This window comes from Nyctereutes procyonoides, unplaced genomic scaffold, assembly GCF_905146905.1.
Source record: "Nyctereutes procyonoides isolate TBG_1078 unplaced genomic scaffold, NYPRO_anot_genome, whole genome shotgun sequence".
Taxonomy (NCBI): Eukaryota; Metazoa; Chordata; class Mammalia; order Carnivora; family Canidae; genus Nyctereutes; species Nyctereutes procyonoides.
This window is the reverse complement of record NW_026575125.1, coordinates 111008477-111152655: the sequence shown is the minus strand read 5'-3', so window position 1 is coordinate 111152655 and position 144179 is coordinate 111008477.

Genomic DNA, 144179 nt, shown 5'->3' with positions numbered 1-144179 from the left:
AAATGACGTTGGAAATTGAGGTAGATGCACATCTCTCCTGTTGTCCTAGTGGCACTCGTTGCTGCAGCACGTGAAGGTGGCCTCAGCGTAGAGCTGAGTTTTGGTTTCGGTGGAAGATGAAGGAAATACACAATTCAGAGCTTAAACCTGTAGAGCATTCTAAATGGGAGCACAAAAGCAGTCTGAGAGGAAGAAGCCCAGGCCAGTCAGAAGGGGACAGGAGGGCACAGCAGGAGTGGGAGAAGGGGATAGGATAGGCTGGGATAAGGGGGAGGGGACTTGCCTTCTGAACACGTTGTAGCTGACAAAGGTGAGGGGCCTGGTGGGCTTGGTTAGCTTTAAGGGTCCCAAGGGGAGACTGCATGTGGTGGATCAGAACTTGTGTGGACATTGGGGGTCCTTGCCCCCACAATGTTAGGGATCTATTGACATTTGTTAACTGCCCCCCCCCTCCAGCCCATCCTGTGCCATCTTTGTTTCCTCTCCTGTTAGTTGCCCCTTTCTGCTTGAAAAGGTCAGGCCGGGGATCCCTGGGTGGCTCAGTGGTTCAGCGCCTGCCTTCGGCCTGGGTGTGATCCTGGAGACCCTGGATCGAGTCCCACATTGGGCTCCCTGCATGGAGCCTACTTCTCCCTCTGCCTGAGTCTCTGCCTGTTTCTCTCTCTGTCTCTCTCGTGAATAAATAAATAAAAATCTTTTTTAAAAAGTTCAGGCCATGTTAACACAGTGCCATCTTTTTCTCAACCTCCTTGCTTCTGGAACCTAACTTTGACAGTCATTAGGCAGCTTCTAAGAGCACCTGCTGTGAATCCTTTAAAGGGTAGATTCTAAGCAAACTCCAGAGCTCCAACTGTTTCACAACTGCTTGGTCCTTATCTAGCAGCTGAGGCCAGAGTGACCTGACACACATCTATACCTTTCCCACATTTCTGTGTCTCTGTGGAAGCTCAGCTCTGTCTCAAGGGGGGCATACAACTGTCTCGCAGGGACGTCCACAAGAATCACCGGTCCAAGACTGTGAGTACATCCTGCATTTCCAGATTGCTGCTTCCCCCTATTTAATTGTCCCATCATGTTTCTCAGGTTCCTTGTCTTTCATCATGACCCTTATACTTTAATATAATATACAATTGATTTCTCATTTTCAGCCCGGACTTACCGAACAGTGGCCAGGATAGTTGTTTATATGCATTTATTTCTCATGTTTCACTTTGTAGTGATCCTAATAACACTTTATACATTTATAGAGCATTTTTACCCCTAAAAGCTGAAAGCACTTAACAGGAAACAATTTAACAACCCCCACAACATTCTTGGAAGACAGGCATGTGATACATAACTGCTGCAACCTCAAAAAAATGCATTTTTACTTAGAACAACTTTTATTGAAAACAATATCTGAGGCGCTATCGGCTGAACTTTCTGGATTTATTTCCAGCAATTTAGCTCCTATCTTTACATCATCAGCATACCTTCCATGTCCACAATTGAAGTTATTTATGAGTCTGGAGCTTGGTTTGGACCATCTTTTTAAATTAAAGTAGCTTATCCTTTGTGTATCCGCTTGTGATAAGAGAACCAGAGGATGCATTCAAAACTGAGAGGTGACATAGCATAGGGAGTTCAGTTTTTGTGATTGTAGGAGATAGGGTAGGAAAAGAATAATGGATGTGGTATGGTAGGAAGAACATGGTCTCATACGTCACCAAATTGGCCAGTTTAACGTATTCAATATGTATTCGGTATCTGCATTGATAAGGATTAGTTTGACTCTAAGTAATAGGAAAACCCAGAGGACCAGTGGGGTAAATGCCATAGCACTTAATTCCTTTCCACACCAGATACCATCAGAGGCAGATCCTGGCTTGATCTAGCATTCTGCCCCACGAGGTCCTCAAGAACTTAGTTTTTCTTCCAGCTGAATGCTCTGCCTTCCTGGGTCTCTGTAGGTTAAAATGGTAGCATTAACATTTCAGGCAACAGGGTAGATGAAGAGTGTTGAACAAAGACGAAGTAAGTTTTCCAGCTCTTTCTTACAGGGAGTTCTTAGAAGCAATCACAAGGTATACTATCTGCACACACTTGATTTTGCCTGAACTTCATCACATGGTCCCGTCTAACTTTAAGGGCAGGTAGAAAATTTCGTCTCTATCCGCATGACCATGTACTCAGATAAAACGTCTAATTCCTATCAAAAAAGAGAGAAGGGAGAGCAGGAGTTTGCAGCCAAGATCATCTGCAAGTCACTGCTGGCTTTTTCCACAGTCACCATTTGACCTTGGGCTGTGTTATTTCTGGACCTTAATTTTCCTGTCTGCAACATGAAGGAATTGTACTAGTAGATGTTCAAGAGCCCTCCCAGTTCTAATAGTCTGAGAAGAAATGAATGAAGGGCCACATGAATCAATAAATGACAGGAAAGTGGCTTAGGGATCTTCATAATCTAATAGGCTCAACAATAGGCTCGTTAGATCCATGCTGTGGGACTCTGAGTCAATTACAGTGAAAATGAGCAGATCATACGGCTATGGGTATAGCTTTTTCTGAGTAAATATTTATTATTCAAATCTTTAATTATACAATATCCATCACTCGAAACATGCATAAACATAAATGTGTACTTTAATAAATAGCTGTTAAATAAATACTCATGTAGTCTTAATTGAAGACAAAAAAAGAAATGACGTTAATAGCAGCTCAGAAGTCTCTCGTGTTTCCCTATCAGATCACAAACTTCTGGTAACCCTTCAAGTTCTAAATCATACAGACGATTTTATCATGACTTTTGTGATATTATTTCCTTTACTTTTTTGCTACCCATGCATGTATCCTCAAATACTTATAATTTAGTGTTTCCTGCTTTTGGACTTCAAGAATTAAATCATTGTTACACTAAGAAGCTAGCCACAGTAGGCAACATATCGTGCTTCTATCTATTTGAAATGTCCAGAACTGAAAAATCTATGAGACGGGAAGTAAGATTACTGGTTGCCAAGGGCCAGGAACATTGGTGGAAATGACGAATAGCTGCTAATGGGTACAGTAATTTTTGGAGGAGGTGAAGAAAATGTTCTAGAATTGATTGTGGGGATGATTGCACAGGTCTGCGAATATACTAAGAAAACACTGTTTTGTTTAAATAGACAAATTGTGTGCTAGGTGAATTGTATCCCAGAGCCATACAAAAAAAATCATTCTATATGTAGTATCTTATGATATAGATCTGAGTTTGAAATTGTGAGATTCATTATATACCTTTACTTTGTTCATTTTGATTGCATGACATCCTATTATACAGTGTATCCTACAATTTATCCTTTCAACTGTTGATGACATTTGAATTCTTGCAAAGTTTTGATTCATGAGCAACGCTGTTTTTCATATCCTTGCGTGCATCTTGTGGTATGTGTATGTACGTGTTTTTCTAGAGTAGAAGTTCTTAACCTGGAGTCATTGAACATCCATGGGAGTTGCTTGGTCATAGGATCATAGAACTGTCATACAGTTTTGAAAGTAGCTGTACCAATTTACACTCCAGTCAGCAAAAAAAGCAATGAGAGCTTTTTTTTTTTTTGCTCTCCACTCTCTTCAACATTCGATATTGACAGATTCCTTAATATAGATTTTGCTTTTGTAGATGTTAGATTTAAGGACTAGAACAGGCCTGAAATCAAAGAGAGGTGTTACTAGTGTAAGCAGTCTTAAGGAATATGGGAGCAAAGGAGAAGACTAGCATTTGTACAATAGGGATTCTCAAACTCTGTGTGCACCAAATGATGTCATCAATCTATTTGTTCATTTGTGCAATCAACAAATATTTATTGAGCACCTGTTTTGTGGATACCGTGCCAGGTACCATGCCAGGCAGGTACCATGCCAGCTTTCCTGGAGCTAAGAACCTTGATACGGAGAGAGACAGTGAAATGAATAAATTGATGAGAAGTGCTGGAAGGAATGTGCTTCTACAAGAGCATGCAAGAGAGGGACCAACTTACACTGGGAAGTGTGAGGGAAGCTACTCAGCTGAGAACTGAAGGATAACGCAGAGTTAACGGCAAGGATTGGAGACTTCTAGATCTGGGTAAGAGAGAGGACAAAGAACTTTGTCAGGGGATCATTGTGCATTAAGGGAGCTTAAATAAAGCCAGTTTGCCTAACTGCAGAATGAAGGTGAAGGATGGAGGTTAGAAATAAGGCAGGGGGTGGGGGTGTCAGGTCATACGGATAACTGAAGGCCATGTTCAGGAGTTCAGTCTAAATTTTAACTTCGTTTTTATATCCCTGCAGTGTTTTAAGTGGAGGTGGGGGTGGGGTGTCACAAGATCAGATTTTCATTTCGAAAAGTCCAGTCTTCCGTAGTGGAGAGGAAAGAGGCAATGGTAGTTTGGTCTAAAATTGTGGTGTGGTAGAAGGTGGAAAAATAGATGGATAATAGATGGGAAGTTAGATCACCTGATAAGAGTCTGTAGCTATTTAATAGGTAGATATACTGAGTGAGAATGAAAACATCAAATTGACAGGTTACATTTCTGGTTTTTGGAACTGGATTAAATGGAGGTGACCTTCACAAAGATAACACCAAGGAAAAGGAAGGGGGGGGAGGCCATGTTTCATTTTTGACAAGTTGAGTTTAAAGTACTTTTTGAGGTACTTGAGAAGGGCTCTGCAGCTGACTGTCTGAATTTGAATACTGGAGCCTCTGTTTGGGGGACCTGAGAAAATTATCTAGTATTGTTGTGTCATCAGTTCCTCATCTGTAAAACAGGAATAATAGTAACCACTTTGTACAGTTCTGGTGGGGAATAAATAGAAAATGCTTAGAAGAGAGATGGCAAGAACTTGGTAAGAACTTACTAAATTTAATTTCAACTTCTGTGTGCTGTTTACTACTAAGGAGATGTGAAGCAAACAGTTGGATATAGGGCTGTTGAGCTGAGAAAAGCATCCTAAGCTAGAGATACATTTTTTTCTTATGAAAAATTCCCCAAATCCAAAAAATCAGTTGAATAATGGGGGAAGAAACTAAATTGTAGGATTTGAAGTCTCGAAAAGAGAGATAATGGGCTTATTCTGATAATTATTTCAAGGAAGGAATCTTAATTATATTAAGTCCTCGTGAAAACAAATCTAGTTGAGAGGAACAAATTTATATGATTCCAGAGAGCTTGGGGGGATAGTTGACGGTGGCCATTTCCTGAGAAGAGGGGAGAGGTTCGGAGCACAGGTGGAGGGATTAGCCTTGGAAAGGTCAAGAGACCCCTCATTGAACATTTAGTGGAAACCCAGATTCCTGAGCTTCCCATCTAGAGGTTCTGATTCAGTAGTTCTTGGCTATAGCCCAGGAATCTGCAATTCAGAAAGTATACAAAGCATTTCGGATACCAATGTTCAAGGAGGATCTTTGAGAAACATTGACCTGCACGTTTCAACCAAAATGCTTGCAATATAGGCACGACTTCAGCATTTTTAGGTAATTGTAGCAATTCTTTGAGAGCATTTTGACTTGTTTCCTTGAAACACGCGCGGTCATTTTCTTTCCATTCTACAAGTCAACAGGCCCAGTGTAGAAAAATGTTAGGAAAAAATACCTCTCGTTCTGTCCCTCACAATGGTCACTGATTATATTTGAGCATATTTCCCTGAAAACATATTTTTCTGTTTTCTCCCCACACTTAAGTTCGTGTGGCTTGTGTGAGTTGGGTGTCCTTCCTCATTTCACCTTTAGATTGGTAACGTTTGCCGTGCTACTGTGAACGGTTTCTAAACATTCTATTGGATTCCCATTTCCACAGTCTGTTTTCCCAATTATCTTCCTTCATCCCTGTATAAGAAATACTGTTGTCCTGCACAGGTTATATTACTGTTCTGGCTAATTAGCTCTGAACTCCCACCTGTCTTAGTCAAGAAAGCCATCATACTCACTTTCCTTTTTTTCTATCTTGCTTTTTCTCGCTACTCCTAGCTCTCAAACTTCCTCCGCCTTTGCTGTCATGCTCAGCTGATGACTTCACTTCATACCTCAGAGAGAAAACCAACGCAGTCAGAAGAAGAGCATTTCTGTAGACACGCTCTACCCTATCTCCCCATCTGCAATCAAATACTCTGGCTTCTGGCCTTTTGACTATGAGGAAATTTCTATGGTCTTATCTGTCCTGCCACTTGGGTGCTAGATGCCAAATATTTCATTGCGGCACTCCATTGATATTTCTCTATCTACAGATTGATTTGCAGCACTGGAACATGTTTTTTATTTTTTTTATTCTTCAAATTTTCTTCCATTATAATTCACAAATACGATACTTTGTGGATCCCCTTGCAGTTACTGCCTTATTTCTTTTTTATCCTTTGTAGCAAAGCTTCTTGTGTAAGAGCATCTATAGTCACTGTCTCCAGTTCTTCAGCCCCCTGCAGTCAGGCCCTTGCCCTCGTGACTCCACCAGAACGACTCTTACAAAATTTACCAATAACATCAGCATTTGTAAAATCATTAATAAGTTCTCAATTGCACCTCAGTCAGCCCAGCAGCAGTATTTGTTTCAGTAGATCACTCTCTCCTTTTTTTTTTTTTTTTTTGCTACACTAGATTCATGTGGGTTCCAGGATGCAATGTTTATCTTACATCCATGTACGCTCTTTCTCAGTCCACTATGTTGGGACTCACACTAATCTTCAGCATCCCCCTGCCCAGTTTTACTGAGAAGTGATTGACCTCGATTACCATCGACGTTTAAGGCATATGGCATAATGTTTTTTTTAAGGTTTTATTTATTTATTTGTGAGAGACACAGAGAGAGAGGCAGAGACACAGGCAGAGGGTGAAGCAGGCTCCATGCAGGAAGACTGACATAGGACTTGATCCTGGGACTCCAGGATCACACCCTGGGCCAAAGGCAGACGCTAAACCACTGAGCCACCCAGGGATCCCCATAATGGTTTGACTTACATTAATTGGGAAATGATTAGTACAGTAGCTTCAGCTGGCATCCATCTTCTCAGAGAGATGCATATAAAAAGGGAAAAAAAACATTTTTTTCTTTGTGATGAGAACTATTAGGGTATACTGTCAACAACCTTCCTATATATCATACAGCACTGATAACATCATGCTGTAGAGTAAATCCCTAATACTTATTTATCTTAGAGTTTATTTTTTTTAAATATTTATTTATTTTTGAGAGCGACACACACACACAGGAAGAGGCAGAGACACAGGCAGAGGGAGAAGCAGGCTTCCTGCAAGGAGCCCGATGTGGGACTCGATCCCGGATTCCAGGATCACGCCCTGGGCCGAAGGCAGACACTCAACCGCTGAGCCACCCAGGTGTCCCTTATAGTTTGTTCATAACATTTGCATACCTCCCTCCCCCTCCCCCTTACCACCTCCCCCACCAACAGCCCCAGCCCCCCTTGTAACCACAAGTCTGATCTCTTTTTTCACATGCTAGGAATGTCTTACAGTATTTGTCTTTCTTTGACTTATTTCAGTTAGTATAATGCCTTAGAGGTCATCCATTTTGTCACAAGTGGTAATTTCCTCATTTTTTATGGACAAATAATTACAGTGTGTATATGGATCACATTTTCTTTATCTGTTCATCCATCTATGGGCACTCAGGTTGTTTTCCTGTCTTGGCTCCTGCAAATAATGTGTCTGCAGGTTTTAAATGTAATAGTTCTTGTTCTCCTTCCTTAATCTTTGATTCTTATTCATCTGCTTGGTGATGATCTCATTCCAGTCTTATGGGTAAATCAGGTATCTCATAGGCAGCTTGAACTTAACACCTTTCAGGAGCAAAATCTTGTTTTCTACCAAATGAATTGCTACTCCTGTTATCTTCTATATTTCAACAAAAGGCAAGTCCCTTCTTCCACATACATAAGCGATCATTCTTGACTCCTCTCTTTATTTAATGACCCACATCCAACCCATTAGTATATCTTACTGGCTCTACCTTCACATATATCCAAAATCCTACCACCTCCCACTTCTCACCATCTCCACTATTACTGCCCTGATCAAAGCAACCATTACCTCTCAGCATGATCATGGGCTTATCTTCTACGTGCTTGCAGCAGTATTATTTTAGAGTTGGCAAGGGGAGCACCTCTTCTGGTCTCAAGCTCAGGCTGTAGGTTAGAGTGAATCAGTCTTGGAATGTGGGGTTGCATTTGAGTAAAAATCATATTTAGAGAAGACTGTGTTGGAGGTTTCAATGGTGCAGTCAGGGTATGGATTGCTACTGTAAATGCTGCTGCTTGAACATACTGATAAGCTTATTGCACACATGTAGCCCCTGATTGATTCAGGCAGGGAATTCCATGATTGCCTACAGGTAGGGAGAATGAGTTGGAGCCATGATAAGTGACAAGAATACAGTTTGAGAGAGAAGTGCCCTATTTGGTGGTGGGGAGCAGATGTGCTTGAGGGAGAGGTACCACCTCCCAACCCCAGGAATTCCTGTGCGGAAAGGACGAGTATGAGTAGGCTTTGATGGTGACTTAGGAAGCTGGTGAGGCAGGAAAGAATCTGACATGCATGATTCAGAGAGTGACAGGAATGAGGTGATGAGAAAAGTGGGTCTTTTAGAACCATCTCTGGAGGTTTCCCTTTAAGATTGCATCCATCTTTGGAGCTGGTCACCAGGATCACACTGAAATCCTGTCAGCATGTAAACATATCCTAAGAGGACACCAAGACTATGGGAAGGGGGTTCAGTGAATTTGAGAGTAGTTTCTTTCCCTTAGACTACTATCTCCTACCAGAATTACTAATTCAGCACTCTTGATGGTCACATATGAGAATGTGAGAATGCAGAGACCAAATGTGGCCCTGTAGATCTTAATGAGTCCCATAGAGCAAAGACAATGGATCTGGCTTCCAAGACATGTTTTCACAGGAGTTAGAAACCACCTTTGGATACTGCATTGATGTTTTTTCCCAAGTAGGGTCTATCTTGACAGCTTTCTCCATTAAATTATGGCTGGAGGCACAGAACAATGCCTGCTGTGCTGGAATGTTCCAAGAGAGCCCACTGAGAACACTAATAATGAACAAGCAATGGTATTTGGGCCAATTCTGTTGTATCTGTAGACAGTCACAGGGATATAGTTGTCTTGTTGGCATTTTGAATGAGTTTAGGGAGTAATTCAAAGTATTTTCTTATAATTAATATTCACAAAACTGGTTATCAATTTAAATATCTTCTCTAATAGGCAAAGTAGTACAAAGTGGGCCTTTTCTTTTATATTATGAATTAGTCATCCAAAGTAAGATAATGAGGCTTTCAGTGACATTTATAGATAATTCTATCAGCAATGAGAAGAAAAATAAAAGGAAAATGTTCTCAAATTATTGTAGAAGTAAACAAATTTGAGTCACAAATGTTAGAGTGCTCATGTTTTTTCATATTTCTAAAAATATTTTGTTTCACTGTCCAACAAGCATATTCCATTTGTAAGTTGAACATCACCTTCTTTATGTTCAGTTTTGTACTAAAATATGGTTGTCGCTATACTAGTTTTATAAAATCAATAAATTACAAGAAAGTAATAATGAAAAAAAATCACACACTGGTTAATGAAGCCATACAAGCAATGTGGTCCTTCTTGTGAATTATCTTTGTAATGTTTTCTCATAGTTAGAGGATTAGATTTATAATACCCTTTTGGGATTAGTCATCAGTAAACCCATTTTATACCTAGAAGAATTGAGGGATAAAGAAACTGATTTTTCTCAATATCACAACAAATTTAAAGTCGTGACTTCAAGAATTGAGCCTCAAGGTATTGGTGTCTTCTTCCAAAATGTAATATACTATAGTATATGTTTGTTTGAATGAGGTGTGTGTGTGTGTGTGTGTGTGTGTGTGTGTAAGTTATTTCCTCCTATTATGTAACCCTTGTAACTAAAGCTAACCTCCAGGGAAGGGAATGATAATATCCCACCTCATTTTAAATTCTGGGTCCCAGCATGTGGCAACAGGTAATGTAATAGGTAGTCCCATGAGAATTTGGCAAAAGACCCTGGGAAATAGTTGTTCCAAGAATTTTCTTAAGGAGACAGAGTTCAGCATTTCCTCAACAGAACAGTATGTCCAGATAAATCTCATCGGATGGATTATCTATAAGTCTTAGCCCCAGGGCTCATACCCCAGCTGTGTTAATAACTTGCCAGGTGACTTTGAGTAACTCACTGAATCTCTAGGGTTGCTTTTAGTGCTAAAACTAGAGAATGCTCAGATTCTATGCAGTCCAAAGTGATATGACACAATGCTGCCTTGAAGGTGGACTAATAGTCAATCTGGATAATTAGTTTTATTCTAATTGCAGTGGGAATTTAAGCTAACACACTTTTCCCCTCTGCCTTGTTGCTTCCTTCCACTTACAACTTTATTTAGAGAATCGCAGGGTTCTTGACCTTAACTTTCCTGATTGGTCTAGACATATTTAGTCATATTTCGTTAGTGGTGGTATTTAACTTTTTAAACACCTTGCAATTAGTATCACTTTCTCCTGTGGTTGATAATGTTGCCAGAGACAGTAGCATTGACAGAGAACTGGAAGAGAGCCCAGTGTTGTAGTCCACTTGAATCCATTATCCAGGGTTTTCAGGGGTTATATAACCCAGCTCCTCCTTGCTAGAGTCCCCTGTTAAAAATTAACCATCTGGCTTGGTAGAAGCTGCCTTCTAACTGTTTTTCATAACAGTGGTCCTTGTGCCAAATGTTGGTTCCCATGGAAATGATTTAAAACATGCATTAAAATCTGGGAATGGCTGTGTTTTCTCCGTCTAATTTCTTCCATTGTCTTCCGTGACACCAAAGTTTCCATTTTATTGAGAGTTACATAATTGTCACCTGTTGGAGATGCTGTCAGAATAGGGGCTGGGATTTGGGGGGTATGAATCCACCTATCCTCCAGTGTTATAATGTTATATAATTATGGAGAAAACACATAGAACCGAATAGCTTAGATCTGTTAAGTAAATAAGAGCTCTATAAACTGTTAGTAAGACACCATATTTTACTAAATGCTTTAGGGTAAGTTCTAAAGGTTTAAAATCCTTCTACTCTTGGAAAAAAATATTTGACTAGATCTATCAAGGTTAAGACTTTTTATTGACCAAAATATAATTACCAAAATGTTGTGTGTGTGTGTGTGTGTGTGTGGTTTTTTTTTTTTTTTTTTTTTAAATATCAGAGTACAACATTTGCGTTTTGTTCTCTTACTCTACTGGGGATACTGTGGTGAAAACCTTGCATACATTGACTCATTTACTCCTTGTGACAGACCTATGACATAGGTGATATCACTCACTCCAAATTACAGCTAGGGAACTTGAGGCACAGAGCACATTCCTATCCTTTCTTGTCCAGCTACCGGGTGGCTGAGATGAATCTGGAGTCCAGGTTTGTTTCCGTGCCACACTGCCTCCCATTTAGGTAATATCTCTGTGTACCCATTTTGGACAGACCCAGAACATGTTTCTTAACAGCATCCAGCAGATACAATTTAACTTTCCTGTGATGGCTGGGAAATGACTTCCTGTAAGAGGCTATCTGGACTAATCTCAACTTTTTCCAAATCCCTGTTTACTTCACTCAGCAGCCCATGCCTCAATTGCCCAGACGCTATATGCACTTAGCTTTCGGTACATAATGTAATCTGACTCAATTGCACATCCTTCACTGACCTTCCACAATGTTCTTTGGTGCCCTCTGGAACTCATGGTCCTCAGCAAAACGCGCAGTATCATTAACTTCTCTCAATATTCCCTTCATCTTTGGGGTCTGACTGCTTGCCGTCTGCTGATACAGACTCCCCTACAGCCTGCTCAAAGGAGGAGCTGATTTTTGTTTTCTCCCTGTCACTTGTTCTCCTACTGTAGAATTTCACACCCAAGTTTCTTGGGGGGGGGGTTGTTGTCTACCCCTTGTCCCACTTGTCCTGTCAGCATCCTTAGTTACAGACAGTATGTTTCTCCTATAAGTGGTATATCCAGTGGTGTTTTCTTTCACTCCCCACATAGACTCCAGACCCTGTCCTTAGCAGCATCAGCTTCACAGTCCAAATCCCTCAGGCACCACTTTCTGAACACTGCTACCTACCTGCCTGGTTCACTTGTAGTGCCTTCAGCACCAATTCTTTTATGCCATCGTGAGCTCAAATCCATAGCTTTATTGCTTAATTCCCAAACTTATGCCATTAGTTTCCTCCTTCCTCGTTTTATATCCCATGCTCCATCATGAAAATCGCTTCCTTGTACCTCTCTCCTCTCTCGTACTTGCCAGTCTCCTCCATACTATGAACTTGCCCTCAGAGTTCAGTGGCACTAAAGGAGAAGACATGACCGGACGCTCAGCAATATCTGGCAGGGTTGCTGCATGTTCCAATATATTTATTCCCGTGCTCTTCCAGAAGACTGCTTCACTTTCATTTAGTTAGTAAGTTCGACCCCCCAACTGAACTCGTGACCCCGAGATCAAGAGTAGCACGCTTCACTGGCTAAGGCAGCCGATGCCCCTAAGAAGACTCTTTCCAACTTTGCCTGGCTTATGCGATCTTCTATATCATTTCCCACCTATAATTTTGAACTGAGGTCCTCACCTTTTACTTCACTGAGAAACTAGAAGCAGTCTAAGAGGAAATAGCTCTCATTTTCCTTTGCCAATGATGGTGACCTAACATCTGTATTCATATATGCTGCCTTTCAAATTGTTACACTGGATGAATTGCCCCTATAGAAATGTCTCTTCTTGGACTCTGGATCCCCATCTCCTCTTGCCTACTCAAGAGGAATATGCATTTCTCCCAAATTTCTCTTCATGTTGAACTTCTTCCTATTTACTAGAGCATCTCCATCAACAATAAAACCTGCTGGGGCACCTGGGTGGCTCAGTGGTTGAGCATCTGCCTTTGACTCAGGTCGTGATCTCCCTGGGGGGAGCCTGCTTCTCCCTCTGCCTGTGTCTCTGCCTTTCTCTCTGGGTCTCTCATGGACAAATAAATAAATAAAATCTTTAAAATAAAACCTGCTATAGTATTTCCCATCTTAATAAAAAAGACAGTCCTGTCTTGAAATCCACCTCCTCTTTCTTACCAGATGCAGTGTACTCCTCTTCCCTGTTTCTCTGTGTTCCTTCCTCATCACTTCATTCTCTCTGGCTGTCTTTCCTTCACCAGTCTCTAAATACTGGAACATGTTTAACAAGCTATCCTCTTTTCTTTTCTCTATAGATACTCTTTTTTTTTGTAATCTCACCCTATACTATGATTTTCCATATACAATTTGTATTGACATCTGAGATCCAGACTCATACATCTAACTGCACACACAATTATCTCCATTTGGAAATCAAAGAGATACTTTGATTTTAACATGCCCAAAAGAGAACTACATCTACTCTATGGCCCTTTTCTTCTCCAATCTTTTCCATCTTTGTCATTTTATCATTATATATGGACTTGAGATGCCAATCTGTCTCTATCACTTTATACCCTTGGAAATCCTGCTGGTTCTGCCTTCAATATACTGTGCTGAGAAACTCCATGGCAGTGAACACCACGGTCAAAAAGATCTTGCTGTAAGTTAAAATATATATGAGTAAAAATGACAAACTACAAATAAGGTCCTATGATTCTTTACATATTTTGGCTTCCTGCTGCCTCTCTGAGCTGTACTACTACTCTTCCCTTAGTGTCACATTGGGCGCCTTGCTATTTCTCAAACCTCAGAGCCTGGCACTTACTCTTTCCTCTGCTGGGGATGCTCTTCATGGTCTTTGTTCAGGTATCTTTACAACTCCCTTATCTCCTTCAAGTCTCTGGACACCCCGGAGAGTACTCCTCCCAAGCAAAGAGCACTGCTTGCTCCTTCTAGTAACAGTTTCTTTACTTAGCTTCTTTTTAATTCCTAATACTTAATTTTCATATGAAATTGTATTTTTAAAAATTTCTCTTCATTTTTTTCTCCCACTAAAGAGTAAGCCCGAAGAGGACAGATAACCTGTTTTGCTTTTTCCTGTACGTCCAAACATGAAAACCGTACTCGTCACATACAAGTTCAATAATCACCTATTGCATGAAATACCCTATAGTTCCTGTGTTTTGCCCAGACCCTCCCTGCCTGACAGGAATTGAATAGTAATTTGCAAATATAATTCTTGTCTTAAAGGTTTATTATGCAGTTTTCAGTTGACCAGCCCCACATAAGTTACTAAAGTCCCCTTTATAATTATGGACTGGTCTTATGAGAAAGAAAATATCCCAGCTACCCCAACTATTATGCCCCCATCTCTTCATTGCTTAACGGCTTTAATAATGAAAAAAAAAAGAGCTTTCCATTCAAATTTAATGAACTCACTGTAAATGTTAGGCAGTTTAAAGTACTTAAGTTAATCTGAAATGCAAATTAATGTTAGGAGTAAGGTAATATTTCTGTTTTACAGATGAGAAACTAGAACTCGGTGATGATATAACTCGCCTAAATTCCATATGCTAAGCGATGCACACAGGACTTAAATGCCTGTCTTGCATACTCTCTACTAGGTCAGAATGTCATTGTTTATATGTTTTGTTAGTTTTTTTAATGTATTGGGAATAAACTTAACAAAGCCAAAGCTGGAAGAGTTAACACATTGGTGTGAATGAGTTTCAAAACCTGTGACTCCAGAAGTGATTAATGTTAGGGTGAGAAGGGATGGAATACCAGGACACATGGGTATTAGATACAACTCATGGAAGAGGGGAAAAATCTGCAGCAAACTTTATGGCCTTTCCACTGATAGTAAAATGGGTGTGTGTGTTTGCTATAGACTAGCATAATTGTAAATTGGTGCAAAGATAAAGGTGAGCATAAAATTATTTTTTAAGCCCTAATCATTCTGAATATCAATAAACAACAATCCATATCTTCAGACTGACTTCTGTTGGGCCATTTGTTAATTTGTTAAATAATCTCAGACCACTTGCCCTACCCCACATGTTCTTGTATTTTCATTAAGGAAGCCTTTTGTGAAAACCTCTACCTCTATTCTCCCTATCTTGACTATTAAATAATTTGTCCTAGAGACTCTGATATTTATGAAAGGAAGATAAATATGTATGCATATTTATACATATGCACATGAGAACGGTCTGTGCTATATATACTAATTTATAGATTTTTTTCTTTAATATATCATAGTTATAGTCCTAAGATAAGTACATGTAAATCGAACTTCTGTTTTAAAACACTTCCGCAGGGGCTCCTGGGTATTCAGTCTGTCTTTGGCTCAGGTCATTATCCGGAGATCCTGGGATGGAGCCCCTCATTGGGTTCCCTGCTCAGCAGGGAGCCTGCTTCTCTCTCTCTCTCTCTCTCTCTCTCTCTCTCTCTCTCTCTCTCTCTGCCAGCTGCTCCCCCTGTTTGTACTCATACTGTGTGTGTGTCTCTCTATCTCTCTCAATCAATCAATCAATCAATAAAATCTTTAAAAAGAATCTTCCATAGTATTTGTATGTTTATACAATATTTTATCTAATTTTCTTTTGATGAACATTCATATCTCTTTCCTCTGTATTTTTACTTCCTTTTTTGCTATTGCCAACACTGCTGTAGTTAGTATCCTTGTAATGATATTTTTATTCCTCACAATTTTATTTCTGAAGGATAAATTCCTAGAATTTGAAATGTTAGGTCATAAAGCATTCACAGTTCTTTTTTTTTTTTTTAGGGTTATTTATTTTACAATGCTTGTGTGCGAGTTGGGGGAGGGGGCAAAGGGAGAAAAAAAAATCTTGACTCCCGGCTGAAGGTGGAGCTCTACACAGAGCCCATCCCACAACTCATGAGATCAGGAGCTGAGCAGAAACCAAGAGTTGGTTGCTCAAGCGACTGAACCACCCAGGCGCCCCCACAGTTCTACTTTTAAGAGCTACCCGATAGGCACCTGGGTGGCTCAGTTAGTTAAGCATTCGACTCTTGATTTTGGCTCAGACTGTGATCTTGGGGTCCTGGGATCAAGCCCCATGTTGGGCTCCATGCTCAGTGGGGAATCTGCTTGGGGTTGTCTTTCTCTTCCTCTCCCTCTGCTCCTCCCCTCTCAAATAAGTAAATCTTTTTTAAAAAGAGCTGAAAAATTGCTTTCCACAAATTTGTACCAATTTACACCCGCCTGAGGAATGAAAATGCTTGCTTCCTTATACGCTGACAATATTAGATATTTTTAATCTTTCAGGAAAAGTTTGTGGAGTGTAAAATGATTTCTTTTCCTTGTATTAATGTTTAAAAATTGACTATTAGTAAAGTTTACTGGCAATTTATATCTCTTTTATGAATTTCCCGTGTATCACTCAGTGTCCTGGCTAGTAACGTGACATATTCAACTGAGCCAAAGTTAGGAGGCTTAAATAAAAGGATCTACTTATGAAGATGAGTACAGTGTTTTCGGTAGTGGTTATTAAACATTTTGGACCCCAGATCACTTTATACCCTAGAAAATTTTAAGGACCTCAATGAGCTTTTATTTGTATTCATTATCTATCTGTATTTAACATATTAGACTTTAAAATGAAGTATTTTCATGGTGTCGGTTTCATTTAAGAAGCATCAATAAACCCATCATATGTTAATATGGAAACAGAATTTATGAAAAATATTCTCTAAAACATAATTACTGAGAAGAGTTGCATTGTTTTACAGTTTTACAAATCCCTTTAATGTGTGGTTTAAGAGACTATAGCTGTATTATATTTACTTGTACACTCAATCTGTTGTGGGAAAGGCAAAAAACATCTTAACATCATCTTGAATATAATAAATTTGGCCTCATGTCATCTCTGAAAATGTTGTAGGGTCCCAGGGGTTCTTTGAACTATATTTTGACTACATCTGGTTTAAAAAAGGGGGCAAGATATTACAGAACCCCAGAGGTAGTAACAACGGAGAACTCTTTTTTTTAAAATAAATTTATTTTTTATTGGTGTTCAATTTACCCACAGAGAACTCTTCACCACAAGTAAGACTTAAGGTGTGAGGGTGGCCTCAGGCTATCAGGAGGAGTGTCTGACAGGAGCTGTGTTCTTCGGTTGAGGGGTGTAGCCAACCCACAGCACCCAGGCAAGACCCTACCCTGCATTGCTTACAGAGCCTCCATAAACAAAACCCCACCAGAAGCTAAGGGACATTGGAGACAATTGATGTTAATCCATAGGGATCAGCATCCCTGGAGAAGAGTGGAGAGTGGATAAGGGAGGAGAAACAGCAGCTACATAGCACGTCCATTCCATTTTCCTTGCCATTTGTATTGAATTTTCATTGGATTCTCCACATTAACTTGTATTTGAACTTTGTTACAATGCCTTTTATAATAACGACTTGTTTATATATATATATTTTTTTAAAGATTTTATTTATTTATTCATGAGAGACAGAGACCAGAGCGGGGAGGGCAGAGACACAGGCAGGGGGAGAAGCAGGCTCCATGCAGGGAACCTGATGTGGGACTCAATCCCGGGTCTCCAGGATCACGCCCTGGGCGGAAGGCAGCGCTAAATCGCTGAGCCACCCGGGCTGCCCTGTTTTTATATTTTATGTGCTCAAAAACTTCATCTTTTTCCTTTTGGTTCGTGCCCTCCATTCCAAGTTTATATATGTGGAATTTTGGAAAAATTCTTCTAATACAATAATTTATCTTAAGTTCCTGAATACATTTATTCGTGTATGAGTAAGGATTGGTGTTTCATTTTCTTTCAAAAATATTTCAAGGTAATTTAATTAAAATTCCAGTCTCCACTGCAGTTATAGCTTTATATATGTTATGCATTATATATTAATATGCATCAATATAATAAAATAGGTACTATTGATACATAAACATTATTTTGTGCATTTATACATGCATTTCTCAGCTTGTCAACTTTTTTTAAATGGCAAAATACAGCCTCTACAGAAGAACGGGATAGGGGACAGGAGGATGGGGAGGTGGAAATTACGGCCTTTAATGTATGAACTTTGTGAGCTGCAGATGCAAGGCCTTGTTTTGCTGCCCTCTCTGTCATCAGTTGGATTTTAGGAAGTTCAAGGAGGAAACTTTGTGCTTCTATATTACCTGTTGTGCTGAGCACAACTTTTTTTTTTTTGAGATACAAAACTGAAATATCTTAGAGAAGGACATGAGAAAAATGCTCAGAAGAAAACGTACATAGAGACACAGTTTGAGAAAAATAAAAGGTCCAGGAAGCAAGATGATGCAGTGAGAAACACTGAATGGAAAAAATGAATCCAGGAAAGCCAATTAAACAGAATTTTGAGGGCCGAAACAGAGAAGGGATCAGAGTAGCCTTGACTGAGTATGGAATAGTGAAGGGGAATATAAGGGAAGGGAGAAGAAATGTGTGGGAGATATCGGAAAGGGACACAGAACATAAAGACTTCTAATTCTGGGAAATGAACTAGGGGTGGTGGAAGGGGAGGAGGGCGGGGGGTGGGGGTGAATGGGTGACGGGCACGGAGGGGGACACTTGATGGGATGAGCACTGGGTGTTATTCTGTATGTTGGTAAATTGAACACCAATAAAAATAAATTTATAAAAAATAAAAAATAAATAAATAAATAAATATTAACCTTGAGTCCTATAAAAAAATAAAAAAAATAAAATAAAGAGAAGAGTGAAATAAAAATTAGGAAATTTGGCTGTGTGATCATGCTAATTATCTTCACTGTATCCTGATAAAAGCATCTAAAAAGTTGTATATATCTCTCAAGGAAGTTTTGGAATCTAATTTGAGTTCCATTTCCCTGTGTCACCATGCTGAAACAGACTTTAAAATGGGGAAGTGAATGTCCAGCTTTATCTGGATTATGCCCATGGCCCTTTGCTGATTTCACTGATTTCCCTAACTTCCTGCCAAAAGCCATTTTACCCTTAGATAAGGAAGTAAAGGAGGAAAATATTTGATAAGCGATATGAATCTATTAGATAGGTTACTTGTTTACTGTTGCAGGAAAATCAACAGGGTGTAAATGTATCAAAATTATTGTGTTTTTAATGGATTCCCACATTGGACTCTATCTCTCATCATTCAATGTAGTCATGAGTCACAGTTTAGAAAGCACTTGTATACACGCTTTCTTTCACAATATTTCTGTAAAGTAACAGAGAAACTTTGTGTCTGTGTGTTTAATCATCATTTTACCAATGAAGAAAGTGAAGGTAAGAAGTTTAGTGGCTTGACTCAGTATATTTAGAATCACCTGTTTGTGTGTGCATGTGGCTGATACTTCTTATAAAAACTTCATGTTTTTCTCTACCGACTGAAATGACTACTAGACTATCACATGTAAATTTTCTGGTCTAGGTTTCATCTTCATAAAATTATACAATCATAAAATGTTTTTTTGTGTACTGATGCGGCCAATGATTATATTAGATCTTTTCCTTACTAATTCTATTTTAATTCTGACACCTGTGTTTTACAAAGCTCCAAGCAATATTCTTTCTCTTTCCTATTGGTTGCCACAGCAATAATAATTTTTAGAATTCAATTTTCTTGGGAAGATTAGTTTATTAATTTTATATGGTGGATGGCTGTGATAATAAAAATGAATCTGTAAATTGCTTTTTGAGTCTAACTTATCAAATGATATGCTGTGGCACCATTTCAAGTGCAAAATTTTGAATTGAATAAAAATAAAGATTGTACAAAGGTTGGTTAGTGTTGTACCAGTGTCATTACACACACACACACACACACACACACACACAACATCAGACATGTACATTCATTTTATTTATTCTCATTGCTATATGGTTTCAAGTTTATATGTGTGTGAGGCTTTGCCTAATGGGACACAATAGTGACTAATAGTTGCAAGAGGAGAAGAATTTGCTTTCTGAGATCTATATAAAATCATACAGTTAGAGCTTGTTAGAATCTTTTGAATTTACATAGAACATTTGAACCTTCAAGTGAGAACATGATTATGAAACTTACTGCAAACATGCTAGATGCAACTAATGTATAATGGATGTCAGGTGGTAGGTTGCTCTAAGGAAAAAAAAAGGTGACTTCACAGGTGCTTATTTCTTTTCTATTTCTCTGTTGTCCTTCTCTCTGGAAAGTGCTTTTCACATATTTTCATGCTCAGATATTTACCTCTATTAACCATTATTTATTTATTTATTTTCTGGAAAACCTTATCGGATTGCCCTGGCTGGAAGAAGATCTTCCCTCTCCACTCCAGAACCATTCTCTCTCTACCTCTCTTTTGGCATTTGCCATTGTGATGTCTATCATAGATTAAGAATACTAGACTAGGAATTCCTGGAGGGTAGAATCTGCATTCAACTTACCTTTCCACCCCCCAACCCCATAGCTGCACAAATAACATATTAGTTTTCTACGGCTTCCATAACAAATTAGTACAAACTTGGTAGCTTAAAGTAACAGAAATATATTATCTGACAGTTATAGAGATCAGAAGTCCAAAATCAAGGTGTAGACAGTACCATACACCCTCTGGAGCCTTTGAGGGAGAATCTTTCCTTGCATCTTCCAGCTTGTGATGGCTCCAGCTGTTCATTGTCTTGTGAGTGTATCACTTCAATCCTGCCTCCATCTTCACACAGCCTTCACCTTGTGTCAATTTGGGTCTCAAATCGCCCTCTCCTGCCTCCTATAAAAATACCACTCATTGCTGCTATAAACATCAATGAGTGGTCTCATTCATTTGGGGAATATAAAAAATAGTGAAAGGGAATAAAGGGGAAAGGAGAAAAATAAGTGGGAAATATCAGAAAGGGAGACAGCACATGAGAGACTCCTAACTCTGGGAAACGAACTGGGTGGTGGAAGGGGAGGTGGGCTGGGGGGTGGGGGTGACTGGGTGGCGGGCACTGAGGTGGGCACTTGATGGGATGAGCACTGGGTGTTATTCTGTATGTTGACAAATTGAACACCAATAAAAAATAAATTTATTAAAAAATAGTGAAAGGGAATAAAGGGGAAAGGAGAAAAAATGAGTGGGAAATATCAGAAAGGGAGACAGAACATGAGACTCCTAACTCTGGGAAACAAGCTAGGGGTGGTGAAAGGGGAGGTGGGCGGGGGGTGTGGGTGACTGGGTGACAGGCACTGAGGGCGGCACTTGATGGGGATGAGCACTGGGTGTTATTCTATATGTTGGCAAGTTGAACACCAATAAAAAATAAATTTATAAAAAAATACCACTCATTGGATTTAGAGTTGATCTTAAACCTAGGATGATGTTATTTCAGGATCCTTAATTATATCTATAAATACCGCTTTCCAAATAAGGTCAAACTGTACTTTCTAGGTATCAGGATATGGATTTATGTGGGGGCCCACTGTTCGACTCACTAGACAGAGTAAGCACTGGAATATGTATTTTAAACATACAGATACAATTTTGGGAAAAGAACACTGCACTTTTTAGGTATATTATGCTCAGCTTTTGAATTACAACACATGTTATGCTTATTGCAGTACTCATTTATTATTTCAAAGTTGTTGTGGATCAGGAGTCTAGGCACAATTTAGCTAGGACCTCTGCTCAAGATTTGAAGTGAAGGCCTTGGCTAGGGCTGGGGTCTCAAATGAGATTGTGGGTTCTCTTCCATGCTCATGTGGTTGTGGGCACAGTGCACTTCCTTGCTACTATAGAACTCATTAAGGGGTGGTGCTATAGGGCCAGCAAGAGAGCTTCTATGACATCAAAGGAAAGACAAGGCCCTTTTCAAAGGGCTTCCAACTGTTAATTCAGGCCCATTTAGGATCATCTCTTATTTTTCTTTTACTTCCACTTTTTTAAAAAAATTTACTTCCAGTATGGTTAAGATACAGTGTTACATTAGTTTCAGGTGTGCAATATAGTGACTCAGTGACATTACTCAGTGCTCATCATAAGTGTACTCTTAAATCCTCTTCACGTATTTCACCCCCCACCAACCCACTCACAAACCAATTGGTAACCATCAGTTTGTTCTCTATAGTTGGTTTTGTTGTCTCTTTTTTCTGTTTTGTTTCCTTTTTTGGGGCTGTTTCTTAAATTCCACATATGAGTGAAATCATATGGTATTTGTCTTTTCTGATTGCTTTCACTTAGCATTATACTTTCTAGATCAATCCATGGTGTTGCAAATGGCAAGATTTTATTCTTTTTATGGCAGAGTAATATTCCATTATGTGTGTCTGTGTGTATATATAATATACAAATATATATATACACACACACACAGTACCATACTGTATATGTGTGCATATATATATGTACACACACAATATCTTCTTTATACACTCATCCATTAGTGGATATTAACTTGGGCTATTTCTATAATTTGGCTGTTATAAATAATGCTGCAATAAACAACAAGGAGCATATCTCTCTTTGAATAAATGTTTTTATATTCTTGGGGTAAATACCCAATTGTGGAATTACTGCATCAAATGGTTGTTCTATTTATAATTTTTTGAAGAACCTCCACGCTGTATTCCACAGTGGCTGCACCAGTTTGCATTCCCACCGACAGTGCAAAAGGGTTCCTTTTTCTGCACATCCTTGCCAACATCTGTTATTTACGGAGTTGTTAATTTTAGCCATTCTGACAGGTATGAGGTGATTTCTTGTTGTGGTTTTGATTTGTATTTCCCTGATGATGAATGATGAACAACTTCTCATGTGTCTGTTGGCCATCTGGATGTCATCTCTGGAAAAATGTCTGTTCAGATTCTCTGTTCATTTTTTTTTTATTATTTGTGTTTTTATGGTGTTGAGCTGTTCTTTATATATTTTGGATACTAGTCCCCTATCAGCTATCTGTCTTTGAAGTATCTTCTCCCATTCACTAGGCTGCATTTCAGTTATGTTGATCATTACCTTTGCTATGCAGAAGCTTTTTATTTTGATGTAGTCCCAACAGTTTAGTTTTGCTTTTATTTCCCTTGCCTCAGGAGATATATCTAGAAAAATTTAGCTATGGCCGATGTCAAATTATGGCCTGTGATCTCTTCTAGGATTTTTATGGCTTCAGGTCTTACCTTTAGATTTTCAAGCCATTTTGAGTTTATTTTTATGTATGGTATAAGGAAGTGGTTCAGTTTCATTCTTTTTCATATAGCTCTCCAGTTTTCCCAGCACCCTTTGTTGAAGAGACTTTTTTCCATTGCATGTTCTTGCCTCCTTTGTCAAAGATTAATTGACCATATAATCATGGGTTTGTTTATGGACTCTATTTTATCCCATTATTCTATGTGTCTATTTTTGTGCCAGTACCATACCGTTTTGATTACTACAACTTTGTGGTAAAATTTGAAATCTGGAACTTGTGATACCTCCAGCTTTCTTTTTCATTTTCTTTTTTCTTTTTTTAGATTTTATTTATTTATCCATGATAGACACACACACACACACACACACACACACAGAGACAGAGAGAGAGGCAGAGACACAGGCAGAGGGAGAAGCAGGCTCCACGCCGGGAGCCCGACACAGGACTCGATCCCGGGACTCCAGGATCACACCCTGGGCCAAAGGCAGGCGCCAAACCGCTGAGCCACCCAGGGATCCCACAAGGTTGTTTTCTTAATTTCTCTTTCTGCTACTTCATTATTAGTGTATAGAAATGCAATGGATTTGTGTATCCTGTGACATTACGGAATTCATTTATGAGTTCTAATAGTTTATGATGGAATCTTGACAGTTTTCTATATATAATGTCATGACATCTACACATAGTGACAGTTTTGCTTCTTCCTTACCAATCTGAATGCCTTTTATTTCTTTGTTTTTCTGATTGCTGTGGCTAGGACTTCTAGTACTATATTGAATAAAAGTGGTAAGAGTGGACATCCTTGTCTTATTACTGATCTTTGGGGCAAAGTTCTCAATTTTTCACCATTGGGTATGAAGTTAGCTGTGAGTTTTTCATAGAAGACCTTTATTATGTTGAGGTATGTTCCTTGTAAACTTACTTTGTTGAGGGTTTTAATTTTGAATAGATCTTGTACTTTGTCAAATGCTTTTTCTTCAACTACTGAAATGATTATATGATTTTTATCTTTTCTGTTATTGATATGAAGTGTCATGTTGATTGATTTGCAAATATTAAGCCACTCTTACATCACAGGGGTAAATACTACTTGATTGTCATGAATGATTTTTTTAATGTGTTGTTGGATTTGGTTTGCCAGTATTGTATTGACTACTTTGCATCTCTGTTTATCAGAGATAGTGACCTGTAAACCCCCCCCCCCCCCGCCTCTCTCTTTTGTAGTGTTGTTATCTGGTTTCAGTATCAGGGTCATGCTGGCCTCATAGTATGAATTTGAAATACTTCCTTTCTCTTCTATTTTTGGGGGATAGTTTGAGAATAGTTTGTAACTCTTTAAATGTTTGGTAGAATTTATCTGTGAAGCTGTGTGGTCCTAGATTTTTGTTTGTTGGGAATTTTTTGATTACTGATTCAGTCATTAGTAATCAGTTCAAATTTTCTATTTCTTCTTCAGTTTTGCTGGTTATATGTTTCTAGGAATTTATCCATTTCATGTAGGCTATCCAATTTATTGGCATATAATTTTTCCTAATATTCCCTTGTAATCTTTTGTATTTCTGTGTTATAAGTTGTTATTTCTCCTCTTTCACTTCTAATTTTGTGTATTTTAGTCATTCCTCTTTTTTTAAATGAGTCTGGCTAAAGGTTTATCAATTTTCACAGAACCAACTCCTAGTTTCATTAACCTGTCCTGTTGTTTTTTAAGGTTCTCTTTTTTTTTTTTTGCTGTAATATTATTTCTTTCCTTCCCTCATTTTGGATTTTGTTTTTTCTTTTTCTAGTTTTAGGTGTAAGTCAGGTTGTTTATTTGAGATTTTTCTTGCTTCTTGAGTTGGACCTTTTTTTCTATAAACTTGCCTCTTAAAATATCTTTTGCTACATCCCAAAGATTTTGGAGTATTGTGTTTTCATTTTCATTTGTCTCTATGTATTTTTTTTTTATTTCCTCTTTGATTTCTTGGTTGACCTACTCATTTTTCTTTTTTTTAATAAATTAATTTTTTATTGGAGTTCAATTTACCAACATACAGAATAACACCCAGTGCTCATCCCGTCAAGTGTCCCCCTCAGTGCCCGTCACCCATTCACCCCCACCCCCCGCCCTCCTCCCCTTCTACCACCCCTAGTTCATTTCCCAGGGTTAGGAGTCTTTATGTTTTGTCTCCCTTTCTGATATTTCCCACACATTTCTTCTCCCTTCCCTTATATTCCCTTTCACTATTATTTATATTCCCCAAATGAATGAGAACATACACTGTTTGTCCTTCTCCGATTGACTTACTTCACTCAGCATAATACCCTCCAGTTCCATCCACGTTGAAGCAAATGGTGGGTATTTGTCGTTTCTAATGGCTGACCTACTCATTTTTCAATAGCATATTATTTAACCTCTATGTATATGTGCTCTTTCAAATGTTTTTTCTTGTGGTTTATTTCCAATTTCTTAGTGCTGTGGTTATAAAGGATGCATGGTATGACTTCAATCTTCTTATTTGTTGACACTTTTTATGGTCAAATATTTGGTCTCTCCTGGACAGTATTGCATATGCAATACTTTGAGAGGAATGTGTACTTTGTTGTTTTTTGCTGGAATGTTCTGAACATATGTTAGATTCATTTGTTCCAATGTGTCATTCAAAGCCAGTTTCCTTGTGGATTTTCTATTTGGATGATCTAGTTATTGATGCAAGTGAGATTTTAAAGTCCCCTGCTATTATTGTATTTCTATACATTACTTCCTTTATTTTTGTTATTTGCTGCTTTATGTGTTTGGGTGCTCCCATGTTGGGTACATAAATATTTACAACTGTTATATCCTCTTGTAGGATTGTCTGCTTTATGATTTTCATAGTATCCTTCTTCTGCTGTTACAATCTTTGTTTTAAGGTCTATTTGTGTCATATAAGTATTGCTACTTCAGCTTACCTTTCACTCCTATTCTCATAGTAAATGCTTTTCCATCCCTTCACTTTCAATCCACGGGTGTATTTATGTATTTATGTCTCTTATAGGCAGCATGTAGATGGGTCTTGCTTTTTTTTTATCCCTTCTGTCACTTTCTCTTTTGTTTGGAGCATTTAGTCCATTTACATTGCAAGTAATTACTTGTAGGTATTGTACTTATTACCATTTTGTTACTTATTTTATGTTTGTTTTTGTAGTTCTTTGTTCCTTTCCTCTGTTGCTCTGTTCTCTCACAGTTTGTTGGATTTCTTTAGTGATATATTTGGATTCCTTTCACTTTACTTTTTCCATATCTGTAACTGGTTTTTGATATATGGTTACCATTCAGCTTGTATATACCATCTTTTGCATATAGCAGTCTATATTAAGTTCACAGTCGCTTATGTTTGAACACATTTTTACTCCTCTTCCTTCCATGGTGTAGGTATATGATATCTTGGTTTTACACCCTTTTATTTTGGGAATCCCTTGACTGATTTTTATAGATATATTTAATTTTAATCTTTTTGTGTTTCGTACTTTTCTTACTCCTACTTGTGACCTTTTATTTTCACTCAAAGAGTCCCCTTTAACATTTCTTATAAGGCTGGTTTTAGTGGTCATGAACTCCTTTAACTTTTGTTTGAGAAACTATTTCCCTTTATGTTCTGAATAATAGCTTCCTGTGTTGAGTATTCTTGTCTGCAGGTTTTTTTTTTTCCTTTCAGCACTTTGAATATATCCTGTCACTTCCTTCTGACCTGTGAAGTTTCTGCTGAATAAATCAGCTTATGGCCTTAGGGATTTCCCTTGTAGATAACTGTTTTTATTTTCTGTTGGTGCTTTTAAAGTTCTTTCATGACTACTTTTTGCCATTTTAATTACTGTGTGTATTTTTTTCTCTGTGTCTCTTTGATCTGGATGCCTGTTGCCTTCTCCAGATTTGCAAAGGTATCTATTTGCAAATAGATTCTGCTATTTTTTTCAGATATATTTTATGCCCCCTTATCTCTCTTCTCCTTCGGAGATCTCTATAATGCAAATGTTCTTATGCTTGATGGTGTTGCTAAGTTCTTATGTCTGTTTTCAGTTTTTGCTATTATTTTTCTCTCTCCTGTTAAGCTTGATTGCTTTCCGTTACTCTGTCCTCCAATTTGCTGTTCATTTCTTCTGCTTCTTTTAGTCTACTCTTTATTCTATCTAGTGCATTTTTAATTTCAGTCATTGAGTTCTTCATCTCTGATTGGTTCTTTTTAATGCTTTCTGTCTTTCTCAAGTGTCTCACTGAGCTCCTCCACTCTTAAATCCAGTGAGCATCTTCGTGACCATTACCTTAAATTCTCTATGAGGCATATTTTTAATCTCCATTTTATTTAGTTTTCTTGCTGTGATTTTGTCCTGTTCTTTCATTTGGGACATATTCCTCTGTCTCTTCATTTTGTCTAAGTCCCTGTCTGTTTCTGTATGTTAAGAAAGTCATCTATGTCTCCTGCTCTTGAAAGTAGTGTCCTTATGAAGAGATCCTATGGGCCTTGCAGTGAAATGTCTCCTGTTCACCAGTTGCTTCTCAGGGGTATCTTCTTTTCTTTTTTTTTCATGTCAGTATGTATGTATGTATGTATTTATTTATTTTAAATTTTAAATATTTTAAATTAAAGTTCAATTTGCCAACATATCGCTTAACACCCAGTGCTCATCCTGCCAAGTGTCTCCCTCAGTGCCCATCGCCCAGTCACCCAACCCCCCACCCACCTCCCCTTCCACTACCCCTTGTTCATTTTTCAGAGTTAGGTGTCTCTCATGTTTTGTCACCCTCACTGATATTTTCACTCATTTTCTCTCATTTCTCAGGGGTATCTTCTATATGCATTGCATGTCCTGTGTTGTTACTGAGCTGCTTTTCCCTGTAGCCCACTCTTCTCCAATAACTGTCTTTGCCTTTTGTGGGTGTGGTTTGGTCCCTTTGTTATTTGTGAGCCAGTCTGGGGCCACCCTGGGCTTGAGTAAGATCAAGCATTTGCCATAGATGTAGTAGCACCAAACTGCATGGTGCTTTCCCTGTGTTGTCTCACGGAAAGCTTTTGTTTGTGGGTAGGATTTGCATTCAGACCAGATGTCTGACCATAGCCCTTTACTCTGGCTTCACTTGGACTTCTGTGTGTGGTTACCTTTCCCCTGCGGCAGGAGTCACTTTGTAGTAATGCCAGCCCCTATGAAGGTTGTTTGCACAGTGCCAGACTTGTGGCACCACTTTGGGTGTGATTTAAGGGCTTATATTAGGGGTCAGGTCCACAGTAAAATGTGGGGATAGGGTATATGTTGCCAGCAAAGTCCACGTTGGGACTTGTAGCCCTCTTGGATGATGCAAGCCTGGTTGGAGGGGCCTGGCCCACAGAAGTGTGCCCAGGCAGGGAGTATGGTGTTAGCATGATTTGTGCAGGTCTTTTGTGGGAGTGGACCTGGAGGAGAGGCCTGCTTGGAAGTGGCATATCTGTAGGAAAATGCAGGTAGGGCACGATATTAGCCAGCTAGGTGGAGAGTATTGTTTTGAGCTGGCACCTGTAAGTGTTCAGTGTGTCTCCACTGGGGGGCAGGGATGGAAAATGGTGTTGGTCAGCTATTTTGTTCCTAGAAGTCTCCCAATGATTCCTGTCCCTGTAGTATGTGCTCTGAGATTAATAGATTTATTTCCAGTATATCCCAGATGTTTTTGAAACTGGTGCTTCTATGCTGTAACTCCATGGGGCTATTTGTTGTGCTGCCTCTTTAAAGATGGGGACTCAGTTTCCTCTTGCCTTCCTGGCTCTCCGAGAGCCAGCCCGGCTGATTTTTCAAAGTTCCAGGTGTTAAAGCTCCACTGGTTGCAAAAATTTCAGAATTTGGTTCTCTGGCTTTCAGTGCCAAATGTTATGGGAATTTGTCTCTGCCCTTCCCTACCCTCTTCGTTCTGTCCTCTTCTCTACATTTAGGTGTAGAAAATCTGTCCTGCTAGTCTTTAGGTTATTTTCTGGGCTATTTACACTGCTGTGGGTGTTATATAGTTGTGTCCGTAGGACAGCGTGTGCTTAGGGTTCTCCTACCTTGCCATTTTCCCAGGGAGTCCTAGGATTATCTTCCTTTGATTAACTCAAAGTCAAGTGATTTGGGCCTTTAATTATTTCTGAAAATCTCTTTACCATTGCTGCATAATATAATGTAATCACGGGGATGAAACCAGAGGTGGAAATCCTGGGACCTATCATAGAATATTGCATATCACAGGTGTATATACTTTTTTAATTTTACCAAGATATCCTGATTTTATGTGAAATTATTGCAAATTCCATCTACTAGCTATTTATAGAGGTTTTCAGATGTATTTGACTGTTCTTTTATCCTAGGTAAAGCATCAAACCCCAATACACTATGCTGGTGTCAAAACACTGACTTTTTAAGGACTCTGTAGTTTAAAGTGAAAAATATATTTTATGAAAATATTATGTTCAAATTAGACATCAGTTAGGCATATAGATAAACATGGCCATTGCCTGGATTATAGGATAGAATTGCAGCCTGGCCCTGATAATACAGTCTCTGTGAAAGAAACTACGAGTGGATCTGTCAATATAGAAAGAAGAATTTATATATGTCACAATTAGAAAGGATGGTGAGGCATTAAAGTCAATAGCATTAGGGCAAAGAGGAAATGGAAAGAACTTATGGGTCCTTGCCTCTTTCCTGGCCTGCGAAATTAAGTGGTCTTTTTTGAAACTTGGCTATTTGATCCATGCCAGTTGATTCAGTTCCAATATTTGTAAACAGGATGTCAGTAGGTTTAATATTGAATATAATGATGATCAGTCTAGAATATGATCATCTCTGGTAGTTTGTGAAGAACTCGAGACCATGGCTGAGCTCCTCTCTCACAATATCCATCGGTAACAGCTTTTCTGGGCACTGGAAGGAGGCGTAGAAGCAGTCTTTATATCACATATTTACCATCTCATGCAGATAGCTTGTTGTTACCTTGACTGCCATTTCAGAACAGTGTCCAGTTTGGAACATTTCTCACCTGTCTCTGAGAGCCTCAATTCCTGCATGGATAACCTGCCAAACCCGGTGGTACATCTAGACTCTTTTTTATCAATGCCTCCTATATGCTTCCTACCCGCTCCACTCAAGCCCTGTCCCTCTATTTCAGTGCAGGGGTCAGAGTTGGGGTTTGATTGCAAAAGATGTTCATTAAATATAATTTCATTAAATTTCAGCTAGTGGACTCTATTGTGAGGGATTTCCATGTCACTTTTGATTAAGTGCTTCTAAGCGACAAGAAAAATAAATGGCTCAAATAAGTCCAATGTTGATATAACAGTTCTAAAGATATTAGATACTCAATCTCCTTCAATTTTGTCCCCCCACCCACCCTTTTTTGTAGGCCTCATATATATTAAATCCTTGAGGTGGTTAGAATTTACTGATTATGAGGAATGGAAAGATGGCTAATGTGGCTGAAATACACAGTGAGGAGAGAGTTAAAAGATTTGACATTATCAGAGGTTTTCAATAGGGAGTAACATGATCATATCTGGATTTTCAAATATTGCTCTGGTTACCGCCGTCTAAGGATAAAATAGGGAACAGAGATACCTTTTGAAAAGATATTGCCACAATACTGGCAAGAGACACATGTTCCATCTTGATAAGGTGCTGTAAGAACTCCTGCAACAAAGCACTATGAAAAGTTAGAGGCAGACACTTAACAAATGGTTTTGAGGATCTGTGATAGGAGGAAGGGAATGCTTTCCATAGGAGCTTACTTTACTGCCATTTTGGCAGACTTAAGCATAGGCAGCCTTGTTCAAGTAGAGGAAACGGCATGGATTTTGATACAAAATCAGAAAGTGCATGTTCTATCGTGGAACCGTGGTCTTTGAAAATAGTAAGCCATCTTAGAGTCTGTGTGCAGGTAATTTAATAAGTATTTTATTTCAAATGTCCCATTTACTTATGCTGGCAGTGACAAGGTGGCAACAATATGTAAAAAAAAAAGTCTTGTATACTATTGATATTTAAGTGTATGATATAATTGTTTTTATCACTTATTATTAGTTGTAATAATCAACCACAATAAGCTTTTCATGACTGTGACTCTTTTTAAGAATAGATAAAACATTTAACTACCAATCAGTCCTTAATAAAGCATATCTCAGAATTCTCTTTCACATATCATTGTGTTTTCATTATTGTCTATTACAGTTTGAAGTACATTTTGGTTGGGAAAAATAAGATTAGTAACATTATAGTGTGTTTAATTTGAAAGCGTACAAAAAATTATGCATAAAAGTGATTTTCTCAAAAGGAAAAAGACAAAGTCATTGTGTGGTCTCAAAGCAATTCTAATTACTAGAATACAGATTATTTCTTATGAGCTTATTAGGCCAAAAATCTGTGTCTGTGATAACTGTATTCATTGTGGAAATTAGGCAATAAGATTTTCTTCCCATTGCAAACATGAATAAATGATTAATGATTGTACTATATTTTCACTTTTAAATCAAATTCACATTTGAGGAAGTGTCCTCTCAAGATAGATGTATTGGGATGTATTTGGGATCTTCAAAAAGTTTTCTGTGTTCTTTTTTACACTCAAATTATATGCCACACTGGGGAAGGAATGGTTAGCTTGGAAAGCATGGCTGCAATAACGGCCCCAGGAGAATATTAAGATTGCATATACAAAGATGCTTATAAAAGCAAGAATCATGATAGACCATGGAAATACATAAAGACACAGTCTATTATGTTTTCCAGGAAGGCTGTGCATTTTGAAGGACAGGTTTATTGATGTAATTTATTATTTTATTTACATTATTGAAGAATAATTGACCTAAAATGCTGTTTGTTTTAGGTGTACAACATATTGATTCAAAATTCTGTGCATTAATCAGTGCTTATCACAATAAATGTAGTCACCATCTGTCACAATGCAATGTTATTACAGTATTATTGACTGTATTCTTTTTCATCTCCATGACTTACTTATTTTATAACTGGAAGTTTGTACCTCTTAATCCCCTTCATCTATTTTACCCCCTACTCCCACCCACCTCCCTTCTGGCAACAATTAGTTCTATATATTTAAGAGTCTGTTTGGGTTGGTGTACCTGGGTAGCTCAGTCTGTTGAGCCCCCTACTCTTGGTTTCAGCTCAGGTCATGATCTTGCAGGGGTGGGATTGAAACCTGCACCAGGTTCCATACTCAGCATGGAGTCTGGTTCAGATTCTCTCTTCCTCTGCCCTTCTCCTACTTGTGTTCTCGCTCACACGCACACAGAACTAAAGAAAAATTCTTTTAAAAAACCTGTTTTATTTTTGCTTCTTAGTTTTTTCAGATTTACTACATAAGTGAAATCACATGGTATTTGAGTTTATTTCACTTATTTTTTTTTGTATTTTAATGCCTCTGATTTATTTATTTAATTAATTAATTTATTTTTAATGATAAATTTATTTTTTATTGGTGTTCAACTTGCCAACATACAGAATAACACCCAGTGCTCATCCCGTCAAATGCCCCCCTCAGTGCCCACTACCCAGTCACCCCCACCCCCTGCCCTCCTCCCCTTCCACCACCCCTAGTTTGTTTCCCAGAGTTAGGAGTCTTCCATGTTCTGTCTCCCTTTCTGATATTTCCCACTTATTTTTTCTCCTTTCCCTTTTATTCGCTTTCACTATTAGTTTAATACCCTCTAGGTCCATTCATGTTCCTCCAAATGGCAAGATTCTTTTTTGTGGCCAAGCAATATTCCATTGTGTGTGTGTATGTGTGTGTTTGTGTGTGTGTGTGTACGTGCATATGCTGCTGCCTCTTTATACATTCAACTGTTGATGGATACTTAGTTGCTCCTATTTTTTGACTATTATAAATAATGCTGCAATAAACATTGTAGTGCATATATCTTTTTAAATTGTTTTTGTGTGTGTGTGTGTGTGTGTGTGTGTGGACACTCAGTAGTTGAATTACTAGATCATATTGTATTTCTATTTTTAATATGTTTGGGAAACTTTTGTGCTGTTTTTCATAGGGGTTGCACCAATTTACATTCTCATAGCAGTGTAGGAAGGTTCCCTTTTCTCCACATCCTCACCAGTACTTGTCATTTCTTATCTTTTTGATAGTAGCCAGTCTGACAGGTGTAAGATGATACCTCATTATGATTTTGATTTGTATTTTCCTGATGATTCATGATGTTGAGTACCTTTTCACGTGTATTTTGGCCATCTGTATGCTTCTTTGGAAAAATATCTATTTAGGTCCCCTGCTCATTTATATATATATTTATATTTATATTTAATATATATATTTTCAAACAAAAGGTCTCACATATTTATTACTGAACCAACGTACTTGTGCAGAAGCATAGTCACAGAGAAAAATCATTTCCCTGATAAAACATGTCTGTTGTTCAGGTAATAGTGATTTTTACAGAGTATTGTGTTATAAGCAAGTGACCTTCATGCAGCATAAATATGTGTGCCATCTCATGTGATTCCTGATAATCCAATTTGGTTCTTGTCCAATGTTTCCTCTTGGAGTTGTACCTGATTTTTTTTTTACCCATTTTCATCCAATCCACCAGAATGGGACAATTCTGCTTTTGTTTCTTGGCCAGGAATAGCTTGATTGTGAAAGTTTTGTGAGATGACATGAGAGGGACAGTCAGCTGCACACACTACGATGGCAGAGAAAAGAAAAAGGAGCTCTGCCCTTTTTTAAAGGTCAGATTGTTTGTTTTTGGTGTTGAGTTGTATGAGTTCTTCATATGTTTTGCATATTAACCTCTTACCAGATGTTATTTGCAAATATCATCTTCTATTCATTAGATTGCCTTTTTGTTTTATTGATGGCTTTTTTTGCTGTGCAGAAGCTTTTCATTGTGGTGAAGTTCAAATAGGTTTTTTTTTTCCCCTTTGCCCATGGAGACTTATGCATAAATATGTTGCTAAGACCAATGCCCAGAAGATTACTTCCTATGTCTTCTGTTAGGAGCTTTATGGTTTTAGATCTCACATTTAGGTCTTTAATCCATTGTCACTTTATTTTTGTATATGATATAAGAAAGTGGAACAGCTTCATTCTTATGAATGTAGCTGTCTAGTTTTCCTAACACCATTTATTGAAAAGACCATCTTCTCCCCATTGTATATATTTTTACTTACTTTGTTGTATATTAAACCATGTAAGTGTGGGTTTGTTTCTGGAGCCTCTGTTCCATTGACCTATGTGTCTATTTTTGTGCTAGTACCAGAGTGTTGTGATTACTACTGCTTTCTAGTGTAGTTTGAAATCTGGAATTGTGTTACCCCCAGTTTTGTCCTGTTTCAAGATTGATTTGGCTATTTGGGATCTTTTGTGGTCCCATACAAATTTTAGGATTGTTTCTTCTACTTCTGTGGAAAATGCTATTGGTACTTTAATAGGGCTTGCTTTGAAGCTGTAGATTGCTTTGAGTAGTATGGATATTTAATGATATTAATTCTTACAGTCCCTGAGCAAGGTATATCTTCCAATTTCTCATGTCATCTTCAGTTTCTTTCATCAGTGTCTTACAGTTTCCAGAGTACAAATCTTTCACCTTCTTGGTTAAGTTTATTTCTAGATATTCTTTTTGGCGCAGTTGTGAGATTGTTTTCTTAATATCTCTTATGCTGCTTCATTATTAGTGTTTAAGGAATGCAACAGATTGCTGTATATTAATTTTATATACTACAACTTTACTGAATTCCTTTATCAGTTCTAATAGTTTTTGGGTGGAATCTTTAGTCTTTTCTATGTACAGTATCATGTTATCTGTGAATAGTGTTAGTTTTTATTCCTCCATAGAAATTTGGGAGGTCTTTTACTTCTTTGTCTTGTCTGATGGATACACCTAGGACTTCCAGTACTATGTTGAATAGAAGTTTTTAGAGTAGACATCTTTGTCCCTTTCCTGATTGGAGAGGAAAATCTTTCAGTTTTTCATCATTCATTGTTAGGTTAGTTGTGGGTTTTTCATATATGGCCTTTATTATGTTGAGGTATGTTCCCTTGGAACCTACTTTCTTGAGAGCTTTCATCATGAACATACATTTTGTTGAATGCTTTCTCTGTATCTATTGAGATGATCATATGGTTTTAATCTTTCCTCTTGTTAATATATCACATGGTTCTGCAAATACTGAACCACCATGCATCTTTAAGAGCATATTTAAATTCTTGCAGGGTTTAAGACATCTTATCAAGATCTATTGCATAAACCTTTGAGCACTTGACCACGCATATAACAAGGGAAAAGGGATAAAGGAAATAACCATATGCTATATTCCAACTATGTGTTAAATACTATGCTAGGTTATTCTCAGGCCTTATCTTCTATAATCTTCATATTAATAAGATATCCTCATTTTATAGATGTATGGCATAAAGTTCAGTGATGTTAAGATGTCTGATGTTTTACATTTACTAAGTTGCCTGTAGATAGAACTTACATATACAGTTGGCACTTGTATGATATGGGTTTGAACTGCCTGGGTCCACTTATTCATGAGGTTTTTTTTTTTTTTTTTTTTTATTTATTTATGATAGTCACACAGAGAGGGAGAGAGAGGCAGAGACACAGGCAGAGGGAGAAGCAGGCTCCATGCACCGGGAGCCCGATGTGGGACTCGATCCCGGGTCTCCAGGATCGCGCCCTGGGCCAAAGGCAGGCGCTAAACCGCTGCGCCACCCAGGGATCCCCTCATGAGGTTTTTTTTTTATAAAAACAAAACAGTATTGCAAATGTCTTTTCCCTTATGACTTTTATTTTTAAGGATTTATTTATTTGAGAGAGAGAGAGAAAGTGGGGGCAGAGGCAGAGAGAGTATCCTGAAGCAGTCTCCCAGCTGAATGCAGGGCCTGATGTGGGGGTCAATACCATGACCCTGAAACCATCACCTAAGCGGAAATCAAGAGTTGGCTGCTTAACTGACTGAGCCACCTAGGTGCCCCTTTCTTACGATTTTCTTAATATTTTTTTCTATCTTACTTTATTCTAAGAATACAATATATAATACATATACAAAATGTATGTTAATCTAGTGTTCATGCTATTGGTAAGGCTTCTGGCAACAGTAGGCAATTGGTGGTTAAGTTTGTGGGAAATCAAAGGTTATACACATATTTTAGATTGTGTGTGGGGTAGGTATCCCTAACCTCCCCATTGTTCAGGGGTCAACTGTATTTGATTTCAAATTTTAGGGATTTGTTATTATGCCAGACCCTTTCTAGGATTAATGGGTTATACTTCCCTATGACATAGAATAATAAAATACATGGCTTGAGTACCTCAAGGAGCTTTTTGAAATGTAACCCAGTTTTATATAATTTTCAAAGGCAATAAGCATTCACGGTAGAGACTAACTCAGTCTCAATTCAGGGAACAGTTATCTTGTACCTATAACTGTAATACCCCATGTTAGGTACTAAGGGCTTTAAGACATGAGTTTGACACATTTTTTGCTCTCCTTTACATTTAATTGGGATTTAGGGAATTTTTAGAATCAGGAAAGTAACTATTCTTCATATTACTCTTGCAAACCTCTAAAAAGTCAGAATAATCATGGAAAAAACAATTCAAACGATGTTTTTATTTTTTTATTTTTTTCAAATTTATTTTTTATTGGTTTTCAATTTGCCAACATATAGAATAACACCCAGTGCTCATCCCGTCAATTGCCCACCTCAGTGCCCGTCACCCAGTCACCCCCAGCACCCGCCCACCTCCCTTTCTACCACCCCTCGTTCGTTTCCCAGAGTTAGGAGTCTCTCATGTTCTGTCTCCCTTTCTGATATTTCCCACTTATTTTTCTCTTTCCCCATTATTCCCTTTCACTATTTTTTATATTCCCCAAATGAATGAGGCCATATAATCAGTGTTTTTAATACATATGTGCAAACTTAAAAAAATCATGGATTTTTTTAGAATAAATTTTAGAATAAATGTTCACAAACAGATTATTATCTTTTATTATTTTTTAAGGGTATCACTCTTCCCATGTCATTTCTAGTGACTAGAAATCAATACTGCAGTAATGATTTTAGTTTTCACATTAATATAATTTGTAAGTATAAGTCAGAGTTATATAGGAGAAGTAATTCATAAAATTCTACTTCAGGTCATTGTTTCACTATCCCCCTCCTGACTTCATTCAAGATTTATGTAGGCATACTGTTTCTCATGCTGTCTGGCTCTGTATCCTTTATTAAAATTTAGTAGGGTTTTCAAAGGTTGTCACATGAAATTCATAGTGTGATACATGAAGGACATTTCAGATTATGAGTGTGGTTGGGGAAAGAGTATGAAATTGTTCAAAGTAATGAGCTGACAAATTTAGATTTCTGTGATACATCCTAATCAAAAGAGCTAAACAATTTTGGCTTAATCCTCATAAGTTAGAATGTTAAATGTGGCAATGGAGAATATGTAAGTTCTCTATCTAGAAACTACTTTGTAACTCATGCACCATAAGAAAGATATTAGAGGGGTGCCTAAGTGGCTCAGTTGGTTAAGCGTCTGATTCTTGATTTTCACTCAAGTCAGGATCCCCAGGTCCTGGGATGGAGCCCCACGTTGGGCTCTGTGCTCAGTGGGCAATCTGCTTCTCTCCTTCTCCCTCTCTCTGCCCCACCCCCTACTCACACACACACACACACACACACACACACGCACACTCTTTCTCTAAAATAAATACATAAATCTTTTTAAAAAGGTGTTAGAGTTACAAGAAAACTTATACTGAAAATTTCAGATATTTCTCTCATTTCCATGAAAACATTCTCTAAAAACAGGTGGGGCACTTGGGTGGCTCAGTCAGTTAAGTATCTGACTCTTGATTTTGGCTCAGGTCATGATCTCAGGGTCCTGGGACAGAGCCATGCGTGGGACTCCATGCTCAGCATACAGTCTGCTTGCAGTTCTCTCTCCTTGTCTATCTCTGTCCTACCCATGTGCATTCTTTTCTCTCAGTAAATAAAATCTTAAAAAAGGAAGTATGTCTTTTAAAAAACTCAGCCATCTAAAAGAATGAAATGTTGTTTGCAACGATGTGGATGGAACTAGAGTGTATTATGCTAAGTGAAATAAATCAGTGGAAGACAAATACCATATGATTTCACTCATATGTGGAATTTAAGAAACAAAACAGAGGGCCATAGAGGAAGGGAAGGATAAATAAAATAAGATGAAAATTGAGAAGGGAGGTAAACCATAAGAGATGCTGAATTCTAAGAAACAAACTGAGGGTTACCAAAGGCGAGGGTGGTGAGGAGATGGAGTAACTGGGTGATGGGCATTAAGGAGGGCACATGATAGACTGAGCACTGGTGTTATATGCAAACAAAGAATCATTAAATTCTACCCCTGAAACTAATAATGCAGCATATGTTAACTAAATTGAATTTAAATTAAAAAAATAAAGTGGATTTTGAAACTAAAAAATCGTAAAGTCTAAATTTCCTGTTTATTTCAGAAACCAGAGGCTAAGGTCACAGTCCAATGTATTTGGATTTATAAATCAATATTAAACTAGATAGGAGAACTGATGTTTTCTATAAACATATAAGGCTGTAGCTACCAAATAATAATAATCCATCCAACCTACTTCTTTGTAAGCACATGTCATGGTAATATTAATTTTCCATTAGTAGTTCTTTTTTTAATTTTTACCGATGTTACAACTTGATTTTTGTGCATATTGAATGTTGTGAGTCATACATAGATGTGTTCACTTCTTTTTTTTTTAATTTTTATTTATTTTATGATAGTCACACACACAGAGAGAGAGAGAGGCAGAGACATAGGCAGAGGGAGAAGCAGGCTCCATGCACCGGGAGCCTGACGTGGGATTCGATCCGGAGTCTCCAGATCGCGCCCTGGGCCAAAGGCAGGCGCCAAACCGCTGCGCCACCCAGGGATCCCGATGTGTTCACTTCTTATTTATATTTTTATCTGATGCTTTCTGGATTAATTTGGAGTATGAACTAAGCTTAAATATTAAACTTATTTTAAATATGTCCATGGCCAGAGACATGGCCAAATTCAAAACTTATCTTGGTCTACCTGTGAATGCAATTTAAGTTGATTAAGAAAGTTATTGATAATTTCTGTATTTTAAGAAAAGCTATATCGAGAATCAGGAGTTTTATTAAAATATCTTTTCAAGTTTTGTGAACAATACTGGGAGGAGAACAGTAGGACCAGAATTGGGTTTTCGCCCCCTTCTCCAACATCCTGGGGTCCTGATAACTAGCTGGGGTCATGCCTGTTGCCTCCCCTCATCAATCTCTATAGTCATACCTCTTTTGTATGAGCATAAAAAGAAACACTTCCCTGGATCTTTCCTTCCCCTTCGTTGTGAAGGAGGATATGCTTGCTGGGGCAGATAGATAAACATCTAAGCCTGGCTAGCTCCTTGGAGTCCCTGACTCCTCTGAGAACCCCCCCCCCATAACCCAAAGGCCAGCACCCACCCTGTGGTATCTGGGTACATGAAATCTGGGCTGTAGCCTGGGAATGTTGGAGACGCAGATGGCAGGGCCTCCCCATGCTGCTTCTGTCCTAGTGGGCCAGGCTAAACCTGTGTGGTGATGGGTAAGCTGAATATCAAGTATACAATACTTATTTTGTATCAAAAATAAGTGATCTGGGCAGTCCGGGTGGCTCAGCAGTTTAGTGCCGCCTTCAGCCCAGGGTGTGATCCTGGGGTCCTGGGATCAAGTCCCACATCAGGCTCCTTGCATGGAGCCTGCTTCTCCCTCTGCCCGTGTCTCTGCCTCTCTCTCTGTCTCTGTCTCTCTCTGTCTTCCATGAATAAATAAATAAAATCTTTTAAAAATTGATCATGTGCAAAAGAAACAGGAATTTTAACGTTAAATTTAAGTTCCATATCTAGAAAAATGTTAGATTTTGTATTTTTATAGGTTGTAGTTAAGAACCATGTTCAAAGTTATTTGGCTCTGTTATGAATATTAATGCTGCTACCATTACAGCTAATAATGGTACCATTTATTGAACACTACTCTTTGTCAGGCACTGTCCTGGACATATTGATACATTTTAGAATACATTTAGAGATCTAAGAGATAGATGATATCGTTCTCATTTTTCAGATGAGGCAATTGGGATTCAATAAATTGCCCAAAATCATATAACAATAAAATGATAGAACCAGTATTTAAACTTTAATCTCTATATGTGCATCTGCTCTAGAGGGAATTTTCACAAATCTTTGAAGCAATGCTTATTGTTCTGAGAACAAATATTGAGGAATATTTTACAGTAATTTTCAGAGTACTGGAAAAGTGGTAATTGTATAGAAGATGGCCCTTAGAAGTTTGTGCGATTAGTTTAGGAGGGCACTTGATGGGATGAGTACCGGGTGCTATACTATATGTTGGCAAATTGAATTTAAATTTAAAAAATGTAAAAAAAAGTTTGTGAGATTATTCATGGTATGTTTTTGGCCAAGGACTAGGATACATGCATGCAAGGCAAGGACACGCAGACTTTAAAAAAATGGCCAAATGTGTAAAGACTCCACCCCAAAATTGCTAGAACTCATAAAGGAATTCTGCAATGTGGCAGGATATAAAATCAATGTGCAGAAATCAGTGGCATTTCTATACACTAACAATGAGACTGAAAAAAGAGAAATTAAGGAATCAATCCCATTTACAGTTGCACCCAAAACCCTAAGATACATAGGAATAAACCTAACCAAAGAGGTAAAGGATCTGTACTCTAAAAACTACAAAATGCTTATGAAAGAAATTGAGGAAGACACAAAGAAATGGAAAAACATTCCATGCTCATGGATTGGAAGAATAAATATTGTTAAAATGTCTATGCTACCCAGTGCAATTTACACATTCAGTGAAATCCCTATTAAAATACCATCGGCATTTTTCACAGAGCTGGAACAGTCCTAAAATTTGTATGGAACCAGAAAAGACCCTGAATAGCCAGATGAATGTTGAAAAAGAAAACCAAAGCTGGTGGCATCACAATGCTAGCCTTCAAAGCTATATTTCAAAGCTGTAATCAAGACAGTGTGGTACTGGCACAAAAACACATAGATCAGTGGAACAGAATAGAAGACCCAGAAGTGGTCCCTCAACTCTGGTCAACTAAATTTTGACAAAGCAGGAAATAACATGCAATGGAAAAAGGACAGTTTCTTCAACAAATGGTGTTGGGATAATCAGACAGCTACATGTAGAAGAATGAAACTGGACCACTTTCTCTCACCATACACAAAGATAAACCCAAAATGGATTAAGAAAAAAAAAAGACTCAATGTGAGACAGGAATCCATCAATATCTTAGAGGGAAACTCAGGCAGTAACAACCTCTTAGACCTCAGCCACAACTTCTTGCTAGACATGTCTCCAAAGGCGAGGGAAACAAAAGCAAAACTGAACTACTGGGACATCATCAAGATAAAAAGTTTCTGCACAGCACAGGAAGCAGCCAACAAAACTAAAAGGCAACTAACGGAATGGGAGAAGATCTTCTCAAGTGACAGATAAAGGATTAGTATCAAAATTTCTAAAGAACTTATCAAATTAACACCCAAAAAAAACAAAAAATCCAGTCAAGAATGAACGGAAGACATGAACGGACATTTCTCCAAAGAAGCCATACAAATGGCCAATAGACACATGAGAAAATGCTCCACATCACTGGCATCAGGGAAATCCAAATCAAAACCACAATGAGATACAGCCTCACATTTTCAGAATGGCTAACATTAACAAGTGAGGAAATGACAGGTTGGTGAGGATGCAGAGAAAGGGGAACCCTCAAACTGTTAGTGGGAATGCAAGCTGGTGCAGCCATTCTGGAGAACAGCATGGAGGTTCCTCAGGAAGTTAAAGATAGAGCCACCCAATGACCCAGCAATTGTACTACTAGGTATTTACCCCAAAGATACAAATGTAATGATCCAAAGGTGCACCTGCACCCCAATGTTTTAGCAGCAATGTCCATAATAGCCAAACTACAGCAAGAGCTGTAATATCATTGTATCATTCAACAAATGAATGGATAAAGAAGAGGTGGTGTATATATACAATGGAATATTAGCCATCGGAAAGGATGAATACCATTTACATCGATGTGGATGGAACTGAAGGATGTTATGCTGAGTGTAATGAGTCAATCAGAGAAATACATTATCCTATGGTTTCACTCATGTGGAATATAAGAAACAGTGCAGAGGATCATAGGGGAAGGGAGAGAAAGCAGAATGGATAGAAATCAGAGAAGGAGACAAACCATGAGAGACTCTTAATTCTAGGAAACAAATAGCGTTGCTGGAGGGGAGGTGGGGGGGGATGGACAATTGGATGATGGGCATTAAGTAGGGCATGGGATGTGATGAGTTGGGTTTTATAAGCAACTGATAAATTTAGTGAACTCTACTTCTGATACTAATGATATATGGATGTTGGCTAATTGAATTTAAATAAAATTATATTAAAAATTGCCAAATATGTAGATTGGCATAGAACGGGGACCCTAGTCTTCATACCTGGCTGAGAACTACTGGAGTTAACTGTCTGCCAGTCACACCCACTGTTCTTTAAAGGAAGACAATGAGTTGAGACTCTGCAATGATCAGTCATAGGGTCCTACCTAAAATAAGAACTAAGACACATGATGAAGGAAAATTTTACACTGATTTAAAAAACATAGTTAAAAGAAAGAGACGCAGAGTGGCCTAGATATCGGAATAATCAGGTAAGGATGTTAAAGAAAAAGAAGATTGTAATATATGACTAGGTGGAGAATCTTAGCAGTGAAAAGAAATATACTAATGAACCAAATGGAAAATAAGGACTTGGAAATGACAGTATAGAAAATTCTAAATCACTGTGGAGAGGTTTAACAACTGATTGAACAGGAAAAAAAAAGTGAACTTGAACATTTATAAGTAGAAATTTTCCAATTTTAAAAAGTAAGATTTGGAAGAAATGGTTAGAAATTCTGATTTGGGGGACAATATATAGTGGCCTAATTATATGTAATTTGGGTGGGAGGAATATTTGAATAAATGCTGGCCAGACGTTTCCAAAATAAGATCGGTCTATGATCAAGAAAACAGATTTCACACACTGGAATAACAATACGAGTGATGGCTAAATTTTCACCAGAAAGAATGCAGGTCAGAAGACAGTGATATCTTTTTTTTTTTTTTAGATTTTATTTATTTAAGAGAGAGTGCATGCAAGCAAGCAGGAGCATGAATTGGGGGGAAGAGCAGACAGAGAAGAAGAAACAGGTTCCTTGCTGAGCAGGGATCCCCCAGAGGGGCTGATCCTAGGACCCTGAGATCATGACTTGAGGTGAAAGCAAGTGCCCTGATGGTAAAATCTTTTAGTACTGAGGGCCGAAGTCAAGAAATCCCCATTAACCTAGAATTCAATGTCCATTGGAAATGCCCTTCAAAAATGAAAGAATTTGGAACACTGTTGGATAAGTAAAATTTTAGAGAATGTGAAAGGAAATGGCACCAAATGGTAACTGAGTTTTACGGGAAGGAATGCAGATCACCAGCAAAGATAGATATTAAGAATATAGAAAAAAATATTAAAACTTTATTTTATATATAATATATATATATATATTTTATTGGAGTTCAATTTGCCAACATATAGCATAACACCCAGTGCTCATCCCATCAAGTTTAAAAAGTACTTTGTCAGACTAGGTCTTCAAACCAAGAATAATAACCTTATATTTTTGCATTTCATATACAATGTCCATATGACAACAATAGCACCAAAAATATGGCAAATGAAGTTTTCCTGTTATAACATTCTAACATTTATGTGAATTTGAACAACAGGAGCCCTAAGTAGACTATGATACATTAAGTATGCTTATTGTAATACTTAAAGAAAAATGCTTGAAAACAGAGTATAGTTTAAAATGCAGTAGTGGGAAATAAAATACTAAAAAATATTTGGTTAACCAAATATATGGCAGAAAAGGAAGAGTAGGAAAAAAAAAAAGACTGCTGGAAAACAAATAGCAAGTTGGTATATATAAACCCATGTAGATAATTGCATCAAATATAAAACATCCAAGGAAACCAATTAAAGGCAGAGTTTGTAATAAAAGAACTATCTATTGTCTCAATGAGCTAAAGATATAATTTGTATTTTGGCCCATATATTGTTTATTTCTTCATAGCAGGCTGAGACTTGTGAGCTTGAAAGAATACTGGCTCCAAACTCAAATTTTCGCACATTGAATTATTTTTAAAATAGCCCAAATAAGCAATTTTTAAAATAAATTTAGTTTTTATTGGTGTTCAATTTGCCCCCCCACACACACACACACAGAGAGAGAGAGAGAGAGAGAGAGAGAGGCAGAGACACAGGCAGAGGGAGAAGCAGCCTCCATACAGGGATCCTGATGTGGGACTCAATCCCGTACTCCAAGATCATGCCTTGGGTGAAAGGCAGGCACTAAACCGCTGAGCCACCCAAGGATCCCCTATCCAGTGTTTAATAATGAAATGATAGTGAACTTTTTTCTGAGTGAATTACATAATTAAAAGTTTTTCATGCATTTATTAATGTAAGTATAGAAACCTAGGTTAGTAACTTGCTCCATGAGCCATGTCTACTGGTATCATTATTTTATTTTATGTTTAAATTACTTCTGGTCTGTCTAGTGGGAGTCGTTTTAGGCTAAATTGTATGTCCTTTAGAGCCCTTCCATTATTTTGGGGAACCACTAGATAGTTCAAGTTCACCTTGCAGGTTCTTTGCCTCACGTCTGGAATCAGCTATTTTTCCAAGAACGCCTGGTTCCTCTTGGTAGAGAATATAACAAAACATCAAGAACTAGACATATGTGACTTGTTATGAAACTATGGTTAAAAAGCATGACGGGACTCAAGGGCTCCTAGCTGGGTGGGTTAGTCAGTTAAGCTTCCAACTTCTGATTTCAACTCAGGTCGTGATCTCAGGGTTGTGAAATCAACTCTTGCATTGTACTCCGGCTCCTTGCTGGACATGGAACCTGCTTAAGATTCTCTCTCAGCACCTTCACCACCCCAAATAAATAAAAATTAAAAATGTGAAAATATTTTATTTATTTATTCATGAGAGACACACAGAGAGAGGCAGAGACACAGGCAGAGGGAGAAGCAGACTCCCAGTGGGGAGCCCAATGTGGGACTCAATCCCAGGACCCCAGGACCATGACCCAAGTCAAAGGCAGACACTCAACCACTGAGCCACCCAGGCGTCCCACTAAAACTACATTTTAAAAAAGCATGACAGAATTCAGAGTTGGATGCATGTTAAGGTGAAAAAGTTGCCTGGAACATACAGTATTGTTGGTAGTTGCCTTGCAATGTAAATGTTTTGTGCCAGACACAGGAAACTGTGATCTGGTAACTATCCAGCTATATAACCAGATATCCCCATTTCCTGAGAATTACTCTGTTTTTATTTAAAAATTGTAATATAGTTCTCCATTTGGTTCTGAAATAATGGTATTCTCAACAATAGTAATAACTAACAATTGTAGATCAATTTACAATGTTTTTCACATACATTTTAATTGCTTCTCCTAGGAACATAGTTTATTTTCAAGTAGATCTCATTATTATCATTTCCCCCCAAGGAAACCAGAATAATAGATGCATGAGTTACACAAGGTTACAAGGATAATCATAGAACTGTGTCTTGATATCTGACTCTTACATTATATGATTTTTTAATCAGAACACAACCATTTTTAACTGGAGAAGTGCTTTGTTTTTGTTTTTGTTTTCCTGAGTCTTTGCTTTCCTATCATTCATCCCTAGCGATATCAATCAGGGTCCACCATGCTAGAGAATAGTATTGAAGAGGAATTTCATTCCACTTGTGGACCCATCTCCTAGGGGAGAGCCATATGGAAATGTGACTTGGCTGTCTTATTTTTTCACCTGATTGAAATTTAGGAGATTTTGAAAAAGACAAACAAAAAAACCAAAACACTATCTACCAGAATGAAAAATGATACAAAATCTCTTCAGGATCAAGTGAATGACCCAAGAGAAAGGTGAATGGTATATTTGAGGAAGCAGAGTAGTGCCAGTGTAACTGGAATTCAGAGTGATAGAGAGAGATGTGTAGGATTATGCTAAGATATAGGTGAGTTTCAGGCCATAATCAATATTGTAAATCTTATTGTAATTTTATGCCTTATAAGAACACCTGGGAAGTTATTGAGGTATTTTAAACAAGGGAATACTGTTTGGTATGGGTATAACAGATAGGGCAGTGTGAAGTATGAGTCATGTGGTAACACAATTAATAAATGTGTTAGAAGGCTGATAACAGTTTTCTAAGCAAGACATGACTAGTTTGGACTAAGTAGCAGTGGACCTGGAAAGATTTGAATTGATCTGAGATATATTTTAGAGATAAAATCATAATAACCTGGTGTTTGATTGTAGAGAGGTGTCAAAGATGGTTCCTAGATTTCAGGTTTGCAAAACTGGATGGATGATGGTTTCTTTTATCTAAGATAGTGAACACTGAGGAAATGATGAATGAAATGAACCTATTTATGATAAAACTCTTGGCAATCAAGGGATTGAGACAGGGATATTTATTTTTTTTAAGATCGTATTTATTTGAGAGAGAGAGAGAGCACATGAGCAGTAGGAGGGGTGGAGGGAGAGGGAGAAGCAGACTCCCCAGATGGGGAGGGAACCCAATGTGAGGCTCAATCCCAGGACTCTAGAATCAGACTTGAACCAAAGGCAGATGCTTAATAGGCTGAGCCACCCAGGCACCCCTGAGACAGTAATGTTTAAAAACAATGAATAATATCTATAAGAATGTATAGGAGGTATAATTCTTGATAGTTGAATATTGAAATGTTTCCTCTGAATGCAAGGAGACAAGGATGCCTATATTACCAACACATATATTCAGCATTGTACTAGTGTAAGAAGGCATAGAATGAAAAAACAGAGAAATTGGAAATAAAGAATTAAACTATTATTACTTGCAAAACAATATTATTGTGTTCCTAGAAAATTCAAAAGCATTCTCTAGCAAACTATAGTAATTTATTTTATATATCTTCCATTTATATTTTACATATTATATGTTCATAAACTATATACTATGATTTATATAATAAATATAGTAATATAGTAGATTTAGCAAGATTATTGAGTACATGGTTCAAAATAAAAGCAAATATATGTCTCATATAAGTAACAAATTTAAAATAGAATAAGAGGCACCTGACTGGCTCAGTCAGAAGAGCTTGTGACTCTTGATCTCAGGGTCATGAGTTTGAGCCCCATGTTGGGTGTAGAGATTCTTTAAATAAAGCAAATAGAATAGAATAAAAAAATAATTAGAATTTATATAGCATCAACAAACATCAAATATCTAAGAATAAATATAATAAATATAATGTGATACCTTTGACTTAATAAACTTTCTAGTAATAAAAGAAGACAAATGTAAATAGAAGAATATACTGTTTTTATATTTAAAAAAATTTTTGGGAAAAAAATCAATACTCTGAAAATTAAAAGTATCATACAATTCCAGTAAAAAAATTTCAGTTGGTGCTTAGGTTCTGTCAGTAATTGATGTAAAGATAGTGCTAGACTATGTGGTGGGTGCACTTTTATGTTTATTATATATTAATTTATTGTAGTTAATAAGGAAATGAATTATACAAAGTGAAGTTTAAGAAAATATTAATAAAACTGATAAATCTCTAGCCAGACTTATCAAAAAGAAAAGAGAAAAAATAATTGATTCAAATAAATAAAATCACAAATGAAGATAATATAACAATCAATACCACAGAAATACACACAATTATAAAAAATATTATGAAAAACTCTGCTGACAAATTGTACAAGCTGGAAAAAAAAATGGATAAACTCCTAGAAACATATAAACCACCAAAACTGAAACAGGAAGGGATAAAAAACTGAATAACCAGACCAATAACCAGCAAAGAAATTGAATCACTTATCAAAAAACTCCCAATAAACAGAAGTCTGGGGCCACATGGCTTCCCAGGTGAATTCTACCAAACATTTAAAGAAGAGTTAAAACCTATTCTTCTCAAACTATTCCAAAAAATTAGATAAGGATGGAGAATTTCCAAGCTCATTCTATGGAGCCAGCATTACCCTGATCCCAAAACCAGACAAAGTCCCCCCCCCCAAAGAAGAGAACTATAGGCCAATATCCCTGATGAATATGGATGCAAAAATTCTCAATAAAATACTAGCAAACTGAATTCTGCATTTAAAAGTCATTCACCGGGATCCCTGGGTGGCGCAGCGGTTTGGCGCCTGCCTTTGGCCCGGGGCGCGATCCTGGAGACCCAGGATCGAATCCCACGTCGGGTTCCCGGTGCATGGAGCCTGCTTCTCCCTCTGCCTGTGTCTCTGCGCCCCTCTCTCTCTCTCTCTGTGACTATCATAAATAATAAATAAAAAAAAAAAAATTAAAAAAAAAAAAAAATAAATAAAAGTCATTCACCATGATTGAGTGGGATTTGTTCCTGTGTCAAAAGGGTGGTTCAGTATTCACAAATCAGTCAATGTGATACACCACATTAATAAAGGGTAAGAACCATATGGTCATTTTAGTAGATGCAGAAAAAGTATTTGTCAAATTACAATATCCATTGATGGTAAAGACCCTCAACGAAGTAGGGTTAGAGGGACAATATCTCAGCATAATCAAGATCCATCTATGAAAAACCCACAGCTGATATCATCCTCAATGGGGAACAATTAAGAACATTTCCTCTATTGTCAGGAATAAGGCAAGGATATCCACTCTCACCACTGTTACTTAACATAGTACTGGAAGTCTTAGCCTCAGCAATCTAACAACAAAAAAGAAGTAGAAGACCTCTAGATCAGCAAGGAAGAAGTCAAAATGTGTCACTATTTGCAGGCAACATGATACTCTATATAGAAAACCTGAAAGAGTTCACCAAAAAATTGCTAGAACTGATACAGGAATTCAGTAAATTGCAAGGTACAAAATCAATGTACAGAAATCTGTTGCATTTCTGTACAAAATAATGAGGCAGCAGAAACAAAGTAAGGAATCAGCCCCATTTACAGTTGCACCAAAAACAATAAGATACCTAGGAATAAATCTAGCCAAAGAGGTGAAAGACCTGTGTATGAAACACTGATGGGAGAATGACAGAAAGAAATGGAAAGACATTCGATACTCATGCATCAGAGCAAATGTTGTAATGTCTATGCTATCCAAAGTAATCTACACACTTAATACAATCTCTACCAAAATACCAATAGCATTTTTCACAGATCTATAATAAACAATCCTAAAACTCATATGGAACCACAAAAGACCCTGAAGAGCCAAAGCAACCTATATAAAGAAAAGCAAAACTGAAGGCATCACAATTCTGAACTTTAGGTTTTATTACAAGGCTTTAGTGATCAAAACAGTATGGTAGTGGCATAAAAATAGAAACTCAAATCAATGGAACAGAAAAGAAAACCCACAAACCCATGGCTATATTGTCAATTCATCTTTGACAAAGCAGGAAAAGAATGTCCAAGAGGAAAAAGTCTTTTCAAGAAATGGTGTTGGGAAAACTGGTCAGCTCCATGCAAAAGAATGAAAATGGACCACTTTCTTTCACCATCCACAAAAATAAATTCAAAATGGATTAAAGACCTAAATGTGACACCTGAAATTATAAAAATCCTAGAGGAGAACACAGGCAGTAGCCTCTTTGACATCTACCATAGCATTTTCTTTCTAGATATGTCTTCTGAGGCGAGGGAAGCAAAAGCAAAAATAAACTATTGGGACTCCATCAAAATAAAAAGCTTTTGCACAGTGAAGGAAACAACAGAACTAAAAGTCAACCTGTGGAATGGGAGAAGATATTTGCAAATGACATATCTGATAAAGTGTAGTATCCAAAATGTATAAAGAACTTATAAAACTCACCCCCCCAAAATGAATAATCCAATTAAAAGTGGCCAGAAGATGTGAATAGACAATTTTCCAAAGAAGACATGCAGATGGCCAACAGACACATGAAAATACGATCAATATCACAGATCATCAGGGAAATGCAAATCAAAACCACAATGACCTATTACCTCACATCTGTCAGAATGGCTAAAATCAACAATAAAACAACAGACGTTTGCAAGGATGAAGATGAAGGGGAAGCGTGTTGCACTGCTGGTGGGAATGCAAACTGCTGCAGGCACTCTGGAAAACAGTTTGGAGATTCCTCAAAAAGTCAAAAATAGAACTACCATGAACCAGCAATTGCATTATTAGGTACTTACCCAAAGAATATAGTAATACTAATACGAAGGGATATGTGCATCCTGATGTTTATAGCAGCATTATCTGCAGTATCCCATGTGTCCATTGACTTGATGAATGGATAGAGAAGAGGGTGTGTGTGTGTAAATATATATAAAATGGACTATTACTCGGCCATAAAAATAATGAAATCTTGCCATTTTGCAATAACATAGATGGAGTTAGAGAGTATTATCCTATGTGAAATAAGTCCGAGAAAGACAAATATCATATGATTTCACTCACATGGAATTTAAGAAACAAATCAAATGAACAAAGAGAAAAAAAAGAGAGCAGCAAACAGAAATAGACTCTGAATTATGGAGAACAATCTGATGGCTACCGAGGGGAAGAGAGTGGGGGATGGGTGTAATAGGTGATGGGGATTAAAGAGAGTACTTGTGATGAGAACTGCCTTGTATGGAAGTGTTGATTCACTATATTGTTTTTTTTTAAATTTTTATTTATTTATGATAGTCACAGAGAGAGAAAGAGAGAGAGGCAGAGACATAGGCAGAGGGAGAAGCAGGCTCCATGCACTGGGAGCCCGACGTGGGATTCGATCCCGGGTCTCCAGGATCGCGCCCTGGGCCAAAGGCAGGCGCCAAGCCGCTGCGCCACCCAGGGATCCCCTGATTCACTATATTGTATCCTGAAACTAAGATTATACTGTGTGTTAACTAACTGGAGCTTAAGTAAAACTTAAAAAGAAGGTAAACCTATGAAAAAGTCCTTGATTTTATTAAACATCAAGGAAATAAAAATTAAATCTACAACAGGATACCATAAATATAAGAATGGATAAAATTAAAAATACTAAAAAAGAAAACATACAAAGACTAAATTTCCAAAGAACCTGAAGGATGCTAAACAACTAGAATGATCCTACATTTCTTATGTATTAGTATGAACTTTTTGAAAAGTTAACATTGCCTACAATTTTTTTAAGATTTCATTTGTTTATTCATGAGAGACATAGAGAGAGAGAGAGAGAGAGAGAGAGAGAGAGAGAGAGGCAGAGACACAGAGGGACAAGACACAAGCAGGTTCCATGAAGGGAGCCTGACATGGGATTCGATCCTGGGTCTCCAGGATCACGCCCTGGGCTGAAGGCGGAGCTAAACTGCTGAGCCACCTGGGCTGCCTGCCTACAGAATTTTATAATACCCTATGATCTACTAATTTTGCTCACAGAAGGAAGTCACATATTAGCTCTGAACTGGAAAAAAACCAAATGTCCAATTGTATAATGGATAAATATTTTATGATATATCACATATTGGTATACTGTACCAAAACTGGCAATGATTAACAACTATGCTTAATGTGGGTAGTGTTTTTCACATATGGTGTTAAATGAATAAATCCATATACCAAGGAGTACATATAAAATGGCATTTATATGAAGTGCAAAATTTGTCAAAATGTAACTATGCAGTTAGAAAATATGATTGTGATTTTCCTTAAGTAGTTTTTGGAGGGGAGCATGTAAGGTTTTCTTTGGTTTTTACTGTTTTTTCATTCCTTTCTATTATTTCCACTATACAGGTGTATTCAATTTATGAAAATACTGATCTATCCATGTGATATAGATCTCTTTATGCTCAGTACAGTTTTGTAACATTGAAAAGTAAGAGGGTTAATAAAGTCAAAATATCAAATTGTGCATCTACTACATAAATCTAATAATATTTATAAGAGAAACATAAAACATATTCAGAAAGTAAATTTGAAGGTTATATAAACATATACAAAGCAGGAGAAACTGAATAACAGGCCTTAGCAAATGTAGAGTTTGAAATCATACTATCTATATCTGTATTTCTTTCTATCTATCTATCTATCTATCATCTATTATCTATCTATTCCAAACATAAGATAAGAAACTGGAAATTCACATGGAAGGAAAGCTGGAAAATTCACAAATGTATGGTGTATGGAAATTAAACAATACACCCCTGAACAACTAATATGTCAAAGTAGAAGTGTAAAGTAAATTAAATAGTAACTTGAAACAAAAAGAAATGGAAACACAATATACCAAAACATAATGGATGTACCCAGGGTAGTTTGAGTGGGAAGTTTATAGCAATAAACACCTACAACAAGTAAAAGTAAAAATCACAATTAACCTAATTTTACAATCAAGTAGCTAGAAAAAGAACAAACGAACCCCAATGTCAGAAGCAGGGAGATCAGTACACAAAGAAAGGCTAAAAAGACTAGAAAAGCTCAGTAAAACCAAGAGTTGGCTTTTTGAAAGTGCAAAAAAAGTGGACAAGGCTTTAGGTAGATTAAGTTAGTATAAAAAGAAGACAAAAAAAAAAACTCATAAAGAGGAAACATTACAACTCACCAGTTCAGAAATGCAGAAGATAGATCATAGGAGACTACTCTGAACAAATTCTTTGGAAACAAATTGGATAACCTGGAAAAATGGATAAATGCCTAGAAACATAAAACCTACTGAGTCCAAATCAGAAGGAAATAGGAAATTTGAACTGACCACTAACATGCAAGGAGATTTTAGTAATGAAATCTCCCAACAAATGCCCATGACCATATGGTTTCTGTGGTGAGTGCTACCACACATTTAAAGAGGAATTTATACCAAGCCTTAAACTATTCTAAAAAATTGAAGAGGAAGGAACCTCTAAATCACATTTTATGAGATTAAATTTACTCTGCTACCATAGCCAGATAAGGACATCATTTTTCTTTTATGTGTACATGATTGAAAACAGATCAACAAACTGCATTAGGTGAAAGTGATAAATAGATAAATCCACCATCATAGTTGGAGATCTCAACACCTTGCTCTTAGGAATGAGCAGTTTCAGCAGGCGGAAGTCCAGAAAGGGCAGTCTTAACATTTACAATGATGTGGATGGAACTGGAGGGTACTATGCTGAGCAAAGTAAGTCAATCAGAGAAAGACATTATCATGCAATTTCACTCATGTGGAATATGAGAAATAGCTCTGAGGATTATAGAGGAAAGGAGGGAAAGCTGAAAGGGAAGAAATAAAAGAGGGAGACATCACACCATGAGAGACTCTCAACTCTGGGAAAGAAACTGAGGGTTGCTGGAGGGGAGGGCAGTTGGGGAGAAGTAACTGGGTGATGGGCATGAAGGAGGGCATGTGAATGTAATGAGCACCGGGTGTGATATGCAACTGATGAATAACTGAACTCTACATGTGATACTAATGATGTAGTATATGTTGACTAATTGAATTTAAACTAAAAAAAAAAAAAAAGAAAAAAAAGAAAATCAGAAAGGACAGAGTTGATTTTGGCAACACCAACAACGAACTGGATATAGTTCACACATATCGAATTCTTCATCCAGTAACAACAGAAGACACATTTTTCTCAAATTTAATTGAACATTCAATGAGATACGCCACATTTGGGGACATAAAATTTAATGTAACAAATTTGAAAGAGTAGAAATCCTACAGTGTCTGCTCTCAGACACAATAGTGTTAAACCAGAAATCAGTAACAAAAAGGTAACTGGAAAGTCCCAAAATACATGGAGATGAAACTACACCCATCTAAATGACATATGGATCAAAGAAAAAAATCTCAAGATATTAAAATATATTTTCACCTAAATACAAATGAAAAGACAAGTTAACAAAAGTTTTGAGATGCGGAGGAAGCGGTGCACAGAAATTTATAGCACTGAAAGCATATATTATAAAAGAAGATCTGCAACCAGTAATCAGAATTCTCACCTTAAGAAACAAGAACATCGGGATCCCTGGGTGGCGCAGTGGTTTGGCGCCTGCCTTTGGCCCAGGGCGCGATCCTGGAGACCCGGGATCGAATCCCACATCGGGCTCCCGGTGCATGGAGCCTGCTTCTCCCTCTGCCTGTGTCTCTGCCTCTTTCTCTCTCTCTCTGTGACTATCATAAATAAATAAAAATTTAAAAAAAAGAAAAAGAAACAAGAACATCAAGAGCAAATTAAATCCAAGGTAAGCAGAAGAAAATAAGATTTAGAGCATAAATCAATGAAATTGAAGACAGGAAATGGTAAATCAAGAAAACCCAAGGCATGTTCTTCAAAGAGATCATTGAAAGCCAAACTCAGAAAAAAAATGGAACCAAATTAGTAATATTGCAACTGAAAAGTGGTCACCACTGAGGATCCCATGAAAAATCAAAGCTTGTTAAAGAAATACTTAATAACTTTATGCTCACATATTTGCCTAATATGATGACATGGACCAATTCCTTGAAAGAGATTATTTGCAAAAACTCATACAAGATCTACATTATGTGCGTAGGCCATGTCTATTTAGAAATTTGAGTGAATCACTAATAAACTTCCAAATTAGAAAGCACCAGTTATACTATATGTTGGCAAATCGAACTCTAATAAAAAAATATACAAAAAATAGAAATCACCAGGACAAATATGTTTACTGGTGAATTCTGTCAAATATTTGAGAAGAAATTGTACCAATACAGTGTCTTTCAGAGAATAGAAACAGAAGCATACTTCCTAACTTGCTGTATAAGGCCAGCATTATCACAATACCAGAAACATGCAAAGATATTACAACAAAATATAACTACAAATATATCTCATGAATCTAGATGCAAAAATTCTCAACAAAATATTAGCAAATAGAATCCAAAGAAAACCTTTATAAACCTTGACCAAGTGGGATTTATCCCTCCTGTAGGATGCCTCAATTTTATGAAATCAATCTACATTAACAAGCTAAAAATTAAGATCACATGGTCATATTAATAGATAAAGAAAAAGCATTTCTGAAAATCCAACACTCATTCATGCTAAAATCTCAGTAAACTTGGAATAAAGGCAACATTTATCAACTTGAGAAAAAATTCAGAAACATCTATGAGCTATATCACATTTAATGGTGAGAAACTTGAAGCTTTCCCAGTAAGATGATGTGGGAGGCAAGGATTTCCCCTCTCACCACTCCTTTTTACTTGTATCAGAATTCTTTGCTAATGCGGTAATGCAAGAAAAGCATATATATATACTATAAAGTATATAGAGATTCAGAATGAAGACCTAAAATTTTTTGTTCAATGGATAGTCTTTCCTCCTTTATCGAATATTAGTTGACCATAAAGTTCAGGGTCCACTTCTGGGTTCTCTATTCTGTTCCATTGATCTATGTGTCTGTTTTTGTGCCAGTACCACACTGTCTTGATGACCACAGCTTTGTGGTACAACCTGAAATCTGGCATTGTGATGCCCCCAGATATGGTTTTCTTTTTTAAAATTCCCCTGGCTATTCGGGGTCTTTTCTGATTCCACACAAATCTTAAAATAATTTGTTCTAAGTCTCTGAAGAAAGTCCATGGTATTTTGATAGGGATTGCATTATACGTGTAAATTGCCCTGGGTAACATTGACATTTTCACAGTATTAATTCTGCCAATCCATGAGCATGGAATATTTTTCCATCTCTTTGTCTGTCTTCCTCAATTTCTTTCAGAAGTGTTCTATAGTTTTTAGGGTATAGATCCTTTACCTCTTTGGTTAGGTGTATTCCTAGGTATCTTATGCTTTTGGGTGCAATTGTAAATGGGATTGACTCCTTAATTTCTCTTTCTTCAGTCTCGTTGTTAGTGTATAGAAATGCCACTGATTTCTGGGCATTGATTTTGTATCCTGCCACACTACCAAATTGCTGTGTGAGTTCTAGTAATCTTGGGGTAGAGGCTTTTGGGTTTTCTATGTAGAGTGTCATGTCATCAGCAAAGAGGGAGAGTTTGACTTCTTCTTTGCCAATTTGAATAAAGACAGTCTCTTCAATAAATGGTGCTGGGAAAATTGGACATCCACATGCAGAAGAATGAAACTAGACCACTCTCTTTCACCATACACAAAGATAAACTCAAAATGGATGAAAGATCTAAATGTGAGACAAGATTCCATCAAAATCCTAGAGGAGAACACAGGCAACACCCTTTTTGAACTCAGCCACAGTAACTTCTTGCAAGATATACATATGAATGCAAGGGAAGCAAAAGCAAAAATGAACTATTGGGACTTCATCAAGATAAGAAGCTTTTGCACAGGAAAGGATACAGTCAACAAAACTCAAAGACAACCTACAGAATGGGAGAAGATATTTGCAAATGACGTATCAGATAAAGGGCTAGTTTCCAAAATCTATAAAGAACTTATTAAACTCAACAGCAAAGAAACAAACAATCCAATCATGAAATGGGCAAAAGACATGAAGAGAAATCTCACAGAGGAAGACATAGACATGGCCAACATGCACATGAGAAAATGCTCTGCATCACTTGCCATCAGGGAAATACAAATCAAAACCACAATGAGATACCACCTCACACCAGTGAGAATGGGGAAAATTAACAAGGCAGGAAACCACAAATGTTGGAGAGGATGTGGAGAAAAGGGAACCCTCTTACACTGTTGGTGGGAATGTGAACTGGTGCAGCCACTCCGGAAAACTGTGTGGAGGTTCCTCAAGAGTTAAAAATAGACCTGCCCTACGACCCAGCAATTGCACTGCTGGGGATTTACCCCAAAGATACAGATGCAATGAAACGCTGGGACACCTGCACCCCGATGTCTATAGCAGCAATGTCCACAAGAGCCAAACTGTGGAAGGAGCCTCGGTGTCCATCGAAAGATGAATGGATAAAGAAGCTGTGGTCTATGTACACAATGGAATATTCCTCAGCCTTTAGAAACAACAAATACCCACCATTTGCTTCGATGTGGATGGAACTGGAGGGTATTATGCTGAGTGAAGTAAGTCAATCGGAGGAGGACAAACATTATATGTTCTCATTCATTTGGGGAATATGAATAATAGTGAAAGGGAATATAAGGGAAGGGAGAAGAAATGTGTGGGAAATATCAGAAAGGGAGACAGAACATAAAGACTCATAACTCTGGGAAACGAACTAGGGGTGGTGGAAGGGGAGGAGGGCGGGGGGTGGGGGTGACTGGGTGACGGGCACTGAGGGGGGCACTTGACGGGATGTGCACTGGGTGTTATTCTGTATGTTGGTAAATTGAACACCAATAAAAAATAAATTCATTAAAAAATAAAATAAATAAAAAATAAAATTTTTTGTTCAGAGTTCATTTTGTTCAAAATGCAAAACAATCAACAAAATTCTTTTTTTTTAATTTTTTTATTGGAGTTCAATTTGCCAACATATAGCATAACGCCCAGTCCTCATCCCACCAAAATTCTTGAAACTAGTAAGTGATTATAGGAAGGTTAGAGGAAACAAGGTGAATATACTTTCCTAGGTGAATTAATTTCCTGGATACCAACAACAACAAGTGGAACCTGGAACTAAAAACACAATCTCATTTACATGAGCAACCTCCCCCCCAAAAATAAAACAGGTATTAACCTAACAATATATACAAGATTTATATGAGAAAAATTACAAAACTGAGTAACAACACTGAGAACTAAATGGAAAGATAGTCCATGTTATTAGATGGGAAGAGTCATTACTGTCAAGATGTTACTTTCTCCCAAAATTGTACTCCTTGGTATAGGCCTTTGGGTAATTTTAATAAATATATACATCATGATGCATCTGCAAGAATGTTCATATTGGTAGTATATTTATACTTAAGTTGTAAAATGGAAAACAACCAAAATGACCGCAAATAGCAGAATGGGCTGGGCATATTTGTACAATGGAATACTATACAGCAATGAAAATAAATGGCCTGTACCTATATTGAATAGCACGAGGAATCTTGCATTCATGATCTTAAGCATTATGTTGAATGAAAAAAAAATAAGGTACTTGTTATTTATTGTACATTTTTAATAATAATTCCATTCATATAGTTAAGAATAAACTAATATAAGCCACATATATGTATATATTTAAATTTATTTCAGGGACATATATATGTATATATATATAAATACATATATTTTATTTGTATATTTATATTTATTTGTATTTGTATATTTTTATTTAATTTTAATTTATTTTATTTATTTAATGAACTTATTTAATTTAATTTCAATTAATTAATTTATATATTTATTTGTATATTTTATCGTATGTATATATATTTATATATGTATATATAAATATTTATTTATTTATTTATATTGATTGGGTCCTGTCAGTATTTTATTTTCTGACTCAGGTGGCACTGATATGTGTATCCTCTTAATAATTGTTTTATATATATATATATGTATGTACTTTATGTAGTCATGTTCTATGGTAAGAAAATGATTTGAAATGGAAATCTCTCATCTTTTATTCTAAGTGATCATTCATAATCATTTGCTCACAGAAATGTAGATCAAATGTTAAGGTCAATTAAAAGGTTAACATTTTTGAAAAACAAGTACAGTTCTGTGCTTCTCAGCTGTGACTATTACAATAATCAAGCCTATAAATTGCATCCCGCAGTTAAATCAGTGCAGACTTTTTGAAATCCAAAGTAACCAAAAATAAGAGCAATAGCTGAAATGAACAATACTGCAATAGATACAGGTAATATGAATTTTCATTAGACTCCATTTTTATAATAGTTATATTCATTTATCTCCAGAAACCCTGCTTTTAAGCTGTTTGCTTTTGGGAAAAAAAAATCTCAGGAAATATATCTAGGCTCTTGAATATGATTTGAATGTGAAATATATATACCACAAAAGGAAAAATAAGTGTGTATATACATACATACTCATACCCTCATATCTACCAGAAGATACCATCACATATTTTTGGCCTGTGGAAAAGAAATCTTAATGCTTTTATTGGCACATTACCAGGGATTTAAGCCATCTTACTATTGCAAGACTTATGCAGCTGTGGTGATAACAGTGACAATAGAACATAAATTGTATTTTGCTGAAAAAAGTTTTTCGGTTGAAAGATTTTACACAGAAGGTTTTTTTTTTTTTAATTAGAATGAATGTATCGTCCAGTCTACAGTCTTACGAATCAGCTATTTAGCAATGGGTGGTCTTAGCATCTGCCAGACCTCCTTAGGTTCAGAGTGAAGTAAAGGTAAATGCAATGAAAGCACATTGAATCCGTTGCCGACATTTTCTCCCTAGTTTACAAATGCAACATTTCACTCAAAAAAAAAAAAAAAAAACTTTGAGAATGACATTGCATTGGCAAACTATACCATTTGGAAAATAAACAAATTTTCTTTTGGAAATTCTCTCATGACCATGGGAAGAAGACCAAAGAGAGTGACAGCAGCCTACAGCTATAAGATAGCAAAAAGCAGAATTAGGCATCGCTACCTCAGCCATTTGAATGAGCAGCACCAGTAAAAACAAGTTTCAGTTCTTAATGTTTGTGATCTTGCATCATGTTCCCTCAAAAGAAAGTTGACCTTTCATAATTCCTCTTTGTAGGAAGAAACCCTCTGGGGTTCCACACTGAAAAGATTGACGATGTTATAAAGGAGCTGAATATCTTAAAGTAGGAACATTTTATGTATTAGAAGTAATCCTTAATTTCAAAACCATCACCTGCTTGCTAAAAATAGGGACTCCTAGCAAGAGAGCATCTCATTGAATATAATTTCTATCGGTGTATTTTTAGTACACGGTATGATAAGTTGACTAATGGGGAACTTTAAATGTGTATTTTGATGGGAAAATTTCAAGAGTCTTAATTTGGATAAGAATTCTCAAGCATTATGCTGTGAGGTGGGCAAAACGGAAATATAACTCTCACCCCCAAAAGATATTTTTGAGTGATTTCACTCAACATCTTTTGTTGAACCCAGTGTTATTGATTTCATTATTTCTATTTCTGGAATTTGGGGTACACATTTAAGAAATGGCAGGGAAGAAAGTTAAGCTGTCAATTTTCTATTTTTACCTCTAGTTACATAGTACACTTTCAATAACATCTTTAAAAAGATATTTTAGGGGCATTTGTGAAACTGCTTAAGGTAATTAATTCAAGTTCAAATTAGAAAATGAACTCATCAGGGACATTTCTCAGGAAAGAATTCCTTCAGAGTACAGCATGTCTGAGAGGAGATATTTTGGGATTGCAGTTGATTGGATACTCTTAGAAACATAAAGTAATGTTTATGCATATATTTATATGAAACTATCCCTTTCTCATTTGCCAAAGAAGTTTCTTCTTTCCTTCTACCTCCTTCCCACTTTTTTTTTTTCCTGTGTAGTGTCTATACTGCTGTTGAGCTCAGCAAACTTCCTTATCAGACTTGCTCTTCCTCCTCTGCAGAGCACCTACTGGTTAGTGCCTAAGGCATGCTGGCACCGCCCAGCGCATCCTCATCCCTCTGTGTTCTGGACCCTTCGCTCTTCCCCGCAGCAGCTGAGTTGGGTGCTTTCTTACAAGTAGAGGTATGTGTTTGTGAACCTAACGATGCCACTTTTACTTAGTACCACAGTTATCTAATTGAATTCAACATTATGTTATGTTGAGGAAATATGAATTTGAAAAGTCTCTATGGAAAATCAGGGTGACTATCTTAAAAAGAGTCTAAAAATGAGTCATCAGAACACAAGTTGTCAAATTGGATGTGGGAGGAGAAAAGTATAAAATATTGGGAGAAATTACAGAACCCCCTAAGTATCATATCCAGCTTTCTACACAAGTTTCTGGGTTCCCTTTGAAGAAGCAGAAACTGAAAATGATAGTATTAGTGTTTCAGTTCGGGTTTATGCACTAAAGGCCTGACCCTTGACAACATATCCAAAAGAAGCCCTTAGCCTTCATCAGACATTCGGAAAATCAATATTAATTTTTATGTTTTCTTTGTTAAATGTTTAACAGGTGTTTATGTAAATATTTTTTCAAGATGCATTTGTTTTGTAAACAGTGCTGCTTCAATAAACTTTCAAGTAACCAAGCAGTTAGTATTCACAATTGGAAGAAAGAACATGTAATATGGTAAATGACGCTTTGCATCCCCACCTAGGTTTTCTCAATTGGTATGATGAACTTTAGTTTGTTGGGATATAATTTTAGCAGGAGAATGAGTTCAAAAAGACCACACGACAGAGAGATGTAGCGTGACACCAGTTTAGAAAAGGGATAAATTATAGAAGATGACAAAAGTAGTTCACTCCTCATTGTTTGCTAATCAAACAGCCCTCTTTTTAAATCTTTTTAAAATATTTTATTTATTTAATTGAGAGAGAGAGAGAGAGGAAAAGAGAGAGAGAACGAGAGAGAGAGAGAGAGAGAGAGAGAGGGAAAGCAGGAGCAGGGGCAGCAGCAGAGGAAGAGGGAGAAGCAGACTCCCAGCTGAGCAGGGAGCCCAGCTTGGGGCTTGATCCCAGGATGGATGGTGGGATTGTGACCTGGGCCGAAGGCAGACGCTCAACTGACTGAGCCACCCAGGTGCCCCCAAACAGCACTCTTGTAAGGTACCAATGTGCATAAGAAATTATGCTAAGAAATATATTGAAATTTCCTCAAGGACTAGAAAAGAAAAGCTAATAGAGATTTCGATTTCTTTGACATGATTACATGTCAAATGTAATTAATAAATAAAGAAATAATTAAATTAATATTTTATTAGTATAATAAAGAAATAATAATAATTAATGTCATTACATGACATTCATCACATCTGTGTTTTCCTAGGCTTGATTTTTGAAACCTTTTCTAATAATCAATAGATGTAGAAATAGCACACATGATATAATATCACACATAAACACTGAATTGTACACGAATGGGCAAACTAAGATTTTGTCAGGAGCATGCAGTTTGGGGAGATTAGACTCAAGGGAAGAATATAATTGGTGGGAAGTCTGTGAGAGAGCAAAGAGCAAATATATGTTTCTTGAGCAATCCAGAAAGACTCTGAGATGAAGATGGTTCTTATATATTTTAGAGTGGGAATAACCTGTCTGGGTAAGACAAGAGAGGCACAACATACTTTTTTCTATTCAGTTAGTAATCAGCTTTGTTCAGTTCTAAAGGAAGACAACAAAGCATTGCACTTGGTCCCTCTCAACAAAGACAGGCAAAATGCATAAAGATTCATGGAAAATTTGGACCATTAAGCAAGCGAGGAATATGTTTTCCTGAGATGTTCTTTTGAATACTTCTTTTCCTTCAGTAGAAATTTAGTTGTAAAGGAAAACCGGTATGTTCTAATAGACTTCTAACAAAGAGAGGGAAAGAAATATCTACTTGTAATTCCAGACACTTATAAAATTTGACCAATTACCAATCATGAAACAGAATGTAAAATAGTCATTTTAGGTGGAGCCTTTTCTTAGAAATTAAAGATTAAGGGAGTTTAATGAGTATCCAGTGTAGATATTCCATGAATTACAGGATTTGGATTCTTCAACAGCTTTAATCTTTTTGACTTTTTAAATGTCATGATGCCTTGGAAGTCGGCTCATTCCAAGATAAAAATAATTATGTTCCTAATCTTGAAGTTTAACATTGAATTCTTATTTCCCAACCAATTAATCTATATGGTTATGTTTAGCTGAAACATATTGCTATGACCACGACAATATACTTACATAAATTATTTAAATCCTTTTAATTATATAACTCCACAAGGACAGCATGGATTCCTTTTAGAACAAGAAAGCAGGAAACAGACTTCAGCACCCCCCCCCCACCATCAGATGGAGTCCTACCTGTACATTTAATCCTTGAATCCTAATGTCCGTGGTGTGAAAATAAATACACAAAAAGTGATCCCCAAGAGACAGCTTGGTTGCTGATAAATTTTAAACATTTTTGATGAAAAATGTATAATGGAGCTTGGAATATCTCTTTAAATCTATTATAATTGGATTTGGTTGACTGTTGACATCAACTAATTTCAAAATACTGGTATAATTTTTATCCCTGTCATGTATTATCTAATATCTACTCATACATATGTAAAAACAGCTAATTTATTTATATCCTACCTCATCATTTCACTCCATTATCTAATTTTGTTTAAGTGGCAAAATTGTGTCAAGTCTGTGAGTGTCTGTTGGCTTAGAGAAAGGATGAGAGGCAACATGGTATTGTGGAAAGATCTCCAGGATTATAGCTAATAAAATTGAGCCTGAATGTCAAAGCTGTATTTACATGATGTGGCAAATCACACCTCTTTTCTGACAATCAGTTCCCTCTATAAAAATATGTTTGTGGTTGAAATGTATTGTCAAATGAGAAATGGCATTGCTAAGTATTGTGGCAGGATAATTTACTGAGATATTTATTTTTATTCTGCTACTGTGGATGATGGAGGAAAGAATGAGAGTTGCCTTATGTTGCTTGCTCCTAAAACTTTGTATTAAGAATCTAGACTTCTGATGCTTGTGGAGGACCTTAATTTTCTTTTCGTTTCTTGGGCCAAAACCAAATTGCACTAAATACAATGTTGCTTCCTGGATTGGGTCCTGGAACAGAAAAATGACATTAGTAGAAAAATTGGTGAAATCTGAATAACATCTGGAGCCTGTTGAAACAAATGTTGGTTTCTTAATTTTGACAAATATACTAAGGTGATATATTAATATTAAAGGAAATTAGATTAGAGAAATTTATTTTCAAAGATGTGCAGTAAATCCATAGTTGTTGCAAAAATATAAAATTATTTTAAAACATAAAAATACATAAATTACTTGAAGCAAAAGCCCTGACAAGGCTTTTGTTAGGGGAGATAAGGGATATATGGAGATGTGCAGGAATGCAGGACAGAACCACTTCTGCCTTTGAGTAGAAAGAGATCCACTAGGATCGTGAAAGAGGTTGGTTCCAGGGGCGCCTGCGTGGCTCAGTCAGTTAAGCGTCTCTCTTCAGCTCAGGTCATGATCCCAGGGTCCTGGGATCGAGCCCTGTGTTGGGTTCCCTGCTCAGTGGAGACCCAGCTTCTCCCTCTCCCTCTGCTCTCTCCTTACCTTTGCTCACATATTCTCTCTCTCTCTCTCTCTCTCTCTCTCTCTCTCTCTGTCAAATGAATGAATAAAATCTTGTAAAAAAAATGAAAGAGGTTGGTTCCAGTGCTGGAGATATCCATTCCACTACCATGAAGCATCCTAACAATTAACAGCAACTCTGATTTACAGATAAGTGGAAAGAATTGAATACTAATTAATAAGGATAATTCCAATAGCCCTGAATTTGGGGTAAAAGAACCCCTTACCCACTCTTGGAACCAAGGGATTGGAGTTCCCAACAGAATTTGAGAGTAATGCCCCTCAGCAATTTATGTGATGTGTTAAAGATTAGAGACCCTTCCCTGAGGTTTTGTTCAGCAAGTACTTTTTAGTATTCTTAGAAACTGTGGAGAAGTGGAGCCCCCCAAAAAGAAGATTGAATTTACACCATCGTGGTAAAGATTTTTTTATATATATATTCTCAAGTTGGCCGAGGATGTAAGCATACATATTATATTACAGGTCAGTAATGGAGTATAGGAATCATTATTTCAGTAGGTGGAGAATTTCTGCTTTGGAGAGCCCTCCATTTAGCATGCAGCCACCCAAAGGATGAAGAACACTTGGCCGAAATCCACAACACAGGCCTGTTACACAAAAAATACTGGCAGTTGTGGACTGGACAATGAAAGTCATACAATACAAGATATGTAGTAAGACACATCATAAAATCTAGTGAGATTAGAGTTCTTTTATTGCATACATTATTTTCCAATATAATTTGGAATGTAGAAATATAATGAGTCTTGGGTGACATGATTCTTTTGTCAGTTGGTAAAATTTAAGTTTTATATGCTACAGCAACGAAAACCCATGCAAAAGTCTTCGACCTGATTATGTAACAGTCATTTAAAAGAAGAAAATTGTCAACTTGCTTTGATGTTCTTAATGCATGTAAATCAATATCTAAATGCTTAACATATTCCAAAATATACGGAGCATACAACAGCTGGATGTTAAATGAATCTTTCTAAATAAAATAATACATTGGCTGCCACCAGGAACATAAACTTTTATTGGATGAAACGTTTTTATTTCATAGTGTAAAATTGGCATCTTTCGTGATTCATTGTTCTTGGAACAGCTTGAGATCAGCGCTAAAATGTCGATTATTTTGTTTTAATAGTCTACGCTTTCTAAACTACTACAGATGTTTTAAGTATAATGGGAGGTCGAAAAAGAATCTAAATGAATTTTTGAAAGAACTGAAGCTTCATTTGCATCATCATACAGTAACTGAGAATAATTCGTGAGAAAGTAATTCATCTTGGTTGCATATATTTGATTAATTTAAATATTTTGTATCTCATCAGTTTCACAGAGCTGTTATGCTTGGAGAGATCTTAAGAGAAGTGGACTGTTATTAAGTGGGTATTGGATGAAGAAAAATATATTTGAATCAGTTTCTGAGGATATTATATATGTTAGACTAATGGAGAATGAATTATAGTCCAACTCTATAGAGGTAGTCACAATGGTTCTGATTTGAAAGAGGTAAGGAGTGTAATTATAAGTCTAGAGTCTAACATTTGGAAATAAAGGTTGAGTTTTGAGGAAATTTTCCCAGTGTTGCTCCCTACTTTATATGAGTTTGCAGATGTAGACACTCTTCATTTTGAGTTTCTTGAATGATTCACAGATCTGCATTTTTCATTAACAGGCACTTATGCAGATTTAAATATTACACTCATTTAGTCTTTATAACCGTGCTATGACATAGGTAATTTTCTATTGCAGTGTAACAAATTACCATAAATTTATTGGCTTAAAATAACTTAAATTTAGTATCAAACAGTTTCTGGAGGTCAGGAGTCCAGACACAGCTTAGCGGTGTTTTTTTTTTTAAGAGTTTGTTTATTTGTACACCCAAAGAGAGAACACAAGCAGGGGGAGTGGCAGTCGGGGAGAGGGAGAAGCAGAATCCCCACTGAGCAGAGAGCCCACCATGGAGCTCTATATATCCCAGGACCCCAGGATCATGACCTGAGCCAAAGGCAGCCAGTTGTTTAACCAACCCATTGAGCCACCCAGGCACCCCTTAGCAGTGTTCTCTATTCAAGGCCTCTTGACTAGCTGCATTTTCACCTGGAGGCTTGACTGGGAAAGATATGATTCCAAGACCCTTCTAGTTGTTGGTAGAATTTATTTGCTTGAGTCTGGGATTGCAGTCGCTGTTTTCTTGTAACTATGGGCCAGGAATGGCTGTGGGATCCTATAGACCATTCTCAGGTTCTTACCACATGGCCTCCTCTATGGGCAGTTTACATCATGGTTGTTTGCTTCTTCAAATTCAGCAGGTGAATATCTCAATTCCAATCTCCCTCTTCAGTCTGCTAAGATATTCTTATATATCATAGTTACTAGAGTGACTATCCCATCATATTTATAGACCCTACTCAATGAGGCTTGAAAGGGTTTAGTTAAAACACTCAGTCCTATTGCTAGTAAGTGGCAGGATCATAATTTGAACCCAGGAAGTCTCTCGATGTCTCGGTGGTAAAGTGTAAACAATCCTATTTGTTTTCCTACTCCTACTAGAAAGCTTTTGTAAGCACTTTACCAGGGCACTAGTTCTAATTAGACATCAAAATAATGAGACAAGGCCATGTCTAATTTCTGGATATGACCCAAATCTTGGACTGGTTCATAAAGATGCAGTTCTTCAAATCAAATTTAACCTCAAACCCTTGTAGAAAGTGTTACTCTGATGATGTGGTCATTATATTTAAAAAAGAGAAATAACCAACCTCTAGGAATAACTATATCTACCTTTCGACATGCAGGGTGTTGGATATTATACTGTCTGCCACCTTCCTTAGGCAATTAGAGAAAACATAATAATGTTCATTAATTCCATCCTTGTGTTACGGAAAGTAAAACAATACATATTCTAAGGCAGCTTGACTAGGTGGCCAAAATTCTTTTGAGTATAGTGTAACTATGCCAGAGACTACTATACAAGGGTCTCCATTCTGCTAGGGTGGACAAGTACCCACTTTTGATGTATGAGGAAATACTTTATAAGGTCTAAAGCACTATATTTTTGAAAAGTGAAACAATATATGCTTTTTTCAATTTAATAAACAATTGCTCAACATTTATTATAACCCATTCTCATATTCACTTTATATTTATAAATTAATAACCATATCCTAGCCTTAAGGAATAAGGCTGTCTAGGTGAAAATACTGAGAATAGAATAAATGATTACCATGTACTCTGCCATTTATTTTTATTTTATTTTATTAATGTTTTAAAGATTTTATTCATTTATTCATGAAAGACACAGAGAGAGAGAGACTGAGAGAGGCAGAGACACAGGCAGAAAGAGAAACAAGGCTCCATGCAGGGAGCCTGACGTGGGACTCGATCCCGAGTCTCCAGGATCACACCCTGGGCTGAAGATGGCGCTAAACCTCTGAGCCACTTGGGCTGCTCTATTTTTTTTTTTTAATTTAAATTCAACTTGCCAACATATAGTATAACACCCAATGCTCACCCCATCAAGAGCCCTCCTCAGTTCCCATCACCCAGGTACCCCATTCCCCCACCCACCCACCTCCCCTTCTGCACCCCTTTGTTTCCCAGGATTAGGCATCTCTCATGGTTTGTTTCCCTCTCTAATTTTTCCACTCAGTTCCCTTCTTTTCCTTTATAATCCTTTTCACTATTTCTTATCTTCCACGTGTGAGTGAAACCATATTATGATTGTCCTTCTCTGATTGACTTATTTCTCTCAGCATAATACCCTCCAGTTCCATCCACATCAAAGCAAATGGTAGGTATTCATCTGCCATTTGTTTTAGTAAAGGTATATATAATGGCAACACCACATAAGAACTATGAATTTTTTCACCTGTAGCTTAATGAGAGGGAAGACTTCAGAGATGGAACTTGTAGGTGAATATCAAAAGGTGAAGAAGAGTTCCATGGGTGGGCAATACAGGATGAGAGCAAGAAGGGTATTTCAGCAGAAAAAAAATGTTTAATGTGACAAAACCATGTAAGAGAACAGAGTGTTAGACAATTTTCAAAGAATTTGGATTTGTGAAAGTAGCATAGGAGATATGTTGGGAATGGCAATTTAGACTAAAATAGTAAGAATGAACCAGAGTATTAATGGCCCTGTAGACCATACTCATGTATTAGTGCTTGAAGATGATTTTCATTTCTCAGAAACAGATGGTTTAGTGATGTGTAGGCTTTTTCATTTGAATTAGCACATATGTTAAATTTTGCTGCTTCTGGATGTGTATTTGGCCAAAGTATTTTAAATTTTATTTTTTTAACTGAATAAGAATATAACTGCTACTTCACAATCCACATAATTATCATCATAGACATCATGATAGCCAAGATCTTTCTATTTCCTATTTCCTGATCTATCCCAAGTTCACAAAACAATGACAAACACATGGTAATCTCTCAGTAATTACTTTTTTTTAATTTTTTTAAATTTATTTTTGATAGTCACACAGAGAGAGAGAGAGGCAGAGACACAGGCAGAGGGAGAAGCAGGCCCCATGCACCAGGAGCCCGATGTGGGATTCGATCCCAGGTCTCCAGGATCGCGCCCTGGGCCAAAGGCAGGAGCCAAACTGCTGCGCCACCCAGGGTTCCCTCAGTAATTACTTTTTGAATGGATGTGAGTATTCTCAAAAATGTAAAAATAGTCAGATAAACCTGGGTGATTGATTATCTTCTTCATTTGTTAGTCTTTTCTAAATGTTGAAAATAAACATATATGTTTTTGTGAGAAAAAGATGTTAAGACAATATAAGCATTTTGATGCTGTAATATCATATTCAACTTTTTTGTATTTCTCCAATTTTTCATAGTGAAGATATATTACTTTTATGGTGAAAAATATTCAAATTTCATTATTGTAATTTTCCTACAAAGACTATAAATGGTATTTACAGAATACTGGCTTTTTTGTTATGATTGAAATATAAAGTTTTCATTGAGCAACATTGCATAGAGTAGAATAGAGTGCTCTTGGAGACTCAGACGAATTAGTTGCTTGACATTACCCATCATGGAACTTTGGACAAGTCCCTTTCCCTTTGAGTCTTCATATGTAAAAATAAATTGGAATAATTTAGAATACATCAATGTTGATTGCATATTGGGATCCACAAAGGAGTTTTTAAAAATACTAATACTGAAGCCCCGGTTCCAAAGATTCTGATTTAAATGGATCTGAATTGGGCTTGGACATTAGTGGGAGGATGGAAGGATGGAAGGATGGAAGGATGGAAGGAAGAATAGATAAACTTTCTAGATAATTCTACATATAGGCAGGCTTTGGAAGCTTGGGGCTAGAATTTCAGTGTTCTTTAAGGTCCAATGTGCTACAATCTATTTGACTACCCCCAATTAAACCCCCAAAAAGCACATAACATTTGGTTCATTTTCTATATCTTTGTCTTACAATTGTCTACATCGTGCAGAATTTTATTAAATAGCCCCTAAATCAATCATGCTACGTACCTTAGCATGTTATATTGTTGTCTGTTCCTAGCTGGTTATTAAAGGAGCAGAATTTGATTATTCAAATTCTCAAGATTCTCTTCAGTTGCTCAGAGGCACCTGAAGTTTTCTGGCTCTCTAACAAGCATATTTTCTAGTGGCTTAAAATGTTTTCTGCTATAGCACAGGGTTCCCATATATCTCGACTATGTAGATTAATCATAGGATTCACTGAGTTATTGAGTTGGAGGTTATGTTTTCTAATTGAGGCAACTTGAATAATTGAGTGGATTACTGGGGAGTGCTGGAGTAGGCAGTTCTAGAAGAAAATAAAACAAATTTATTTATTAGGAAGACTTGGTCCCTGGGACTGTTCTCCCGCTGCTATTTTCTTAATTTCCTCCAAATGGAGCCCTCTGAAAGCTTTAAGGTGGTAATTCCTCATGAGTTTTAAAATACACAGTCAATGACTGTCTAACTAGAGAGGCAGAGTCAGCTTAGAGAAGGACTTTAAGCAGGAGTGAATTATGAGCGTCATGGCTATTTAAGCATCCTCCTTGCATTTTTTATGGGGAGGTAAGCTGGGAGGGAAGCAGGTGGTAGGTATAGAATTCAGCTATTCAGGTACAGAGGTAAAGTCAAATCGGAAACTATTAACTGCTCATTTTTCATAAATTGGCAGCATATGTGTCAATCAAAGTCCTATGACTACATTTTCAGTACATTGGAAAGCACTTAGTGGCCATGTAGCAAGATGAGTACTGGAGGGGTTGCGGGGGGTTGGGGGGATGAGGAAATTTTAAAAAGAGCTGTGATTCATGCTTTCTCGGGGCTTACAGTCTAAGGAAGAAGAAATGTACACGTGCATTGTGATAAGACAAGTATCTGCTAAATGTCATTTTCAAATGGACAGGAGGGGGCAGTTCAGGACAGCCTGGGGTTAGTCTGCAGAAGGAGCTGCTAATATGGGGTAAACCAGCCATCGTGTAGCCCTGGCCAGAGAAAAAGCCAAAGTCAAAGCTGAGTCTTGGCAAAGGAAAGGTCTAGCAGGCAGCCCACTCACTCCGGTGGGCACTGCAAGCAGAGCCTCTGATCTGGGGGCGGGATTGTTTATAGATGTTCTTAGGTGACAGGTACACTGAGCCACCTAGCAACTCCTCAAGCCAATCTTTTGTTTGTTCTAACCCTGTATTTTCAGCCATCATCCCAGGGATGCAGCTTTGCTCTGTAGTCAACAGTGTGGTTCCTAAAATCTGTATTACAAAGGGCCAGCAGAATAGTAGCGAAATGGAATTGCGGATATTCCCTTTCTTCTTTTCTTTTAAAAAGATTTTATTTATTTATTCATGAGAGATACAGAGAGAGAGGCAGAGACCAGGCAGAGGGAGAAGCAGGTTCCTCGCAGGGTGCATGATGCGGGACTCGATCCCAGGACCCTGGGATCATGCCCTGAACCAGAGGCAGATGCTCAACCACTGAGCCACCCAGGGGGTCCCCGGATATTGCCTTTCTTCTTGGCTAGACTCTTACCACTGTGTAGACTACCACCAGGTAAAGAATAGGTGCTCAGTAAATGGTTGTTTAAAGAAGTGAGTGAGTTGCCTTAGATTGCTTCCATGAGTTTTAATGACCGATCTCCTCTATGAACAAACAGTAGAAGAATCCATTTTTATCTATCATAGTTCTTATTTATTTTTGTAACATTTGCCTACAATAAAATCTACTAATTTTACCCATGCTCTTTAATGACTTTTGACAAAGGTATACATTTGTGCAGCCACCACCACAGTCATAATGATATAAAACATTTCCATTGACCCAGCAAAGAGCTCCTTTTCACCTTGCAGTTAATCACACCTGTGCACCTCAGCCCTTGGGATCCACTGTCCTGATTTCTGTACTCTGTTTTGCCTTTCTCCTATTTCGCATAAGTAGAGTAATGCATTAAGCAATATTTTGTTTGCGTTCGTTCACTTGGCAGAAAACTGTAGAGATGCATCCATGTTGTCGGTTTATCAGAAGGCCGCCCTGTGGATGAACCACACTTTGTTTACCTCCTCACTAGTTGATAGGCATCGTATTGCTTTCAGTTAGTTTAAACGATGAATCAAGGTATTGCAAATCATTTATCTTAAGTAAATAGCTAAGATAGAGATTGCTAGACCAGGTAATAATATCTCTTTACCACTTTAAGAGGAACACAAACAGATTTCCAAATTGGCTCTACCATTTTGTGTTTCCACCAGCAATGCATGAGGGTTTCTTGTGTTTTGTAGCATCACCCATACTGAAGTTTATCAGTCTTTATTTATTTTTTAAATTTTAACAGTTCTAATTGTTATACAGTGGTACAAGATGATGCTTTTTATTTTATTTAATTAATTAATTTATTTATTTATTATTGGTGTTCAATTTGCCAACATATAGAATAAGACCCAGCGCTCATCCCATCAAGTACCCCCCTCAGTGCTTTACCTGATGGCTAATGATGTTATCCTATAACATGCTTCTTGATCTTCTGAATTTTTTTTTTTTGGTGAAATTTCTGTTGAAATATGTTACCCTTTATTTATTTAAATGTTGGTGCTTCTTGCTATTCAGTTGTAAGGTCTTGTGTTATTACAGATACAAACTCCATTATGCAGTCTTTTATTTAGGTAAAGTTCACATGACAAAATTCACTGTTTCAACCATTATAGAGACTGCAGTTCAGTGGCTTCTCATCTATTCACAGTATTGTGCAACTATCACAGCTATCTAAATCCAGAACATTCTGACTACCCCCAAGGTAGCCCTGTACATATTAAGCAGTCACTTCTCATTCTTTCTTGCCCTAGACCCTATACCACACAATCTGCTTTATTATTTCTGTGGAAATAATAATAATAATAATAATAATAATAATAATAATAATAAAAATAATAATAATAAAATAATTCCATTGTGTAAGTACGTATACATGTACATATATATCCATACATACACACCACATCCTCTTCATCCATTCATCTATTGATGGACACTTAGGCGGCTTCCGTATCTTAACTGTTGTAAATAATGCTGTCATGAAAATAGGGGTGCATATTTTTTTATGAACTAGTGTTTTTGTTTTTTTCTGCAGATTTCATTTAAACAGAATCATACATAGATTTTTGAGTCAATTCTTTCACTTAGCATAATGTCTTTAAAGTTCATTCATGTTGTAGTATGTGTCAGTACTTCATTCCTTTTTATGTCTAAATATTCTATCATGTGTAGACTGCATTTTATTTGTCCATCAATTGGTGGACATTTGGGTTATTTCTACTTTTTGGATATTTTAAGTAATGATGCTTTGAATATCAGTGTACCTTTGAAACCTGTTTTAAGTTGTCATAGTTAATTTTATCCGTCAACTTTACTAGGACACGGTAACCAGGTATATGGTCAAATGTCTAGATGTTGCTGTGGGGTTACTTTTTTAGTTGACGCTAATGATTTTGGGGGAAGCTTTTGAAATATATTTTTATTTTTTAATATTTCTATTGTGTAGTTAACATACAATATTATATTAGTTTCGGGTGTACAACATAGTGAGTCAACATTTATATACATCATGAGGTGATCACCATGATAAATCTAGTTATCGTCTATCACATAACATATTTGTTACGTATTGTTAAATATTTTCCCTATGCTGTACATCGTATCTCCCTGTTTCATTTATTTTATATGTGGACATTTGTACCTTTTAATATACTTGCGCTATTTTGTCCAGTCCCCCCACTCCCCTGCCCTTTGGCAACCACCAGATATTTCTCTGTATCTATGAGACTGTTTCTGTCTTGTTTTGACTTTTTTTTTAGATTCCACATACAAGTGAAATCATATGGTATTTGTCTTTTCTCTTTTTCACTTAGCCTAATACCCTCTAGGTCCATCTCTGCTGTTGCAAATGGCAAGATTTCATTCTTTTTTAATGCTGAGTGACATTCCATTGTGTAAGTACGTATACATGTACATATATATACATACATACACACCACATCCTCTTTATCCATTCATCTATTGATGGACACTTAGGCGGCTTCCATGTCTTAACTGTTGTAAATAATGCTGCCATGAAAATGGTGCATTTTTTTTTATGAACTAGTGTTTTTGTTTTTTTCATATAAATACCTGGAAGTGGAATTGCTGGATCATATGGTAGTTGTGTTTTTAGTTTTTTTTAGCAAACTTTACATTGTTTTCCATGGTGGCTGCACCGTTTCGCATCCCCATCAGCAGTGCATCAGGGTTCCCTTTTCTCCACTTGGCCATACCTCTTACCTTTTTGTCTTTTTTGGTAATATACATTCTGACTGTTATGAGGTGACGACAATACTGTGGTTTTGATTTGCATTTTCCCTGATGATTAGTGATGTTGAGATTCTTTTCATGTGTCTGTTGGCCACCTGGATGTTGTCCTTGGATAAATGTCTGTTCATGTCCTCTGCCCGTCTTCAAATTGAATTGTTTCTTTTTTTTTAATTTTTTTTAATTTTTATTTATTTATGATAGTCACACACACACACACACAGAGAGAGAGAGAGAGGCAGAGACACAGGCAGAGGGAGAAGCAGGCTCCATGCACCGGGAGCCCGATGTGGGACTCGATCCCGGGTCTCCAGGATCGCGCCCTGGGCCAAAGGCAGGCGCTAAACCGCTGCGCCACCCAGGGATCCCCATTGAATTGTTTCTTTTTTGTTTGTTTGTTTTGATATTGAGTTGTGGGAGATCTCTATATATTTTGTATATATCATGGTTATATGATTTGCAAATATCTTCTGATGAGATTAATTTGTTTTAATCCTAGTTGGTTAACATATGTGTAATACTGGTTTCAGGAATAGAATTTAGTGACTCATCACTTACATATAACACCCAGTGCTCATCACAAGTGCCCTCTTTAATACCCTTCACCCATTTAGCCCCTGAGATTAACATTAAATCACCCCATAGCCCTGTCAAGTTGACAGATAAGAGTAACCATCACAAATATGTTAAAGGTTGGGACACCTGGGTGGCTCAGCGATTGAACGTCTGCCTTTGGCTTAGGGTGTGATCCTGGGTCTGGGGATCAAGTCCTGTATCGCGATCCCTGCGAGGAACCTACTTCTCCCTCTGCCTGTGTCTCTGCCTCTGTCTCTCATGAATAAATAAATAAAATCTTAAAAAAAAAAAACCCAAATATGTTAAAGGCAATTCTGGTGAGATGTCAGAAAGGAAAGAGGAGCACTGTAGAGAAAATGTGTATGTTCTTAGAGAATACATATATATTTTTATGGACAAAATGTTAGTAGAAATATGAACATTAACAGTGCTTATGTTGAAGTCTTGAATGGAAATGAGGAACATGCTACTGGAAACTGGAAAACAACTGATCCATTTTATAAAGTAACAGAATGTGGCTAATTGTTTTATTTACTGGAAAGTAGAAAGTTCATCACTTGTAGGGGATCAACTTGGATATTTAGCTGAGTAGATTTCCATGCAGAGTATGAAAGGAGTGGCTAACAACAAATTCCTTTTTTATTGCCGTACATATCTCTATCTTAAAAGGAACTGATGTCTGCAATTCTTGAGTGTTTCTTGGTTGCTGCATCACAAAATGGTTTACTTGTTGGCTTTTTTTTTTTTCTGTAGAAACTTAAATTTCTCTGGACTGCTAAGTCAATTTTCAATTGTCCGTTTGCTTTTCCATTTTCCAAAATTGTTTTGCATGTCTTGTGATCTTTTGTTTCTTCTCTTGTTTCTGACTTTGCAAATTTATGACTTTAAATATTTTACTGTCATTTCAGTGGGGTTAGGTTGAGAGCAGAGGTTAATGTGTGGATTAAATTTACCATGTTGAGTGAAATAAATGCCTATAAATGACTGTCAGGGACCTTGGAAGCTCCTCATTCTGACGTGATAAAGGTTCCACCCTTTCTGAATTAGCCTTCATGTTGAACATTTGACTTATACCTTTAAAGTGAATTAACCATTAATTTGGCTATTACAATATTCCAATACATGAATGAACTCAATCATTTGTATGCTTTCAAATTAAATGCGTCTGTTCTACTCTGCCATGCATAGGCTTCTCATCCTTACAATAACCATATGAATTAAGAATTATTTTCCCTTTTTGAGGAAAATGTGATTGAGTGAATATTTGTACGTTGTGTAAGAGCACATATCTAGTAAATGTAGAGCTGGAGCACAAACACAACTTTTTTTTTTTTTCTAAAGCATGCTTGTAGCAACATTCTTCATTCTTACTACAGTGCCGGCTCCTGCAACTTTTGTAAGTTTATTATAACTTCTAAAAAATCAGGTGTTTTTCATAGATTTCATCTTTGCTACTGTGAATAGCTTCAACGGGTAATGGTGAATGCTACAATGTGTTTGCTTTTTTATGTCTCTTTGACCTTTAGGATTGAAAACTGAACTTCATGGTCTAAGAAAGATTCCTGAATGATTTCCTTCCACTAAATCCTATAGTACTTCACTACCTGGAAGGTCTGCAAAGGAGCTATGTGCGTGAATGAAGTAGGAGGTGAGTGAGATTATATAACTTGGTTCATAGATGATATAATTTCTCATTGTTCTCACTGTTTGAGAGAAGAAGGAACAAAGGAGAAGACATGTGGGAGTGTAGAAAATGCAAAGTGGAGATATTAATGCTGCAGTATAATCTTCTGTGGGTGTTTAGCCTGGGGACTAAAAGACTAAGGGGAGACATTCTAGTTGTCTTGAAATATTTGAAGAGCTGTCATGTGGAAGAGGGAGTAGATTTTTTTTCCTGTAGGCCCAGAGGGCATAGCTAGCATTAAGAGGTGAAAGTTACAGGAAAGAAAATTTTCACTCAGTATAAGGAAGAACTTTCTACTAATGCACAGCATTGAAACTGTCTGCTGAATGAAGTCACAGGAAATGTTGATGCCTATTCTGAGTACCTGTGAATTAAGGGTCCTGTTGAGAAGCATCTGCAGGGATGGAAGGATGAAGCAGAATTTAATCTAACCTCTTCTTAATAGTATATCTGTCTCATTCTTTTTCCTCTCTGTTCTGTCCATCTAATCTAATCTATAACTTTCAAAAAGACAAGATTAGGAGAAAGGAATGTTAAATGAGAAAAGGAATAAATTTGTGTGGATGTGTCTTGAGTGTGTTTTAGGATATTGGGTGTAGATATATATCTATATATCTATATATCTATATATATGTATATACAGATATTTCTCCCCTTTTTGTTTACCAACAAAATAATGACAAGGATAATTCTGTGATAATATACCAGGCTTCAGAAGCACATTTTATAGGATAAACAACTTATCGATCCCAAAAATCTGGGTTCAAATTCAGAATTTCTCAATTTTATCTTTGTGGTCATGATAAAACCACTGTATATTCATAAGTCTCTATTTCCTTACTATGAAATTTGAATTATGTGTCATAATTATATGGTTATTGTGAAATTAAATAGAACGAGGCACACAAAGCACAGTGCAAACTGTCTAGTATAGAGTCAGTAATAGCAAATACTTTCTCATACATTACCTTACCTTGGTTTTTATTGTTTGTATAAATCTATTACATTAAGCTGATAGAATTTTAATGTAATAATTTAAATTTCCCAGTATCTGATGTCAATAGAATGTAACTGCTTTTCTGATTTGAGAGAGTTTAACCAATGTGAATTTTTTTCATAAAGACAATTTTGTATAACTCATCACTGTTTCCATGAAAGTGTGTCACTTTCACTTGGCAAAATTTAACAGAAGGCCAGCCTGTGGAAATATTTCCCTAAAAAATAACACATCATTTATTTATTTTAAAATTTTGACTTGTAAAATAGTTGCATTGCATCTTTACTAATTTACTGTTGCTTTGAAGTTATTTTTATGAAGAATAAACCATTTTGATGCTATAATTCCCAGAGACTATTTTAATTCTTAATTATCTGTAAAAAAAATCTATAGTTTTCTTTCTCACAGCCCTGCTTATTTGTAGATATTATTTTTAACATCTGTGTAGGAAAGTTTGGGGATGCCTGGTTGGCTCAGTGGTTGAGTGTCTGTCTTCACTGGCCTGGGTGGCTCAGGGTGCGATCCCAGGATCTGGGATCCAGTCCCACATCGGGCTCCCTGTGAAGAGCCTGCTTCTCCCTCTGCCTATGTCTCTGCCTCTCTCTCTCTGTTTCTCGTGAATAAATAAATAAATAGTTTTTAAAAAAGAACTGTGTGGGAAAGTTTGTAGACACATACTTAAATTCAGAATTAGAAATGGAACTAGGGAGGGGCAAGACGGCGGAAGAGTAGGGTCCCCAAGTCACCTGTCCCCACAAAATTACCTAGATAACCTTCAAATCATCCTGAAAATCTACGAATTCGGCCTGAGATGTAAAGAGAGACCAGCTGGAATGCTACAGTGAGGAGAGTTCGCGCTTCTATCAAGGTAGGAAGACGGGGAAAAAGAAATAAAGGAACAAAAGGCCTCCGAGGGGGAGGGGCCCCGCGAGGAGCCGGGCTGAGGCCGGGGCGAGTGTCCCCAGGACAGGAGAGCCCCGTCCCGGAGGAGCAGGAGCTGCACCAACCTTCCCGGGCGGGCGGAAAGGGCTCGCAGGGAGGTGGAGCAGGACCCAGGAGGGCGGGGATGCCCTCGGGCTCCCGGGGACACTAACAGACACCTGCGAGCGCAGGAGAGTGCTCCGAGCTCCCTAAGGGCTGCGGCTGTTCCTCCTGGGGACTCACGGGGTGAACAACCCCCGCTGAGCCCTGCAGCAGGCAGGGGCAGAGCAGCTCCCCCAAGTGCTAACACCTGAAAATCAGCACAGCAGGCCCCTCCCCCAGAAGACCAGCTGGACGGACCAGTGATACTCCCCCGTGTTCCAATACAACTTGTTTCTGGCCACTCTGCACTGAGCAAAATGACTAGAAGGAAAACCTCACCTCGAAAGAAAGAATCAGAAACAGCCCTCTCTCCCACAGGGTTACAAAATCTGGATTACACTTCAATGTCAGAAAGCCAATTCAGAAGCACTATTCTACAGCTACTGGTGGCTCTAGAAAAAAGCATTAAGGCCTCACGAGACTTCATGACTGCAGAATTTAGATCCAATCAGGCAGAAATTAAAAATCAATTGAATGAGATGCAATCCAAACTAGAAGTCCTAACGACGAGGGTTAACGAGGTGGAAGAACGAGTGAGTGACATAGAAGACAAGTTAATGGCAAAGAGGGAAACTGAGGAAAAAAGAGATAAACAATTAAAGAACCATGAAGACAGATTAAGGGAAATAAATGACACTCTAAGGAAGAAAAACCTACGCTTAATTGGGGTTCCCGAGGGCGCCGAAAGGCCAGAGGGCCAGAATATGTATTTGAACAAATCCTAGCTGAAAACTTTCCCAATCTGGGAAGGGAAACAGGCATTCAGATCCAGGAAATAGAGAGATCCCCCCCTAAAATAAATAAAAACCGTTCAACACCTCCACATCTAATAGTGAAGCTTGCAAATTCCAAAGATAAAGAGAAGATCCTTAAAGCAGCAAGAGACAAGAAGTCCCTGACTTTCATGGGGAGGAATATTAGGGTAACAGCAGACCTCTCCACAGAGACGTGGCAGGCCAGAAAGGGCTGGCAGGATATATTCAGGGTCCTAAATGAGAAGAACATGCAACCAAGACTACTTTATCCAGCAAGGCTCTCATTCAAAATGGAAGGAGAGATAAAGAGCTTCCAAGACAGGCAGGAACTGAAAGAATATGTGACCTCCAAACCAGCTCTGCAAGAAATTTTAAGGGGGACTCTTCAAATTCCCCTTTAAGAAGAAGTTCAGTGGAACAATCCACAAAAACAAGGACTAAATAGATATCATGATGACACTAAACTCATATCTGTCAATAGTAACTCTGAACGTGAACGGGCTTAATGACCCCATCAAAAGGCGCAGAGTTTCAGACTGGATAAAAAAGCAGGACCCATCTATTTGCTGTCTACAAGAGACTCATTTTAGACAGAAGGACACCTACAACCTGAAAATAAAAGGTTGGAGAACCATTTACCATTCAAATGGTTCTCAAAATATACCCTAAAAACTACAGAACACTTCTGAAAGAAATTGAGGAGGACACAAAGAGATGGAAAAATATTCTATGCTCATGGATTAGCAGAATTAATATTGTGAAAATGTCAATGTTACCCAGGGCAATTTACACGTATAATGCAATCCCTATCAAAATACCATGGACTTTCTTCAGAGACTTAGAACAAATTATTTTAAGATTTGTGTGGAATCAGAAAAGACCCCGAACAGCCAGGGGAATTTTAAAAAAAGAAAACCATATCTGGGGGCATCACAATGCCAGATTTCAGGTTGTACTACAAAGCTGTGGTCATCAAGACAGTGTGGTACTGGCACAAAAACAGACACATAGATCAATGGAACAGAATAGGGAACCCAGAAGTGGACTCTGAACTTTATGGTCAACTAATATTTGACAAAGGAGGAAAGACGATCCACTGGAAGAAAGACAGTCTCTTCAATAAATGGTGCTGGGAAAATTGGACATCCACATGCAGAAGAATGAAACTAGACCACTCTCTTGCACCATACACAAAGATAAATTCAAAATGGATGAAAGATATAAATGTGAGACAGTAACTTCTTGCAAGATACATCCACGAAAGCAAAAGAATCAAAAACAAAAATGAACCTCATATCAGATAAACTAAAATTTACCCCGAAGACTGTAGTGAGAGACAAAGAGGGACACTATATCATACTTAAAGGATCTTTCCAACAAGAGGACTTAACAATCCTCAAAATATATGCTGGGGATTTACCCCAAAGATACAGATGCAGTGAAACGCCGGGACACCTGCACCCCGATGTTTCTAGCAGCAATGTCCACAATAGCCAAACTGTGGAAGGAGCCTCGGTGTCCATCGAAAGATGAATGGATAAAGAAGATGTGGCCTATGTATACAATGGAATATTCCTCAGCCATTAGAAACGACAAATACCCACCATTTGCTTCAACGTGGATGGAACTGGAGGGTATTATGCTGAGTGAAGTAAGTCAATCGGAGAAGGACAAACAGTGTATGTTCTCATTCATTTGGGGAATATGAATAATAGTGAAAGGGAATAGAAGGGAAGGGAGAAGAAATGTGTGGGAAATATCAGAAAGGGAGACAGAACATAGAGACTTCTAACTCTGGGAAATGAACTAGGTGTGGTGGAGGGGGAGGAGGGCAGGGGGTGGGGGTAAATGGGTGACGGGCACTGAGGGGGACACTTGACGGGATGAGCACTGGGTGTTATTCTGTATGTTGGTAAATTGGACACCAATAAAAATTAATAAAAAAAAGAAATGGAACTAGATAGGACAATGAAATTTTATGCCTCTGATTGTACTATAATGATATGCTTAAGAAGTTCCTTTAGTGCAGGCAATGACAACTATATATTCAAATGTACTAGAGAAACTTCATGTGTGTGTTGATTTCTGTATAGTTTCAGAGTTCATCATGACAAATATATAAGGTATGCACAATTTACACCGTTCATGCCTGATTAATTGATAAAAGACATGTGTGTGAGTGTACTGGTGTAGGAGTATGTGCTTATCCTCAACTTTGTGTGCTTGTCTAAATGATAAAGATTTTGGGTGTATGTTTACTTTCAGAACCTGCATCTTGTTAACCAATGAGGAATGTTTGTTTAAGTTTTGCTGCTACATTAATTATTTCTGATTGAATTACATACTTGATCATATGAATCATGAATTAGAGTCTCAGATTAATATGAAAAGTATCAACTAGCACATGTTTTCAATTTAGTTATTGTCTTCATAGTTCCCATCAATATTTGTTCTTATTAATTTTTGAAATTCTTTTGATTAAAATATAAAACTACTGAAAAAAATGAGAAAACAAAAATAATTCAGTATATTAAAAATCAAACAAATCAAGTGATACATTTTAATAAGATTTCTTCCTTGTGTGTGTGTGTGCAGCAGATGGAAAAAAATAGCCATGGCAAGTGACATGCATATGAAATTGAGATGTCATTGGGCAAAAACATTAGAATCATAAATATCAGAAAAACACTAGTCTCTAGTAATTTCCTATAATCTTTAGCGATCTTTTCATTTCTACAGAACATGTGAAAGGAGTTGATAATGAATTTCTCTTTCACCAAAATGACAGTCATCCAGCTGATATATGGTTGTAGATAAAAATGTGGAGTTATATAGTTTGTAGCCTGAAGCTTCACATAATATGTTAACACAAGCTTTCTGTGTCCTTCAATAATCATTGAAAATGTGACTTTTTTATGACCACAAAATAATAAATTACAAGAATAGAAAGGAATGTTTTTGTTGATTCACTTATTGAACATTTAGATTACTTTCCATCTTTTGCTTAAATTAACAGTGGTACAGTGAAGATATACATACTCAAAAGTTTTCATGTGTCTTCTAACTTCTGTTCACTATATTTTACATATTTAGATTAAGGCATATTAAAATTTTAAATTTCTTTGATTCTTATCACCATACCACATTCCAGAACATCTGTGCCAATTTATAATTCTACAACTAAATTAATATGAAAAAAATTAGATGTTGCTGAACCCAATAAGAGGAATAATATAAAGAGCAGAAAAAGACCTATGTTATATTCAGGCAGTGGCATTACCTTACAGAGCTTGAAATGGAAATGGTTTTGTTTTCAAGAAAATAGCAAAAAGAGTGGAAATTATAGAGAAATTTAAGAAATAATTAGAATTTATGAGAAGGAGCCAAATTTAGGGGCATCTGGGTGGCTCAATGGTTGAGCATCTGCCTTTGGCCCAAGCCATGATCTCGGGGTCCTGGATTGAGTCCCACATCAGGCTCCCTGCTGGGAACCTGCTTCTCCCTCTGCCTATGTCTCTGCCTCTCTCTCTGTGCCTCTCATGAATAAATAAAAAAAAATTTTTAAGAAGGAACCATATTCATGTTTTAGAAATAAATACAGTATCTCAAACTAAAGCCATATTGATATGTTTAACAGACGATGGGACATTTCAGGAGGCAAATGAGTGAAAAGGAGAAGTTGTGAACTAAAAATATTTGGTATGAAGCACAGGGCCAAAAGAATTTTAAAAGATGGACATAGTATAAGAAAAATGTTACAGTAAAAAAAACATAACATATGTAATTTGAGTTACAGAAAGAAATGAGAGAAAACAGAGCAGATGCAATATTTGAAGATGTGATATCTAAAATTGATAGAAGGCCTCAACTCACAAACTTAAGATTCCTAGTGAATCCCAAGCAGAATAAATGCAAATAAAGCAACACATATGCATTTCTTAGTCAAAGTTCTCAAAGAAAAAAAAAAGATATACAACTTTTTTTCCTCTGTTTTTAAAAATAAGGTTATTTTCAAGTAAGCATCAGTAACATTAAAAGATGGATTTTCTTCAAAGGTAAAAAGAAAGCAGAATACAATTGAATGGCATTGTTAAAACGCAGAAATAAAACCAAACTGGAAAATCTTACCATCCTGTCACACTAGCCCTTAGACTATTTGGGTGCTATAATAAAATACCATGAACAGGTAGCTTACACACAACAGAAATTTATTTCTCACCATTCTGGGGGTTGGGAAATCCAACATCAAGATGCCAGCAGATTCACTGTCTGATAAAAACCCATTTCCTGTTTCATAGATGGCACCCTCTTGCTGTGTCTTCACATGTTAAAAGGGGAAAGCAAATCCCTTTGTGGCCTTTTTTGTAAGGGCACTAATACCATTCATGAGGGCTCTACTACCATAATTATTTCATCCTCTCCCAAAGGCCCCAATTCCTAACACATCACCTTGGAGGTTAGGATTCCAACATTTTTTATTTTCAGAGGATAAGCAATCAGGCCATAGCAATCTACAGGGAAAATATTCTTCAAAACAGAAAGTTAAATAAGTAATATTCAAAAGATGCTGAAAGAATTTATCAGTCAAGCAGACAAAGCAGGAGAGATTATCCAATGGGAAAAAGTCTCTTCAACAAATGGTGTTGGAAAAATTGGACAATAGCATGCAGAATAATGAAATTGGACCACTTTCTTACATCACCCACAAAAATGAGTTCAAAATGGATGAAAGACCTAAATATGAGGCAGGAAACCATCAAAAATCCTAGAGAAGAACACAGGTAGCAACCGTTTTCACCATGACTGTAGCAACTTCTTACTAGACACATCTCTAGAGGCAAGGGAAATAAAAGCAAAAATGAACAATTGGGACTTCATCAAGATAAAAAGCTTCTGCACAGCAAAAGAAACAACACCACTAAAAGACAACCTACAGAATGGGAGAAGATATTTGCAAATGACTTATCTGATAAAGGGTTAGTATCTAAAATCTATAAAGAACAAACTCAACACCTAAAAAACCTCAAATAATCCAGTTAAGAAATGGGCATAAGACATGAATAGATATTTTTCCAAAGACGATATACAAGTGGCCAACAAACACATGAAAAGATGCCAAGGTCACTCACGATCAGGGAAATTCAAATCAAACCATGATGAGATACCACCTGAAACCAGTCAGAAGGGCTAAAATTAACAACTCAGGAAACAACAGATGTTGGCGAGGATGTGGAGAAAGGGAAACTCTCTTGCACTATTGGTAGGAATTTAAGCTGGTGCAGCTATGGTGGAAAACTGTATGTCAGTGCCTTGAAAAATATAAACATAGCACTACCCTGTTACCCAGCAATTGCACTACTAGGTATCTAGCCAAAGGATACAAAAATACTGATTCATAGAGGCCTATGAACCCTGATGTTTATGGCAGCATTATAAACAATAGCCAAATTATGGAAGGAGCCCAAATGTCCATTGACTGATGGATGGATAAAGAAGATGTGGTGTACACACACACACACACACACACACACACACACACACACACACTAGAATATTGCTCATCCATCAAAAAGAATGAAATCTTGCCATTTGCAATGATGTGGTTGGAGCTAGAGAGTATTATGCTAAGTGAAATAAGTCAGAGAAAGAGAAGACCATCTGATTTCACTCACATGTGGAAGTTAAGAAACAAAACAGATAAACACAGAGGAAAGGAAAAAACATTAAGCAAATCTTAAGAGACTTTTAACTATAGAGAACAAACTGAAGGTTGCTGGAGGAGAGGTGGGCGTGGGATGGGCTAAATGGATGATGGAGGCTAAGGAGGGCACTTGTGTTAAGCACTGGGGGTATCACATGTAAGTGATGAATCACTAAATTCTCCTGAAACCAATATTACAGTATATGTTAAGTAACTAGAATTTAAATAAAAAATTGAAAAATATATATATATATATTTATACTGGAAAAATATATAAGTGAATTCTTCAAATTGAAATTAATGACACTACATGAAAGCAAAATCACAAGAAAAAATGAAGAACATCAATCTGTTAATATGTAATTATTAAAGAATATTATAACAATGTAGTAAGGTTTATAATAAATGTATAGATGTATATATAAGGTAAAGATCACACAAGACATGGAAAGAGAGTAACTACAGGTGTATTTATACTTCCATGAGAATCTTGCATTCTATAGAAATAGTAAAAATACTAAAGAAAAGAATAGATTATAGTAGTCTAAAAATTTATACTTTAATTTCGTGATACCAATAAAAGAATAGAACAAATAATGAAAATCTAATCTAAGGAAAAATTGTATTTGAACACATGACTAATTGAAAGGAAATGTATTTACTAAAATGAGATGTAGATGAGATATAATAAAATAAATAGAAAATGGTTGACTTGAGCTTTCCTTTATTAGTCACTGTTTTAAATGTAATTGTACTAAACTTTCTATTGAAAGGTAAAGATTGTCAGAGTGATTTAAATACAATTATAGGTCCTTTAAAAGAGGAGATACATTGAGGGCACCTGGGTGGCTCAGCTCAGTCAGTTAATCATCTGACTCTTGGTTTTGGCTCAGGTCATGATATCCAGGTGGTGAGATCCAGCCCTGCATTGGGATCCACACTCAGCGTAGCAGAGTCTGCTCCAGATTCTCTCTCACTCTTCTTCCCTCCCCCTTGCCCCTTTCTTCTCTCCCTGCTCATATGCTCTTTCCTTCTCTCATAAATGAATAAAATCTAAAAAAAAAAAAACATAATAAAAGTGAGATACATTATAATACAAAATTTAAGAAAAAAGATGGAAAGAATATACCATGCAAACTATAATCCTTTTTAAGTTTTTTTAAAAGATTTTATTTATTTATTCATGAGAGACACAGAGAGAGAGGAGAGAGGCTGAGACACAGGCAGAGGGAGAAGCAGGCTCCATGCAAGGAGCCTGAAGTAGGACTTGATCTTTGAACTCCAGGATCACGGCCTGGGCCAAAGGGAGGTGCTCAACTGCTGAGCCACCCAGGCATCCCTGCAAACTATAATCTAATGAAAGTATAGTTTAATAGTTTTTAAAAATCATTATATCAGACCTTGTTAAAATTAAGAACTTTTATTTTTTGAAAAGGACACCTATACATACAAAGCAAGAAGATAATTAAAATAAGTATCTAACAAATGGCTCTATCCAGAATATGTAAAGAAACCCTAGAAGTGAATAAGACAAGACAGGCAATGTAATTTAACATTAGATGGTGAAAGGGCATGAGCAAGACTTTCAGAAAATAGCATATCTTTATGACCTATAATCACATAGAATGATGTTCAAAGTCATCAGTCTTAATTAAATGCAAGCGAAAGCCACAAAGATACACCAGCACATGTCCGGATGACTAAAACTGAGGAGACAATGATACCAACTGTTGACAAGGATGTGAAAGAACTGGAACTCTCATACTTTGCTGGTGGAAGTGTAAATTGCCGTCAGCTTTTTAGAAATCCAATTGGCAGTGTGTTGACCCAGCAGTTTCACTCCTTGATGTATAAGAGAAATGAGTTATGTTCATTATGATATAGTTAAGAATGTCTGTAGCAGTTTTATTTATTGTAGCCATGAACTAGAATCAGCCCAAATGTCTGTCAGTTAGAGGATTGTGAAGAAATAAATTGTGGTAGACTTACATAATGGAATATTACATGGCAACAAAAATATAAATCATTGCTACACGCAACAATGCAAAAGAAGAAAGAAAGAAGCTTACTACAAAATAATGCCTACTATAGCTTTCCATTCCTATGAGGAAGGCAAAACACACGTAGTGCAATAGCAGACAGAATGGTGATTACTTTAGGTATGTGGTTTGAATGGGAGGTGTAAGAGAGGGATTTTTTTTTAAGATTTTATTTATTCATGAGAGAGAGAGAGGCAGAGACAGGCAGAGGGAGAAGCAGGCTCTATGCAGGGAGCCCCATGTGGGACTCGATCCTGGGACTCCAGGATCATGCCCTGGGCTAAAGGCGGAGCTAAACCTCTGAGCCACCCCGGCTTCCCAAGAGAGGGTATTAATATGTGGGGGTGCTTGAATTCTGTTTCAGTATCAAGGTAGTGATTACAAAATTATATTCATCACATTGTCCCTTAAGATTTTCTTTATTCATTATGCCTCTATATGATCAAATGAAACAGGTTTCATAGGTTATGGGAAATAGGAAAGGAGGCAAAAAAAAAAATATATATATATATATATATACAAGTTTTGTCACTGCTTCTAGTGAAATGTGAATACAGTCAATTATAAAGGACTGAATACTTCATGTAAAGCTATAATGATATATTTTTTGATTTTTTAAAATATTTATTTGAGAGTGAGAGATAGCAAGAGAGAGCATGAGGAGTGGGGGAGAGTGAGAAGCAGACTTCCCACTGAGCAGGGAGTCTGCCATTGGGCTCCCTCCCAGGACCCTGGCATCACAACCTGAGCTGAAGGCAGACACTTAACCAACTGAGGCACACAGGCACCCCTATTTGTTTTTAAAGATTTTATTTACTTGAGAGAGAACTTGAGTGGGGGGAGGAGCAGAGGGAGAGGAGAAGCAGACTCCCCACTGAGCAGAAAGCCTGACACAAGGCTTGATCCTAGGACCCTGTAATCACGACCTGAACTGAAAGTAGACACTTAACCAACCAACTGAGCCACCCATGTGCCCCAAATTATAATGACATTTAAAAGATGAGTATTGTGAGCACTGAAAAGAGATGAAAAAACTTCCAAATTTTAAAAGAAATAGTAGAAAATAAAAAATAAATCTAGATTATTATGAAAAACTAAAGTAAAAAAAAAAAGGAATCTACAAGAAAATAGCATAATGGGAATAAGATGCCCTTTAGGAACAAATTTATATCATCAATACATGCAAATGAGGTAAGTTTCAGTTATTATAGGAAAATGCAAAGGCTGATTAAAAGCATAATGATTGGTGCCTAGGTGGTTCAGTCATTTAAGTGTCTGACTTCGGCTCAGATGATGTTCCCAGGGTCCTGGGATTGAGCCCTGTGTCAGGTTCCTGCTCCGTGGAGTGTCTGCCTCTCCCTCTCTCTCTGCCCCCCCCCACTCATGTTTTTTTTGCTCTCTCTCTCTCAAATAAATAAATAAAATCTTTAAAAATAAATAGGGGTGCCTGGCTGGCTTAGTTGGTTAAGCATCTGCCTTTGGCTCAGGTTGTGATGCCAGGGTCCTGGGATGGAGCCCTGCATTGGGCTCTCTGCTTACTGACTCTCTCTTTCTCTGGCAAATAAATAAATTTAAAAAATCATAATGAAACTATATTTTCAAATATAGCTTATATAGTTTTTTAAAAGGTTTTATTCATTTGCCCTTGAGAGACACACAGAGAGAGAGGCAGAAAAATAGGCAGAGGGAGAAGCAGGCACCTTGTGAGGAGCCTGATGTGGGACTCGACCCCAGGACTTCAGGACCCCAGGACCCCAGGATCATGACCTGAGCCAAAGGCAGATGCTCAGCCACTGAGCCACCCAAGTGCACCACTTGTAAAGTTTTTAAATATGGAAAGATAGCAAAGTAAACTGATATGATAGAACACGAAAAGAAAATCTTTATATATTATCAGACCTGGATGAATTCAAATCAAAACAATAATTAGTATGTAGAAATTATGATAAACAGCATATCAAAAGTTATGCGATCTTGAGTAGGCTAGAGAGATATAGGAGAAAAGGCATTGAAAGCATAGGATGGATCTCTGTGAGCTGATGATGAGATGAGCCCCTGCACTAATCTGTGGTCTAGAAAGAGCTCTTTAAATTCCTTTCACTAGCTCAGGAATTAAAAAGGGAGCTTGTATCTGCCTGTGACTCAAGGAAGGGAAAAGCAGCTACGTGAAATTAAAGAACTAGACTTATAGCATATGCAGTGAAATATGAACTAACAGCTCCTTCCTGGTATGTAACTTTTATAACAAGAGAATTAGCCTTAAGTTGGGAAAATTACATAAAGCAAATGAGAAACAATCCATAGCAACAGTTTGACAGAATGGACAACACATGAATCTCATGTATCAACCAATTCCTACTGATTACAAGTTCATATTAGAAAATTTGAAAGCACATTGAAAAACAAATTTCAAAGAGAATGAATCTAGTAGACCGCATGTAATATGATTTGTATATATTTATATAATGAGGATGGATTGCATGATCTATGTCAATATATGCTTTTTGTACATTTGTTATGCCTAGAAGGAATCAGAAGTTCAAAAAATGCTTTTTTTTAAAAAAAGATTTTTTTAAATTTATTCATGAGAGACAGAGAGAGAGAGAGAGAGGCACAGACACAGGTAGGGGGAGAAGCAGGCTCCGTGGAGGGAGCTTGACACAAGACTTGAACCCTGGTCTCCAGGATCACACCCCAGGCTGAAGGCAGCGCTAAACCGCTGAGCCACCAGGGCTGCCCCAAAATGCTGTCTTACTGGAGAAGGACAGAGGAATGGGAAAAGGAAAGGAAAGTAGAACTACACTTGCAAATTTGTACTTGAATTTTTATTTTATGATAGGCTCATTTACTATATTCTAAATATTTAAAAATAGACATATAAACCTAAGAACATTTAAAACCTACACACTACAGTGGTTGACTTTGTAAAATTTTTAATGTAAAATAATCACTTTGTTTTTTAAAAACTGATCTAGAAACAGATAAAAGAATAAGAAAAATAGAGGGCAGAACATGTCCAAACTCATTCTATGAAACTAGAATCACCTTGATATGAAAACCAGACAAAAATGTCATAAGAAAACTACAAATCAAATTGCCTTATGAATATATACCAAACGTTTCTTAATAAAATACTTAGAAACCAAATCCAGCAGTATATGAAAAGCATATACCATGACCAGCAACATTTATCCCAGGAGTGTAAGATTGGTTTAACACCTAAAAACCATATAATGTTCTATACAAATAGAAAAAAGGACAAAAACAACAGTATTAATATCTCAGTAGATGCAGAAAAAGCATTTGACAAATTTAACATTTTTTTTCATGAAAACACTCAACAATCTAGGAATATCCTCAACCTGACAAATGACTTCTATGAAGTATGCCTAACATCTTAATTGTGAAACCCTGAATCTTCTCTGCCTAAGATTAGAAACAAGAAAAGGAGATAGCCAATTCTGTTTGACATTATACTGGATATTCTCACAGAGTAATCAGACAGTAAAAGGAAGTGAAAGTCATGCACACTGGAAATAAATAGTAAAACCATCTTTCTTATTGATATGTTCTTGTGTATAAAAATCCTGGAGAATACATATACAGCTACAAGATACAGTACAGAGAATGAATTCCAATGTAATGGATTTTAGTTAATATATTGAAAATAGTTTATTAAATGTGTGGTTCCAGGAACATTCTACAGTAATACAGGATTGTTAATAGTAGGAGAAAACACTGTGTGCAGGAGAGAGGAGATATGTGGGAATTTTCACAAAAATTCTATCCTTAAAACGGCTCTAAAAATATGGTCAGTTAACAAAATAGAGCTAATAAATGATTTCAGCAAGGTTGCAAGATCCATATATAAAAATCAACTGCATTTCAGTACATACACTTCAAATGAATAATCTGAAAATGAGATTCAAAAGCAATTTTATTTATATGATCAAAAAATAAATTTAACAAAAGAAGTGAAAATTTTATGTTCTTAAAAATACAAAACATTTTCCAGGCCACCTAGGTGGTTCAGTCAGTTAAGCCTCCTATTCTTGATTTTGTTTCAGTTCATGATCTCAAGGTCGTGAGTCCGCATTGGGCTCTGCACTCCTCAGGGAGTCTGCTCAAGATTCTCTCTCTCCCTCTTCCCCATGCATGCTCACTCTCTCAATAAATGAATCCTAAAAGAATACAAAACACTGTTGAAATAAACTCTAGAAGACCCAAATATATGGGATATCCTTTCATGTTCATGGACTGGAAGACATGTTGGCTGACATTACGCTCTAAGAAAATCTACAGATTCAGTGGAAGTCCTGTCAAAATTCTAAAATACTTTTTTCTTTGTAGAAATTTAAAAGCTGATGCTAAAGTTCATATGGAAATGCAAGAGAAGATATCTAAAACAGTCTTAAAAGAGCAAATTTGGGGACTCATAATTGCTAATTAGAAAATTACAGCAGACAAAGCTACAGTAATCAAGACAATAAGGTATTAGATGAGGATAGACATGTAGATCAATGGAATATAACTGAAAGTCTAGAAGCCTCATATTTATTTGAGCTGATTTTCAACAAGGGTACCTGTAGAATTTAGTGGAGAAAAAAAATTTAAATATGCTGGCATAAGTGGATAGCCCCCGTGAGTGAATTATTTCAGAAATCTGTCTCACACCATATGTAAAAATCAAGTCAAAATGGAGCAAGAATATATTTTTTGATTTATTAAAATTTTTAATGTGCAGATAATCACTTTGTCATTAAACACTGATTTAGAAACACAGATTAAAGGATAAGTTAAATAGGACAGAAGAGCTAAAAAATCGAGCTAAAATTATAGAAGTCTTTTTTTCCTTTTTTTAAGATTTTATTTATTTATTTGTAGAGACAGAGAGAGAGAGGCAGAGACACAGGCAGAGGGAGAGGCAGGCTTCATGCAAGGAGCCTGACGTGGGACTCGATCCCGGGTCTCCAGGATCATGCCCCAGGCCTAAGGCAGGCGCTAAACTGCTGAGCCACCCGGGCTGCCCTAAAATTATAGAAGTCTTAGAGGAAAATAAAGGTTTAAATGTTGTAACCTGGATTACATAGTAGTTTATTAGTTAGAACATCAAAAGTAATAATTGATAAAGGAAAAATGGATAAGCTGACCTAAAAAATTAAAAATTTTGTTTTTTAAAGGAAACCATCAAGAAAATGAATCCCTAAGCCAGGAACAGGAAGAAGATATTTCCAATTTATTTCTCTTACATGCAGTTTATATGTAAAAGATATTTTTTTGAGAGAGAGAGAGAGAGAGAGAGAGTGTGTGTGTGTACCCCCACAAGTGAGCATGGTGGGAGAGGGCCCAGAGGAGAGGGAGCAAGAGAATATTAGGCAGGCTCCATGCTCAGCATGGAGCCCAACACAGGGCTCAATCTCACAACTCTGAGATCATGATCTGAGCCAAAATCAAGTCAGAGGATTAACTGACTGAGCCACCCAAGCTCCCCTAGAATATATATATATATATATATATATATATATATATATATATATATATATATATATTTAAAAACTTATTAAACTCCATAGTGAGAAGACAACCTAATGAAAATATAGGCAAAGGATCAGAGTATACAATATACTAAAGAAGAATATATACACATGGCCAATAAGCAAATGAAAAAAAAATGCACTGGGGCACCTGGGTGGCTCAGAGGTTGATCATCTGCCTTTGGCTTAGGTTGTAATCCTGGGATCTGGGATCAAGTCCCGCATTAGGCTCCCAACAGAATGCCTGCATCTCCCTCTCTGCCTATGTCTCTGCCTCTCTGTGTGTCTCTCATGAATAAATAAATCTTAAAGAAAAAGAAAAAAATGCTCAAAATTGTTAGCCATTAGGGAAATGCAGATCAAATCCATAATGGGATACCATTTGAACCCAACTAGGATTGCTGTAATCAAAAGGAGAAATCATGACAAGTGTTGGTTACAATGTAGAGAAATTAGAAACTATATTAAATATAAAACATATGTCCATACAAACACATGTACATAAGTGTTCACAGTAGCATTGTTTATAATAAGCAATGAAAACACTACTGATATCCATCAAGTCATGCATAAAGAAATGTGGTATATCCATACAAAGGAATATTTTCGGTGATACAAAAAGAATGAAGTACTGATACCTGCTATAGGATGGATGCGTCTTGAAAACCTTATGCTAAGTAAAGGAAGCCAGAAATGAAAGACCACACATTGTATGATTCCACTCATGTGAAATGTCCAGATATCCAGAATGGTCGATTTCATAGATAACAAAAAGTAGATTGCTTGCTGCCAGAGCCTGAAGGACGCAAGGTGGGATTGGAGGAATTAGGAGTGTGTGTTAATGGGTACTGGGTTTCTCTTTGGAGTAATGAAAATGCTCTAAAATTATTTGTGATCATGGGCACACAATTCTTACACTTCTTTGAATATAATAAAATAGACATTGAGTTGAATTGCTACGTAAATTCTATAATTATATGTCAAGAAAGCTAAGTAATCGTTCTGAGTTCACCATAATTGTAGAGAGAATTGGATATCACCATACAGAGGATAGCATAGAAGACAGGAAACTCTAAGCCTACCTTACTGAATTGTATGTACTAATCATTAAAAATGTATTTGCAAACAGAAACAATATGTTTAAAAAAGTGTTAAATTGAGATCAAACAGGACTTGTACCAGTAGTTCAAAGATGTCTCAACATTAGGAAATTTTTAGATGTAAAATACTGCATTAGCATATAAAAAGAGAAAACCCATAGAATTCTCTCTTGTATTCTCAAAAGGCTTTTGTTACTATTCAGTCTAGGACTTCCAGTCCCAATATCATGGTGAATTAAATCAAAATGCTTGGAGACCCTTTTATTTAAAAAGCATGCTGGATAAAATGTGAGAAAAATTTTCAGAGCTTAGCTTGCAGGGAAAAAAAAATCTGAAAACACCAGGTGCTATAAATAAAGAGGGAACAAAAGCCAGAGAGAGAAGTGTACAAGCTGACACTGCAGATGCTCCCCAAAATGAGTGGGGAGATCTAACTGAAATACAAGTCATATGGATTATGGACATTTAGTTTAACATCCATGAAGCAAAAATTTACAAGGCCTTGCCCTCTGAAACATAGGCTATTAGAAGTTAAATCCCACAATATAGCCAAAACTCTTAGGTATCTTTGCCTCAGGTGAAATGATAATACTAGAGAAGAAGTCATTTTTGAATAATGTAAACTCCAAGTGTATGTCACACACAGCAACTGAATAGGCTTATTGAAATGTAAGTTACTGAATCCTTAAAAAAATATTTTCTACAATGAAATTTCAGGCCCAGATATTTTCATTGCTAAATTCTGTCAAAAGCTTCAGAAATAAATAATACCGATGTTATAAAATTTTGGAAACATGGAAGAGGGAACAGTTCTCAACTCCCAGTAGGAAGCCAGCACTGTTCTAGTACCAAAAGATGACCTAGAAATTGCAAGAGAAAACTACAGACAAATATCTATCCTAAATATAGATGCAAAAACCCTACAAAACATTAACAAATAGAATCCATCAGTATATAAAAAGTACATCAAGAGAAAGTGGATTTTTTTAACTTGGAATATAAGATGGGTTTAACACATTTGAAAATTAATGTTATCCGATACATTGACTCAGAAGTGAAGAAAATCATAGTGTTATGTTCACTTCAGAAAACTAGAAGAAGAAAAAAAAACTAGAAGAGAAAGGTTTTTCTTCTACCTACAGAGACATCTTAGGAGTCTTCACTTTACATGCTACCTAGTGGTGAGGAACAGCCCTAAAATCAGGAACAAGGATTTATCTCTGCATTCACCATTTATAGTCAAAATTGTCCTCCAGACCCTAGGCAATGAAACAGGCTAAGAAAAAAATCTAAAAGGTAGACAGCCTGAGAAGGAACTCTGTTTATTTGAATATTAGATGATCACAGATGTAAAAATCCTGAGGGATGCCCACAATGCTAATGCTAGCAAGTACATTGTGCACACTAGCAACAATGAATTGGACATTTAATTACCATTCATTAAACTGTAATAATATATAGTCAAGGATAAATTTATTTTTTTAAAGATTTTATTTATTTATGATAGAGAGAGAGAGAGAGAGAGAGAGAGAGAGAGAGGCAGAGACACAAGCAGGCTCCATGCCGGGAGCCCGACGTGGGACTCGATCCCGGGACTCCAGGATTGCACCCTGGGCCAAAGGCAGGTGCTAAACCGCTGAGCCACCCAGGGATCCCCAGTCAAGGATAAATTTAACAAAACGTATGTAAGACTCATACACTCAACTGTCCACATTGCTGGACCTAAGAAGGTCCTAAGAAGGACCTAAGAAGAAAAACCTAAGAAGTCACGGATCCATGCTAAGATATGGCAGTCAGGAATTTGAAGAGTTGACATTTAATGCATAGCATTCCTCCCCTCAATTCAAATTGTCCCAGAACTTGTGAATATGTCCTTATTTGGAAACAGGGTCTTTGCAGATGTAATCAGGTTCAGTACAGGTCATACTGGATGAGGGTGAGCCCCAATCCAATGACTGGGTGGCTGAGCAGTTGAGCATCTGCCTTCGGCTCAGGGCATGATCCCAGGGGCCCAGGATCGAGTCCCGCTTTGGGCTCCCTGATGAGGAGCCTGCTTCTCCCTCTCCCTATGTCTCTGCCTCTCTCTTTATGTCTCTTATGAATAAATAAAATCTTAAAAAAAAAATAAGCCACCCAGTGTGTGGCAGTTAGTTACAGCAGACTTAGGAAGGAAATCTACAATGGGATATTTCATAGGAAAAAAAAGATGAATGAGCAACTGATACACAAAACATGGATGAACCATAAAAACATGGTGAAAACAAGTAGGAATACAAAAATACGTTCTGTATGATTTTCTTTATGTGAAATGTTAGATGAAAATATAGGGAGGTAAAGCCTATCAGTATTCTCCTGGATCCAGGTGTGTGAAGAATTTACTCTAAATGAACATGAGTTAACTTTATAGGATGAAGAAAATATTCTTTCTTGTTGTATAGTTAGTTGTGTGTAACACTTGTCAGTACTCATCACGCTCCTCACCAACGGGATCCATTTTATGCTATTCAAAGCATCTATCAAGAAAGATAATTTAAAAGTAATGTGCCCTCACTATAGCAAATTGGAAAATAAAAATAAAATAAAAATAAAGGTCTCATAATTTAATTGGTTAGAGGTCAATCACTATTCAATTTTGAGAGCTGAGATCATATTTTACAAAATTCGATTTGATCCTTATCTTATTCCCAAATTGATCAAAGATTTTCAAGGAAATATTGTTTTGTAATTTTCATGATAGTACCATGAGATAATACCATTTCTTTAAACTTTCCATTTTAAGAAAGATGTTTATAGTTTTTTGCTTTTAATTGTTTAATTCATCTGGGGCTTATCTTATATGTGGTTATCAAAATACAAATCATTAGTAATAGTGTTTTATAGCCAGTGGATTTTTTATTCCCTAGTTATTTGAATCAAATATTTTATCAGATAATACATTCATGAATACTTTCAGCTTATGCAAGATTTTTTTTGTCTTGGTTTTCATAACTTCTAAACGTTAATTTTAGGTGAAATTCAGAATAATTTGTGACGTTTTAAAAATAAGGTATATTGATTACTTTTGGACAAAATGATATCTACATGGGTTCAAGTGATTCCATCCTAAAAGCTGGAACCCTGAAGGTTCTTTTAAGTCTCTCAATAACATGTTTTAGACTTGTGAAGATATTAAACACATTATTTATGTTAATTTTATCATTGCTGTATAATGTTTTAAAATATTTTTTATTTATTCATTCACGAGAGACAGACAGACAGAGAGAGAGAGAGGCAGAGACACAGGCAGAGGGAGAAGCAGGCTCCATGCAGGGAGCCCAACGTGGGACTCGATCCCGGGTCCCCAGGATCATACCCTGGGCCAAAGGCGGCACTAAACTGCTGAGCCACCCGGGCTGCCCCATTACTGTTATAATTTTATTGTAAGTTTGAATTAGATGTATTTCTATTTTCTCATTTTTAAGGAAGCTATCGATTTTGTGCATTGACTTTATAATCCATCTTCTGTTGCTAATATTTGTAGCATTTTGTTGCCTTGTGTATTTTCTAGTTAGATAATATGATCACCATTAAAAAATATTATTTTATCACCAATATTTCAAGAGTTAAATCAGTTACTCTTCTCATAGCTTGGGTACGTCACTCAGACTAATATTAAATAAAAATTATAATAGTGGATATCATTTCTTTTGTTTCAATGGATGTAATTTGGCTTTTGAATTAAGATAAGTGTCCTTTATCACTGAAAGACAGACAGCATTGCACCGTGGCTGAGAGTATGGCCTTTGGAGTAATTTTGCATTTACTAGTTGTCTGACTTCCGTAGGTTACTCAGCCTCTGAATCTGTCTTCATTTGTAACAGAGGTGAGGTGTTGCTAGTGCCTACCTTACAGAGTGATTGTGAGGATTAAATTCTATAATGAATAAAAGTTTTTTTTCTACTGTGACTGACATACAGCAAGGGCTCAGGAGTAGGAGAAGCAGCAAGTGCAGATGCTAAATAAAATGTGTTTTAGGATTCTCCTGAGGAGCTTGAACCATTTTTCTCATTCTCCCTATTTATATTAGAGATAATAAGATATAACTTATTATATTAATATAAAATATTAATAGACTTCATGACATTAAGTCATGTACTGATAGAATAAAAATACATTCACTTTTATCGTATGCAATAAATAGCATCTTTTTAAAAAATTAGCATCTTTTTCTTTAAGATTTTATTTATTTATTTGAGAGAGAGAGAGAGTACAAGCAGTGGGGATGGTAAAAGGAGAAGAAGGAGCAGACTCCTTGCAGAGCAGGGAGCTCAGTGTGGGACTCGATCCCAGGACCCTGGGATCATGACCTGAGCCAAAGTCAAATGCTTAACCTACTGAGCCACTCAGCTGCCCCAGGAATAGCATCTTTTAATACAAAAATGGATCTGATTTGCTGAGATTGTATTAAAAATGTTTTTTAATCCGTACATGTATGATTAGTCTGTACATCTCTTTCTGCAAGGTCATAGTATTAGCTTAAAGTACGTTTGTAAAATATGAAATTTTGGTATTTTTGTAGGTGATGGAACTGTTTATATAGTGTATTAATTATCAGTGTTTTGAATTTTGAAAGATAGTTTGTGTAAAACAATATGAGCATAGTGTTATATTTGAGGTAATATTTTTTTCCATATTCTCCATTATCACTGTCTTACTCAAGTTTTCTTCCTTTAGATAATCTGTATCTTACATAGAAAATCATCCTTTTGATGGAAAATTAATAATTAATAGCATATAATTGTTGGTAGTATTTTCTTATAATTTATATATTGTTCTTATATATATTTATATATTTTTCTTATAATTTACAAATATCTATCTTCTTTATTGTGGTTTTAGTTCCTTTCTAATTGAAATTGGGTTTGTGTTCACCTTCTACAGTTGATTACAATTGCAAGAAGTTTTTTAAATTTTGTTGCGATTTTTTCCTCTGTATTTTACAAAAAGGAGGAAATTATATTGTTCATATTATTTTGTAAGCTGCTTTTTTCCCACCTAATTTCTTCATATGCCACTAACTTTTATATTCTGATTTTTTTCCCGTAAGTAGTCTTGTGGATTTTCATGGTAACAGATTTATTGGGATACCTACCATACGATTGACTTATTTAGAGTACAATTAAATAAGTTTAGTATATTCACAGAATCATGTAACCATTAACATAATCAATTTTAGAACATTTTCATCACATCCTAATAAAATCCTGCACCCATTATTTGTAATACTCTCTTGGCATTCATTGTGAGGACAGACTGTCGTTCTTTGAGTATCCTTAACTATTGGACAGCTAGATTGTTTATACTTTATGATATTATAAACAATATTCTGATGGGCATCTTTGTAGCCAAAGTTTATGTTAGAAATCCCTGAGTTGAATGCAAAAACTACCTCATATATATATACTAAAAGCTTAAAAAACTGTACAACTTTTAAAAAAGGATTTTATTTATTTATTTGGGAGAGAGCACAGCAGAGCAGAGGGGCAGAAGGAGAGGGAGAAGCAGGGAGCCTGAAGTGGGTCTCAATCCCAGGCCCCCAGGGTCATGACCTGAGCCGAAGGCAGACACTTAATTGATTGAGCCACTCAGGTGCCCCAAAACTACAACTTTTAATGGGAAAATAGGTTTCTTCCAAATTGTCCAATGTCGGGTACTGCCATTAAGAAAGCAATTCCAATTCAATGGTTGACAAATAATAGAATATTTTTGTATTATTTTGTCTTCCTTCAGATGTTACTAGGTGGAATATATTTTCATGATTATTGACTGTTTTGGTTTATTTTCTGCTTTAGAAGTATGCTAAAACAATTTTTCTTTTTTTTCTCCTTTTCACTTTTTTTTAAAAGATTTTATTTATTTATTCATGAGAGACACACACACACACACACACACAGAGAGAGAGAGAGAGAGAGAGAGAGAGAGGCAGAGACACGGGCAGAGGGAGAAGCAGGCTCCATGCAGGGAGCCCGATGTGGGACTCCATCCTGGGACTCCAGGATCACACCCAGGCTGCAGGCATCGCTAAACCATTGCACCATCGGGGCTGCCCTCCTTTTCAGTTTTTGATAGTAACTGTTTCTTTTTCAGTTTCTATATATCTTGCCTAAATTGCTTGTCTGCCTTATTTTGCAATTAAGGCGATACTGGGCTTCCCTTTCTCAAATGTTATTTAATGACAATGCAGTTGCATTTTAACTTAAGAATGATCATATTCTTAAGTTATAAAGAACTTACTTTTCATCAAAAGTGGTAATTGAATTTTATTTTTTATTTTTTTATTTTGTATTTTTTTGGTAATTGAATTTTATAGCTTCATTGAAAAGTTAAGAAAACAGCATCCTTAGGTTTTTGTTTTTGTTTTTGTTTTTGTTTTTTTTTTTGCTTAGTAATGTGTCTAATTTCGTACTGATGACAATATCAAATTGGGCTCTAAATTTTACACTTAAGGGATTGACAAAACTGAACAATGAATATAGAAAACAATATATTTCACAGCTTCATATTTGCCTGACTTATAAAAGCTCAAAAGCAATATATGGATTCCTCAGAAAGTTAAACACGGAATTGCCATATGACTCTACAATTTCACTTCTAGATCTATACTCAAATGTAGTGAAAGCAGGTATTCAAACAAATGTCTGTCCATGAATGTTCATGGCAGCACCATTAATAGTAGCCAAAAGGTGAAAACAACCTAAATATCCATCAGCTGATAAAGGGATTTTTTAAAAAAGTATGTATGTGCCTGCGCGCGCGCGCGCGCACACACACACACACACACACACACACACACACACGGGGGGGGGGCGCAAATATGATATAGCTGTAAAAAAGAATAAAGTACTGATACATGGTACAGACCAGATGAATCTTGAAAAAAATAGTGAGAAAGAAACTAGACAGAAGGGATCACATATTGTATGATTTTATTTATATGAAATGGCCAGAGCAGCAAATCCATAGATACTGAAAGTAGATTGATTGTTGTCAGGGGCTGGGGTCATGACGGCTCACTGGGTATGATTTCTTTGGGATGATGAAGAATTTTTAGATCTAGAGTAAATGCCACATAATTGTATACCTTGAAATGACTGATTTTATGTTATGTGAATTGTACCTTAATTAGAAACAAGAACTATGATTGTAGAGAGAACATCAATGTATTTAAAGGTATAGTGAGAATGAACTCTTGTGGGGTTAACAGATGTCGTTTCTCTTTGTCTTCTAAATTCACGATGTGGCTTATTCTCATAAGAATCTTAAGAATTAATTTAAGAACTCATTGAATATAAAATCATTTCAGGAGGAACAAAGGCACATAGGTTTTTGTTTCAGGAGCCACTCCCACGTCGAAAATAAATGTTGATTTCTGGCTTCAGTGTCAGGGTATTGATTTAAATTACAAAAAAAGACCTTGCTGTCTCTCAGAATCACTTGGAGCTTTTTAACTGACAGATACCACTGTCGCAAGAAGTGATATAACCTATTGACCCGGGAATTTGAATTGTTGGATCTATTTTATAAATAAATATAATATTATTGCCTAAAACTGTGAAAAATGTGAAAAGGTCACTAAGCATCATAAAGAAAATGCCCATTAAGTGGTGTCTATCTGCAGGACAGAAACTGATAGATGAGATTATGAAAGAGTATTTTTAATGGTAGTCTTTGGTGTCCCTGACCTCATGTTGCAGTAGTTGTGAGCTTGTTTTATGAAGGACTTGGTAGATACTTCTGCTGAAGTAGAAGGGTCTGTGTTTTCATCTGGAATCCATTCATCCTTTTCCATTAAAAAAAGAGCCCAATTTCTGTTCTTCTCTTTCTGGAGCCCATTCTTAAAAGAGAGCCCAGAGTGACTTTAAAAAACGTATATTGCATCATATCACCATCACTACCCTCAGAACCCTCCAGATTTTCATTTCATAGAGATGGAGGAGGTCTAAGCTCACAGTGACTTATAAGAACTTTCCTCCTTTTTGCTCATTCTATTCCAGGTATGTTGGCCTCTGTGCTCTAACTTTTTAATATTTGGCACATGGTCACCTCAAGGGCTTACCATTTGCTGTTCCTACTACTGCCTGGAATGCTGTTATAAAGATGTCTATATACTTAGTCCCTTAATTTCTTCAAATCTCTGTTTAAATATGACCTTTAGTATTAGAGAGACTTATCCTAAGTATCCTACTTAAAACACCAACTTCCCTAGCACCCTATCCTTTATTGACACCCTATGTATTTCACTCATTTATTTATTTATCGCCTGACTCCCTCATCTAGAATGTAGGCTCTGTGAGAACAGAGTGATTTTTGTCTGTTTTGTCTGTTTTATCTGTTCACTGCTGTATTCCCAGCAACCATAAAAGGGCTGCCCCTAGTACACTCTGCTTAAGTACTGGTTGAGTTAACAAATACATCCTCTTTGGTACGTGATGAGTGTGATCACTTTAGAGACTTAATATCATTATTTATGAGTAATATTTTCCCCATTTGGTAACTTCCTCTCTCTTCTTTCTGGAATTTCTATTAATCAGATTCCTCCCATGTGTTCTGTTTTTGTCATTTTACTTTATTTTTAAGAGGTATTCTTAGCTATACGTTATATCCTTTTTGAGGACCTCCCCTTTTAAGATTTGGTGATGCTTAATTTCTATAAAATCTTATTTGTTCTTATAGTTGCCTTTACAAAACATTCTGTCCTTATTGATGTAGTTGGTATCATTTCCGATCTATCTGAGGAAGCTAATTACATTCTTTTGTTCCTTTTCTCTTCCTTGAATTGCATGTATTTTCTCCAGTGTAATATACTTGGCTTGATCTTTATATTTTTTACACTGGTTTCTTCAAATATATGCTGATCCTTGATGATGAATGATTTTTTTAAACAAATGAAGGCCTTGGTTACTTATTTGTAGTGTGGATTGTTTTTCCCGATAGGTTGCTTCTTTCTTTGAAAGAGTTCTGTATAATTGAATTAGTGTCATAGCCTACTAGATTTTGCTTTATTGTGCATTGGAGAATTGGTTAAGAATAAGCCCATGTTCTGTTCCACACCATGTCACAAAGTAGTTGGTGTGCAAAACCCTTCTAAGAATCCCATCTCTTTCAGGCCAAGTGTGCAATTTCTTTAGAGAACGGTCTTTTGGTGGTAATCACGGGGCTGATTCTGCATTAATAGGCATGCAAGGTGGTCAGTGTCATCACATGCAGCTATTCCTTTCATATGCCCTTTACGTGCTCACCCTCTTTTCTGTGTTGATCCCACATGCATATATTCCAATCAGGAGTGGGTGGTTTTCCAATCCTATGTTAAAAAGATTGGCTCCCACCTCAATTGTGAGCTATTCTTGTGTTTATTCTGGGCGGTGGCTGCTGCTTCTTTGTTCTTTGTATTGGTGTGCTGACATCTACTTTTTATCTTATAGAATTTTACGAGTAAATATTACCTTCTGAGAATTATCTCTTGTTGCCCTTCATTTTCCTTCATGTTCTATGCTTATTTCCTTGCATACATACTTTTAGTGGGCTTTTGGGAGGTAGACCAGTACATACATATGCTCAGTTTCCCATCTTGATCCAAAGACAGTAAGTATTACCTTTGGGTTATATGTTAATCTTTTTTAAATAAAGGAAAAATATTACTCTTACTTCTTTGTCACACCCCTTCTATGGGCTGAATTGTGTCCCCTCAAAATTCATATTTGGAAGCCCTAATCCCCAGTGTGATTATATTTGGAGGTAGAAGTTTTAGGACTAATTAAATAAGGTCATCAGTGTGATGACCCGATAGTATCGGTGACCTTAAACATAAATACACCAAAGAAAGGTCATGTAAGCATATCCCAAGAACGTAACCATCTTCAAGCCGGGAACAAAGCTATCGCTGGAAACTGACCATGTTGTCACGCAGACCCTGGATTTTCAGTCTCCAGAACTGTGAGAAACTTCTGTTATTTAAGCCACTGAGTTTATAGTATTTTGTTATAACAGCCTGAACTAATTCAACCCCTAATCAGGTATTGACAATTATCTGCTCCCTCCTTTGGTACCTTTGAGATTCCTTCATGTCTAGCAGACACTCTGACAAAGACAAGGAACTGTATCAAAGTAATACAAGGACGTATACTTCTATTCTGCTTGCTACCTTCCAGCACTTTTCCTTTTTACTGACTCTCTGGCCTTTGTTACCACTCCTGTGAAATTGTTTTTATTCACCTAAGGCCAAGCTCTTAAAACTATTTTTTTAAATGATGGCTTAAGTAATATCAGAAAGTACTTTTATTTTAGGATACAGTGCAATTCCATAGTTAAGCTTTTAACGTCTTACTTATCAAATCATACTTTTTTCCTTACAAATATTACACATTCTCCTACTAGCCTAACATTTCGCCCTAAGTTTAGCTTCTGAAACTGTCAATAAATGTGTCAGTAATTGATTTTCTTTGCTTAAGGAGTTTTAATGCACTCAGAAAACTAAAATGTACTCTGTTAGTAGGTGGGGGGTGATATATAATTTTCCTTTTTAACCAAAATGACTAGTAATATTTAGGGATAATTAAATGACACTCTCTTAAGGTAAAAAAAAATAACAGAATCATAAAATTTGGAGGGACAGGACTTTGGAGATTATGGAGATTGTTGATCTGAAGACTGAAACTTAAACTGTTACATAGATTTTGAGGAATGTAATTAAGACTAGATTCCATAATGGTTATTTTTTTTTAATTTAAGTACAATTTGCCAACATAGTATAACATCCAGTGCTCATCACATCACCTGCACTCCTTAATGCCCATCATCCAGATACCCCATTCCCCCACTTCCTCCCCTTCTGCAACCCTTTGCTTCCCAGAGTAAGGAGCCTCTCATGGTTTGTCTTCCTCTCTAATTTTATGTTTTGAGATTCTTGTTATTATTCTGTTTTACTTCGAGGTTTTAATATTTTGATTATTTTTTAAAGTGTTATTTATTTTAGAGACAGAGTGTTTGTGTGTGTGTGTGTGTGTGTGTGTGTGTGTGTGTGTGTGTGTGAGAGAGAGAGAGAGAGAGAGAGAGAGAGAAAATCTTCAAGCAGACTCCCTACCGAGTGGCAAGCCTGGGGCTTGATCTTATGACCTGTGAGATCACCACCTGAGCCAAAACCAAGAGTCAGATGCTTAGCCAACAGAACCACCAGGGGGCCCCTATTTTGATTGTTAATAGACTATTTTGGGGGCACCTGGATGGCTCTATCAGCTAAATACCCAGCTCTTGATTTCAGCTCAGGTCCTGATCTCAGGGTCACGAGATTGAGCCCCGTGTGGGCCTCTGCACTATATGTGAAGCCTACTTGGAATTCTCTTCCTCTCTCTCTACCAACGCCCCCTGTGCTTGCTTTTGCACATCCTCTCTCTCTTTCTCTCAAATAAATAAATATTTTAAAAAATACACTTTATTTTTGAGCAGTTTTAGGCTTACAGAAAATCTAAGTAGGAAGTAGGAAGTGCAGAGTTCCCATTTACCCTGTCATCAACACTCATTATCCCCCATTATTAACATCTTGCATTGGTGTGATACATTTGTTATAGCTGGTGAGCCAATATTGATATGTTATTAACTACAGTCCATAATTTACCTTAGGGTTCACTTTTGCTGTTGCACAATATATGGATTTTGACAAATCTGTTGTGACAAATATCCACCACTGTGATATAATACAAAATAATTTCACCTCCCTAAAAATCTTTATGGTCTACATATTCAAACTTCATTCCCTTGCTAAACCCTTATTAATAACTGATGTCTTTACTGTGTCCACAGTTTTGCCTTTTCTGGAATGCCAAATAGTTGGAATCCTGCAGTATGAAGCCCTTTCGGACTGAGACTGGTTTCTTTTACTTAGCAATACGCTTTTAAGGTTGCTCCATTTCTTTTCATGGCTTGATAGCTCATTTCTTTTTATCACTGAGTAATATTCCATTGTGTGAATGGACCACAGATTTTTTTATCCATTTATTTATTGGAGGATATCCAGGTTACTTCCAAGGTTTTGCAATTATGAACAAAGCAGCTATAAACAATTGTTCACAAGGTTTTTTTTTTTGTGTGTGTGTGTGGAGGAATGTTTTCAGTTCTTTTGTATAAATGCCAAGGAAGGTGATTGCTGAATCTTATGGTAAAGGTGTGTTTAGTTTTGTGAGAGACTGTGAAACCATCTTCCAAATTGGCGTAACATTTTGCATTTTAGTCATTAACGAATGGGATTTTTTTATTGTTTACATCCTATCTTTTAAATGCATTTTTATAAAAGTATCATAGTAGAAGAATATAAAGTTTTCCCAATAGGGAAAATCAAAACTTAGCTTTGATCCTATTGACAAAACTATTTTCTTCTAGTATCTTGTATATATTTTCATTTACACAATAATACATTTTCATTTTTCTTTGTTTTTTTAATTTACAGATAATTTTTTATGTTCTATAAACCCTTTATTTTGACTTTAAACTTATAAATGTACATGAAATGGTCTTCCTCTTGTTCTTCTGGCTTAAGCCAGCCCAGAAGGCATCTCCTACAATTTCCAGTTTGGGTTTCTTTCTTTCTTTCTTTCTTTCTTTCTTTCTTTCTTTCTTTCTTTCTTTCTTTCTTTCTTTTTTTTCTTTCTTTTTTGAGGATTTTATTTATTTTTTAACTCTGGGAAACGAACAAGGGGTGGTGGAAAGGGAGGTGGGTGGGGGGTGGGGGTGACTGGGTGACGGGCACTGAGGGGGGCACTTGAGGGGATGAGCACTGGGTGTTATGCTATATGTTGGCAAATTGAACTCCAATTAAAAATGTAAAAAAATACAGATAAATTATAAAGATGTCATATTATATACTCTTCAGAGCAAAACTTCAGTGATTAATTAATACTACATTGTATGAGTTTGCTGTAATGTGACCATTTTCCTATTGTTTGGAATTGAAATGGTTTCTAGTTATCTCTTATTATAAATAACACTGAAATCAATCTATCTTTTTTTAAGATTTTATTTATTTATTCATGAGAGACACACACACACAGAGAGAGAGAGAGGCAGAGACACAGGCAGAGGGAGAAGCAGGCTCCATGCAGGGAGCCCGACGTGGGACTTGATCCCTGGACTCCAGGATCATGTTCTGGGCCAAAGGCAGATGCTAAACTGCTGAGCCACCCAGGGATCCCCTGAAATCAATATATCTGTATGTGTTAGCAATATTCTGTCTTAAAAGTCTGTACATTTTGGATATGGTTAAGTACTTAGCACTTTTTAGGTTTTGGAAGCAGAAGATAAATTTTAAACTAATTTTTAGGAAGTAAGAAAAGAACAAAAATGCTAATGACAGGACACCCCTGTATTAGCCAAGCACTATTCTGAGCATTTTATTGATATTAACTCAGTCCATGCTCACAACAATCCGAAGAGGTTTGGTTATTAGCCCCATTGTGTAGGTAAGGGAATCCAGCATAAGTAACTTGCTCAAGGCCTCATACTTAGCAAGCTGTGGGATTGAGTATTCAAACTCATTCATCTTGGCTCTAAACAATGCTCTTAACAGCTTAGCTCCACTAATTGAAAGAAAATTAGGCTTGCATAATTTAAGATGGGATACAATCTTTTGAGAGTCGTGTAGATCCCATTTTGGCCTCTAGCCTTGGATATGTCCTGTCATCTCTTTAGATTGTCTGTCCTTCCTAGGTTGACATTTGAGTTTGCAGCTCTTGGCAAAGCAGTGAAGTACTTGCTGGGTGATGAGGTGACTGCTTGGTATGAGAGAGACATGCCCCGAGTGCATATGTCGCTAGGATTTCGAGAATTTACCAATTCTCTAATGCATCTTTGCTGCAACTGTATTTTGGTAGATGAGTGATGCTAGACAAATACCAGACAACTGTGTAGACCTGTGATTCTGATCTGATCTTTTTACTTTCTTGCCTTTCATTAATGATTCCAAACTCTCAAGTATTGTACTGACTGTTGGCAGATATCTATACCATCTACTTCTCCATAAAAACTCAGAACCCTACTCAAATTGTGGGGAACATACTACTAGCTCCTTTGGTTTTTTATTCCCTAACATCCTTGTTGGAAGAACCTAGGCTTCTAGTCCTGGCAACAGTCAGTAGGTTTGGAAAGGACAAAGGGAATGATCCATGAACTAAACAAATTAGGAATCCAATTTGAGGCCAAAAGAGAAGAATTAATAGCTTTAGAGATATTAAGTCTTTGATTTTGGGGCTTGAGTACCCAATGAAAATGTGAATGAGAAGAAGTGTTTGTCTAGTAGTAAAGATTTAGATGAAAATATTTAACTAGAGGAAAATCAATTCCATTGTAAAGTCCATTAACTTTGTAGAGGTCTTTACTCTTGTACAAAATTTCCTGTCCTGTGCTATTCATTCTGTCCCCTCCCATCTCCCATAGAGATCATTCTTTTTTTCCTTTCTTATTTTCTTACTCTTTTTTTCTCTTCAGTTTATACGTATATATACACATAGCCCATTTTAATACATAGTACATAATCATAACCTCTCCTCTTCTTTTGTCTAGCTCTTGCTTTATTTTTTCAGTTTTAAACCAAATATTTTCATCATCTGTCAATATATTCCTTCCCCAATTTCTTACTATTTTTTGCCCTTGTCAACCACTATAGTATCACTCTCATCCTTACAAATGGCAGGAAGAGGGGATCCCTGGGTGGCTCAGTGGTTTAGCGCCTGCCTTCGGCCCAGGGTGTGATCTTGGAGTCCCGGGATCGAGTCCCACATCAGGCTCCCTGCACGGAGCCTGCTTCTCCCTCTGTCTGGGTCTCTGCTTCTCTCTCTCTCTCTCTGTATCTCTCATGAATAAATAAATAAAATCTTTAAAAAAATGGCAGGAAGAAATTTCACTAAAGTAGCCATTGTCCATTCAATTGCAAAATCTAATTGATATCTCTCATTACTTTCTTACTTTTTGGAGGTACATGACAATATGATGATTTATACACATATAAAATCAGGATTGAGATTGTTTCTATCTCCCTTACTAGATTATAAAAATGTGAGAGCGAGGGACATAATGGGTTACTCACTCTTGAAGCTGTAGTGCTTAGATCAGCGACAGCATCTAGTAGATACTGAAAGGTTTGACAAACTCAGTTTTACCAGTACTTATTCAGATATCCTGTGTAGTTTTGTAGTTGGTGCGCAGATGCATTTGGGCCAAATCTGTGCAATTATAATCTTCATGTCCTATAGTAATTGTGAACACAGAGTTAAAAAATTACTATATTTTTTTTTTTGCTATCTCTGTGATATAGCCTCACTAATGAGCTGGTATAAACATTTGAACCAGTTCATCATTCACAAGGAATTTTGCCATCTGCTGGATGGAGATGTTATGAGAAGGGAATTCAAGACCCCACTGTTGTGGAAACTTAGCCCTTCAAATTAATGGATTTGTGGGAATTATGGGAGGGGTTTGAAACTTTCAATAGTCCTAAAAGTTTGATTTGAGGCAGACTCTGATTCTATTTGATTGATCTTTCTATATTAATTTTTCTTTCTTACCTTCTCTTGTATTCATCCTCCGTCTCTCCTTTTGTCAGTCTCTAACTTACACACACACACACACACACACACACACATCATTTTCCTCTAAAACACATCAGTTATTCATTCTTTACTCTTCTTTTAGTGGAAACTCTAGATACTACAACATGCTTCTTGACTTATTACAATCTAATAAATGTTACTTTTATCAGCTCCCTCACAATTTTACGATCTCAAATGATTTTACCTCTGTTACCCTCCACTCCTCCTACCACGAGACTTTTGCATTCTTGTCTTCATGCAGTTTTATTCCAGGTATATTTCAAATCACAAGAGGCTTTGCAAGTTTCATTTAGAACGATGAATATCAATTTGTTTATTTTTGCCGTTGCTTCTTCATTCCTTCCTGAATTGTAATCTTTTCATCTTAGACCCTTTTCTCTCTACCCCAAGAACATTTTGGGCATTTCCTGGTGTCATATGTCCCAGTTATTGTTGGGAACTATATTGATTTTTAGTTCACTTAGGAAAGATAATCTGGCTGGATAGAAAATTCTAGGTTGAGCGTATACTTTTTGCACTGGAAGAAACACATTCTAGGGAGTGACATCAGCAAGATATAAGAATAAGAGGTTTCCCAGGTGCCCACCGACTGCGGTTCTAGCTATAGGCCAAGAAACAGCCACATCTTCCTATAGAACTCAGCTTCAGCACAGTTTCACTTTGGTCCTGCCACTGACACAATCTGCCAAAGTACCTGGGAGGAGTCGTGCATACCCATGCCTGGGGTGATAGACCCACAGACCTGACTTCTGGCTTTGGATTCAGAAGTGGCCCATGACTCAGTTATAGCTCCTCTTGGCCATTGTCTGGGAGCCTTTGGAGGCAAACTTGTTGAACTCAGTCCAACTATACTTTCTGAAATTTCTCTGTAACAGGGCTCCCCCCACTCCTAGCCACAGTGGCAAGCAGCCCTGCTAGCCCAGGGACCCAGTGGGAAACACTCACATATACATCTCTGGAGGTCTTTTTTTTTTAAGATTTTATTTATTTATTCATGAGAGACACAGAGAAAGGCAGAGACACAGGCAGAGGGAGAAGTAGGCTCCACGCAGGGAGACCCATGTGGGACTCGATCCTGGGACTCCAGGATCAGGCCCTGCGCTGAAGGCAGGCACTAAACCATTGAGCCACCTGGGCTGCCCCATCCCTGGATGGCTTGAAATGACCCTCTACCAGCCTCCAGGCCCTCCCAGCCATAGTCAAGGAGTGGCCCTTCCTGCTGTGGACCTGTTGAGACATGCCCATTTGTCCCTCCAGAGCCTGGTTGACAGACTTTCATTCTAGCTATTGACACTGAACAACCCTGGGACTGGATCATAGCCCCTCAGAGACCCAGCCAGTGTCCTGACAACAGATCTCTCAGGGACCTGTTTGGCGCCATACCTATCAACACCCCTGGTAATAGGCACACTGCCTTTAGGTCTGACTGCAGACCAGAAAGCGATTGTCATCCCAACTAAACTGTACAGAGCAATGTCCAGAAACAGTCTTGTCCCCCCAAATCAGACAATATGCACACCTGTCCACGCCCCTGCTAATAGGCCTGCCGACTGCAAATGCTATGATGGACTCAGCAGCAGCCTTGTGACCTGGCTTCAATCAGAAAACTCTTCTGCTTAAATGACCCACATTTTTTTTATTTTTCCATCTTTGTCTCCATCTGCAGTATTTGAAGAGCCTCTGGTGTGTCTATATGTCTGATGGTTTCTGTCTTGCGTTTAGTCATAATAGCCCTGTCTCTTGGTAGGACTGACATATATATAAATTTGTTCTTAACTGAAGACAAGCTATTTGTTACATGTTTGAAGCTCCAGGTGAGGTTATTATCTTGGATACAGCATTTCCAATTTCCTCTGCCAAGCAGATGGAATGGGGGTCTTTCACTTAAATGTGAGTATGGACTGATCGGAAGAGGGGTTTCATTCCACTTTGGGGAATGTTTGGTAGATCTGTGAGCCGACGCCGATGCCAGAGCATAGCCATCTAGACTTTTCCACTGAGACCTCGTATGGAAACGAGGATCTGTTTCCCTAGCTGGTTCTGAGCTTTCATTTTCATCTCTCAGCAAAAGTAAACTGTGGAAAACTTGACAGAGCTTTGCAGAAGACTTGGGCTTAGCTTTCAGTATCCTGCCACTGGTGGCTTCAGGGTTTGGCAAATTTCTTGAAGATAAAGCCATATGTACGCAAGGACCAGTTTTCTCCTTTGCCCTTCTTACTGGGATTTCATGCCAGAGAAGCTTTGAATTTTCTCTCTACTGGGTGATGCCGACAGACACTTGACTTGTATCTTTGTTCCTCAGCAACAGTCTCCACTGGTCAAAGATGGCATTTTCTTGCCCTGAGCCCTTTAATGCAGGGCCTTCTGGGGTAAAAGCATCTACTGCTTGTCAGCTGGCCTCTCAGTGTGTTTTTCCACTCTTCAGAATCTTGACCCCTCTGGTCCCTGTTTCTTCAGTAGCTCCCTGATGTTTTTAAGTAGACATTATTTGTATTTTATATAGCTTTTGTATTTTCTTCGTGTAGGCGTTAGTTGGCTTCAAGACACTATTCTTTTGTCTTGATTACTTGTTACACGTTGAAGCACTGAAACAGGGGCATGATCCATTTTGTTTACGGTTGCATCTTGCGCGAGGCTACTAATATTACATAATGAATTTTGGAGATAAACATAATGAATTTTAGAAGATTAATTAGCCACATTTTTCAATTCTAAGTCACAGAAGGCTCCTTCTATGGAATCAAAAAATATGGAAATTTTTGTCTTTAGATATGTATAATCATAGTCATTTCTGTTTTTTTTTAATCTAAATTTATATATTCCAAGTGGAATTGAATGGACAAGAGGAAAATTATTTGATTGCAAATCATTGAAGTCATTAGCAAAGTTTCTGATTAAATTATGTGAGCTACTCTGTACACTGGAATATTTAATGATAACTTTCCAACTATTAAATTGCTGTATTATAACATTTTGCATATTATGACACAAGTTAATATGACTAACCTCCTAAGCTATTTGTATATTAAATATAAACTTTTTAAAAGCTTATTTCTGAAGTAATCGCTGGATAGATTTTTAAAAGACACATTCAGTAAACGAATTAAAAATTAAGCCTTAGAAAAGGAGTTGGCAGCAATTTATATTCCATACAATAAATAAGTTGGGCCCTTTTAATTGTTATGGTTCTGTTTACAGAAGTGAGAATAGGAGAAAATTCCCTGAATAATTCTGACTTAATGGCTACATTTTCTTTAGTGCTAATGGTTTCTGTTGGGTATGCATAGCTTTCAAATTAGATTTATTTATGAAAAGTAGATGAAAAATAAAAGTTGTTAACAATGCACATTTTTAATATATGCCAAGCAACTTGTTTACCTTTTTTTCTATTTATTATTTGGTTATTTATTTATGTATTATTTATTTTTTATGTTTTTTATTTTTTGTTTTCTTTTTTCTTTTCTTTTCTTTTCTTTTCTTTTCTTTTTTTTTATAGGAGTTCAATTTGCCAACATATGGCATAACACCCAGTGCTCATCCTGTTATTTAATAAATTAGTTACAGCAACCATTTGTCATAGTGTCCTTGTTATCTGTCATTAACTTGTCATATTATTATCATTTTGATGGATGAAATATATATTCATTTTTATTTTATTTTTTTATTATTTGACTATACTTGACACACAATGTTACATTAGTTTCAGGTGTACATCAGTGATTCCACAAGTTTATGAATTAAGCTATGCTCACCACAAGTGTAGCTACCATTTGTCTCATTATATTGCTATTACAATATTATTGACTATATTCCTTATTCTGTGCCTTTTATTTCTATGACTTTCTCATTCTTTAACTGGAAGTTCATATCTCCCACTCCCCTTCACCCATTTTGCCTTTTCCCCCAACCCTTGCCTCCTTCCCTTTGGCAGCCATGTTTGTTCTCTGTATGTATAGGTCTGATTCTGCTTTTTGTTCATTTTTAAATGCAACAGGTAGTGTAAGTGGTTGGCAGTGGAAGCTCAGTTACTGTAAAAAAATATGTCAGGTAGTGATAACGAGCTGCACGGAACCTGAACCAGTCGACAGACTAGATATACAAAGGGGACAGAGGTGAAGTTTATTTTCAGAGGTACTTAAATAAAATAAATGCATAAGTAATTCATAATCTAGATAATATCTCAGAAGCACATATGATGTTTATATGCTCTGTTTTCACTTCTTTTGTACAGTCCTATTTAGATATGTAGTGAGTTAATCCATTTATATACTTGTAAATGAGAGAGAAATTTAAAACTAAATCATGAATCATGATTGATTTAACCTCTAAATATACTGGGACACAGAGTATGACATTTTGTACTATAAAACTCCTAGTGTTACCTAAAGTAGATAGATGTTAACTTGAAGCAGATCAAGCCAGGGCTCTGAAAGAATTTTGAAAAGGATATGTCTAGCTAGTTCAGCTCAAGTACAGAACTAAATACCACATGGGCCACCAATAATTATAGACCTGTCTTGCAATGGCCATGTAAGCTGATCTCTTCCCTCATGTGATATGCACACTTCTTTATAGTTCAACATGATATAATCAAGGCATATTTTTTTTTTACTCAAGTTGATATCCACTCAGGCTGAGATAATCAATATTCTACTTGGCGTATTTTGAGGAATACACAATAGAAATCAATGTATACATTTTTTATGAGCTCTTTTACTTGTATGAAGATATTACCAATGCAAATGAAAGTTAATTAGATTTTCTTCCAATTTGCAATGAGGGGTCACCATCCCTGAAATATAAGAAACATATGAAAGTCAAATAAAAAGGAGTTTGACACTCATATAAATTTAAAAACCACTTACGTTGAATTCTCATGAAATTATAATAACAGAAGCAAGCATCGCCTTACAGTTCACACCCAAAACAACTATGCACCAACTTAAAATCCTATTTTTGTATAAATATGGTTGGGACATTTATATTTCAAAACCAAAGAATGATGTGTTTTAAATGAATGCTTTTTCTTTATTGTAATTCATAGCTTTGAAATCTTTTGGGCCTTTTGTCACAAATCCTACTGAAAATAATGAGATAAACAGATGATACAAAGCATGGAAATGTGGAAAAATCAAGTTATTCAATGCTTAGATGTTATGTTAATTTTACCAAATGAATATACTAATTTCTTTTAGCCTTAGAGGCTCTTATATTGACTTCATATAAAGACTCGATGATTCACTTTTCAAGGGGTGAAGCAGTAATTTGCAAAGTTTTATCAAAGAAATGACTCATCAAATTCAGTGGCTTCAGTCGGAAATGGCCAAATCCTTTGTTTACTTTGGGGATCAGAAACAAAATTTTATATAACTAAAAGATTTTTATGGTTACAAAAAATGAATTGTTTTATTTGGTTAAAAAAAAAACTCCTAAATAGAGGAGTACTATATATATAGAGAGAGAGAGCAATATTATATATATACTTTACTTTATTATGTGATATCTATATGTCTATCGAGAGATTTCTCTTTTTTAAGATTTTTATTTATTTATTCACGAGAGACAGAGACAGAGAGAGAGAGAGAGAGAGAGAGAGAGAGAGAGAGAGAGAGAAACAGGCAGAGGGAGAAGCAGGCTCCATGAAGGAAGCCCGACGCGGGACTCGATCCTGGGACTCCAGGATCACGCCCTGGGACGAAGGCAGGCGCTCAACCACTGAGCCACCCAGGGATCCCCTATCAAGAGATTTCTTTTACATTTTTTACCCTAAATTCAAATGGAAGGATTTGGGTTGGATATGTGGAGATGCCCAATAATGGTCAAACAAATGTAAGCCAGGATTTTAAAGAACACTCCTGATTTCTAGTAGTCTGTCTATTATCATTAAAATATATTATGATTTCCATATTTGATAACCTTAGCTATATATCTAAGTCCCATATTTTCCTGATGCCCCAAAGGAGATTTGACCAGCATTGAGGCAGGATACGGGTTAGAGGAATATGTTCTAAAGATTATTTTCAGGCTGTTTCTGACATTCAGTCTGTGTGTTCTGTGACTTGAAAAATAGTATCAACAGATTGTTTGAATATAACACTAGGGATAATATCCTCTCTCTCTCTCTCTCAAGTCACCAGTTATTACTTTGAAAGATTAGCTAACCACTTGAAAGAAGCATCTAAAAATAATGCTCTTTGGTTGCCATTTTTTATAAATCTATGTTTTGGTGGGGACTTTTAAATAACAATTCATATAATTACAGTTACTTTACAGATCATCTGTATTATGCCATACAATATCTTAGACAGATGGCTGTTCACAAATTCAGCCTCTGCTTAAACATGTTAACTTAAAGGGTGCTAATTCCTAAGGCAGCATGTTTTACTGTTGGACAGATCTACTTGGAGAACCTAAAAGGGACTGAGAAGTATGGAATAAGGCATGTTTTTTTTTTTTATCTGAGCTAAACATAAAACCTGACTTCTTATAATTTCCAATATGAGATGGGATGTGTGATGATAACAAAAGAACCAGTAGGGAAACTCCCTGGTCTGGAACCTCTGTTTGCTGAAATGCTGTTTTCTCAAGTCAGAAGAATCCAAACAGGCTGAGAACATGCAGTCAAGGCAGCGACAATACTATCCTAACACTCAACCACTAACAGACTTTCAAAAAGCCACAAATTATTAGTTTATTTCTTTTTGTCCTATCAACCTACATATTAATCTATTAGGAAAATGAAATAATGATGAATACTATCTTTCTGTAAGAACTAAAAAAGAAAAGCAATCTGATGTTTTCCCTTTTTTCCTAAGTTGTCTTATGGCTTAAATGTAAGGATATAGTTTCGTGCTGAGAAATTTCAGACTGACCCCAAAGTGCCAGATTGTCCTTTAATTATAATAATGTTCACCAGTGTGCGTATGAGACTTACTTACTACAACAGCTATATATTTTAATTGCATGAACTTCTACTTGTTTAGAATGAACCTTATGACTCATTCTCATTATAAAAATTTAATAGACATCTAATTAAATACATTATTTAATGAGATTAATTGTGTGAATTAATTTGTGGAAAAGTGAAAATCCAAGGGTAAAGCATTACATTGCTAATGGCAAAAAAAAGAGAGAATTGAATTCATAGGCAATTATGATACCATCAAAAGAGACCTTGACCTGTAAATTTAGTCACAAGCATTTATTTTTTTTTGACTGAAACCTCAGGCTATATCAATAAGTCGTGGAAAACAAATTTTATCAATTTAATCAGACATGCTAACTGGTTGAATAAACCCATCACATAATTTCTTTTGGAACCCCAGAGATGAAACACAGTATCAGTTGAAAAGCAAATAATTCAGTAAGCTCAGTAAATTAGAGTCTTGGCTGTGCCTGGTGGAAAGATTTATTATTAATGCATGGATCACCTTTGTGGTGTGTGTGTGGTTGGCAGTGCTGTGGGCATGACCTTCTTATCGTAATGGTCTTTTTCTATATATTCATTAAATCATTTAAGGTAGTAAAATAAAAATATCTAATTAACAGTTAATTAATAATTAATAATAATTCATTCAAGACAGTAAAATGATAATAAAAGCTTCCCTGCTTCATAGGGTTGAGACCAAGATTAAATGAGTTGATACCCGTAAAGTACTTGAGAGAGATTTTAGCACACAAGAAAATTCCATTTTGGTTACTTTTTCTCATTTAGTTTATAAATAGTAAATGCTTATTATAGGCCAGATGTTGTGCTAAGCATGAGGATAAAATGTTGAAAATCAGCTGTGGTTTTTCCTCTTGGAGTTTACACTTTTGTGGAGGGGGATTCAGACATTGATCACATATTGGGTGGCTCACATAATTACAAAATCGTAACTGTTAAGTGCCAGGAAGGACAGTTACATGGTGCTGTAGAGCATCCAGCAGGGAAACCTGGTGAAATCACTACTCTTCTGTACCAGTTGTTGAAGTTTATGAAATTGGTGATGCTGACAATGCCCAGTTTCCTTGAGTTCACATCATTTTCTGCAGTGACCATCTTTTTTGGCATGCTGAGTGTAGGGGATTTCTTTCATCAGTCTTTATGAACAAAACAGCAAATACTTATTGAGGAAATACAACATTCAGGACAGTATTCTACATACTGTAGGCGATGTAAGAATGAATAAGACATGGTTCTTATCTTTGCGGAGCTCATAATCTTATGGGAGAGAGACAGTCTTAAACACAGTCTGAACACATGCATGATGTGAAAAATGTTATATCTCTTCACTCCTCTTCAACTATTCCTTGACTGCTTAGAATAGAGTGTGGAGGGGCGCCTGGGTGGCACAGTCCGTTGGGCATCTGTCTTGGGCTTGGGTCATGGCCTCAGAATCTTGGGATCAGGCCCCAAGTCAGGCTCCCTGATCAGCGGGGAGTCTACTTCTCCCTCTCCTCCCCCCCTCCCCCCTGCTTACATGCTCTGTCGCTCTCTCAAATAAAATCTTTTTTTAAAAAAAGAAAAATGAAAAAAAATAAAAATAAAAAAAGAAAAAATGTATGAAACATAATACGCTCTCAGCTAATAGTTTTTATTATTATTGATGCTATTTGTTGTCATTGGGCAAGACATAATAGGAATTGATATTGGAAAAATACATCAGGTGCCCATTACAGAACAATTTGTACCATTTCTCACCACAGCCAACTCTTCAACCCTGATCTCTCTGCTCTTATTCATCCACAGTTTCTTACCTAGACTGGTGCGATAGTTTCCATGCTATTCCCTCTGCCTCTTCTTTTGCCCTCCTCCATTTTCAAAATGCAGAATTATCTTTAAAATGTAAGATAAGTCATTTGATGCCTCCGCTAAAAATCTTCAGTGGCTTTCAATTTCAAGCCAAGTAAAAGCCAGAAAAGCCTTGCCTTGGCATAAAATTTCCTGCAAATCAGCGTCTCTGCTATTTCTTTGACTTCATCTTTTACCACTCTCCTCTTCACTCTTTTTTTCTCCAGTTGCAAAGATCCCACTCCTGGTCTTTATTTATTTTTTTTAAATTTTTATTTATTTATGAGAGAGAGAGAGAGAGAGAGAGAGGCAGAGACACAGGCAGAGGGAGAAGCAGGCTCCATGCACCAGGAGCCCGACGTGGGACTCGATCCCGGGTCTCCAGGATCGCGCCCTGGGCCAAAGGCAGGCGCCAAACCGCTGCGCCACCCAGGGATCCCCCACTCCTGGTCTTTAAACTCAGCACACATGTTCTTGTCTCGAGACTTTGGCTCTTGCTATTCCACACTTTCTGGAACATTCTTCTCCTAAGTACCAGCGTAGCCAACTCCCTTATTTTTCTTAGGTCTCTGTGCAAATCTCCTTACAGAGAGCCTTTCAGTGATCATCCCATCTAAAATAGCATCCTAGTTTACCTGTCTTAAATTTTCAGCATGGCACTTCTCACCACCTAAAATAATGTAACTCAGTGCATTTTATTTTTTATTTTTTTATTTAAATTCAATTAGCCAACATGTAATACATCATTAACTCAATGCATTTTTATAAGTAATATTCTTTTCTTAAGGTTTTTTTAAGATTGTTTAATTTATTCATTCATGATAGACATATATATATATATATATATATATATATATATATATATAGAGAGAGAGAGAGAGAGAGAGAGAGAGAGAGAGAGAGAGGGAGAGGGAGAGAGGCAGAGACACAGACACAGGCAGAGGGAGAAGCAGGCTCCGCCAGGAGCCCGACGCAGGACTCAATCCCGGGACTCCAGGATCGGGCCCTTGGCCAAAGGCACCAAACCGCTGAGCCACCCAGGGATCCCCAATCCCAATGCATTTTAAAAACTTTTCCCACTCTAGGCTATCAACTCTATGACAGAAACCATAACTATCTTGTTCACTGCTATATTCTCAACTGTACGACAGTGTCTGGTTATCAAGTGTTCAATAAATATTGGTTTAATTAATATTTTAATGAATTGTCCCAATTGCACAAACTCAAGTTTAAGGAATATTACAATTCTAGTCTAATCCCAAAGCAAATTGATGTGTTGGTCCTTATTTAACCCCTCCAAAATTGGGCAATAATTGTTTCGTCAGTCTATTTTAATTAGTATAATTTTGACTAGATTGATACTCTTTTTCATAATTACTTGGTTGTTTCATGTGTATACATTATGTTACACCAGAAATACTAGATTATACATACCCGTAAGGAAAGCCATTGTGTCTTGTATTCTATATAATCTCCAGCCATCTTTTGTGTACACAAAACAAATTCATAAATGTAAGTTTTCCAATGTCCACTTAAAGGAGGGCAATATGCTTTATTCTTTAGATTTGTAGTTCTCAAATTATCTGTACTGTTGGAACAGTTTTTTCCCCTAATCTAATATGGATTGACACTTCTGTAGAATCCAATCGAGTACATTAATATGAAAATGATATGGAAAAACCAAGCAATGATCCAAGCCTAATTTTTAAATTATTATTAGATTTAGGAGACATAAGCTCCATTGCAAATGTTTTTGAACACTTCCTCTCAATTTCTGTACTCCTCACAGACCAGAGTCAAAGAGTTGCTGTATTGGCATTTGTATCCAGATGTCAATTTGAGTTGAACTCTTTTAGAAAATAACCTTTATTACAGATCTATGTATAAGTATTTATATTCCAGCTTTTTTAAAAATACAAATCAACTATCAGGGGTAACTTCATTTAGTGAAGACTATTCAGATTGTAAGGAAATGGCCTCTGATTTTTAAATCTGGCTGGGCTCTTTGCAATGCATGAATATTTTCTTTCTTCTCTCCTATTATATAAAACTGTTTAAAATTCGCTTAATGCTTAACAACTGCAGGGCACTACATTAAGCACTATGTGTGTCTAGGTGTGTTCACACAGGCATTATAAAATTCTCACTCAGTACTAACAACAACCTTGTGTGGTCAGCTTTATAATTATCCCCCCCCCTTTCACCAGGGAGGACACTGTAGCCCAGATAGATTAATCAACTTGCCCAAAGTTAAATAGAAAGGATTAAGAGTTTTAAAAAGAAGGATGCCTGGATGGCTCAGCAGTTGAGCATCTGCCTTCTGCTCAGGGCGTTATGGGGTCCTGGGATCGAGTCCCGCATCGGGCACCCTGCACGGAGCCTGCTTCTCCCTCTGCCTGTGTTTCTTTCTCCCCCTCTCTCTGTGTCTCTCATGAATAAATAAATAACATCTTTTTAAAAATAATTTTAAAAAGAGCAGCCTACCTTTAGAGCCTAGACTCTAGTCTCAACTATAATGATGTGCCGTCTCCAACCAAAGGAACTACCCCACTTCCTGTCCTAGTTTCTGGATGGGTGTTCTTGTTTTGACCCCTACCACTCTCTGACTATTTTATCCCTTTCCTCTGACCTGTTCAAACTCCCTCTGTACACAGAATCCTTCCCATCAGCATTTCAATATGTAGAGTTGTTTTACAAGTTTAAAAAGTTAGTGTTTGACCAATCATCGCTACCTACCAGCCTTTCTATTTACTGTCCATCCCTAAATTACTGACAGTTGCTTACATTTTTTATTATCACACCTCCCATTTTCTCTTCATGCACTCACATCTGGCTGCTTTGTCACCACTCTACCAAAACTTAATTCATCAAGGTCACCAATGAACTCCACAATTCAAAATTGAATATATTCTTTTATGTATTTATCTTATTTCATCTCTCAGCAGTGTTTGATGATGTCAAGCATTCCCCTCTTTTTAAAGCAGTCTGTTATTTTGGATTTCATGAAACCATGCTCTTCTGACTTTCTTCTTACCTCTCAGATTTTTTTTTCTCTGTGTCCCTTCAGTTCCCCTGACTCATCCTTAGAAGTCAGTATTCCTATGAGATATGTCCTGCGCTCTCTCCGTTTCTCTATCTAAATATTCTTCCGAGATCATTTCAAATTCTTCCATGGCTTCAATGACAAACAAAAAGCCATTTGCTCAAAATTTATATCCGAATCTCTGATCTCTTCTCAGTTCTTCACACTTGAATATCTTTACTGTACTGATCAATTTTAAGAAATTTCCTGCATATTATGATCATTTGACATCTTAAAAATCTTGTTGGCTGCACAGACTGCCCCTCCTGACAGAGCCAGTTCTTAGAGCTAGCAAAGATGAGGCACAAAACCAACCAATCCGAAGATGGTAGCCCCATCCACCTCCTTGTCTAACTCTCACACACCAAGCTAATACTTCCCTTGCTCTAATTTCTCTCAGAGCCAGGTATCAGGCAACTAGAGACCACCACTTTGGGATATAGCTTGAAGTGCGCTGGAATTATTCAAATTAACCAAATCTATGCTGTTTATTAGGCCCTGCCTTGCCTTTTCCATGGGAATCCCAATAAAAGCTCTGGCCCATACTTTCCCCTGTTTCCTGTCTCCTGCCACCTGATCAAAACCTGATGCTCCCTCTATGTCCCTAGTGGCATGCCGTGACCCCTTCTCTAGGGTGATATGGAAATGGAAGCATGTTATTCCATTATGCATAATTGAGAAACTTTCATCTTTGCTTGGCTTCTTTTCTCCATCCATCATTCACCATTCAGTTCAACTGTAACAAGTCAATCTCTAAACCATCTTTAATACATCCACTTCTCTACCATTTCTACAAGTATCAGCATAGTGCAGGCCACACTCATCTGTGCAGTGGTCACCTAACTGGTTGTCCTATTTCCACACTTGATCCTATCATTCCAATCTATTTTCTACCAAAAAGCTACATAATCTATTTTTCAAATAAGGTTAATATTTTAACTGGGTTTGCCAGGGACAGATACAATTTTCATCTATTATCTCAGATAATGATGAATCGTACTCTTTCCTTTTATTAAGTCAGACAGTATATTTATCTTCAGCCTACCTAAATATTCATTAAAATAATGTATTGACCCATGACAGTTATTGGTTCCAGAATTGTTTCCTTATGTTAAAAAAAAAGAAAACATATTAAACAGGCTTTCAGACATTGGAAAGCAAGCAGTTAAGGCGAGTAATGACTGAGAAAAGGGAAACTAATTAGGTATGTCCTATGATCACCCAGGGTTTCTCCCTGGAGGCAATTTCAGGACTATGGGTGTCATGTCACAGAAGTCCTATTGAGTTTATGATACAGAGTTTAGAAAGACTCAACAACTGGAATTTGTGTACAAGAGTCATAGATGAAGGCTATATACCAAAAGGGCTCCAGAAACATTTATGGACATTTCTTTGGCTCTTCAACTGAATATTTAAAGCCAAACATTTATAGGGTTAATTCCCCTGAGGCCAAACAGCGGAGAACTGCCATGAAGCTGTATGCTGAACAATTCCCAGAACTCAACCAGGTCTAAGTAGCTAGGGTGAAAAGAACTCTTTCAGCATCCAGGACATTCAGTAAAGACAGCAGAATGGTCAGGCCTCTGGAGTAGACCTAAAATAGCCTCACAGTAAAAGATGATTTTGACCCGCTATAATAACACTTAAAAATAAGCTTCAAAAATATTAGGCTGATGGATAAATATTTTTTTATTATAAATTAATTTTTATTGGTGTTCAATTTACCAACATACAGAATAACACCCAGTGCTCATCCCGTCAAGTGTCCCCCTCCGTGCCCGTCACCCATTCACCCCCACCCCCCGCCCTCCTCCCCTTCCACCACCCCTAGTTCATTTCCCAGAGTTAGAAGTCTTTATGTTCTGTGTCCCTTTCTGATATCTCCCACACATTTCTTCTCCCTTCCCTTATATTCCCCTTCACTATTATTCAATATTTTTTAAATCAACTCTTTCTGGAGGAATAAAGCAAAATCCAAACAGCCAAAAATATAACATTACAGTGTGCAGCAATGTCCAGTCAAAATATAGTGAATATGCAATGAGGCAGGAAAATGTAACATATAACCAAGAGAAAAATCATGCAAAAGAAACAGACACAGAAATAACAGAAATTATGGATTAAGTAGACAAAGACTTTAACGAACTATTATAAATATGACCAAGAATTTTGAGGAAATATAAACATGCTAAGGAAAACCTTACAAATATAAAAGAAGAATCAAATGGAAGTAAGTGTGAGAGATGGAAAATAAAATTAATGAAAAAAAAAAGAAGGCTGTTTAGGCTTCCCAAGCAGATTCAAAACTGCTGAATAAAAGATCAGAAAACTTGAACATAGAGCAAAGGAACTATCCTAACTAAAATAAAGAGGAAAAAAAACAGCCAAAAAAACCAGAATTGTCTTAGGAACTATTGTTTCTGAGGAGCCTCAGGAAACATGATGACTAAATGTAGTATCTTGTCTAGATGGGATCCTGGAACAGGAAAAGGACACCTGGTGTAAAAACTAAGGAAATGTGGATAATGTATGTACTTTAGTAAAGATATATCTTTATGGTTGCCTTGTGACAAATCTATTCTAAGATGTTGACAGGAGAAGTGAATCATATCATCAAGGTGCTGGTATAGGAATTTCTATCACCTGCCCCTCCCAGAAAACTCAATTTGAACTATCTGTGCATAAAAATACTGTTACAAACGTGAAGGGTTTCATGTGAAGGGATTATAGTGGAGCACAGAAAAAAGAAAAGATACATTGAAGAAGGTAAGAAAAATATATTCACATTACCGCTGTCACCTCTCCCCCAAACCTGGGCAGCCCAGCATGGAGAGAGATACCTTCCCCTTGTGAGAAGGCAAATGAAATGAGTGCAGGAATCCAGTGCAGTCCCTTCCCAGAACCAGGCCATTCCTGTATCCCCAGGTAGTGCCCACAGGCCCTTGACCTACTCTGGCACCAGCAGACTCCTTCGACCCCATAAACTCCCCTGGTACTTGGAACCCAGGTCTCAGCTACAAGAAGGCTCACCAGCTTCCAAGAACTCAGGCCATAGGTGGGCTTCTGTGAACTCTGTGAGCCCAAGATCCCAGGGCTGCCCCAGTACCAGGCCAGATGCTGTGGCCTTAGGGTCCCTGCCTGACCCAGAGCCAGACCAACTCTGCAGCTCCAAACTCCAGGTGGGGTCCCCTAAACCCAGGCACCAGGCTCACACCAGCATCAGCTGTCCCTCAAGGCCTCAGGATTCAGATGGGCTTCTGAATTTTTAGGATTCAGGTAAGCTCCCACAGACCCAGACTCCAGAACCTATACTTCTTGATTTCAAACTTTATTACACAGATACAGTAATTGAAATGGTGTGATACTGGAATAAAAACAGGCATACAGGCTAATGGAACAGTTGAGAGCACAGAAATAAACCCAAAGCATATATGGTCACCTAGTATTTGACAAGGAAACCAAGAATATTCAATGGGTAAAGAATACTCTCTTCAATAAATGATGTTGGAAAAATTGGATATTCACATGCGAAAGAATGGAATTAGTCCCCAATCTTGTACCGCTCACCAAAATCAACTCAAAGTGGATTAAAAACTTAAATGTAAGACCAGAATTTATAAATCTCCTGAACAAAATAGGGACAAAGCTTCCTAGCCATTGGTATTGGCAACAATTGTCTGGGTATGACACCAAAAGTGAGAGCAACAAAAGCATAATTTTTTTAAAAAAAATGGATGACATCAAACTAAAAAACTCTGCACAGCAAAAAAAGCAACAAAAAGAAAAGACAACCTATGGAATGGTAGAAGATATTTGCAACCCATCTATCTGATAAGAGTTTAATGCTCCAAATATATGAGGAAGTCCTAGAACTCAGTAGAAAATAAAACTCCAAATAGTCCATTTAAAAAATGGGCAGGGGGGCATTTTTCCAAGGAAGACCTGTAAATAGCCATCAGGTACATGAAAAGAAGCTCAACATCACTAATCGTTGGAAAATGCAAATCAAAACCACAGCGAGTTAGCATCTTAAACCTGTTGGAGTGGCTACTATCAAAAAGATGAGATAACGAATGCTGGTGAGGATGTGGAGAAAAGGGAACATTTGTACATTGTTAGTGGGACTATAAATTGGTGCAGCCACTATGCAGCCACAGTATGTAGGTTCCTTGAAGTATCAAGCAATCTCACTACTGGGAGCTGAAGGAGATAATTTCATCACTACCTTGAAGAGATACCTGCATCCTCATGTTCTTAGCAGCATTATTCACAGTAGCCAAGACATGTAAACAATTCATGTGTCCATTAGATGAATGGATAAAGAAAATGTGAGGCACGTGTGCACCCCCCACACACATATATGTATATAATGCAATTATATAGGTTTGATGGAATACAATTCAACCATAAAAAAGAAGGAAATCCTGCCATTTTGCTACAATATGGAAAGACCTTGAGGGTATTATGCTAAATAAATAAAAATAATTCAGACAGAGAAATACAAATACTGTATGTTCTCACTTTTATGTAGAATCTAAAATAAATGAAACTCTTAATAACAGAGTAAAATAGGTTGACATGGGCTGAACAGTGGGGGAAATGGGGAGATGTTGGTAAAGATGTAAGGTAAAGAATTTCTTGGGATCTGTTGTCCATCATGGTGATTATAGGTAACAGTACTGTTAATTGAAAGTTGTTATGTGATTAGGCCTTAAATGTTATCACCACACACACACAAAAAAATGGTAATTATGTGAAATGATGAAGGTGTTAACTAATCTTATTGTGGTAATTAATTTGCAACATACAAGTGAATCAAATCATCACATTGTACACCTTAAACTTATATAGGTAATATTTCAATTATTTCTAAATAAAGCTAGAAAAATGTATAAGAAAGGTAGGAGAAATTTGTTGTAGGGTATTTCGGAACTTTCTGTATTCACAAGTTTTTTTTTGTAAATATAGGAGTGTTCTAAAATTTAAAAGTTTGTTAAAGTGCCAAAGTAATTTGCCATATAGGTTAAAGGAAAAGTCATGTAATAATCTCAACATATCAGAAAAATCATTCATCAAAATTGAACATGCATTCATGACAAAAATTCCAAGCAAAGAAGATATATAAAAGGACCCCTTTGTCTAGATTAGGGATATGAACAATAAAACCTACAGATGACAATATTTAATGCTGAAAATTTAACAGTCTTACTCATTAGAGCAATAAAAAAGAAAAAAAAAACTACTTCACTTTATTGTGCATTCTAGTGAAGATTCTAGCAATTTCGACATGCAAGTCAAAGAAATAAAAAGCATACATAATGAAATAAAAAACAGAACTGTCTTGGGGCACCTGGGTGGCTCAGTGGTTGAATATCTGCGTTTGGCTCAGGTCATGATCCCGGGGTCCTGGGATCAAATCCCACATCGGGCTCCCCCCAGGGAGCCTGCTTCTCCCTCTGCCTATGTCTCTGCTTCTCTCTGTGTCTCTCATAAATAAATAAGTAAAATCTTAAAAAAAAAACAGGACTTTCTTTATCTACATAAGACATGAATAATTTTGTAGAAAATTCTAATGTATCTTTTAAAAGGCTATAGGAACCAATAATTTCCTTTAGCATGCATTTGCTAGAGAATCTGTGTGTGAAGTCTACAGTATCTTTATGCAGTATTAGAACAAACTATTAGGTAGTGGGAGAAAAGTCCATTGATAATAGTATCAAAAATATAAAATGATTTGGAACAAATTTAACCGACCATGTGTAAGATCTATACTCTGAAAAGTAAAAGGTAATACTGAGAAATTTTTTAAGATATAGAAATAAAAATGTCTACCATGTTCATGGGTTAGAAGACTCAATATTTATAATTTAACTCAATATTTCTTCCCCAATTTTTCTGTATATTTAGTGAAATCTCTGTCATAATTCAATTAGGTTTCCTGGGAGAAATAGTCAAACTGTTTCCAAAAGTAAGATGGAAAGAAGATGTAGGGTATAGAAAGCAATTTGGAAAACAACAGATTTGGAAGAGTAACACTACCTGTACTCACTGTAAAGCTATAGTAATTAGGGTAGAATGATACTGACATAAGGGTTCAACAAATAGATAAATGGAGCAGTAATATAAACCTATACTTAACCAGTCACTTAATTCTGGCAAATATTCTAAAACTCTTCCATGAAAAAAAAGTATTTTTTAAGATTTTTATGTATTTATTTGACAGAGAGAGAGCAATAGAGCACAAACAGGCGGAGCAGCAGAGGGGAAAAGATAAGCAGGCTCCCTGCTGTGCAAGGAGCCCAATGCGGGGCTCAATCCCAGGACCCTGGAATCATGACCTGAGCTGAAGACAGACACTTAACTGACTGATCCACCCACGTGCCCCAGAAAATTATTTTTTAACAAATGATTCTGTAACAACTCAATAGCCATTTACCAAAATATGGGCCTTGACTCCAGTTACAATATATAAGAACGAATTTGAGATGGATTCTAAACCCAAATATAGAATCATACCCTATAAAGCTCCTAGAAGAAAACTTTAGAGAATATGCTTGAAACTTAATTGCAGGCAGAGTTTGCTTATTCAAGACACAATAAACTAATATAAATCAGGTTTCATTAAAATTAAAATATTCAGCTTTCAAAAGACAAACATGCATAGGCAGTGTACAGCCATGGTGATTATATATGGCAGCTTTTATTATTTCACGTAGGCTAAAACACAACTCATAACAAAAATGACAAGCCAGTTAAAATGGACAAAATATTTAAACAGAATGTCGCCAAAAGATAAATGACCAATGAGCACATGAAAATATGCCCAATATCGTTAGTTATCAAGCAAATGAAAATTAAAACCATAATGAAATAACGCTACACACCAACAAGAATGGCAAAGATAAAAAATTTATAACTGTCCAAGTACTACAAGGATGGAAAGCAACTGGAAAAAAAGGGGGGGGGAGGGAAAAAAAAGGAGGCAGAAAAAAAGAAAAAAAGAAAGCAACTGGAACTCCAGTATCTTGCTGCCATTGGTGTAACATGAATACGACCACTTTGGAAAGCAGTTTGGCTATTTGTTACGGAGTTAAAGATGCATTTACCTTACAATCTAGATCTAGCCATCCTCCTCCTAAATAGGATAAAAAATACATATCCACTCAAAGACCCGTATGTTGGCGATTATGGTAGTTTTATTCCTGTTGGCCTCCAGGTGGAAACAGTGCAAGTGCAGGATAACTGTGAGACAATCATCTAATGGGATATGTTCAGTAATAAAAAAAACTTGTTGACACACAGTAACATGGATAAATCTCAAAAAATACTTTGAGTGAAAGAGGACAGACACAACAGAGCACCTACTAGGTCCCTTTAAGTAAAGTCTAGAAATTGCAAAACTAAGCTAAGGTGACAGCATCATAAGGGTTGCCTGGATTGAGGTTTGGAGTGTTGCTAGAGCATGCCAATGGGTTTCTGCTTCAGATCTTACCCCAAAGCATTTACTTCAGCCTAGCATGCTCCTTGTCCTTAACTTTCCCCAGCTAACTACTATTCATTCTTCCCTTAAAAAACTGTATTTCGTTTAAATCTTTTCTGATAAGTCCCCCCCCCCCCTAAAAAAAAATCCTCCCCCCTTGCCCGGTGTAAATCGGGTCTTCTTGTTTTCCTTTCTCTAAACCTATAACATTTTAGTTATGCGCTTTTCAACATTTGACTATGAATTTATTGCATTTATTTTGTCTCTAATGCATAGTTCAGTGTCTGGCAACTCTTTTGTTCTGCCTTTATATTATGAATGAATTAATGAGTAAATAAAATCCTCAGGGCAGCCAAGGTGGCTCAGCAGTTTAGCGCCGCCTTCGGCCCAGGGCCTGAACCTGGAGACCTGGGATCGAGTCCCACATCAGGCTCCCTGCATGGAGCCTGCTTCTCCCTCTGCCTGTGTCTCTGCCTCTCTCTCTCTCTCTTTCTGTGTCTCTCATGAATAAATAAATAAAATCTTTTTTAAAAATCCTCAGTACTGAAAAACTCAGTGAAAATGCATGCAAAAATTTTTTTTGCATATGTCCATTTTTATGGTAAAAAGATTCATAGCTTTTGTCCCATTTTGAGCAGAGTGCAAGACCCAGAAATGATAACAGATAACAATGGCTTTGGTGGTTATCTGGCTTCCCTTCCTCTTTGGTGGTTGTTATTTTATAATACACTATGTGGTATAATAAATATATTTGGTCTTTGTCCTGCTTCGTGGAATGAAGCTCCTCCAACCTTTGGGATTTCCTCGATGATTGTTGCGTCTTTTTTCATTCGTAGGATCCCTTTTTAAGTTTATGCTAATTACGTGATTTAGGATGGTGTCCTTAAACAGCCTCAAGATGGGTCTGGTTACCAGGAGAACCAATTGATTAGAGAGGTGGAACTTTCAGCCTCACTCCTAAGAGCCTCTTGGAAAGGGAGGTGATAGGCTACAGATGAAGCTCTTTAAAAACTCTTTAAACAATTTTCAAGGAGCTTTTATGTTGGTGAATGCATCCACGTGTTCCCAGTTCCGTGGGGACAAAAGCTCCTGGGCTCCGGACACTTCTGGATCTTGCCCTATGTACCTTTTCATCTAGCTGTTCATGTGTATCCTTTATAATAAATTGGCAAAGCTTAGTAAGTGTTCCTCTGAATTTTGAGAGCCACTCTAACAAATTAATCAAACCTGAGGAGGTAACAATCTGAATTTGAGATTGGTTTCTGAAAGGAGGGTAGAGTATAATTTAGTGAGACTGAGACCTCTGTGATACGACATTATCATGAGGTAATACTGTCAGAATTGAGTTAAACTCTAACATAAATTGCTTGGTGGTGTTGGAAAGAAAAACACATTGGACCCTCCAACAAATAATAGGGATCTGTTGCGGTATGCTGGGCCTTAAGATAAAATAATGAGTGTGAAGCAACCCCTACCCTCACAGAGCTCATGTTTAGCATTTATGATATGAGAAATAAAGCAAAAGAAAAATTAAATTTCCTTACTACCTACAGCCCACTGTCAAGTCCTTGAGGCAGGCACAGTGACATTCCTCTGGGAGCTCAGCTGCCTTGATATTGATACTTGGCTAAGGGCAACAGGCAATCTTAGCCTGACCCCCAGGATCCTGTAAATCTACTTTAACATATAAAAATTCCTTGAGAAACTTCCTTTATCTCTAAACCCCCCAAGATACGTGTTGGTGATCATCCCCCAAGCATATGGCCCACTGATATACATCTGATGGGTCTCATGACTCAGGGTTTATTAGATGGTAATAAATGACCTTTTCCCAACAAGAGGTAGCCCCCCTCAAGGTCCTGGAAACCTTGCTTCCAAAATTCCTCAGACACTTATGCTATCCCTCACCCCCTTCCAACTTGAAAGTATATAATGGGCCATTCCTCATGACTCCAGTGCTGCTCTTTCTGCCCACGGGTCTTGCCCCCATGCTTTAACAAAACCACCTTTTTGCACCAAAGACATCTCAAAAATTCTTGGCTGTCCACTTTGAACCCTAACATCTTTACTACATCAGTATAGACTTCACATCCACTGCCAAAAAAAAATCATTATAAAATATTTGGAAAACAAAGGGAGGTAGCTTTGTTCATCTCCATCATTTTCTTCCACACATACAAACTATATTTTTTTCTTTTAAATCCTATCGGAATCTATCTTTCTTTCTTTCTTTCTTTCTTTCTTTCTTTCTTTCTTTCTTTCTTTCTTTCTCTTTCTCCTCTTCCTCCTCCTCCTCCTCCTCCTCCTCTTCCTTCTCCTCCTCCATTCTTCTGCATTAGAAAAATAGAAATTTACCAGTTGATGTTTTTGGGGAGAATTTCTTTAAGTTGAGGATTCAAGATGTATGGAACATGTTGAAGAAAAAAAAAAGCAACTCTGAATCCTATCCTGATGGTTGGATATGAAATCCTACTGGGAATATTATTCTGAGATATGATCAAAATGTATTTAAGACTGTGTACATTAAGATGGTACAGATGACTTGGAGGCATTATACAAGGGAAAATAATTATTAGGGAAACGACATTTTGTTTTAGAGAAATATTAAATGAAACTGAAATTCATTCCTGCACCAACAACATTGTTTTATTTGCGGGCAATTACACGATTTGAAATGTCATTATTAGACAAATACGAATTTCCTTTCAAGTACTACAAAACCAAGGAAACCAAGTAGTTGCTCATCATGTTTTTCAAAAACCTAATAGTAATTCATGAGAGAAGATTAATAACTTGAAAATAAAATTTGGGCCACCAATTTTTAAGAGATTATAAATCCTTAGTTTTACTATATTTATTATTAATCATGTGTATTTTAATGTACTTAATGTAATGATGTGTTAATAATAAAATGTCCTGGGATCCCTGGGTGGCGCAGCGGTTTGGCGCCTGCCTTTGGCCCAGGGCGCGATCCTGGAGACCCGGGATGGAATCCCACATCGGGCTCCCAGTGCATGGAGCCTGCTTCTCCCTCTGCCTATGTCTCTGCCTCTCTCTTTCTCTGTGTGTGTGACTATCATAAATAAAAATAATAATAATAATAATAAAATGTCCTTTTATCATGATCTTTATGTGCCAAGAATATTTTGTAGAGAATTAATGCAACTCTAGATATATCCATCAGTTGAAGAAACAAAAGCTTTTATTCATATTTCTTTTTAAATTTTTAAATTATTTAAAAAGCTTTTTGAGTATAGTTGACACACATTGTTACATTAGTTTCAGGAGTACAACATAGTGATTTGGCAAGTCTATACCTCTCTTCAACACACGTGTAGCTACCATGTGTCCCATTACATTGCTATTAATAGTATCATTGACTATAGTCCCTATGCTGTGCCTTTTATTCCTGTGATTTATTCATTTCATAATTGGAAACCTAACCCCATCTCCCCTTCACCCATTTTGCCAAGCCCCCCACCCCTCTCCCCTCTGGCAACCATGAGTTTTTTTCTCTATATTTTTAGGTCTGATTCTGCTTTATGTTTGTTTATTCATTTGTTTTTTGTTGTTGTTGTTGTTTTTAAGGTTTTACTTGGAAGTGTAATCCTATGATATTTGTCTTTCTCACTTTGACTTATTTGACTTAGTGTAATACCCTCTAGGTCCATCCATGTTGTCTCAAGTAGAAGGACCCTATCTTCTTATGGCTGTGTATTATTCCATTGTATATATATCCCATATCTTCCTTATCCATTCATCCATTTTTAATAATAAATTAATTTTTATTGGTGTTCAATTTGCCAACATACAGAATAACACCCAGTGCTCATCCCATCAAGTGCCCCCTTCAGTGCCCGTCACCCATTCACCCCCACCCCCCACCCTCCTCCCCTTCCACCACCATCCATTCATCTATTGATGGGCACTTGGATTGCTTCCATATCTTCGCTGTTGTAAATAATGCTGCAATAAGCATAGTGGTGCAAATATTTTTTTTTTTCAAATTAGTGTTTTTGTTTCCTTTGGATAAATACCCAATAGTGGAATTATTGGATCATATGGTATTTATATTTTCATTTTTTTGAGGAAACTCCATACTGTTTTACATAGAGGCTGTACCAGTGGCCCCAGATTTTTTGATAATGCTTAAGCAATAGAATTGTATACATCCATCTGCATTTACCCACCACTTCTCTCCCTCTTTTCCAAGGAACCATCATCTCAGACCTAGATCATTGCAATAAACCTGCTAAATGCTGTCCCTGCTTCTTCCTCTTCTACTCTTCACAGATTATTTTCAAACTGTCGCTCAAATAATCTTTTAAAAATGTATGATGTCAGAAAATGTATTTTCTCTGTTGAAAATGTTCTTTTTTTAAGATTTTATTTATTTATTCATGAGTGACACAGGGAGAGAGGGATAGACAAAGGCAGAGGGAGAAGCAGGCTCCGTGTAGGGAGCCCGATGTGGGACTCGATCCCAGGACTCCAGGATCATGCCCTGGGCCAAAGGCAGACGCTCAACCGCTGAGCCACCCAAGTGTTCCTGTTGAAATTTTCAATGTCTTCTCACTTCACTTAAAAAAGAAAACAATCAGGGGATCCCTGGGTGGCTCAGCGGTTAAGCACCTGCCTTCAGCCAGGGCGTGATCCTGGAATCCCGGGTTCGAGCCCCACATCAGGCTCTTTGTATGGAGCCTGCTTCTCCCGCCTGTGTCTTTCATGAATAAATAAATAAAATCTTAAAAAAATTTTTAAATATTAAAAAAACAAAACAATCAAAATGGAAAAGAAAAGAATATTACAACTAAAGAATTCACAGTCTTTACCTCTCTGAATTCACTTCCTACTACTTTCCTCCTGATTTGACCGCACTAGTCTTTTTGTTTTTGTTTTTCTAGGCATATGCCCACCTCAGGACCTTTGCACTTGCTGTTCATTCTACCTGGAATACTCTTCTTCCAGATATCCACAAGATTTGCTTACATCTTTATTCAAATGCCACCTTTTCATTGAGGCCTTCCTTGCTGGCCACTCTCCTAAAAGGACCCTCCACACCCCCCACCATCTTCTTCATGTACTTTATCATCTGCTAGATAATTTATCTTATCTAAAACACTATATATTGTATTTGTTTTCTTTCTACCCTAATATAGTGTAACCCCAATGAGTATACAAGCTCCTTATGTTTCACACCTAGATAAGTGACTGATGTTTAGTAGACACGTTTCTGTTGAGTGAATAAATCTAATACTCTCCAGTTATAGTACTCCGAGAGCTCATAATATCACACATGATTGTCTTGTTGATAGAACCACTGCATTCTGCATGACGTTAAGTGTATTAATCAGTGGTGTGCTAGTAAATGCTTTCAACACCTAGTTTTCTGAGGAGGAAACAGCCTGATTGTGGCATGTGCTGAATTCTGCGATGAAAATACCTCCACCACGGGATCCCTGGGTGGCGCAGCTGTTTAGCACCTGCCTTTGGCCCAGGGCGCGATCCTGAAGACCCGGGATCGAATCCCACGTCGGGCTCCCGGTGCATGGAGCCTGCTTCTCCCTCTGCCTATGTCTCTGCCTCTCTCTCTCTGTGTGTGTGTGTGTGACTATCATAAATAAATAAAAATTAAAAAAAAAGAAAATACCTCCACCAGGAACATGTGGTTGTGATGAAATGCACACAGGTGCCTCTCCTGAGGTGCTATGATTCATCACTAGCACATATTGGATTAACACATTTAAGTACCAAATTACCAGAGGAGACAGGCATTATTATTTTGGCTAATTTTCACATGAGGAAACTCCTACCCAGAGAGGTTAGGCATGCCCCCAAGGTCACATAGCAGAAGTGATTTTAATTAGATATGTCTGAAGATGGACTCCAGAGCCTATGATCAGAGAAATTCAGCTGTACTGCAGGCTTTAGACAAATTACCTGAATACAAATAAGATATTAAAATAAGGAAAAGTATAATCAGCTGTAGTATATATATTCTTTAAGTGTCAGCCAAGAAGCTACATGTTTTTAAGAATTTTTCAATCTTTAAAAAGTATGTCAATTTTCCAAGGGGAGGGCCAAGTTTGTGTGCTTTGGTTAGGCTTCTCTTCAGACCACTGAAAAATCACTATTCAGTTGAGAACAACCGCAATTGGTTGGCAAGATACAGTCTGTATCCTTAGTACCAATTTGAATTATGTCGATAGGAACTGCAGGAAGAAAACATCTTTGTGTTTTTTTTTAAGTTTTCTTATCTCTTTTTAGTGGGATTCCTTGAGGAAATCAGAGCCTTACTGAAATGGAAATAGAAAAATCTAGACGCTCTCCTTATTTTCATAAAGATAAGATACCTTAGTGGGGTGCATTTCTTTTTTCAATGGTTCAATAATCCTGACTTAAAATGCAATAATTCTGTTAGGTCTTACATGGTTTTTACACTGTGTAGTCATTACAGTCAGCCACAAAATCAATAAGTCTCATTAGAAAACAGTCTTTCTTTTATTATCATTAATTTAACCTGATTGGAAGTCCTTATTAAGAATTCATCCAGTAAAACTCCGACAGTTATATGGATTAGATAAACTTGCTCTACTGCCTTTGAGAGCTGAAAATAGACTTTGTTTATCATATAAGATTAATTAAAAGAAAAATTTAATGCAGTATGACCTTTATTCTTGCATCATGAAACACTGAATAACAATGTCTATTTACTATGCATGTTATGTATACAAAGAATGTATTTATAATAGCTGTGCACCAAATTGGTTAAATCTAAACAAATCAAACAGCATTGAACAATTTAGCAAATGTCTATTACATTATTTTAGATACTGATGATTGGAGATTAAAAGCAAGTATTTTGGGGAAGAATCAGAGTCACCAAATTTTATTTTCGGAGGAGTAAGTACTTCTGGACACCATCTGGGCAACCCATGGCATTTAAAATGAAACAGCATTTGAAATATTGAAATCAATGATTGAAATGGAACAGGAGAATATGGAATTTTAACCAGTATAACTTTCAGACATGATATACTTTTGACTATAGTCTATTTCTGATACAAAAATTCACGAATTGTAAGTTTTCTTACAGAGATTTGGTCTAGAGAACCAGCTGCAATAGAAACTCTCCAATGAACTTCTAAAAATAGATTTCCAGCTCCACCTCAGATCTACTGAATCAATAGACATAGGCAAGATCCTCCAAACTTGAGTTTCAAGGATTTGATGATGCTACTATTAAAAACAATGGAGTAAGCCATGAGTAAGTTAATTTTATTAGGTTTCAAATAGGGTGTGTGTGTGTGTGTGTGTGTGTGTGTGTGTGTGTGAGTGTAATTTCTTTCTTGGAATATAAATGAAATTAGGGCAATATTTTAGCAGTGAAGCAGTTAAGGAAGGAGAAATACTGCATAAAAAAACATTAAATTACCAATATCGGACATGATAGGTCAATGTTAAAAGAAACAAGAAATCAATTGCATGGAAAAGTCACTCTTGCTTATAAAGTATTTTAAAAAGCATAAGCTGGGCTTGACATTACAAATTAATTCAAGTCTATACAAACGTAGAGGCCTAAACTGTAATCCAAATTCTCAGTAACTCTAATGCCTTTGATGCATATTTTAGTGAACTTTGACCAGTAACAGATCCATGTTGGTGGAAAAAAATGTTCAGACAGAACACTAGAGATCATGTCTCTTGGCAAATTTTGTTCATTTATGCTTAGCTTACATTCTACAACCAGAAAAAAAATATCGATCTGCTTTTTTAGCCAAAGTCACTTAGGGGACACACCAATCTAGAAAATTAATCATATAAAAAGCAACAAAGACCTATTGGTGGCATAGTATGTAAAAATTTTGATAGAACTTGTCAAGATAGTAAACAAAAGGCTTATGGGGAACTTTAGAGAGAAAACCAAGTGTTAGACACAGTAGGAATCTGAACGTTGGTGTCACCTGACATCCTGGGAACAATCTGTAATGTGTTATGAAGCCCTGATTTGACTTTTAACGCAAATAAGAGAGAAAAATGAAGGATCATTAAAACATGGAGGTCATTAAAACAAACTTCACCCATGCATTTTTCAGCCAGAATTCATTGTAAAATTTTCATTATGGGACAAAAACCTGACATATAAGAATGATGACTCTGTCATAAATTGGCACATTTCCCAGGCTACGAAAGAGAGAACCTATCTACCAAAAACTGTGTCCTTCTACCTCCATCAAACAGTGAACTAATCTTAATCCTTCATAATAAGAGTCAGGATGATTTGAAGTTGAATCACAGCCCTGTTTTGAGATAATTTTATAAAAGGGCTGGAACAAGAAGTTTTGATTTTCTGTGCCTCAGTTTCTCTAACTACAAAAGAGAATGAAATTCTGTATTATCCAACATCCTTACATAGGAGCTGTGGGGGTGAGCAAAGAATGAATTGATCCGCCCTTGAAATATGGGATGTTTGATAGCAATACTTGATAAAGTGAAAGTGATATTTTATGAATAGTGGGCAAAATCATTTTTTTTTACCTTTCTGGTACAGCACACATAAGTTGAAAATAAAATCAGGGAGAAAAATAGTATTTGGATGGAAAATGTTAAAAATTCAAATGATTTTATATCTATATAAATTTAACTAGAATGTATATGCATTGAATTGCTTTAAATGGAAATTCTTTTAGGTCAAAGGGGAATCATTTTTGTGACTGTGTGAAAAGTACCTTCTAAACACTGAACATCATCACTTGAAAAATAGTCTATTGCCCTTTCACCTTTTTGCTCACTAAATTATGTATGTATTCTTGGCGTTCGAAGACTCCACACAGTGTTATCACTCTGTTCTACATATACTTTTAGCACAGTATATTTGAAGACTTTTCGACTGTGATTCCTCAGGACATTTCAGGAAGAATTATGAAAGGTGGTCTATCTGCTTGCTGGATATTTATATTTGCTGACAATAAAAATTGGTCTACTTCAATTTTTAAGGAGCTAGAAAATCTCAAACGAAATGTAAAATCAATAGCTTGTGCATTTTTTATTGAACATACTAGCTAAGCCAAGTATTAGAGCTGAAAAATTGGAGATCAAAATAGACCCAGAATATGGTGATTTCTCACTTGGTGTCAGATATCCTTTCCTAAGTGGAAGTGACGTGTTCCAGCCAAGATTTCTGTCAAATGAACTTACATTAAGTGGATCTACCTTTCCAGTGGACTTCCAATGGGGAATTAAAATTTTATTCTTCTGGGGATAAAACAAACTCTTAGATATATTAAAATCGTCCTAAGGAATGCAGATGTTTGAAAGTTGCATTTGGATGCAAATCTACTACTTTTTGATAATTAGCGGCTGGTTGATACATACATAATATATGCATTTCTAAGCATTAAAGAGAGGTAATCTGAATTTTAATATCTTCCTGTGTAACAATATTTACCCTCAAATTGAGTTTATAATTATACATACTGTGCAGGACAATAATAATGCTCGAAATTCTGAATAAATCAGGAGAAGAAAAAAAATTGTAAGATGAAAAAGAAAATATAATAAGGTGCTAGTGTTTCTGGTAATGTGGGAATCTATCTCATTGACTGCTTCATTCCCTAAATGATGGCTTGTTAATTGACTTCCAGTGTGCATGTTGTTAGGTTATTGCAGTGAATAGGGGCTCCACATCTTGCACAAACAACAGTCTCAACAGTAACGGTTGTTGGAAGCTCTACTCGACCCTGTATCACCTTAACCACGTTAATATTACAGCCCTGACAGTTCTTTCGGCATTCTTCATATCACTTGAACCTATTGACCTATTTTAAGGTATCTCCTAAGATCATACATGAATTTTACTTGAGTTGGAAGGGAGACAAAGTATTAAAGTGAAATACTAAAACACTCCCTCCTTGCCGAGCAAGGAATGTAAGAAAATATGTGCTGGGACTAGTAGTTGCCTGACAAGTGTCTGCTAACCATTAGCATATTAGGGTGCCTGTGTTGGCTGCTCTTCTCCCAAAGTAAAGACTTGTTAAATGACTTTGCAGTGGTATCATTGTTAGGACATATTGGCAAAATGATGGTTTTTGAGCTTGACGGGAGATTATCATGATGCCAGAGTTAGCACAGTGTTGAGGATTTGCCAACTTCTATAGGTTTGGTGTGGAATCATGTATGCATTTATTAGTTAATGCTGCTTTCAGGGAAATGAGTAAAGTCATCTGTTAGGCTGTTGGTAATGCCGTATCTTAAGCATTGCAAATGATGTTGCAGTCTTCAGTGAGACATATGCCTCTGAGTCATTTACTCACATTTAGTAGTGACACTTTCAAAGATAGAACCGGAACCTCTAAAAAAAAAAAAAAGTAAAAACAAAACAAAACAAAACAAAAAGAAAAACAGCCTCTGTAATGTCCCGAAGTTTGGAATATAATTTCTTGAATCCTCAATGACAAAATATGTATGTATAAATGTGCATTTGCAGTTACTTTAATATTTCTCAGTGTAAATCTTGGGCCTAGTATAAAGTGTCAAAAAGCAGCAATGTGTCTATAATGGAAAAGAGAAGTCCCATGAACCCCACCTTCAAAGCAACCACTTTCTCTTCTTTTGTCTCTTGATTCTTACATTTCTGAATAACATTTTTGATTGCTGTTTGTATTTTCCATTTGTATATATTCTCTATTGACTGTTTTATGGTAGATGTAGCTTCATCTTTCTTCCAATTTTATCAATATAATTCAGTTTCAGTCTTGATTAACATGCAGCAGTTACGCTTGTTAGAACTTTGCAAATATTCTCCACAGTTGAACCATATGAGGTGCTGTAATTGCACCTTTTTTGTACAGCTTTTTATGTACCAGCATTGAATTTCCATGGTTTTTCGAACCAGGGTTTCCATGTTTTTTTTTTCCATGCCCATTATTTTTTGGCTCGAATCAATTTAATTTTAATATAATTGAGTATGCCAGAACTGTAAAAGGCCTTTTCATACTGTGTTTTGAAGCTTCAAACATATGATCTAACTTATCAGTTGTGTTTTTTTTTTCTCACAAGGCCTCTTTCCACAATCTCTTATAGTTCTGACGGAAGCTGGACCTGTATCTCCCTGAGATGGCATCACAGCTTTCGTCATGACTTTCCTCCCTTCTCTTTTCTCCTGCCCTTAGTTTTTGATTGCCTACTCTTCTCTTTCTTAGATTATACCTTCATTTGTAGAGCTTATGTGTGGTTGGCATTATTCTGCAATGACCTCCAAGATTCCTAGTCCTCATCTTCCATCTTGTTCCAGTTATTCGATCAAATATTAATCTAAATACTGCTATGAAGGGATTTTTTTCAGATCTGATTAAGGGTTCACTTCAGTTGACCTTAAGATGGGGTGTTGTGGAAGCAGCCATCACCCACCCTGCTGCTTCTTTTCGGAATTGCATAATCAGTGCCCTGGGACTGGAGCATTCCTCTATAGGGAAGCTAGGTGGAAAAGCTATCACTGGCCCCAGATTCCTATTATTAAGTAAAACTTTTTCCCCTGTTGTGGGTATGTAGTGAACTTCCTTGAACTGCTTATGAATATACTTCATAGGGAGAATGCTTGGGTGGCTCAGTCCATTAAGTGGCCAGCTCCTGATTTCAGCTTGGGTCATGATCTCAGCATCGTGGGATTGAGTCCCGCATTGGGCTTTACAGCCAGTGGGGAGTCTGCTTGGGATTCTCCCTCCCTCTCCCATTGCTCCCTCCCCCAACTTGAGTTCTCTCTCTCTCTCTCTCTCTCTCTCAAATAAATAAATCTTTAAGAAAAAAAAGAATGTGCTTCATAGGACACCTGGCCAGGCCCACCAGTATATATAGTCCTATAGGAAGGGAATAGAGTGTTCCCCTACAGTGTGGGAGTAGTGTTTTGTCCATCAGGAGGGACCCGCTCTGCTGGCCATAGGAGGCCAGTGCACACTCCAACACTGCCCTTGCCATGTGTCTTCTGTGTGTGAGGAAAGCCTCATTCCAAATAGCACCTTGTATGTTGAGTCCTCATTGGTGACTGGGAATCTACAGAAAATGCAGTGGGCCAAGGTCTATGGGCTCCAACTTTGGTGGTAGCCATTGATGATCTTTGTTGTTTTCCATGGTGGAAATCCTTGTTTGGGATTGGTGTCGAGGTCTTCCTGTTCGACAGAAGGAGATTATCTGAGTGGGTCAAACCTAATCATAAGAGCTCTTTAATAAAATCAGAAAATTTTCTTGAGCTGATTGTCAAAGAGTAAGTGAAAGATAAGAAGTATAAGAAGGACTCAAGTCACTGTTGCTTGAAAATGGGGAGGATCACATACTCAGGAATGTGGATAACCTGTAAGACCAGCCCCTGGCTGACAATGAACAAGAAAAAAGGGGCAGGCATCAGATCACCAGCCACAAGGAACAGATTTTTGCCAATAACCTTAAAGAGTTTGAAACGATTTCTGCCCCAGAGCTTTTAGATAAGAGGCCAGTCTGCCTCTGATTTCAGCCTTGTGAGACCCCAATCAGAGAACCCAGCAAACCCCAGCCTACCCCAGCTCAGATGTCTCCCCTACAGTAATTTGAAATAATAAACAAAAATTGTTTTGAAGTTTCTAAGTTTGTGGTAGCTTATTCTGTAACAATATGAAACTAATACATCCTTCATCAGTTCCTAAGAAAATCTACTTTCTTAAATGCCAAGAAATAAATTTGATATTATGTTTAATATTTTAATTTTTGTCAACATATTTCATTATTTGACTATCACAATACACTCAATATTTACATTTTTTTCTTTTTTAAAGATTTGATTTATTCATGAGAGAGAGAGAGAGGCAGAGACACAGGAGTTGGTAGAAGCAGGCTCCATGCAGGGAGCCCAACATGGGACTCGACCCCGGGTCTCCAGGATCAGTCCTCGGGCTGAAGGTAGTGCTAAAAACGCTGAGCCACCCGGGCTGCCCCTAATATTTACATTTTAAAATGGATTTCTCAGGTGCATGTGACGTGAATATTTTTTTAAATATCTAGGAGAGTGTGATGATTTTTTCATAGTGCTGATTCAACTCAAGATCAGATTCTATCATTTGTACTAAAAATTACATCTGGAAAAATTCTAGCAGCAGCATATAGACACAGTGTTATAATTTTTGTATAAGTGAGTGCAATCAACAGTTATATGTGCCTATTACATTCTAGACAACATCTATGTGCTATGGGGACCTGTAGAAGAACAAAAATGAGTGCTGACTCTAGTCACCAAAATCGGGTGTGGGTTTTTTTGTTTGTTTGGTTTTGGGGATTTTTTTTTTGAGTGTTTTTTTTTTTTTTTTGGTGCTTGGATATTTATTTTTTAAAAAGATTTTATTTATTTATTTCAGATAGAGAGAGAGTACACGCACGCAGAAGTAGGCAGAGCAGCAGGCAAAGGGAGAGGGGGAAGCAGGCTCCCCGATGAGCTGCGAGCCCTATGCAGGGCTGATCCCAGGACTACAGGATCATGACCTGAGTTGAGGGCAGACGCTTAACTGGTTGAGCCACCCAGGAGCCCCAGTGTTTGAATATTTAAACAACATGTATTCAGGAGTAAGGAATGTGTGGTGCACATGGACTCTTTTTCACAAGTAGTTGAACAGGGAAACAATTCATCAGCTAACTTACTGCTTTGACCCTGTGGTGTTTGAAGAATCCATTCAATGTATTTTCCTGTACTGAATGACTTGGTTGGCAAAACAGCAGGGTTTTTTTGTTGTTGTTGTTGTTGTTGTTTGCTTGTTTGTTTTTATCATTTTTATTTATTTATTTTTATTTTTTATTGGAGTTCAATTTGCCAACATATAGCATAACACCCAGTGCTCATCCCATCAAGTACCCCCTCAGTGCCTGTCACCCAGCAGTTGTCATGTTTTAGCATCTGTTTCTTTTATAAATTAATGAAAAACACATTATTCCCCAAATACGTCGATCTCAGATAAATCTATTGAAGATAAACACCTTTGTGTATGTTGCAGTCGGAGATGATATTTGATAAATAAATGTGTGAACCTACTCAGCCTCCCATTACTTTATTTTTAAAAAAGATTTTATTTATTTATTCATGAGAGACAGAGAGAGAGAGAGAGAGAGAGAGAGAGAGAGAGAGAGAGAGAGGAACAGACACAGGCAGAGGGAGAAGCAGGCTCCATGCAGGAGCCCGACATGGGACTCGATCCTGGGACCCCAGGATCACACCCTGGGCTGAAGGCAGGCTCTAAACCGCTGAGCCACCCAGGGATCCCCTCCCATTACTTTAAATAGAAAAGTTGTAGAACCGCTTCTTTAAATTCTGCACAATTGCAGATCCACTCCAGGAATGGTAATGCATGTTTTTAAATATAAGCGCACTTGATTATGTAGCCCCAGATATGTAACGGAACTGAAGGCTAATGCTTAGGCTGATTCTGCCCTAAGTAAAATCCATCTGTTTACTACCGAGGCAGCCTGCAATTCAGTTTTGTTTGAGTAGAACAAGATCTATACTTGAGGCTATTTTCTATGCAGTAATAGAACAGCATAGGGAAATATTTAGTAAGACTTTTCATTTTGTAAAGATGGGATTCCCAGCAGACGCAAGTCCCTCGAATTTGGTCGACCCAGAAGGGCCACATGATTGGACATTTGCAGATCGTCCCATGCAGCACTAGTGTACAATGCAGTGTATAGAGATCCTGCAGGCGCTCACAGAGAGGCAGCTGATTCGGAATTTCATGTCAAAGGATTGAGATTAACAAAGGGAAACTTCTAGTAGATGTTTCATGGTCTGTTTGGAGACTATCTTTTTGGACCACTATGAAAGTGCAAAACAGCTTTGAAAAATGCCTCTGGGGAATATGTTTCTGACATAGACATAACTGTTGCACTCGTATTATAGTTGATGTTTTCAAAAGAGTATTTTGATCAGCCGTGATCGCCTCTTCTGGATTCCCCAAACACTCTGCACCAAAAGGCATATTTCTTCTGCCTATTTGTACTTCCATATAAAATCTAGTAAGTTTTGAGACCAAGACCAAACAAATGGCTCATTTGTGAAAACTTCTAGAACTCGTGTTCTTTCCTCTGTACCGTGACAGTACCTTGCTTAAAACTTCTAATAGAGCAATTATTTCTTTCTATCTTGGTTTGTATTTAATGGTGTACATTTTCTTTAACTCTGCAGGATTTCAGACTCTTTGATAGCAGAGGTTATGCATTAGCCATATTCAGAAGCCTCTTAGAAGATTCACATAGTGGAGACTCATAAATGTCCTGTTAAATTGACTCTTAAAAAGTAATTCATCCATCAGCAAGGAACTAACAATTAGTATGTCTTGATTGAGGATCACTTGCTTCCCTAAAATGACCCACAGTGGAGAAATGGAGGAGACCAAGAGTGTTCCTCACAGTGTGCTAAATATAGCCAAGGAAGGAGCTCATGGGGATAACAAGAGAAGCTCTTGGACACTTCAGGCAGACAAACAGAAGAGATAGGAAGGCTTCAAATACTTATATTTCGTATCTTTTTGAATTACTGTCTTAAATTGGTATTTTGTATATTACCAGATGTTATTCATAGTCAAGGGT